The sequence below is a fragment of the Phyllobates terribilis genome, unplaced genomic scaffold (assembly GCF_046119375.1).
Source record: "Phyllobates terribilis strain yellow unplaced genomic scaffold, ASM4611937v1 Scaffold_1__5_contigs__length_1240528914, whole genome shotgun sequence".
NCBI classification, from domain to species: domain Eukaryota; kingdom Metazoa; phylum Chordata; class Amphibia; order Anura; family Dendrobatidae; genus Phyllobates; species Phyllobates terribilis.
The window spans coordinates 773,441,935-773,586,113 of record NW_027362761.1 but is presented as its reverse complement, the minus strand read 5'-3'; the positions used below and the strand labels follow the sequence as shown (position 1 = coordinate 773,586,113).

Below are 144,179 nucleotides of genomic sequence, written 5' to 3'. Positions count from 1 at the left end.
ATCTATATATTTAAAAAAGTCTGGTATACACCAGTAAATTATAACTGTGGGTTTGCTGTTCCACGGTAAAAAATCTCTATTATCCTGCTTTTCGCTCTTTTGGCCTTAAAAAAAAACAGTAGTGTCTCCTGACTGTTATGACACAAAAATATATCTGTTGAAAATAGTCTGTTGTAGGCCCGACAAATCCCAGTGTGGTTTTGCATTTCCACAGGTCAAATCTCTGTAGTATCGAGTTGTGGGCCTTTTGTATCTAAAAAAATACAGTTTGAGTGTGTCGCTCACTGTTTTTCCGCAAATATATATATTTAAAATTTTATGGTATACCCCAGTAAACAATAACTGTGGTTTTGCCATTCCACGGTAAAAAAAATCTCTATTATTCAGGTTTTGGTATTTTTTCCGTAAAGAAAAACAGTAATAGTTTATCCCTGATTGTTCTGATTGTTTAAAAGAGTCGGGTGTAGGCCAGAGAAATAGAACTGTGGTTTTCCTCTTCCACGGTTCTAATCTCCTTTATATTACCCTTTTTCCATTGATAGTGCGAGTGTAAGCTATTTTACTTCCTTTACAATGTGCAAGGCGCGTGGCAAGGGACATGGAAGTGGACGTTCTGGTGATGGTGCGTGCAGAGGACGGGGCCGTGGCCAAGGTTAAAATGTGCCACAACCAACAGCCACATCTTCTCGCTCCCACTTCTTGACTGAATTACTAGGGAAGCACAGAACAACACCAGTATTGCGAACTGATCAGTGTGAACAGGTTATTAATTGGATAGCAGATAATACTTCCAGTTACCTGGGCACCACCACCTCCGGTCTGTCTTCCACACGGTCAAATCTTAGTAGCCATGAGTCTCGACCGCATACTCCTCCTCACCCTCATGCGCCTTCCTCCCACCATGCCGAGTGTCGTCAGACAGCAACTGATCCCACACTTGGACACTCTGAAGAGCTGTTCACTGGTCCATTTCCATATTTGTGCCCGTCGTCTGCTCCGCTTGAAATGGTGGAAGAGGAGATCCCATGTAGCGATGCCCAAATATTTGAACAGCCACGGCCACAGGAAGTCGACGCTGGTAATTTGTCACAAGAGGTGGATGATGACGAGACACAATTGCCAGGAAGTGAGGAGGAGGATCGTGGTGCGCAAGTGGAAGAGGAGGAGGTGGTGGATGATCTAGTAACTGACCCAACGTGGCAGGAGGACACGCAGAGCAAGGCCAGAAGCACACAGGGGAAGGGAGGCAGAGTGCCCCAACAGGCAGGAAGAAGCAGTGTGGTGGCCGCAGACAGAAGGCGGGCAACCGTTCCCCGTAACACCAACACAAGGGACGTTGCCAGTACAAGCGGTAGGTCTTCCAGAGTCTGGAATTTTTTTAAAGACTCTGCTGATGACCCCATAAAGGCCATTTGTACCACCTGCCATGACAGCATCAGCAGGGGTGACAAAACTACCAGCCTGACCACCACCAGCATGATCAGGCACATGGCAGCAAAGCACCCGACTTTGTGGGGCGAACCCCAGGGTCCACGACCAGTGTCAGAGGGTGTCTCCACTGCTTCTTCCGCTGTTGTGCGTGCAATAGAACCCCCTGTTGTGTGTGCAAGGCAATCCCCTGTCCATACTACATGTAAAGATGCCCCCTCGTCTCAGTCTTCACTTGTTATGGCAGTTTCTCAAGAAACAGCATCAACGTCCACGTCCACATCTCACCGCAGCGTTCAATTGTCCATATCCCAGACCTTTGAACGAAAGCGGAAATTCGCAGCTAACGCCCCACAGGCCACAGTCCTAAATTCGCACATTTCACGACTGCTTGCGTTGGAAATGCTGCCTTTTAGGCTGGTGGAGACGGAATCCTTCTGCAACCTTATGGCGGTGGCCGTCCCTCGGTACTCAGTCCCCAGCCGACACTATTTTGCCCGGTGTGCCATCCCCGCACTACACAAGCACGTGTCCCAAAACATCTGCCGTGCCCTCAACAACACAGTTACTGGGAGAGTCCACCTGACAACGGACACGTGGACAAGTGCTTGTGGCCTGGGACGGTACATCTCCCTGACGGCACATGGGTAAACATAGTGGGAGCCGGGACCCAGTCAGACCTTGGGATGGAACACATCCTCCCCACACCGAGGATTGCGGGCCCTATGTCAGTCAGAGTTGCCCCCACAGTGTACAGCTCCTGCGCATCATCCTCCTCCTCCTCCTCATGCTCAGCCTCCATCTCAGATATCACCACATCAGTTACAAGCTGGAAGCACTGCAGTACTACCTCCGCCAAGCGGCAACAGGCTGTGCTGAATCTCATAAGCTTAGGTGATAAACCTCACACTGCTTGTGAGTTGTGGACAGCTGTGAAAGAGCAGACAGATCTGTGGCTGAGACCTCTGAACCTCCATCCAGGCATGGTCGTGTGTGACAATGGCCGTAACCTGGTGGCGGCTCTGAGGCGAGGCGAGATCACACACGTACCATGCCTGGCTCATGTGCTTAACCTCGTGGTTCAGCAGTTTCTTAAATCGTACCCCGAGTTGCCAGATCTGCTCGTGAAAGTACGCCACCTGTCAGCTCATTTTTGCAAGTCGGCTACAGTTTCCGCTGCCCTTTCTCTGTTGCAGCAGCATTTGCAGCTTCCGGCACACCGACTGGTGTGTGATGTCCCCACTAGTGTTGAACATTCCGATACTGAAATATCGGGTATCGACCGATATTCGCTGTATCGGAGTTCCGATACTGAGTTCCGATACTTTTACAATATCGAATACCGGAATCGGAAGTTCACAAAATGCCTGGGTTCTGCAGTTTCTGAAGGATGACAAGCTGGATGTCAGCGCTCAGCTGCAATCCAGCCTGTCATCAGAATGCCATCCCAGCAATTCTCCTGCTCAAGCGCTGACATTACATTATCTCTCTTACATTACAATTAAATGGAATAGCAGGAATTAATATTTTTTTAAAACGTTAATGCCACAGCCATGGTGGTTGTGGCATTACAGTGGTTGCCCAAATCGATGGGAACAGTGCTCACAGTGAAACATGAAAAGCCGGCAATTCAGCAGCGGCATATACCGGTACCCGACAATTTAGAACAGAAAGAATAGAGTATCACACATAGATTAGATAGAAACATGTCAGTCACATATATAATAAGTACAGTGACAGTGTTGGTTACTGTACTTGTCATTTAGTGTTAAAGGATTTATTTAAAAAAATAATAGTGTTTTCATGCATCGTCTCTTTAAAAATGCCGGCCGGCAATTCAGCATCGGTACCCGACAATTTAGAACAGAAAGATAGAGCATCACACATAGATTAGATAGATAGAAACATGTCAATCACATATATAATAAGTACAGTGACAGTGTTGGTTACTGTACTTGTCATTTAGTGTTAAAATAAAGGATTTATTTAAAAAAAAATTGGCATGGGGTTCCCCGTAATTTTAGTCTCTAGCGGAGGTTAAGCAGACAGCTGGGGCAGATGTTTGAAGTCTGGGAACGGGATAATATCCACGGAGCTTCCCAGGCTACTAATATCAGCCCCCAGCTGAATACCTAGCCTTTACTATCTATTAAAATGGGGGACCCCCAAAAAAATGACGTGGAGTCCCCCCTATTTTAATAGCTAGCAAAGGCTAGGCAGACAGCTGGGGGCTGATATTAATAGCCCAGGAAGGGTGCCATGAATATTGGCCCCCTCCCAGGCTAGAAACACCAGCCGTCAGCCGCCCCAGAAATGGCGCATCCAAAGGATGTGCCAATTCTGGCACTGAGCCTCGCTCTTCCCACTGCCCTGTAGCGGTGGCAGTGGGGTAATAGGGCTGGGGTTGATGTCAGCTTATAATGCCAGCTGACATCAAGCCCAGGTTAGTAATGGAGAGGCGTCTATAAGACACCCCCATTACTAACCCCATAGTTAAAGTTTAAAAAAAACACAAACACCCAGAATAAAGTCCTTTAATTGAAATAAACACACAATTCTTTATTGTTCTAAATTAAACCATACTTACCATCACGCCCATTCCAGCTGAAGCCAACGATCTACTGCAATAAAAGAAAAATAATAAAGCAACATCATCCTTACCTTTCCATGGTTCCCAGGACGGCTCCAGCTCTGCTACATCGAGATGACAGGCTGGATCGCAGCAGAAAGCTGCCATCCAGCCTGTCATCCCGCAGACACTAAGAAGCGCAGGCTTGCTTGCGCTCCTCAGTGTCAGGCTGTGACGGCATCCAGATGAGCCGAGTCTCTCACGCTTACCGCATGCGCAGGAGAATTCTCCCATGCTGTCAGTGATGTGCATGAGGTGAGCTGAGTTCATTGTCGGCTCATCTGGATGCCGTCACAGCCAGACACTGAGGAGCGCAAGCAAGCCTGCGCTTCTCAGTGTCTGCGGGATGACAGGCTGGATGGCAGCTTTCTGCTGCGGTCCAGCCTGTCATCTCGATGTATCGGAGCTGGAGCTGTCCTGGGAACCATCGAAAGGTAAGGATGATGTTGGTTTATTATTTTTCTTTTATTGGAGGAGATCGTTGGCTTCAGCTGGAATGGGCGTGACGGTAGGTATGGTTTAATTTAGAACAATAAAGAATTGTGTGTTTATTTCAAATAAAGGACTTTATTCTGGGTGCTTGTGTTTTTTTTTAACTTTCACTATGGGGTTAGTAATGGGGGTGTCTTATAGACGCCTCTCCATTACTAACCTGGGCTTGATGTCAGCTGGCATTATAAGCTGACATCAACCCCAGCCCTATTACCCCACTGCCACCGCTACAGGGCAGTGGGAAGAGCGAGGCTAAGTGCCAGAATTGGCGCATCCTATGGATGCGCCATTTCTGGGACGGCTGACGGCTGGTGTGTCTAGCCTGGGAGGGGGCCAATATTCATGGCACCCTTCCTGGGCTATTAATATCAGCCCCCAGCTGTCTGCCTAGCCTTTGCTAGCTATTAAAATAGGGGGGACCCCACGTCATTTTTTGGGGGGGGTCCCCCATTTTAATAGCTAATAAAGGCTAGGTATTCAGCTGGGGGCTGATATTAGTAGCCTGGGAAGCTCCGTGGGTATTACCCCCTTCACAGGCTTCAAACATCTGCCCCAGCCATCTGCTTAACCTCCGCTAGAGACTAAAATTACGGGGAACTATACGCCAATTTTTTTTTAAATAAATCCTTTATTTTAACACTAAATGACAAGTACAGTAACCAACACTGTCACTGTACTCATTATATATGTGACTGACATGTTTCTATCTATCTAATCTATGTGTGATGCTCTATCTTTCTGTTCTAAATTGTCGGGTACCGATGCTGAATTGCCGGCCGGCTTTTTTAAAGAGACGGTGCATGAAAACACTATTATTTTTTTTAATAAATCCTTTAACACTAAATGACAAGTACAGTAACCAACATTGTCACTGTACTTATTATATATGTGACTGACATGTTTCTATCTATTTAATCTATGTGTGATGCTCTATTCTTTCTGTTCTAAATTTTCGGGTACCGGTATATGCCGTTGCTGAATTGCCGGCTTTTCATGTTTCACTGTGAGCACTGTTCCCATCGATTTGGGCAACCACCTCCCCCAATACATTCTACATTATTGTTAGTTGTTTTCCTTCATGTAGAATTAACCTACAAGGAAAGAAAGGGTTTATTTTCATTCCGATATTTGTGTCCCATTGACTTGCATTGGTTTCCGGTATCGGAATCGGCGATATCCGATACCTTTTGGGTATCGGCCCGATCCAGTCCGATCCGATATTTCCTGATATCGGAAGGTATCGCTCAACACTAGTCCCCACACGTTGGAACTCTACCCTCCACATGTTGCTAAGGATTTGTGAGCAGAAGAGAGCAGTTATGGAGTACCAGCTGCAACAAGGCCGTCGATATTCAGGTCAGACTCCACACATAAGACCTCAGGAGTGGACCTGGATGTCTGACATATGTACCATCCTGACAAACTTTGAGGAGGCCACCAAGATGGTGAGTGGCGATGACGCCATCATTAGTGTCAGCATCCCACTTGTCTGTCTTTTGCAACGCTCTCTGCAGAGAATTAAAGAGGAGGCATTGCAGCCAGAGTATGATGAGATGGATCAAGAAGCCATAGCGGGCGATTACACACAGCCCAGCCTTATCTTATCCCAACGTGGAGGAGGGGGAGGAAGAACAGGAGCTGGTGTCATGCGCTGTAGACGGAAGTACCTCTACAACTGTCATACCGTCGCTTCAGCGTGGGTGGCCTGAGGACAGGGGGGGGGAGGAGTAGGATGAGGAGAGCATGGTCAGTCGTCATCTTGGTGAGGACATGGAAATCTTGCCCGTTACCAGTCTGGCACGCATGGCTGACTTTATGTTAAGCTGCCTTAACCGTGACCCTCGCATTGTCAAAATGTTGGGTGACAGTCATTACTGGTTGGTGACACTTGTAGACCCTCGCTACAATGAGAACTTTCACTCTCTTATTCCTGAGGTGGAGAGGTCTACAAAAATGGGGCAGTACCAGAAGGCCCTTGCTGCAGAACTGTTAAAAAAATTCCCATCTGAACATGCCAGCGGCAGAGGTCACAGTTCGTTGTTGCCCAATCAAGGTGTACATGCGAGAGAGACGCAACTCCAATCCAGCAGAGGCAGGGGAACACTGTTAACGTTCTAGGACTGTTTTCTCAGACCCTCCCTTCGGACAGACTCTGAGGCGCGGGGTACTCTCACAAGGAGTGGAAAGTTTCAAAAGATGGTGAGGGAGTACCTTGCCGACCGTACCAGAATCCTCCGTGATTCCTCTGTGCCTTTTAATTATTGGGTATCCAAGCTGCACACTTGGAATGAACTCGCTCTGTACGCCTTGGAGGTCCTGGCCTGCCCTGCCGCTAGCGTGTTATCGGAGGGTGTTTTTAGTGCCGCTGGGGGAATTATAACTGATAAGCGCACTCGCCTGTCAACTGACAATGCTGACAAGCTGACCCTTATCAAAATGAACAAGGACTGGATTGGGCCAGACATCTCATCACCACCAAATGACAGCAGAATAACATAAAGTCAAATCCACTGCATTGTTTCGGTAGGTGTATTCACATGCACCGCTTCACACCCACACATGGGTATACGCTTCCTCATTTCGGCTGTTTTATGATCTTCTCCTTATCCTCAGCCTCCACCATCACTATACCACCAGGGTGACCGTGGTCCGTGTTTCCATTATTGAACTTTCCTCCATCCTGATTTTTGTCAGCTTTTGCTTGGAAGGCATAAGCAAAAACTGTGGGAGACACACTCTCCAATAATGGGAATAATATTTTTAAGATGCTGTACTGTATGGCTCTTCCAAGGGGCATAAAAAGCGTCTTCTTATACCACTCTGACCTCCACGTCTCTTCCGAGGGGCATTAAAAGCATCTTGTTATACCACTCTGACCTCCACGTCTCTTGTAAGGGGCATTAAAAACGTCTTGTTATACCACTCTGACCTCCACGTCTCTTCTGAAGGGCATTAAAAGTATCTTGTTATAACACTCTGACCTCCACGTCTCTTGTAAGGGGCATTAAAAGCGTCTTGTTATACCACAAAAGCATCTTGTTATACCACTCTGACCTCCACGTCTCTTGTAAGCGGCATTAAAAGCGTCTTGTTATACCACTCTGACCTCCACGTCTCTTGTAAGGGGTATTAAAGGCGTCTTGTTACACCACTCTGACCTTCACGTCTCTTGTAAGGGGCATTAAAAGCGTCTTGTTATACCACAAAAGCATCTTGTTATACCACTCTGACCTCCATGTCTCTTGTAAGGGGCATTAAAAGCGTCTTGTTATACCACAAAAGCATCTGGTTATACCACTCTGACCTCCACGTCTCTTGTAAGGGGCATTAAAAGCGTCTTGTTATACCACAAAAGCGTCTTGTTATACCACTCTGACCTCCACGTTTCTTGTAAGGGGCATTAAAAGCGTCTTGCTATAATACTCTGACCTCCACGTCTCTTGTAAGGGGCATTAAAAGCGTCTTGTTATACCACTCTGACCTCCACGTCTCTTGTAAGGGGCATTAAAAGCGTCTTGTTATACAACTCTGACCTCCACGTCTCTTGTAAGGGGCATTAAAATCGTATTGTTAGACCACTCTGACCTCCACGTCTCTTTTAAGGGGCATTAAAAGCGTCTTGTTATACCACTCTGACCTCCACGTCTCATCTGAGGGGCATTAAAAGTGTCTTGTTATAACACTCTGACCTCCACGTCTCTTGTAAGGGGCATTAAAAGCGTCTTGTTATACCACTCTGACCTCCACATCTCTTGTAAAGGGCATTAAAAGGGTCTTGTAATATCACTCTGACCTCCACATCTCTTCTGAGGGGCATTAAAAGCGTCTTGTTATAACACTCTGACCTCCACGTCTCTTCTGAGGGGCATTAAAAGCGTCTTGTTATACCGCTCTAACCTCCACGTCTCTTGTAAAGGGCACTAAAAGCGTATTGTTATACCACTCTGACCTCCACGTCTCTTCTGAGGGGCATTAAAAGCGTCTTGTTATAACACTCTGATTTCCACGTCTCTTGTAAGGGGCATTAAAACTGTCTTGTTATACCACTCTGACCTCCACATCTCTTCTGAGGGGCATTAAAAGCATCTTGTTATACCACTCTGACCTCCACGTCTCTTGTAAGGGGCATTAAAAGCGTCTTGTTATACCACTCTGACCTCCACGTCTCTTCTGAAGGGCATTAAAAGCGTCTTGCTATAACACTCTGACCTCCACGTCTCTTGTAAGGGGCATTAAAAGAGTCTTGTTATAACACTCTGACCTCCACGTCTCTTGTAAGGGGCAATAAAAGCGTCTTGTTATACCACTCTGACCTCCACGTCTCGTGAAAGGGGAATTAAAAGCGTCTTGTTATACCACTCTGACCTCCACGTCTCTTGTAAGGGGCATTTAAAGCATCTTGTTATACCACTCTGACCTCCACGTCTCTTGTAAGGGGCATTAAAAGCGTCTTGTTATACCACTCTGACCTCCACGTCTCTTGTAAGGGGCATTAAAACCGTATTGTTAGACCACTCTGACCTCCACGTCTCTTTTAAGGGGCATTAAAAGCGTCTTGTTATACCACTCTGACCTCCACGTCTCTTCTGAGGGGCATTAAAGTGTCTTGTTATAACACTCTGACCTCCACGTCTCTTGTAAGGGGCATTAAAAGCGTCTTGTTATACCACTCTGACCTCCACGTCTCTTGTAAAGGGCATAAAAAGGGTCTTGTAATATCACTCTGACCTCCACATCTCTTCTGAGGGGCATTAAAAGCGTCTTGTTATAACACTCTGACCTCCACGTCTCTTCTGAGGGGCATTAAAAGCGTCTTGTTATACCACTCTGACCTCCACGTCTCTTGTAAGGGGCATTAAAAGCGTCTTGTTATACCACTCTGACCTACACGTCTCTTGTAAGGGGAATTAAAAGCGTCTTGTTATACCACTCTGACCTCCACGTCTCTTGTAAGGGGCATTTAAAGCATCTTGTTATACCACTCTGACCTCCACGTCTCTTGTAAGGGGCATTAAAAGCGTCTTGTTATACCACTCTGACCTCCACGTCTCTTCTGAGGGGCATTAAAAGCGTCTTGTTATAACACTCTGATTTCCACGTCTCTTGTAAGGGGCATTAAAACTGTCTTGTTATACCACTCTAACCTCCACGTCTCTTCTGAGGGGCATTAAAAGCGTCTTGTTATACCACTCTGACCTCCACGTCTCTTGTGAGGGGCATTAAAAGCGTCTTGTTATACCACTCTGACCTCCACGTCTCTTCTGAAGGGCATTAAAAGCGTTTTGCTATAACACTCTGACCTCCACGTCTCTTGTAAGGGGCATTAAAAGAGTCTTGTTATAACACTCTGACCTCCACGTCTCTTGTAAGGGGCAATAAAAGCGTCTTGTTATACCACTCTGACCTCCACGTCTCTTGTAAGGGGAATTAAAAGCGTCTTGTTATACCACTCTGACCTCCACGTCTCTTGTAAGGGGCATTTAAAGCATCTTGTTATACCACTCTGACCTCAACGTCTCTTGTAAGGGGCATTAAAAGCGTCTTGTTATACCACTCTGACCTCCACGTCTCTTCTGAGGGGCATTAAAAGCGTCTTGTTATAACACTCTGATTTCCACTTCTCTTGTAAGGGGCATTAAAACTGTCTTGTTATACCACTCTGACCTCCACGTCTCTTCTGAGGGGCATTAAAAGCGTCTTGTTATACCACTCTGACCTCCACGTCTCTTGTAAGGGGCATTAAAAGCGTCTTGTTATACCACTCTGACCTCCACGTCTCTTGTAAGGGGAATTAAAAGCGTCTTGTTATACCACTCTGACCTCCACGTCTCTTGTAAGGGGCATTTAAAGCATCTTGTTATACCACTCTGACCTCCACGTCTCTTGTAAGGGGCATTAAAAGCGTCTTGTTATACCACTCTGACCTCCACGTCTCTTCTGAGGGGCATTAAAAGCGTCTTTTTATAACACTCTGAGTTCCACTTCTCTTGTAAGGGGCATTAAAACTGTCTTGTTATACCACTCTGACCTCCACGTCTCTTCTGAGGGGCATTAAAAGCGTCTTGTTATACCACTCTGACCTCCACGTCTCTTGTAAGGGGCATTAAAAGCGTCTTGTTATACCACTCTGACCTCCACGTCTCTTCTGAGGGGCATTAAAAGCGTCTTGTTATAACACTATGACCTCCACGTCTCTTGTAAGGGGCATTAAAAGAGTCTTGTTGTAACACTCTGACCTCCACGTCTCTTGTAAGGGGCAATAAAAGCATCTTGTTATACCACTCTGACCTCCACGTCTCTTGTAAGGGGAATTAAAAGCATCTTTTTATACCACTCTAACCTCCATGTCTCTTGTAAGGGGTATTTAAAGCATCTTGTTACACCACTCTGACCTCCACGTCTCTTGTAAGGGGCATTAAAAGCGTCTTGTTATACCACTCTGACCTCCACGTCTCTTCTGAGGGGCATTAAAAGCATCTTGTTATAACACTCTGACCTCCACGTCTCTTGTAAGGGGCATTAAAGGCGTCTTGTTATACCACTCTGACCTCCACGTCTCTTCTGAGGAGCATTAAAAGCATCTTGTTATAACACTCTGACCTCCACGTCTCTTGTAAGGGGCATTAAAAGCGTCTTGTTATACCACTCTGACCTCCACGTCTCTTGTAAGGGGCATTAAATGCGTCTTGTTATAACACTCTGACCTCCACGTCTCTTGTAAGGGGCATTAAAAGCGTCTTGTTATACCACTCTGACCTCCACGTCTCTTGTAAGGGGCATTAAAGGTGTCTTGTTATACCACTCTGACCTCCACGTCTCTTCTGAGGAGCATTAAAAGCATCTTGTTATAACACTCTGACCTCCACGTCTCTTGTAAGGGGCATTAAAAGCGTCTTGTCATACCACTCTGACCTCCACGTCTCTTGTAAGGGGCATTAAAACTGTCTTGTTATACCACTCTGACCTCCACGTCTCTTCTGAGGGGCATTAAAAGCGTCTTGTTATACCACTCTGACCTCCACGTCTCTTGTAAGGGGCATTAAAAGCGTCTTGTTATACCACTCTGACCTCCACGTCTCTTCTGAAGGGCATTAAAAGCGTCTTGCTATAACACTCTGACCTCCACGTCTCTTGTAAGGGGCATTAAAAGAGTCTTGTTATAACACTCTGACCTCCACGTCTCTTGTAAGGGGCAATAAAAGCGTCTTGTTATACCACTCTGACCTCCACGTCTCTTGTAAGGGGAATTAAAAGCGTCTTGTTATACCACTCTGACCTCCACGTCTCTTGTAAGGGGCATTTAAAGCATCTTGTTATACCACTCTGACCTCAACGTCTCTTGTAAGGGGCATTAAAAGCGTCTTGTTATACCACTCTGACCTCCACGTCTCTTCTGAGGGGCATTAAAAGCGTCTTGTTATAACACTCTGATTTCCACTTCTCTTGTAAGGGGCATTAAAACTGTCTTGTTATACCACTCTGACCTCCACGTCTCTTCTGAGGGGCATTAAAAGCGTCTTGTTATACCACTCTGACCTCCACGTCTCTTGTAAGGGGCATTAAAAGCGTCTTGTTATACCACTCTGACCTCCACGTCTCTTGTAAGGGGAATTAAAAGCGTCTTGTTATACCACTCTGACCTTCACGTCTCTTGTAAGGGGCATTTAAAGCATCTTGTTATACCACTCTGACCTCCACGTCTCTTCTGAGGAGCATTAAAAGCGTCTTGTTATAACACTCTGATTTCCACTTCTCTTGTAAGGGGCATTAAAACTGTCTTGTTATACCACTCTGACCTCCACGTCTCTTCTGAGGGGCATTAAAAGCGTCTTGTTATACCACTCTGACCTCCACGTCTCTTGTAAGGGGCATTAAAAGCGTCTTGTTATACCACTCTGACCTCCACGTCTCTTCTGAGGGGCATTAAAAGCGTCTTGTTATAACACTATGACCTCCACGTCTCTTGTAAGGGGCATTAAAAGAGTCTTGTTGTAACACTCTGACCTCCACGTCTCTTGTAAGGGGCAATAAAAGCGTCTTGTTATACCACTCTGACCTCCACGTCTCTTGTAAGGGGAATTAAAAGCATCTTTTTATACCACTCTAACCTCCACGTCTCTTGTAAGGGGCATTTAAAGCATCTTGTTACACCACTCTGACCTCCACGTCTCTTGTAAGGGGCATTAAAAGCGTCTTGTTATACCACTCTGACCTCCACGTCTCTTCTGAGGGGCATTAAAAGCATCTTGTTATAACACTCTGACCTCCACGTCTCTTGTAAGGGGCATTAAAGGCGTCTTGTTATACCACTCTGACCTCCACGTCTCTTCTGAGGAGCATTAAAAGCATCTTGTTATAACACTCTGACCTCCACATCTCTTGTAAGGGGCATTAAAAGCGTCTTGTTATACCACTCTGACCTCCACGTCTCTTGTAAGGGGCATTAAATGCGTCTTGTTATAACACTCTGACCTCCACGTCTCTTGTAAGGGGCATTAAAAGCGTCTTGTTATACCACTCTGACCTCCACGTCTCTTGTAAGGGGCATTAAAGGTGTCTTGTTATACCACTCTGACCTCCACGTCTCTTCTGAGGAGCATTAAAAGCATCTTGTTATAACACTCTGACCTCCACGTCTCTTGTAAGGGGCATTAAAAGCGTCTTGTCATACCACTCTGACCTCCACGTCTCTTGTAAGGGGCATTAAAAGCGTCTTATTATACCACTCTGACCTGCACGTCTCTTGTAAGGGGCATTAAAAGCGTCTTGTTATACCTCTCTGACCTCCACGTCTCTTGTAAGGGGCATTAAAAGCGTCTTGTTATACCACTCTGACCTCCACGTCTCTTGTAAGGGGCATTAAAAGCGTCTTGTTATACCACTCTGACCTCCACGTCTCTTGTAAGGGGCATTAAAAGCGTCTTGTTATACCACTCTGACCTCCACGTCTCTTCTGAGGGGCATTAAAAGCGTCTTGTTATACCACTCTGACCTCCACGTCTCTTGTAAGGGGCATTAAAAGCGTCTTGTTATACCACTCTGACCTCCACGTCTCTTCTGAGGGGCATTAAAAGCGTCTTGTTATAACACTATGACCTCCACGTCTCTTGTAAGGGGCATTAAAAGAGTCTTGTTGTAACACTCTGACCTCCACGTCTCTTGTAAGGGGCAATAAAAGCATCTTGTTATACCACTCTGACCTCCACGTCTCTTGTAAGGGGAATTAAAAGCATCTTTTTATACCACTCTAACCTCCATGTCTCTTGTAAGGGGCATTTAAAGCATCTTGTTACACCACTCTGACCTCCACGTCTCTTGTAAGGGGCATTAAAAGCGTCTTGTTATACCACTCTGACCTCCACGTCTCTTCTGAGGGGCATTAAAAGCATCTTGTTATAACACTCTGACCTCCACGTCTCTTGTAAGGGGCATTAAAGGCGTCTTGTTATACCACTCTGACCTCCACGTCTCTTCTGAGGAGCATTAAAAGCATCTTGTTATAACACTCTGACCTCCACGTCTCTTGTAAGGGGCATTAAAAGCGTCTTGTTATACCACTCTGACCTCCACGTCTCTTGTAAGGGGCATTAAATGCGTCTTGTTATAACACTCTGACCTCCACGTCTCTTGTAAGGGGCATTAAAAGCGTCTTGTTATACCACTCTGACCTCCACGTCTCTTGTAAGGGGCATTAAAGGTGTCTTGTTATACCACTCTGACCTCCACGTCTCTTCTGAGGAGCATTAAAAGCATCTTGTTATAACACTCTGACCTCCACGTCTCTTGTAAGGGGCATTAAAAGCGTCTTGTCATACCACTCTGACCTCCACGTCTCTTGTAAGGGGCATTAAAACTGTCTTGTTATACCACTCTGACCTCCACGTCTCTTCTGAGGGGCATTAAAAGCGTCTTGTTATACCACTCTGACCTCCACGTCTCTTGTAAGGGGCATTAAAAGCGTCTTGTTATACCACTCTGACCTCCACGTCTCTTCTGAAGGGCATTAAAAGCGTCTTGCTATAACACTCTGACCTCCACGTCTCTTGTAAGGGGCATTAAAAGAGTCTTGTTATAACACTCTGACCTCCACGTCTCTTGTAAGGGGCAATAAAAGCGTCTTGTTATACCACTCTGACCTCCACGTCTCTTGTAAGGGGAATTAAAAGCGTCTTGTTATACCACTCTGACCTCCACGTCTCTTGTAAGGGGCATTTAAAGCATCTTGTTATACCACTCTGACCTCAACGTCTCTTGTAAGGGGCATTAAAAGCGTCTTGTTATACCACTCTGACCTCCACGTCTCTTCTGAGGGGCATTAAAAGCGTCTTGTTATAACACTCTGATTTCCACTTCTCTTGTAAGGGGCATTAAAACTGTCTTGTTATACCACTCTGACCTCCACGTCTCTTCTGAGGGGCATTAAAAGCGTCTTGTTATACCACTCTGACCTCCACGTCTCTTGTAAGGGGCATTAAAAGTGTCTTGTTATACCACTCTGACCTCCACGTCTCTTGTAAGGGGAATTAAAAGCGTCTTGTTATACCACTCTGACCTTCACGTCTCTTGTAAGGGGCATTTAAAGCATCTTGTTATACCACTCTGACCTCCACGTCTCTTCTGAGGAGCATTAAAAGCGTCTTGTTATAACACTCTGATTTCCACTTCTCTTGTAAGGGGCATTAAAACTGTCTTGTTATACCACTCTGACCTCCACGTCTCTTCTGAGGGGCATTAAAAGCGTCTTGTTATACCACTCTGACCTCCACGTCTCTTGTAAGGGGCATTAAAAGCGTCTTGTTATACCACTCTGACCTCCACGTCTCTTCTGAGGGGCATTAAAAGCGTCTTGTTATAACACTATGACCTCCACGTCTCTTGTAAGGGGCATTAAAAGAGTCTTGTTGTAACACTCTCACCTCCACGTCTCTTGTAAGGGGCAATAAAAGCGTCTTGTTATACCACTCTGACCTCCACGTCTCTTGTAAGGGGAATTAAAAGCATCTTTTTATACCACTCTAACCTCCACGTCTCTTGTAAGGGGCATTTAAAGCATCTTGTTACACCACTCTGACCTCCACGTCTCTTGTAAGGGGCATTAAAAGCGTCTTGTTATACCACTCTGACCTCCACGTCTCTTCTGAGGGGCATTAAAAGCATCTTGTTATAACACTCTGACCTCCACGTCTCTTGTAAGGGGCATTAAAGGCGTCTTGTTATACCACTCTGACCTCCACGTCTCTTCTGAGGAGCATTAAAAGCATCTTGTTATAACACTCTGACCTCCACATCTCTTGTAAGGGGCATTAAAAGCGTCTTGTTATACCACTCTGACCTCCACGTCTCTTGTAAGGGGCATTAAATGCGTCTTGTTATAACACTCTGACCTCCACGTCTCTTGTAAGGGGCATTAAAAGCGTCTTGTTATACCACTCTGACCTCCACGTCTCTTGTAAGGGGCATTAAAGGTGTCTTGTTATACCACTCTGACCTCCACGTCTCTTCTGAGGAGCATTAAAAGCATCTTGTTATAACACTCTGACCTCCACGTCTCTTGTAAGGGGCATTAAAAGCGTCTTGTCATACCACTCTGACCTCCACGTCTCTTGTAAGGGGCATTAAAAGCGTCTTATTATACCACTCTGACCTGCACGTCTCTTGTAAGGGGCATTAAAAGCGTCTTGTTATACCTCTCTGACCTCCACGTCTCTTGTAAGGGGCATTAAAAGCGTCTTGTTATACCACTCTGACCTCCACGTCTCTTGTAAGGGGCATTAAAAGCGTCTTGTTATACCACTCTGACCTCCACGTCTCTTGTAAGGGGCATTAAAAGAGTCTTGTTATACCACTCTGACCTCCACGTCTCTTGTAAGGGGCATTAAAAGCGTCTTGTTATACCACTCTGACCTCCACGTCTCTTCTGAGGGGCATTAAAAGCATCTTGTTATAACACTCTGACCTCCACGTCTCTTCTGAGGGGCATTAAAAGAGTCTTGTTATACCACTCTGACCGCCACGTCTCTTGTAAGGGGAATTAAAAGCGTCTTGTTATACCACTCTGACCTCCACGTCTCTTCTGAGGTGCATTAAAAGCATCTTGTTATAACACTCTGACCTCCACGTCTCTTGTAAGGGGCATTAAAACCATCTTGTTATACCACTCTGACCTTCACGTCTCTTCTGAGGGGCATTAAAAGCGTCTTGTTATACCACTCTGACCTCTACGTCTCTTGTAAAGGGGCATTAAAAGCGTCTTGTTATACCACTCTGACCTCCACGTTTCTTCTGAGGGGCATTAAAAGCGTCTTGTTATACCACTCTGACCTCCACGTCTCTTGTAAGGGGCATTAAAAGCGTCTTGTTAAGCTACTGGGACCTCAACGTCTGTTCCACGGGGCATTGATATTGTCTTTTTATTCCACTGTAACTTCCACCACTCTTCCAAGGGGCATTAAAACCGTCTTGTTAAGCTACTGTGACCACAACGTCTATTCCACGGGGCATTGATATTGTCTTTTTATTCCACTGTAACTTCCATCACTCTTCCAAGGGGCATTAAAACCGTCTTGTTAAGCTACTGTGACCTCCACGTCTCTTCCAAGGGGCATTGAAATGTTGTTTTTAATTACCTTACCTCTAATCTCCATGACTCTTCCAACGGGCATTGCATTTCCTCCTAATTTTAGTCAGCTTTTGCTTTTCAATGCATAGGCAAACACTAAGGGAGACACACTCCCCAATAATGGGTAGAAGGTTTTTAGTACGCTGTAATCCACGTCTGTTTCAAGGGGCATTGTTCCTCATAAATTTTGGAAAGCCTTCCATTCACTGCTTAGGCCAACAGTGCACAGGAAACCCAGTTGCTATAAATGAAAAAAATGGTTTAGTTAAGGCCCTCTGACCTCCATGTCATTTCCAAGGGGCATTGGAGTGCCTCAAAATTTTTGGTAGGCATTGCACTCACTGTTTGCCATATAACTGTGTAGCCGAACCGCTCCTTTTGTTACAGAAACATATCCTACAAGACATATGTGGTTGACTGGCCTGATATTGATGTGAATGGTCCCTGTTCCTCCTGCTCTTTCTCCTTTGCCACTACCTCATCCATCATTTATCACCTGAAGCTTTGTTTTAACAGGAGTCATAGAACTTGGATAGTAGCAGGAAAACATCCAGCAATCCTCGGAGGAGGTAGGATATGCGCCAAAATGCTGACCACCTCAGGCCTAGCCGCTACTACATACATGCGCTTGCATTCCTTGAAAAAAAAGCAGATGCTAACTTCTGTCATCCTCATCATGCTCCTCACCTTGGCACTCTCAATTCCCCTGATGGAGAAGCCAGGGCCCACCGGAGGAGTCGGGTTCTCTGGTGGGCTCGTCCAATGCTGCCCAAAAGCAGGCCAGTCTAAGAAAAGTGTGTGGGGATGTTCCGCGGAGAAATCGGGGTGGCTGGGGACTGTTTATGGACACCCGGCCGCCCCCAGGTGACTGGGGACCGAGCGTGGACACCCGGCCGCCGGGCGGCTGGGGACTGAGTATGGATACCTCGCTGCCGAAGCAGCCATGAGGTAGTGGCCAGCATCGGCCTCCTCAAAACTAAAAGGCCCAATTTCAAGTGCAAGCTAGCAGCATGGTATTGCTGCCTGGGGTGGGTGGGTGGTTGGCTGTATATTTGCAAGGAATGGGGGAGGTACAATTGAACACTGCCCTGGGACAAGGACTTGCATGGGGATAGTTGCAAGTCTGCATCTTCTGATGCGGCAAGGATGACTTCTGATGGGCACACTTTTAGGCAGTGACCTGGGAGTCAGAGATGCTTCCAGGGGTCTTCCCCATGCTGTCCCCATGTCCTTTCAGCACTGTATGCATGTGTCACACAGCACATGGCCAGATAAGGTTTTAAAATGTTAAAATGACATTTCCCGGTGAATGCATTTGTCACAGTTGAAAGCAATACAAAAGTGCAAAAATGCATAAAAAATGCTATTTGTGAACATAGCCCAAGGTGTGGAGGAGTATTTTTGTTTTTGGTTATTTATTTTACCTTATACACAAGTCTTTACCCTGGAAAAGAAATTCCTTCACATATTTCACAGGAAAAAAGTTTCACTTTCGTTTTTGAACGTTTTATTATGAGCCCGTTAAAGTGGCTTAATACATCTGACAACGTTGTTGACAGCAGTGACCTGGGGGTCAGAAATGCTTCCTGGGGCGATCCCCATGCTGTCCCCATGTCATTTGAGCACTGTCACTATCGTTTTGGGCACTTTTTAGGCTTTCTACAGACTGCCGGGGGTGCCACCGCAAAAATGCTCGGGTCTCCCATAGACTAACATTGGGCTCGTTTCTCGGGTCGAGCACCCGAGTATCACGGCGAGCTCGGCCCGAGCTTCGAGGACCCAAGCATTTTAGTGCTCGCTCAACACTAATGACTACGTAAACCGCTTAAGATATGAATAGGATGAGGAACCAAACAATTTTTGTGCAGGAAATCCTAGATACGCCTCTGAGGATATTATACACGATTATCGAACAGTGTAGCTGTGAATTCAGCTTTGTGGTAAAATAAACACCTTTTAGAAAGTTGCAGCATGGGAGTGTGTCTCTGCATTTCTCTTTCACTTTGCTTCTTCCCTTCTACTCTCTATAGACTGCAGCAGGAAGCTGTCAGTCCATTTGGTATTGAACTAGACAGATATTAGCTGCATATCTGGTTGATGAGTTCCAGGAAGAGAAAAGTGGCTCATAAGTGGATAAAGAAGTATATTTCTCTGATGAGGTGTTTTACAAAATTTCTTATATTTATTTTGACTTACGAAAAGTTTATTGAAAGGATAGTAACCAATTAATTTCAAATTTCAAGTGAAAAGACAATAAACTGCAGTATTTGGCAACAGTCACTAAATATTGTATGGGCTGCAGTATTCTGCTACATATATTGCTTACGTCAGGGCTCTTCCAGAACAGATATTTATTGATTGTGCCACCTGTCACATCAATAAGCACAGGAAGGGGAGGAGAATGAGACTGTACAGCAGAAGAGTCAGGGACTCTTCAGGGCTTCAAGACAGAATAGTTGACACATGCTTTCTAATTTGCATGTGGTGTGTGAGATATTAATGAGGTATTAAAGCTTTAAATATTTTTGTTCACTGCACTTTACTACAAGTTAAGCTAGATTCCACAGGGCCATTATAGCTCTATCTGCAAATTAGTGGCCTCAAGTCTGATGAAAGATTCTCTTTTAAGGGAATCTGACACCTTTTTTGCCACGTAATCTGAGAGCAGCATATGTAAAGACAGAAACTCTGACTCCTGTGATGTATCACTTACTGGGCTGCTTAGTATAGTTTTGATAAAATCACAGTTTTATCAGCAGGAAATTATCTGTAGAGCACTAGTAAGCCTGCTGCCAAGTAGTGAAGCATATTTATGAACTCGCTATAACCAAACCCCATCACTCATTGGCAGCTTTCTGTGTACATTGCACATGGGAAGAAAGCTGCCAATCATTGGTGTGGGCGGGGCTATACATCCAGATAACTGGTAGATATGCAGCAGAGAAAACAGTGATTTAAAGTGGTTGTCCAAGACTTTTACATTGATGGCCTATCTTTAGGACAGGTCATTAATATCTGATCGATGGGGATGCAACACCCAGCACTCCCACTGTTCGGCTTTTCCTGGTGCCATCAGCGGATGGAAGTGTTCAGCACCAGAGCTACACAGTACAGCCCCGTCAACTGAATAGTGGTTGCAGCTGGGTACTGCACAATCGCCTTCTATCTATTCAAATCAATGTGTAGTATCCTGACGCGGCCCATATACAGTTGACAGAGCTGTGCACTTCTGCAACTGAGCACTTCCGCTAGCCGCTGGCAACAGGAACAGCTAATCAGTGGGACTGCCAGATGTCGAACCCCCACCGATCATATATGGATAACCTATGCATCGATGTAAAAGTCAACACCATTAAGCAAGAGGCACCACTAACCAAACAACATCATGGAGACCAAGGAGATCTCATAATAAGTCAGGGACAAAGTTGGTTAGAAGTACAAGTCAGGCTTGGGTTATAAAAACAAAACAAAAGCAACCCTGTAGAAGCTACAGAGTTCCCAAGCAGAGACTGGAGTATCTGTCCATATGACCACAATAAGCCGTACACTCCATAGAGGTGGCCTTTATGGAAGAGTGGGCAAAAAAAGCTTTTACTTACACACAAAAATCGTAAGGCTCATTTTGTGTTTGCCAAAAGACATGTGGGAGACTCCCCAAATGTATGAAGGAAGGTGCTGTGGTCAGATGAGGCCAAAATTGAACTTTTTGGCCACCAAGGTAAACGCTATGTCTGGCGCCTAACCAACACAGCTGATCGAATCAAGAATACCATCCCCACAGTGAAACATGGTGGTGGCATGGTGTTGGGATGTTTTTCGGGAGCAGGGACATGGAAAATGGTCCTAGTAGAGGGGAAGATGGATTGTGCGAAATGCAGGGATATTCTTGAAACTGTTTCAGTCTGTCTGTTAGAACACTCCTGTTTGTTTTTTCCATCTTGTGTTTTGCAGTCACGTGAGCATCTGCGTTTATATTCCAGCTCCGCCCTTTTGGCTGTGCTGGACTTCAGTGTTTGACTGTTTCTCTAGCCAGGTGCTTCTGTGCCTTTCTCTGTCAGTTCGCTTGGTCCTTCTGGGACCTCTAGTACCTTTTTGTCAGTTTGTCTTTTTGTGTTCTGCAACAACTTCTCTGTTTAGGAGGTGTCCCATTTTTGTCCCAGTCCTTAGTTCTTTTAGGCACCCCTCCCTTAATGCTATGGGTCTTCGTTCAGACTAGCCAAGGACTAAGGCGGGTCTGTTCGCTAGGAACAGGCAGCCCGCTACATCGTAGGGATTCAACTTAGTCTTACTGTAGCACATCTACATACATCTATATCTACATGATATCTTTCCCCTATCTTTCCTTAGCACATGTTGCAGATCATAACACTGTCAGTGATTTAAGACTGGGACAGAGGTTCACTTTAGAACAAGCCAATGACCCAAAGTATACTGCTACAACGACACTCGAGTAGTTTAACCCCTTAACAACTGCCGTAACGCATTTTTACGGCGGTCATTAAGGGTACTTATTCCACAGCACCGTGAAAATGCGACGCTGCGGAATAAGTGTATAGAGGTGATTCCTGCGGGTGTCAGCTGTGTATGACAGCTGACACCCTGCAGTATCGGCTTCGGCTGGTCACGATACCGACAATCATGACAGCGGTATTTAAGTTGTTAAAAGGGGGTCTTGCGACCCCCTTAGTAACCATCAGACCCCCGCGATGAGAATTGCGGGTCCCTATGGTTACCATGGTACCCTGAGATGATGTAATGATCCTAGGGTACGGTGGCCTGTGATAGCCAGCAATAAGAGGTACTGCAGTGTATGAGATCAACAATAAAAGTGAAAATCACCCATATCCCACAGTGGAACTTAGAGAAAAAGTAAAAAAAAGTTAAAATATGTAAAAAGGTAAAAAAAACACACAAAAAGTTCACACAAATCACTAAAATCCGTTTCGCCGCTCAAAACACAGCGCTTGTGATAAAACAAAAATAAATGAAAAAGCATACACATAATTGGTATCGCCGCGTCCGGAATGACCCACTCTACAAAAATGTTGTGTTATTTAATCCATTTAGCAAAAGCCGTAAAAAATAAAAATAAAAAACAAGCCGAAAATGACACTTTTTCATCATACTGATTCAGAAATAAGTGAATAAAAAGTGATCAAAAAGTCGCACGTAAAAAAAAATTATAAATAAAAATGCCAAACCGTCCCACAAAAAACAAGCCATAATATGGCTCATTCGGCAAAAAACTAAAAAAGTTACAGCTCTCAGAATGCGACGATGCAAAATCAAATCATCTTTTTTGTAAAATACTGTTTTTAGTCTGTAAAAATATCAAAGCATAAAAAAATATATAAATCTGGTATCGCTGTAATCGTACAGACCCGACGAACAAATCGGTCTTATGACTTTCACCGCATGGCGAACGGTGCAAAAAATAAAAACAATAACTAAATTTCTGGTTTTTGTTCATTCTGTGTCTGAAAAATCTGAATAAACAGCGATCAAAAATTACTATGTGCCCAAAATGGTTCCAAAAAAATCTGCAACTCGTACCACAAAAAATAAGCCATCATACAGCACTGTTCGCCAAAAAATAAAAAAGTTACAGCTCTCAGAATATGGCAACGAAAATAACTACCTTTTATTAAAAAAAAAAGCATTTTTACTGTGTGATAGCAGCAAAACCTAAAAAAAACAAACATATAAATGTGTTATCGCTGTAATCGCACCAACCTGAAGAATAAATCCGCCTTATCATGTATACTGCACGGTGAACTGCGAAAAAATAAAAATAAGAAGTATTCTGTTACTATTGTCTATTTCTTCATTCTGCCTCCAAAATAATCGGAATAAGGCTCGGCTCACGTTTATCCTGCGCTCTCCGCTGAGCGCTTACGTTGGCGTTTCCATGTAAATTCACCAAAACCGCAATTCAGACAAAAACCCCAGATGGAGCCACTCACTTATGAGGCCGACGGAGTCCCTTTGGACTGGTCTCTGTTCCGCCGGCGTACCATCATTTTAGGCTTTTTTTTTAGCACACAAGTGTGGACAACCACAGATCTGTGTGCGCCTAAAAAGATGGAGACCACCGGAGCAGACGTCAAACGGACTCCAAACTGTCTCCATCTGCCTCTTTGTGATGGGTGGTTCTGTTGGGGGTTTCATCTCAATCGCATTTTTGTGAAATTTACATGGAAACCCCGACGTAAGTGCTCAGCGTAGAACACAAGAATGTGATCCAGCCTTATTCTGGAAGCAATCGAAAATTATGTACCCCAAAATGTTACCACTAAAACCCCTAATTTATACCACACAAAACCAGCCCCCTCTCAGGTCTGTCATCTGTCACTAGGACTATAGGGGGTCCCACATTACTAGTAGAACAAAGACTCTGGAAAAGTGACATGGCTCCCACCCCCTCAAATAAAATCCAGTGAATTCTGCGCTCCCAAATCCAAATGCCCCCTCCTTCTGAGCCCCACTGTGCCTAAACAGCAGTGAGCGGCCACATGTTTGGCATTATTGTAGCGGGGGGAGCACTTAACTTACAGGGTGTGTGTCACCAGGAGAAATGTATGGGGGCGCTACACTTTATGGGGGCACAATGTATGGGCATTAAACTGGCATAAGAATAAAGTCTGGCGTGGATGTTACATAATAGTCACTGCAGCAGTAGATAAATTCATTGCGTTGTGCAATTGCTACAATGAGGTTACTTTTGGGGTTTTTCTGCTTTTCTGGCACCTTAGGGGCTCCGCAAATGTCGCCCACAAACTATTCTACCAAAATCTATGCTCCAAAAGCCAAATAGTGCTTCTTCCTTCTCAGCCCTGAGGTGTGGCCTAACAGTAATTTCTGATGACATATGGGGCATCATCGCATTCGGAAGCAATAGCATAACAAATTATAGGGTCCGTTTTCTTCTATTATTCATTGCAAAAATTACAAATTTGGGGCTAAATCTACATTTTCGTGAAAAAAATTGAAAATTTTCAGTATGACCACCTAATGTTAGCAAATTCTGTGTAGTACCTGTGGGTTAAAAATGCTCACTATACCCCTAGATAAAATCCTTGAGGGGTATAGTTCCAAAATGGGGCAACTTGTTGGGGTTTTCCACTGTTTAGGCATATCAAGGGCTCTCCAAACGTGAAATGACACCTGCAGACCATTCCATCAAAGTCTGCGTTCCAAACGTCACTCCTTCCTTTCCAAGCCCTGCCGTGCGCCCAAACAATAGTTTTCCCCTACATATCGGGTATGTTCATACTCAGGAGCAATTGCACAGCATATTTTGGGGTCCATTTTCTCCTGTTACCCTTGTGAAAATAAAAAAATTGGGGCTAAAAGTAAATTTTTGTAGAAAAAAGTTTGATTCCTGAATTTCACGGCTCTACGTTAGAAACTTCTGTGAAGCACCTGGCGGTTCAAGGTGCTCACCACACATCTAGATAAGTTCCCTGAGGGGTCTAGTTTCCAAAATGGGGTCACTTGTTTAGGCACATCAGGGGCTCCCCAAACACGACATGGCATCCGCTAATTATTCAAGCAAATTTTACATTCAAAAAGTCAAATGGCACTCCTTCCTTTCCAAACCCTGCTGTGCGCCCATACAGTGGTTTTCCCCACATACAGTTACTCAGGAGGAGTTGTACAACAAATGGTATTGGGCAATTTCTCCTGTTACTCTTATGAAAACGCAAAATTGGGAGCTGAAAAACATTTTTGTGGGAAAAATGTAAAAATGTTATCTTTACAGCTCAATCTTATAAACTTCGGTGAAGACCCTGGGGATTCAATGGGGTTCACCACACAAATAGATAAGGTCCCTAAGGGGTCTAGTTTCCAAAATGGTGTCACTTGTGAGGGGTTTCCACTGTTTAGGCACATCAGGGGCTCCCCAAACATGACATGGCGTCCGCTAATTATTCAAGCAAATTTTACATTCAAAAAGTCAAATGGCGCTCCTTCATTTTCAAACCCTGCTATGCGCCCAAACAGTGGTTTTCCCCCACATATGTGGTATCGGCTTTCTCAGGAGGAATTGCACAAAAAATTTTGAGGTCAATTTTCTCTGGTTACCCTTGTGAAAATAAAAAAAATGGGTATGAAGTAAACATTTTGTGAAAAAAAGTTAAATGTTCATTTTTTCTTTCCACGTTGCCTCAGTTCTTGTGAAGCACATGAAGGGTTAATAAACTTCTTGAATGTGGTTTTGAGCACCTTGAGGGGTGCAGTTTTTAGAATGGTGTCACTTTTGTGTATTTTCTGTCATAAAGGCACCTCAAAGTCACTTCAAATGTGATGTGGTCCCTAAAAAAAATGGTTTTGTAAATTTTGCTGGAAAAATGAGAAATAGTCAACTTTTAACCCTTGTCACTTCCGAACAAAAAATGTGGGAAATGTTGTTTATTAACTATTTTGTGTGAAATATCTCTCTAATTTAAGGGCATGAAAATTCAAGGTTTGAAAAATTGCAAAATTTTCTAAATTTTGGCCAAATTTACGTTCTTTTCACAAGTAAATGCAAGTCATATCGAAGAAATTTTACTACTATCATGAAGTACAATATGTCATGAAAAAACAGTCTCAGAATCAGTGGGATCCGTTGAAGCGTTCCAGAGTTACTACCTCATAAAGTGACAGCTGTCAGAATTGCAAAATACACTGTGTGCAGAATTATTAGGCAAATGAGTATTTTGATCACATGATACTTTTTATACATGTTGTCCTACTCATGTATAGGCTTGAGAGCCAACTACCAATTAAGTAAATCTGGTGATGTGCATCTCTGTAATGAATGGGCCAAGAAATATCTTAAGACTGATTTTTCAAAGGTTTTATGGACTGATGAAATGAGAGTGACTCTTGATGGGCCAGATGGATGGGCCAGAGGCTGGATCGGTAAAAGGGCAGAGAGCTCCAATCCGACTCAGATGCCAGCAAGGTGGAGGTGGGGTAATAGTATGGGCTGGTATAATCAAAGATGAACTTGTGGGACCTTTTCGGGTTGAGGATGGAGTGAAGCTCAACTCCCAGACCTACTGCCAGTTTCTGGAAGACAACTTCTTCAAGTAGTGGTACAGGAAGAAGTCAGTATCGTTCAAGAAAAAAGTGATTTTCATGCCGGACAATGCTCCATCACATGCATCCAAATACTCCACAGCGTGGCTGGCCAGTAAAGGTCTAAAAGAAGAAAAAATAATGACATGGCCCCCTTGTTCACCTGATCTGAACCCCATAGAGAACCTGTGGTCCATCATAAAATGTGAGATCTACAGGGAGGGAAAACAGTACACCTCTCGGAACAGTGTCTGGGAGGCTGTGGTGGCTGCTGCACGCAATGTTGATCGAAAACAGATCAAGCAACTGACAGAATCTATGGATGGAAGGCTGTTGAGTGTCATCATAAAGAAAGGTGGCTATATTGATCACTAATTTTTTTGGTTTTGGTTTTTGCATGTCAGAAATGTTTATTTCTAAATTTTGTGCACTGATATTGGTTTACCTGGTGAAAATAAACAAGTGAGATGGGATTATATTTGGTTTTTATTAAGTTGCCTAATAATTCTGCACAGTAATAGTTACCTACACAAACAGATATCCTCCTAAGATAGCCAAATCTAAAAAAAAAAAACCACTCCAACTTCCAAAAATATTAAGCGTGGATATTTATGAGTCTTTTGGGTTGATTGAGAACATAGTGGTTGATCAATAATAAAAATAATCATCTAAAATACAACTTGCCTAATAATTCTGCACACAGTGTATAGCTTGGTCATTAAGTACATAATTGGCTCGGTACTTAAGGGGAAACATGTAAATGTTTTGGCGTGGTCTAGTCAAAGCCCAGACCTTAATTCAATTGAAAATCTGTGGTGAGACTTGAAGATTGCTGTTAACCAGAGGAAACCATCTAACTTGAAGACCTGGAGCAGTTTTTTATTGAGGAATGGGCAAAAATCCCAGAGGCAAGATGTGGAAAGCTCATAGACTTATCAAAAGCAACTTGCAGCTGTAATTGCCAGAAAAGGAGTCTCTACAAAGTACTGACTTTAGGGGGGTGAATAGTTATGCACACTGAAGTTTTCAGTTATTTTGTCCTATTCGTTGTTGCTTCACAATAAAAAGAGATCCAAATATTCTCAGTTGTAGGTATGCTCTTTACATGAACTGATGCAAACCCTAAAAAAAAACAGTGAAATTCCAGGTTGTGAGGTAGCAAAACACGAAAAATGGCAAGGGGGTAAATACTTTCACAAGCCACTGTATGTCGAAGAGGCTGAGGAGGAGGCAGCCAACACTGTTTTTTGTTTGTTTTTTTTTGTTTTATTTTTAGGGAAATGACTTAAAATAACATAGAATAAGAAAAATGAAAAAAAAAAAAAAAAATCTTGAACCAGGAGGTGGAGGTCCAAGTGGAGGAGGAGGTTGAGGACAAGGTGAAGGTGTATGTGGAAGAAGCAGAGGAGGAGGGTAGTCACCACTGTTTTTGTCTTCTTCTTTGTTTTTTTTTATTTTGGGGAGGCCTCAAAACATTGGGAGTGTCATTTAGTATGAACAAACTGCTGTGGAGTATAACAATGGTTGGGTGTGGTTGGTGTACTTTTCTAGTCATGCAAAGGTACAGACAAGTCCTGTGAGATCCACAAATGGTTTATTTTAAAGAATGTAAACTTGCCCATGCAAGTTCCCACAGTTCACTTGCTACAGGGCAGGCTAGCACCTCCAAGGCGTAAACGGCAAGTGTGGCCCATTTGCAGAACCTGTAGTTTAATTGGGCAGACCCATCACTCGTGGAGATTTGTGGACATGTACTCTTCCACCATGTTGTTGAAACGCTGCCCCCTGCTAATACGGACCATATCAGATGGTGATGGATATTGTGGCATGCAGAGGAAGGTTTTCCACATTTCAGGCACACTAACCCTCCCTTCTGAGGTGGTGCCGATGCCCCAGCAGTGTTGACAACTTCCTCCTCTGCCTTGTTTTTTCACATAACCCCCACTGTCAGGTGGGAATGTCATCATCAGTAGTGCATCTAACAGCATGTCCTTGTATTCCCAAATTTTTCAATCCCGCTCCACTGACGGAGGTAAGGATGGTACATTGTAATTGTAGCGGGGATCCAGGTGGGTGGCCACCCAGTAATCAGCAGTGGTAACAATCCGGGCAACACAGCGGTCGTTGTGCAGGCACAGCAGCATGTATCGGCTCATGTGTGCCAGGCTGCCCAGAGGCAGGAGGAGGAGTATCGTCTGGGTCCTCTGTATCCCCCCAGCCATGCTCCAGTGATGCATGTGAGTAGCTTCGAGTGCCACCCTGCTGTGAACATGGTTCCTTCTTATCATCCAAAACTGTCCCCTGGCTGGACAGTTGTGTACCTGGCCAATGTTGGTACAGGAACCCACCCTCTGAGCCATGTGTGGACGACTGGCCTGATAATAGTGTGAATGGTCCCTGTTCCTCCTCCCCTTCCTCCTGTGCGACCACCTCATCCATCATCACTTGAAGCATTTTTTCAAGCAGGCATAGAAGTGGGATAGTTATGCTGATGATGGCGTCATCAGTAGTGTTGAGCGAGTATGTTCTGTTAATGTCTATTTCTTACACATTCCTCACATGTATTAAAGTTATCAAACAGTCGCAAATCATGCACATGGGAGTGATTCAAACATAACACCGAGCAGCTGTAACTACTCGGTGCTTGGCCCGAGCATACTCGCCGAAAGGGTTAACAGAACATACTCGCTCATCACTAGTTCATCAGCACTGGCCATGTTGGTGTACTCAAAGCAGCGTAAAATGGCACGCATATCCCACATGGAGGCCCACTCATTGGTCATGAAGCGGTGTTCAACAGAGTGACTCACCTGTGCGTGCTGCAGCTGAAACTTTACTATTGCCTGCTGCTGCCCGTAGTCTCTTCAGCATATTCAAAGTGGAGTTCCACCTTGTGGATACATCGCATATAAGGGGGTGAGCGGGAAGGAAGAAGTGAACCTGTAGCGCAGACAGGCAAGCAGCAGTGTGAGAACACCAAAAGCACGCACACACGGCCCACACTTTTAGCAGCAGCTCTGACATATCGGGGTCAGTTTTAAGGAAGCTCTGCACCACCAAATTCAGCAAATGCGCCAGACAAAGGATGTGCGTCAAACTGGCTAAGCCCAGAGCTGCTATGAGATTTCGCCCGTTATCATACACCACAAGGCCGGGCTTGAGGTTAAGCTGCATCAACCACTCATTGGCCTGTTGTTTGATCTCTGTCCACAGCTCATGCGCGGTGTGGGATTTTGCCCCGTTTCAGAACAGCCTGCTGTCGCTTCCTCCTGGCTGTGCTGAAGTTGGTGGTTCAGGAGTCACACTGACCAGATGAGGAGGTGGTGGAGAAAGCGGAGTAGGAAGCAACATGGACAGAGAAACGTCCAGCAATCCTCGGTGGTGGTAGGACATACACCAGAACGCCTTCCGCCTCAGGCCCAGCCACCACTACATTTACCCAGTGGGCAGTTAGAGAGATATAACGTCCCTGCTCGTTATTACTGGTCCATGTATCAGTGGTTATGTGGACCTTGCCACTGATGGAGTTGCGCAGTACACAAGTGATTTTATCCGCAACAACCTGTATGCAGGGCAAGGATGGCTCGCCTGGAAAAGTAGTGGCGGCTGGGAACCAAGTACTGTGGGACAGCCACCGCCATCAGTTTTTTAAAACTATGTGTCTCCCTGAGCCGGAATGGCAGCATTTCAAATGCTAGGAATTTTGAAATCCTGTCATTCAGAACCACGGCTCGTGGGTGGTTAGGGGGAATTAATCTCTCTCTCCAGTGTTTGGAGGAGACAGCGGATCGCTTTCATTCATGGTGGTAGTGCTGTCACATACTCTTTGCAGTGAGGCAGGGGTCCTGTTGATTGGGAGCGGGAGAAAGAGGCCACGACCGCAGCAGAAAGGGTAGCAGGAGGAACCTCAGATCTTCCCTGGTTTTTCAGGTGTGTACTCTACTGCAACTCATGCTTTGCATTCAGATGCCTCGTCATGCAGGTGGTACTCAGGTTCAGAAGATTTGTGCCTCGCTTCAGGCTTTGATGGCACAGCATGCAAACCACCTGTCGCTTGTCATCAGCATATTGCCGGAAGAAATTCCACGCCCGGGAGCTCCTTTGAGCTGGCTTTGGTGTGCTCAGTTCGTTGGCGCGGTGGCAGTAGCAGCCGACATACTGGCTTGGGGCTGGCTGCTGTGCTTTTTGCATCCAGCTCCCTCTTTTGCTGTGCTGCTGGGGCAGCGTGACCACCTCCTCTTCCTCCGAACTGCACACATCATATGGATGGCCTTCACTCCCTGTGAGGTCTAGGATCTCATTATCTCTCGCATCATCTTCCACCCACTCCTCACTCCTGACCTCCTTGCCGGTCTGCACACTGCAGAAAGACTTAATCCAAAAATGAAAAAAATCAAAACTGACTATACACTGTGTGCAGAATTATTAGGCAAGTTGTATTTTAGAGGATTATTTTTTATTATTGATCAACAACTATGTTCTCAATCAACCCAAAAGACTCATAAATATCCACGCTTAATATTTTTGGAAGTTGGAGTGTTTTTTTTTTTTAGATTTGGCTATCTTAGGAGGATATCTGTTTGTGCAGGTAACTATTACTGTGCAGAATTATTAGGCAACTTAATAAAAACCAAATATAATCCCATCTCACTTGTTTATTTTCACCAGGTAAACCAATATCAGTGCACAAAATTTAGAAATAAACATTTCTGACATGCAAAAACAAAAACCAAAAAAATTAGTGATCAGTATAGCCACCTTTCTTTATGATGACACTCAACAGCCTTCCATCCATAGATTCTGTCAGTTGCTTGATCTGTTTTCGATCAACATTGCGTGCAGCAGCCACCACAGCCTCCCAGACACTGTTCCGAGAGGTGTACTGTTTTCCCTCTCTGTAGATCTCACATTTTATGATGGTTCTCTATGGGGTTCAGATCAGGTGAACAAGGGGGCCATATCATTATTTTTTCTTCTTTTAGACCTTTACTGGCCAGCTACGCTATGGAGTATTTGGATGCATGTGATGGAGCATTGTCCTGCATGAAAATCATGTTTTTCTTGAACGATACCGACTTCTTCCTGTACCACTACTTGAAGAAGTTGTCTTCCAGAAACTAGCAGTAGGTCTGGGAGTTGAGCTTCACTCCATCCTCAACCCGAAAAGGTCCCACAAATTCATCTTTGATGATACCAGCCCATATCAGTACCCCACCTCCACCTTGCTGGCGTCTGAGTCGGAGTGGAGCTCTCTGCCCCTTACTGATCCAGCCTCTGGCCCATCAAGAGTCACTCTCATTTCATCAGTCCATAAAACCTTTGAAAAATCAGTCTTAAGATATTTCTTGGCCCATTCTTGACGTTTTATCTTACGTTTCTTGTTCAAAGGTGGTTGTTTTTCAGCCTTCCTTACCTTGGCCATGTCCCTGAGTATCGCACACCTTGTGCTTTTTGATACTCCAGTAAGGTTGCAGCTCTGAAATATGGCAAAACTGGTGGCAAATGGCATCTTGGCAGCTTCACGCTTGATTTTCCTCAATTCATGGGCAATTATTTTGCATCTTTTTTGGTCAACACGCTTCTTGCGACCCTGTTGGCTATTTTCCATGAGACGCTTGATTGTTCGGTGATCACGCTTCAAAAGTTTGGAAATTTCAAGACTGCTGCATCCCTCTGCAAGACATCTCACAATTTTGGACTTTTCAGAGCACGTCAAATCTCTCTTCTAACTCATTTTGCCAAAGGAAAGGAAGTTGCCTAATAATTAAGCACACCTTATATAGGGTGTTGATGCCATTAGTCAACACCCCTCCTCATTACAGAGATGCACATCACCAGATTTACTTAACTGGTAGTTGGCTCTCAAGCCTATGCAGCTTGGAGTAGGACAACATGTATAAAAAGTATCATGTGATCAAAATACTCATTTGTCTAATAATTCTGCACACAGTGTATGTCCACCAATCTATACAAGCCTATAAATATGACACAGTCAAAATGTAAGCGCGTTATCCTGGTTAAAGCCATCGGCGAAACGCGCATCGGATCTGTGTTGACCCTGGGGGATTGATAGGTATTACATTGTACTATCATCATACTATTGTGACACTTTGGTGATTTATATGATATATTCAGCCATATGGGCATACCCACAGCCACCTTTGCTTTTTATTTTTTTTTCTTTATATACTCCTATATATATATATATATAGGGAAGACATATTAAGAATTTTGCACTTTATGGTTTGCTGGTGTATTTACACCCATTTGGGCGTACATTTATCGCACAATGCACTTTATTGCTTGCATTTTCAACTTGTATAATATATATTTGGTGGATTCTGTGGCCGTCCATTTGTAATTAGTGTCCTCCGTTATTTTACCTGTTGACCCCCGGATGTCCATTACACCTGGACATTTTTTCCTCTATGTGTAATTGTATTTTGATGTTTTTCTAATTTTAATTAAATGACCTTATTCTTACATTTTGACTGTCATATTTATAGCCTTGTACACTGCAGAAAGACGCAGCAGTTGGCACCTGTGCTTTGTCATCATCAGAGATGTACTGCGGTGGTCCATTGATGGTGTGCACTAGACCTCTCACGTACTCCTCCTCAAACTGATCAATTGGTTGGGCATCAATGCACTCAATCTCTTCCACTTCTGGGGCAGGGCCAGGTGGATGACCCACGGAACCACAGTCAGCGGAGTCTTCAAATAGCAAAAACGACTGCTGCATGACTTGGGGCTCAGACTGCTTGGCTAATTGGTGAGGTGGAAGACTGATGCCCGTGATCCACAGGTGCCAACTCTGCTCTTTCAGTAGTGGACTGGCAGGAAGACCAGTGCGCCAGAGGAAGGGGTTTCATTTGAGCACAGAATGACCACATCCTCTCCCTGCAGCAGCTACACCACCACAACCACTATTTGATGCTCTCATTTTTTGCATCCCAAAAAAGTGCCCAGCAGATTATTACACTCTTAGAGCACTCTGCACCAAACTGAGAATAGAAAGGCAGTGCTACCCGTGATCCAGCATTTATACAAGTCAGGTCAGCCAAACTTGGCTTGATTGTGATGGCTCTGGCCATGCCCACAGCCTAAAAGCTTGTTGATTGGCTGCCCTGCAGCCTTTCAACAAACTTTATTCGGCTTCCGAACACAAGCTGTGCAACTGAGGACACTAGGTGTCCGGTACAAACCGTGAACTTTACAGTTTGTGTTTATCTCTACATATGATTTTTTTTTCTCCATCAAGTTGCAAAACACGAGTCCAAATACAAATATTTCCTTGTAATAAATGCAATGGATGCGTAAAAAAAAAAGATTTTATATGTATGCTATTCATACAGAATCCTTTTTCTTTCATGTACCCATTGAGTTTAATGGGTGAGTTGTTTGTAAAACACATCAGAGTAGTGCAGATGGTGATTTTTAACAAGGGGACCATTGGTTCATGAGTGAAATACTTGAATGTAAAATACGCTGGACTGAAGAAGCCCTAATGGCTGATCCGAAGCTTGCACTCTGACCCACCAGATGTTGTACAGCATGTCAGGAGACAAGTTCAACCAATTAAAGACTTAAAGACAAAAAAAAAAGCGGAGAAATCCAAACGGCTCATGAGTATGAGCAGCCATTTTGTAAAGATACGTAGAAAAAAAATTCAGGTACATTACTCGATGAAAACTAGCTGCATCAGAAGGATTCTAAAAAGACTGCTCCAAAAACACAGAAAATGAGCATTTTGATGACAGGTGCACTTTAATGCACATATAAGCAAATGTGAGAAAGTCATGATCAATGGGGAAAGAATCTTTATGCATTAATCAACAACTTAATATGTACTTCCAAGAATGTGCCCTTATTAATAGGTCTAGGGAGGTTAAAAAAAAATATTGACACTTCCCAGACCAGAGCCATTCCTCCATACAGTCAGCGCTGTGTTCTCTGCCAGTATATTGGCATCAACATCCTGCGGTAAGATGAAGGCAGCTGCTAACTGGATGCAGTTTTCACATTTTGTCCAAGCAGAAAAAAAACAATGCTTCTAAGGCTACGGACCCACTATCAGTATTTGTAAGCCAAAACCAGGTGAGGAACGATCAGAGAAAAGGTATAATAGAAAAACATACACCAATTATGCATTTATCACCCACTCCTGGTTTTGGCTTACAAATACTGATGAAAAATACTGATCAAATACTGACAGTGGGGTTACAGTCTAACAGTCGAAGAAGTGTTGCACAGGTCTGGGAGGTGAGAATATATTTCATTGTAACTCAGAAGACCTAATAATAAGGGATTGTCCAGTAGTGCACCAAACTTTAAAGAGCTTTAATCAGTCTCTCTGCAGCCTGAAATAGCAGTTTACAGAGAATAATACATTGTATTGAACTGCACATGTAGACAAGATTTACTAGTTTATTGTCCCTCCATAAATTAAAAAAAAAACAATCAACCATGAATACCAACAGATAACACTCCGCCTGAGGACAAAGCCACAGGGAAAAGCCATTTACTTTTAATAAATATATTTTATGTTGTATATATGTGTGTATATGTGTATGTACAAGTTTATTTATATAGCAAAATTTACAGGAATACAGTAAAGGGAGTAATGTACAATTAAGAAAGTACATACAAGTATATTCACAGAAAACTGAAGACACATAAGGCAGAGGCTCCTGCCCCAGGGAGCTTACAGTCTACAGAGGTTTATGAATAACAGACATATTAGTCAGAATTATATACAGAAAAGCCATTCAAGTGATCAAAGTAAATGGGTTACAAAGCATGGAAGGAAAAAAAAGTGCGAATCCTGTGACTGCACAAAGAAGGTAAGAGAACGGGATTCTGGAAATCACATGTTTTGCGGGATTAGGTTAGCAAAATGAAAAATAATAATTTGAATAACTCCATTTGACCAGATACACCTAGTCTCCCTCGTCTGTCATGCACCTAGCCCAATTTAATTTGGAATACCTTACACAATGGTCATGAAAACCAAACGTTCTCCCAGAGGCCACGTTTTACCAAAATAAAGTGTCAACATCATGGGATAATGATCAGTGGACTTAAAAATTTTGATGGGGCATTCCTTTATTTCGTAATCTGTCCTAATTACCTATGCAATAAGGTGTCAGAGCATTAACATACTTACCAGTTACCGTATTCTCCAGTTTCCAGTGCCGTTCCGGTCCCACGTGACCGCTCCTTCACAGATTTAACTTGTGTGTGCTAATACAGCCACAAAATGAGGCTCCATAGTCTTATATTAAGAAAGTGACTTCTGGCCAACACAAACGCATGTTAGCCCTAATCTGTTTGCAGGTTGTGTGGGCCAGAAAAGGACCAGAGCGGTGCTGGAAACCAGAAAAAGCGAGACTTCTTGTTTAAATACAATAACAGATTACGACAGGCTAGAAATCTTTCCATCAACTAATATTTAAAGTATGGAATTGCAGAAAGCAGACATGTTTTTTTTCTAATCCTGGACAAACCCTTTTAGTCTAGTACCAAATGCAAACATGCTTAAATGAGCTTACTGATGCTACTCACTCTCTACAAATATATATAAAAATAAAAAAAGACTGAAAAATTGATGCACCATAGCTGGGAACTGGCAGTAATTCTGACTTTTGTTGATGCTGGTAGTGCTGGTGACGTGTTGTGGCGACACAAGTCTAGGAATCGTAGAAGAGGTCTAGAAAAGATTTTTATTGGTTAACTGTACCTCTGTCACTCAGAGTATAACACGGACGACGATCACATGGTCGAGCACGGACTGGCCGGCAGCTCTTCTGACCCGAGCGTGATAGTATTTCCATGCAGCTGTAACGTACGGGTCAGGAGAGCGGCCGGCCAGTCCGTGCACTACCATGTGATAGTCGTCCGTGTTATAGGGTCGTATGACTGAGCCCTGATTCTGATATTATTCTAGATTTATATTTCTTGAACATATACAGTGATACCTATTGTTATTCCTTCCTGGTTTTAGATAAAAGCAAGCTGTGTATAGCCAGCTCAATACATCTTAGAGGTTCTGTGATAGACACTAAGGGCATGTTCACACTGTGCCTTTTTCGGACTTTCTTTTTGAGTTGGCCTGCAGAAAAAAAAAAAAATGGCTGAAAAAGTGCAAACAAAATTATCAAAAGATAGCTCGTATTAATTTGGATAGGACAGAAAAACAAAACATGCTGCTCATATGGTCAAGTTCTTGAAATTTTTATTTTTTTTTCTTTTAAACGCTTCAGGCTTTCAAAAAACACCAGGCTGCTAAAAGTAGTAACGTGTACATTCTTCTGCTGTTTTCCGCTAGGAAGATGATGAATTTACAATAAAAAGAAACAGGAAGACTAAAATAACACCTGGTCAGCTTTTGTAGGTGCTTTCGCTGAAACAAAAAAAGGAGCAATTCCTGAAGGATCTTCTGCTTGAAAAAAAACGTATGCTTTGGACTGCCGGAAAAAGACGCAGCATGAACATACCCTTGGGAGCCTACAGGCATCACACTGATCACGTATAAACAAGCTTTATAATGTACACGTTTAAATCAAAGTGCCATCTTTAAGCTTCATGCACACAGCGTTGAAGCACCGTGAGCCTTAGTCACACACTGCGCCGCCATATGGTGTCTCCTTACAGATCCAGATATGTAAAATATCACTGTAATCTGATCTCAAATAGAGCTCATGTCCAACTAAATATAAAAGGACCATCAAGGGACAGTATAACCCATCTGGACTACTTTGGGAGCTATAGTAGTGCTCTATACATCAGTTGTATAAAGACATAATATTAGCACTAGCTATATAGCTAAATGTATTTTGCATGTATCTTTGTACCTTCTCAATGGTTTTATTCTGTGCAGTTTAGAAAAAAAAAATGAAACTCAATGGTGATAGATGGAAAGCAATGCAGAAATATATATTTTTTTTACAGTATATAAACTAACTGCAACATACTAGGAACTAGTGTATACATATATATAAACCTTTTGCATCAGACAGCTTTCACTTCAAGGACATAAATGGTGCGTGTAAACATACCCTTTAAGAAGGGTGCCATTAGAAGTCATCCACTAAATAAATATAAAACTAGAACTTACGATTTTTAGAGGACAAACCCACAAAAAGGGGTAACAGTTGTACAAGACTAGTACTTCAAGCCTGTACAAGAACATTTCCGTACATTGGCAAGAATAGTCTTCAGGTATGTTGTCAGATTGAAGACTGAAAATCTGTTGCATTCATCCGTATAGCACTGTTTTTGCAGCATGAATCGGGCAACAAATCTTTACATAGAGAAGAGTAAATGAAATCTCGCAAAATGAATAGAAAATAATAAGCAACTACGCAAGATGACAAATTTTCAATTTAGTTGCATTAGCAGAAATGCTTAGCTAAAAATGAAAGATGTTAATCTTAACACAGAAACCCCTTAGATGGAACCAAAGTTCATCTGTGATAAAGTTATAAAATGGCTGTGTCTGAATTAAGGATGACGCCTAGTTCAAAGCCAAAAGAAATTGATATTGTGTTACTGCAACCCTGCTCTTTTTAGTCCATACGAAGACATGCCACCTTTGGATTTATTAAAAATGTACAAAAAAAAAATCTAGAGCATTGAAGCATGTATAAAATTCAAATAATGCTTAACAGTACCCCAATGCATTCATGCATTTACAAGCATTTTTTCATAACTAATGTGGAAACTCCAAGTTCAAGGAAGCAGCAAATACAATATCAGTCAACTTGTCCCATCCGACAAACTGTTCTCTGCCTGAAGACACCTCCGTTAGTCAGCCGTCTGTCAAGAATTTTCCCTGGTGACCAGATGATATTGCCCAAAAAAAAAAAAAAGCTGTGAATTGGCACTCAATTTCTTTGCAGGAGCTGCCCAATGACAAATAATTATTATACACTGTCCATAGGAATGAATAAGAAAACACAAAATACACCAAGGTAGGAGCTACACTTTTTAAAGTCTCTCCAATAGTAGGGTACTAGAGATGAGCCCCCCTAAACTTATGTCCACTTGCGTCAAATACATAGAAAGGGTTTACTAAGATTGGGACAACCTCTAAGATTGCAAACATCTCTAAATTCTAATTATGCTAAGGCTGTACAACGCAAAGCTTAAAGGACTAACAAAACCATAAAAGAATGATAAATTCCCCGGATAATTATAAAGGGAACACTCAAATAACACATCCTAGATCTGAATTAATGAAATATTCTCATTGAATACTTTGTTCTGTACAAAGTTGAATGTGCTGACAACAAAATCACACAAAAATCATCAATGGAAATCAAATTTATTAACCAATGGAGACCTGGATTTGGAGTCACCCCCAAAATTAAAGTGGAAAAACACACTACAGGCTGATCCAACTTTGATGTAATGTCCTTAAAACAAGTCAAAATGAGGCTCAGTATTGTGTGTGGCCTCCACGTGCCTGTATGACCTCCCTACAATGCCTGGGCATGCTCCTGATGAGGTTGCGGATGGTCTCCTGTGGGATCTCCTCCAGGATGGCACATCAATGCGAGCTGTGGCAAGGTTTGCGGTGTCTGTCAGCGTAGTGTCCAGAGGCGCTACCAGGAGACAGGCCAGTACACCAGGAGACGTGGAGGGGGCCGTAGGAGGGCAACAACTCAGCAGCAGGACCGCTACCTCCGCCTTTGTGCAAGGAGGAACACTGCCAGAGCACTGCAAAATGACCTCCAGCAGGAAACAAATGTGCATGTGTCTGCACAAACGGCTAGAAACCGACTCCATGAGGGCGGTATGAGGGCCCGACCTCCACAGATGGGAGTTGTGCTCACAGCAGAACGCTTGGCATTTGCCACAGAATGCCAGGATTGGCAAAGTCACCACTGGCACCCTGTGCTCTTAACAGATGAAAGCAGGTTCACACTGAGCACATGTGACAGACGTGACAGAGTCTGGAGACGCCGTGGAGAGCGATCTGCTGCCTGCAACATCCTTCAGCATGACCGGTTTGGCAATGGGTCAGTAATGATGTGGGGTGGCATTTCTTTGGAGAGCAGCACAGCCCTCCATGTGCTCGCCAGAGGTAGCCTGACTGCCATTAGGTACCGAGATGAGATCCTCAGACCCCTTGTGAGACCATATGCTGGTGCGGTTGGCCCTGGGTTCATCCTAATGCAGGAAAATGTCAGACCTCATGTGGCTCAAGTGTCAGCAGTTCCTGCAAGATGAAGGCATTGAAGCTATGGACTGGCCCGCCCGTTCCCCAGATCTGAATCCGATTGAGCACATCTGGGACATCATGTCTCGCTCCATCCACCAACGTCACGTTGCACCACAGACTGTCCAGGAGTTGGCGGATGCTTTAGTCCAGGTCTGGGAGGAGATCCCACAGGAGACCATCCGCAATCACATCAGGAGCATGCCCAGGCGTTGTAGGGAGGTCATACAGGCACGTGGAGGCCACACACAATACTGAGCCTCATTTTGACTTGTTTTAAGGACATTACATCAAAGTTGGATCAGCCTGTAGTGTGTTTTCCCACTTTAATTTTGGGGGTGACTCCAAATCCAGGCCTCCATTGGTTAATAAATTTGATTTCCATTGATGATTTTTGTGTGATTTTGTTGTCCGCACATTCAACTTTGTACAGAACAAAGTATTCAATGAGAATATTTCATTCATTCAGATCTAGGATGTGTTATTTGAGTGTTCCCTTTATTTTTTTGAGCAGTGTATATACACATATATACACATACATACACATACATATACACACACGAAAATATATGAAAATTGGCTTCTTTAGTTGAAGCTATATAATTAAAAAAGGTCATGAATATCATTTTTAAATCCCTCCAACATATCTACAATCATAATGGAGACCCCAGATAAACTAAACAGATTCCTTCTGCTGCCCTAAATTCTCCACTCCATGTGATCAAGCTTGATGGAAAGAAAAACTATTCCCCAAACTGTTTTAATTAAAGGCTTAATTGTCCCTATGATGTGATGACTTTTATACCTTAGCTGTCTAAAAGCAAAGCCATTGACAAAGTAAATAAAGCTGCAGCTGTCACTTATGTCAACAGTGCCTTTAAATGATAGAAGAGTTAGACGTTCCATTTTTCCCATAATGTGTAATATGAAAATGATTTATTTTAAATATTTAAAATGCAAATTCAGTAATACAATCGACCAGCAAAACGGAAGATTCGACTACCAGAAAGCAGTTTGTCAGTGGGACCATTTGTCCATTATACACTTCGCTTGTCTGCAAAGATAAAAATGCTAACTTCCGCAACCGCCACATTTTTCCATTAAAGGATCGAAAATAAACGCACGTGGGCAACAGTCTTGAAAATACTTTATTGAACAGCTGTAATGTGCAGAATGTGTGTGAAAAGACTACAGCTTGAAGAAAAGTGGTGGATTCATTTTCAGAAATTCTCAACAAAATATAAAACAAAAAGGAAAAAAAAAAACCTTTGCTAAATGACAACTATAACTAAGCGGCATCTCCTCTTAACCCTTTTAGCACCATAACCCTCTCATGGATGGGATAAAACATTCAAGTGCTAGAATGAGCAAAAATACGGTATTTAGGGCAAAAGTGAGGGGAAACTAGCATTAACATTAAGTGTTACTGTGGTTTTACACACACCACTGTTCACTTTGCTTTTTTCCCCGATTGTACACAATGTGATGCTGCAAAAACAGACCAATTCAAAAATAGGTGAGGGCAAGGGAAGAGGAGCAAACGCATATATGATCTTATACTTGCAAATTCAGAAAGCTGTGTGTCTTTTTTATTGTCATTATATTCTAACTTTACATTGCAAAACAAAGAACAAAAAATGAAAACTGCTACCCAATGTGTCAGGCCCTTTATGAAAGTCTATGCACAAAAAGAACACTGTACATATTTTTACAAATAGGATTAATAGTATAGGCATGTAGGTGGTATGATTTTTAATCAAAGGCTGCCGAAAGAATAATCAAAAGTAACAATAAATAAAAAAGTGCTAACATTAGCATAAGGAATTACGAATAGTATATTAACAAAAATCCGGAAGGGTGGGGTGGGGGAAATCCTCAAGCTCTCCTTTTGCTGACAAAGGCTCTGCAAACTATTAAGCAAATACATAAATAAGAGAATTCAGAAAAACGATTAAGAATGTGAAAAAAAGGCTTCTTTAAAAACTAAGACAACATACTCTGGGCTAACTTGTTTTTAACAGCATTTAAAGGAATCAGCCTATACCTGGATAAAACAAGTTTAGACAGCTGAAAACTTTTTTGATTTTTTGTATATTTTTTTTAATAAACAAACAACCACATGAAAAAAAAAAAATAAGCAAAAAAAAAAAAACTTTTCAACACAGAAAAGGATTGGTTTGAGGGATCACAAATTGTGCAATTTCAAACAGTGGGTTAACTGCTAAGTCATTGTACAGGAAGTGTTAAAGACTAGAACAATTCTTATGGTTTTGGAGTGCATACGTTCCTTTTTTTATACAATTATTTTCAAATCAGTTCTTTAGGATAAGCCCAAATATTTGGTTTACACTAGCCAATGCCTTTTTATTTTTTAGATCTGAAAAGAAACGCTATGCGACGATAAGTGGATTATATATTTCATTTTCAATTGTTTTTTTTATTGCAAATTTGAAACTGCAATTTTTTTTTGTCGGATAGGGCATAAAATATTCAGTTAATGCCACTGTAGAACTTGCATAACATAAATCAGTCACACATTATTCAAAAGATGCAAAGCCACAACCCACCAGTCTAGGGTAATGCTGCATGTCGTCAGGTGCTGTAACCTTTTGAATAATGTTTAGGAAAGCTTTGGGATTTATGGCTTAATTAGGGTCTTAAAATTTAAGCCAGTTTTACTTTTCTTGTTTCCTTAATGACAATGTCACTAAAACCTCATGCACGCTGCAAAAAACCTCATGCAGTAGTTATGGTAAACCATCCAAGCAGTTTTATTAATTAATATTCATAAATACACACAGCAGCTTCATTAGAGATTTTTCCATATACTTTGTTTTCCGTGTTCAGTTTGAATGTGGGAGATTAGGAGAGTTGTTTTTTTTGTTTTTTTCATTTATGTCAAGGTACAGGAAGCAGACAGCTGCCTCTGGTACTGCTACCTATTTATATCTGCTAGAAGTAAAAATTAGTTAAGTGATTTTTGTCATATATATTTGCCTCTGTCTTTTCAAATTTTTTTGTTTTTAGTTTTTTGTTTTTTTTTTTACATTTTTTTTTCCTTTTTTTTTTTTTTTGAATGTACACAATGTAACAAGAGTGACAGACCGGAAATTACAATCACCAAAACAAACCCAAAGATAGTTGTTTGTCCACTTTCATTGGCAGTTACAGCACAGAGGACATTGTCTGCAAAGGGGGATGTCATCAAAGAGGAGGTGGCGGAGGCTCGTTTCCTTTATTGCTCTCTTTTAGATTTAAGTTTTCTAAAGCAACATCTAAAGGCATTATATCTACACAACCCATTGCCCCAAAATCAGCTATTTCTCCCCGCTCGTCCTCATCGGAGGAAGAGCTTTCTTCCTGCATCAATGTGGAAAGCAGCAGCTCTTGGACGAATAGGCTACGATCGGCCCTTTCACTTTCTAATGACTGTCGCTCAGCTTCTGTCATCTTCGGGTCGTTCAACCTGCAAATGGGTTAAATTAGATGGATTCAGTCAAATCAGAGGTGAAAAAAAATGTCAATTTTAGATTTCATATTGACAATGTGAATAATATAGGCTAGACGAGATGGTAAACAATGTCAACAATGGGCATCATATAAAAAGCTAATAAAATCAAAACTTGGCACAACAGCCCTTAGTAAACTAATCAGATGACTGGTTTCCTGTTCTTAATGTGGTATCCATTGTTGAAAATATTCAATACTATATGACCTATAGTGAATTCTCATTTAAGAGGTGTCCTTAGGTCTGGATCTTCATCCTCTGGCCATTGAGGACACTGGTTACAAAGAAGATCCCTCTCCGGAGGACCTGTCCTGTCCAGCACAACATAGAAAACCCAACTGATATAGATGGGCACAGGGGCAGACAATATCATTGGTGCAACCTGTGCAGACGAAAAGGGGATCCAAGAAATAAGGGGGCCCATTTCCACCCCCAAAGCAGGTGAAATTGTGCATGATTATTAGCCATTGGACTCCAAAGGGCTGATTTACTGTTCTTGAATAGTGGCCCTCTTCCATCTGAATCCACCAGTAGATGGACAGTTGGACACTGTGTAATGCTTCATTTTCCCTATTGTGGAAGTGCAGGGAAGTTGACCACTTAAGTGTATGGTTTAGGTTTCAAGTTTAGATCTTTTGATGTAGTAATGGATCAAACTCAAGACATCTAAAGAAAATATTGGAAGCGCACTTTTATTTTTAATCCACCATAAGCCTGAACATGGAAACATACCCCTTACTGCTAAGTTTGCCTACAGACTACAGCATGTCAGAGTGTGGAGTACTTTGTCTGCATATAGTCGATGCATTTTTAACAAACAAGGAGTGTTTAAAAGGAAACCTGTCACCTGGTATTTGATACCCCATCTTAAGGCAGCATAATGAAGGTTCAGAGACCTTAATTCAGCCAATGTGTTACTTACTGGGCTGTTTACTGTATTTTTTCTAAAATCTGTGTTTCATCAGCATCAGGTTATCACTGGAGGACTAGTAAACCAGTTAGCTAGTCCAACCACCACTGATATGGAGTGTACACAGAAAGCTGTCTAGGCAAACGGCTACCAATCAGTGGTGTGGACAGGGTTATACAGAGCTCAGTATTCAGAGAACTGCTAGATCTGTAGCAGATCTAAGTTTTTAATCAAAACTGCAGCACCCAGTAATAAACAGTTAGGTCCAGAAATATCTGGATAGTAACACAAGTTTTGGCATTTTAGCTGTTTAATAACACATTCAAGATACAGTTATATAATCAATTTGGGCTTAACGTGCAGACTCATCTTCAATTTGAGGGTATTCATATCTTAATTTGAGTAAGGGTTAAGGAATTACAGCTCTTTAATATGTAGCTGCATATTTTTAAAGGGACCAAAGGTAATTGGACAATTATCTTAAAAGGTCTTTAATGGGCTGCATGGGCTATTCCTTCATTAATCCATCATCTATGAAGCAGGTAAAAGGTCTGGAGCTGACTCCAGGTGTGGTATTTGCATTTGGAAGCTGTTGTGAACACACAACATGCGGTCAAAGGAGTTCTCTTAATGGAAGAGAAACAGACCATTAGACTGGGAAAAAAAAGAAATCCATCAGAGAGCAGAAATGTTAGGAGTGGCCAAATCAACAGTTTGGTACATTATGCAAAAAGAGCACACTGGTGAGTTTAGGAACTCAAAAAGTCCTGGACGTCCACGCAAGACAACAGCGGTGGACGAGCACAGAATCCTTTCCATGGTGAAGAAATCCACTTCACAACATCCACCCAACTGAAGGACACTCTCCCAGAAGTAGATGTTTTAGTATGCAATTCAACCACAAAGACGACTTGATGACAGCAAATACAGACTTGCTGACCACAATGTGCAAACCATAAATCAGCCTTAAAAATAGAAAGGTCAGATTAGACTTTGCCAAAAAACATCTAAAGAAGCCAGCCCAATTCTGGAAAAGCATTCTTTGGACAGATGAAACTAAGATCGACCTGTACTAGAATGATGGGAAGAAAAAATAGTATTGATAAGGATTGGAAAGGCTCATGATCCAAAGCACACCACACCCTCTGTAAAACATTGTGGAGGCATTGTGATGACATGGGCATGCATAGATGCATAGCTTCTAATGGCACTGGGTCACTAGTGTTTATTGATTATGTAACTGAAGACAGAAGCAGCTGGATAAATTCTGAAGTATACAGGGCTATACTTTCTGCTCAGGTTCAACCAAATGCAGCCAGGTTGATCGGACAGCGATTCATAGTACAGATGGACAATGGTCCAAAACATACTGCAAAAGCAATCCAGGAGGTTTTTTTTTTCCCCAAAGCCATCGAGCATGCATTTCACATGCTTAGGACAAAATTTAAGGAAGAAAGACCCTTAAACAAGCAACAACTGACGTCAGCTGCAGTAAAGGTCTGGCAAAGCATCACAAAGGAGGAAACGCAGCGTTTGACTGAAGTCTGGGAGCTATGGGCATCACAAATCATTGCCTGCAACGGATTCTCTACAAAGTATTAACCCCTTACTAATACACCCCAGGTCATCACCCCCTGGTTCAGTGAGGGCTCCGGCTCTAAGCCCGCACTGAACCGGGCACATGTCAGCTGATTATTACAGCTGACATGTGCCCGCAACAGCCGTGGGTGGAATTGCGATCCACCCGCGGCTGTTAAACATGTTAAATGCCGCTGTCAATCTCTGACAGCGGCATTTAACATCGCCGTGCAAGAAGCGCGGCGTTAGCCCCGCCCATCGGTGACCCAGTCACGTGATCGCGGGTCACCGATGGGTGGTCATGACAACCCTGGGTCTACAGCAGACTCCAGTGGTTGTCATGTAAAATTACTATGAGCGCCACCTAGTGGTCGGTACAGGACCATTTCTGCTACATAAAGGTGATCTGCTCATCACCGATATGTAGCAGAGGCGATCAGACATGTGCGGCTTCTAGTCTCCTATGGAGACTATAGAAGCAAGCAAAAAGTTTTAAAAAACTGTTTTTAAAAATATTAAAAGATTAAAAAAATATAAAAAAGATTAAATCACCCCCCTTTCGCCCCATTCAAAATAAAATAAAAAATGAACCCCACATACACATATTTGGTATCACCGCATTCAGAATCGCCCGATCAATATAAAAAAATTAACTCAATCGGTAAACGGCGTAACGAGAAAAAAAATTCCAAACGCCAGAATTAAGTTTTTTTGGTCACCGCAACATTGCAATAAAATGCAATAACGGGCGATCAAAACATCCGATCTACCCCAAAATGGTATCAATAAAAACGTCAGCCCGGCATGCAAAAAATAAGCCCTCACCCCCGGCCCCAGATCCCGAAAAATGGAGACGCTACAGGTCTCGGAAAATGGCACCATTCTTTTTTTTTTTTTTAAGCAAACTTTGGATTTTTTTTTCATCACTTAAATAAAAAAGGACCTATACATGTTTGGTGTCTACGAACTCGTAATGACCTAGAGAATAAGAATGGCAGGTCAGTTTTAGCATTCAGCATACACGATATGGTAAAACTAGTAATGGCGTTTAAAAGTACTACTAGTCCAGCAAAAAATAAGCCCTCACACGGCCATATTGACCGAAAAATAAAAACGCTATGGCTCTGGGAACAAGGGGAGCAAAAAACAAAAATGCAAGAACGGAAAATCCCAAGATCGCGAAGGGGTTAAAAATGAACTTTTCTTTTAGGTTATTTTGTCCAATTACTTTTGAGCCCCTGAAACGTGGAGGCTTTGTATGCAATTCCTAAATGTTACACAGAATATTTTTGTTCAACTAAATTAATCAAACATGAAAGTCTACACTTTAATTGCATTTCAGTTGTTTCATTTTAAACAAATAGTGGCATGCAGAGCTGAAATCACGAAGATTCAGTCACTGTCCAAATATTTCTGGACCTAACTGTAAAATATACATGCTGCTCTCAGATGGAGTAGCAAAACCTGGTGATAGAAATCTTCTTTAAAGGGAATCTATTTGTTACCATAGCAGACAGGGGCTCCTTAAGGCCCCAATTGCTGCCATCTTAGTACTCCTATGAAGCTCAGCCACAGGCCAAGAGTTTAAACTCTGCAATAGGGTAGTGTTGCTCTATATAGTACAAGTGATCAAACTTGTATGACCACCACAGACATCAAATTATTAGCACATCTCAACTCTAATGTTTTTAATGACTTACTGCAACTGTGCAAGAAAGAACATCTTAAATGTATAGGAATATTTTATATTAGATTCAAAGCCTAGAAATTCAAGGTTTACATTATGGAAATGGAGAAAAAGGATATGCAAATTCATTTCCACTTGCAGAACCTAGATTAGATAGCTGTTCTAATGCAATACGAGTCCATATAACCATCTTGGGTTTGGCCTTACAGCATCACCATGTACCAAATATCTGTCTTACAATTCCATTAAAGCACAATGTGCCAACCAAGACAGACCCTTTTAACTTAGAGCACCTAACAAGCAGCAAGATTTAAAACTATGCACAATACTCCTATTATCCATCAAGAAAGCATACCTTGTGAGGAGAAACTGTGAATTCTGTATTGTTTGTTGATTGTTTTCCGTATTGGATGTGTTGGTTGCTGCTGTTGATTGGGTGATGGTTGTGGTGACACTACTTGCATTGTTGCGCCTGGTGGCATTGCGCGCGGTTTCCAATTGTTGCCGTGCAGCTTGTGCCTGCTGCCTCTCTAGCTGTAACTGCATCTGAAGTTGTTGCAACTGAGAGGCAGAAGGACCCGAGGAGTTAAGTTGCCCACCCGTTGAGCGCCTCACCCCTGATAACTGGGATAATAGCTCTGTAGAAAAAGAAAACATAGTATGAACATATAATATTACATATAATATTACATATCATATTACATATGTCGCAGTGTCTGCGCAGAATAAAAATGAAGCCAATGCCCATACAAGGATGGAAAAGGTACGTATAATCATGAGATTGCAGGGTACAGACACGGGATTCCGGGGCCAACACTACACATCACATGGCACTGATGCTGATGGGAGGGTGGTGGTACACAAATGAAGAGCGGAGGCAGAGATTTCTTCCAGGCACAGCACGTCCCAGTGCCTGGAAGAAATCATTAGCATACAGAAATAAAATACGATTTCCCCACAAGACTGCAGATATGGGCATAAGGGTATGACTATTTAACCATTCTATCACCTGTATGCCCATATTAATAGAACATCCCAGGTGGTGAGAGATTTCCTTTAACCCCTTACCATTTTGACCTTCCTGACAAAGCCCTATTCCTTAAATTTGAGAGGTGTCACTTTATGTGGAAATAACTCTTGAAAGCCTCAACATATACCAGTGATTCTGAGAATAGTATGTCATGACACGTTGCACTTCATGACAGAAGTATATTTAGGTAACCAATATTTGCATGTATTAAAATATTGGAAATTTGCCAAAAGTTTAGAAAAATTTGCAAACCTAATTTTTCTGCCCTTATAGCACTCATACCACACAAAATAGTTAATAACAATTCCTATATGCCCAAGTTATATCAATATTTTTGAAATTATATTCTTTCAAGCAAAATGTTGCTTTATCTTTATTTCAACCACATATGGGATATCGCCACATTCAGTAGAAAATGCATAAACAATATTTGGCTGCATTTTCACTTTCACAGCTTGAGAAAATGCACCCAAAAATTAGTAATGCATTTCCTACTTAACACAGCTATACCTCATATGTGGTTGGAATGTACTGTTTGGGTGCATCACAGAGCTCAGAAGGGAAGGAGCACAATTTGACTTTTGGAATGCAATTCAGGCTGGAATAGATTATGGACGCCATGTAGCAATTGCAGAACCCCCAAAGTGCCAAAACAGCCGAAACCCCCACAATTGACCCCCATTTTGAAAATGACATCCCCCTCTAGCGATGTGGTAACCTTAATAGATCTACAGGTTGTTCAAAAAAGTTCATAACAGGTGTAGGAGAATGAAAAAATGACAATATTGTTTCCACAAAAATATTGCTTTAGTCCTAAATTTGCCATTTTAACTAATCGTAATAGGCAAAAATGGACTAGACAATTTGTAAACCAATTTCTCCTGAATGTGGCAAAACCCTGTGTGTGGTCAAATACCACTGTTTCGCCTACAGCAGGGATCAGAATGGAACAAATGCTATTTGGCTTTTGGAGGGCAAATTTGTCTCAAATAGATTGTGGGTGCCACTTGTAGAGTCCTCAGGGTGCCAGAGCAACAGAAAATCCCCCAAACTTACTCCATTTCAGAAACTACACTCTTGTTGTACTGCTAAACATAAAGCCCAAGGGCCACATGCAGCTCGCCAGAGGGTTTCTGAAGCTCGTTGAGAACCGGAAGATGCCAGCTCCCTTCTTATATTTAAATGTATTTGCGCCTTTCAGACATGAACACACTTGAACACTATAGTCCTGGGACAGGAGCAGAGCGGTGCTTCAGCCACTGGCTCGACGTGCAGCAGAGGGATGGGGTCATCACGCTGCTAACCTCATTACGTTGCTGCCATCACCGCAAAGGGGGCAAGGACATGGCAGACACAGGAGGGGACGGTAAGTGCTCCATGTAGGAGCCGAAAAATCAATGTACAGATTACATGGACTTTGTTGCCAATGATGTCTGAACTGTTTTATATTAAGTTTATGGTGCTGATATGACTTCGGTTTTGCCAGAATGGCTCTAGTTTGAGATATTTAAATAGTTAATTACAGTAGATTTCTGGCTTCAAAAAGTAGCTTTTATAGCATTGTAAGCTTACAAATTGAAATACAAAATAATTACATGGGATATTTCGTTACCCAAGACACTGTTAAAAAGAGTCAAAAGACCAAAAGCTATTGCATTTGTTATCAAACACAATTCGCATTGGGGGGATGCATTATTTTCATGGATGAATTATCTAAAAAATTAGAACCAATTCAGCGAAACTAATGGAAATTTTGAATTCAGCACCCTCAAAATACCTTAAAATCCATTCAAAAAACCTTAGCACCTGAAAATTATTTATTTTTTTTCTAGACCTTATTGTAGGGGAATGGGGATTGTGAGAGCAGAGGAGCAGTGTGACTGTGTGTTCTCGTTCATGTGTTGGGGGGAAATTATGGAGACCAGCAGTGTGTGGAGCTGAAAAAGACTGCGAACTTTACATGGTAGCATGGCAGATAAAACACCTACTTTCTTAAAGTAAACGCACTAGGTGCCTGAATGGTTGTAAACCAACGCCATCATGTTTTAGAGCCTTAGTCTACCAGTAAAATAATGTGCTAATTGTTTTTTACTAATGCACATATTGGGCAAAATTCACTCCTACAGTGCTGGTTATCACATGCAAACAAGCTGGGACTAGCCCAGGCTAAGTCCTACGTCTTCTCCTCAGTCCGGGATTTTCAGTGGCTGAGGAAAAGATGCAGCCAGTGCCTGGATTGCCAATAAAACTCAAGCTCTTTAAAGGGGTGCACGCGTGCTGGGTTGTGCAAAGTGGCTTCGGATTTAAGTGGCAGTTATTTCAGAGGCCATGGACTAACATCCGTCTTCTTCTCTTTTCACACAGGTACATGCTCTTCTCCTGCATAATTCCTCTGCTTGCTGTATATGCCGCCATCTAATGCTCTGCTCTCCTGATTCAACTCACAGGTACATGCTCTTCTCCTGCATAATTCCTCTGCAAGCTGTATATGCCGCCATCTAATGCTCTGCTCTCCTGATTCAACTCACTGGTACATGCTCTTCTCCTGCATAATTTCTCTGCTTGCTGTATAGGCCGCCATCTAATGCTCTGCTCTCCTGATTCAACTCACTGGTAGAATTCTCTGTTTGATATTTCTGCTTTATCTGTCCCTTTCCACTCAATACTCACATATGTCTGTCCTTTCCCCACTGTAGACTTTATCTGATGTTTAGAGGTGCTAAACTGCAGAGCCTGCAGAGTCCTAGCCCTGTCTTTGATCACCCAGCCATCTCGGGGTGAGATGACCAGCTACTAATTTAGCCACAAGCAGCTCCCACAATGCCCCTTACCTGATGGTTTACTGTGCCCTATATATTTAGAAGCTCTTTAAGGGGTGCACGTGTGCTGGGTTGTGCACGCGTCTTCTTGTGCAAAGTGGCTTCGGAGATAAGTGGCAGTTATTTCAGAGGCAGTTAGTCAGGGCAGGAGCCAGGTAACCAACACTTTAACCACTTACTCTCTTAACTATGTTTCTGTTAGCTCTCACATTTTCCTCTATAGTCCTCCACTTTCTAGTATCCCCTCAAATCCCTACACCTAGTAAGAAACTCTTAATCTCTCCCTCCATCCTCCACATTCATCTCACCTCCTCCTCCGAATTATTCCTCAACATTCAATCCTGGATCTCCAAACAGACCGCCACCTCATGCTCTCTCTTGCTCCCACCTGCTAACACTTTCTCTGCTCCTCCCCACTGCTGGAGATATCTCTCCAAATCCTGGTCCTCCTCGCCATATCCCCACAGTTACTTCTACCTCCTATCCACGACCTTCCACAAACTGAAGCAACCCTTCTAACCTCATACCCATCCAACTAATCCCCACTTCCTTAGTTGCTCTAACAGGAGCTCTATGGAACGCTCGCTCCATCTGCAACAAACTTTCCTACATCCACGACCTTTTCATTACTAACAAACTTTCCTTCCTCGCCATTACCGAAACATGGCTCACCCCCTCCTCTGACACAGCCTCCCCAGCTGCACTTTCATATGGCGGATTCCACCTTTCCCACACCCCCCACCCCAACAGCAAACATAGCGGAGGCGTAGGTTTTCTCCTGTCAGAAACCTGCGCTTTCACCCAAATATCACTGCCACCCTCTGTTACACTCCCCTCTTTTGAGGTGCACTGTGTGCGCATCTATTCCCCCTCTGACCTCCAACTGGCCGTCATTTACCGACCCCAAGGGCTAGCCACCACTTTCTTAGACCACTTCACCACCTGGCTGCTTCACTTCCTTTCCACCGACATCCCCACTATCATAATGGGTGACTTCAACATCCCCATTGACACTTCCCACTCGTCTGTCTCTAAGCTCTTATCGCTCACTTCCTCCTTCGGCCTTGCTCAATGGTCTTCGGCAGCTACTCATAAAGATGGCCACACACTGGACCTCATCTTCACCCGCCTCTGTTCCCTATCTAACCTCTCTAACTCACCCCTCCATCTCTCTGACCATAACCTCCTCACATTCTCTACCCTCTCCTCTCCAAGTGCACAATCCCCACTCCACAAACTTACACACGCTCGCAGAAACCTCAAAACACCTTGACCTACACTCACTCTCTGAATCCTTCCTCCCTCTTACAGACATAAATTCCTTACACAATGCAGATGTTGCTGCCGCTTCATATAACCCCACAATAGCTGCAGCTCTCGACTCGATCACCCCCCTCACACATACCAAATCTCGCACAATCAACAGGCAACCCTGGCACACCAAACTTACTAAAGAACTGCGACAGGCCTCCAGGGTTGCGGAGAGGAGATGGAAAAGGTCTCACTCCATCGAGCACTTCATCGCATTCAAACAATCCCTCACTATCTTCAAGTCCGCGCTCACTACAGCAAAACAAACCTAATTCTCATCTCTCATATCCTCCCTGTCTCACAACCCTAAACAGCTATTTAACACTTTCAATTCTCTCCTTCGTCCCCCAGCACCTCCTCCCTCTTCTCTCATCTCAGCTGAAGACTTTGCCTCATTCTTCAAGCAGACGATTGACACCATCAGACAAAGCTTCTCCACCATTACAGAAGGTCAAGTCTCCTCTTTACTCTCCAAATCACACCTCACCACCTGCGAACTTGACCCAATCCCATCCCACCTCATCCCTAACCTTACCACAGTCTTCATCCTAACCCACCTCTTCAACCTGTCACTAACAACCGGTGTCTTCCCCTCATGTTTCAAACATGCCGCAATCACACCCATCCTCAAAAAGCCCTCCCTTGACCCATCCTCTCTGACTAGCTACCGCCCCATATCACTTCTCCCCTTTGCCTCAAAACTACTAGAACAACATGTCCACCTTGAACTGTCCTCCCACCTCTCCTCCTGTTCCCTCTTCGACCGCCTGCAATCTGGCTTCTGACCGCATCACTCGACTGAAACTGCCCTGACCAAAGTCACCAACCACCTACTAACTGCCAAATCCAAGAGACACTACTCAATCCTCCTCCTTCTGGACCTGTCATCTGCCTTCGACACAGTGGACCATTCCCTCTTACTACAGATTCTCTTGGCATCACGGACTTGGCCCTATCTTGGATCTCCTCATATCCCCCTATCTGTCGGTGTCCCCCAAGGTTCAGTTCTAGGACCTCTGCTCTTCTCCATCTACACCTTTGGCCTGGGACAGCTCATAGAGTCTCACGGCTTTCAGTATCACCTCTATGCTGATGACACACAGATCTACCTCTCAGGACCCGATATCTCCTCCCTACTAACCAAAATCCCACAATGTCTGTCCGCCATCTCATCCTTCTTCTCTGCCAGATTTCTAAAACTCAACATGGATAAAACAGAGTTCATCATCTTTCCACCCTCTCATTCATATCCCCCATCTGACCTATCCATCAACGTCAATGGCTGTTCATGCTTCCCAGTCCCACAAGCTCGCCGCCTTGGGTTAACCCTGGACTCTGATCTCTCCTTCAAACCACATATCCAAGCCCTTCCCACCCCCTGCCGACTCCAACTCAAAAATATCTCCCGGATCCGTGAATTCCTCAGCAAAGACTCTGCAAAAACACTAGTGAATGCCCTCATCATCTCCCGCCTCGACTACTGCAACCTCCTGCTCTGTGGCCTCCCTTCCAACACTCTTGCGCCCCTCCAATCTATCCTAAACTCTGCTGCTCGACTAATCCACCTGTCCCCCCGCTATTCCCCGGCCTTCCTACTCTGTCAATCCCTTCACTGGCTCCCCATTTCCCAGAGAATCCAGTTCAAAACACTAACCACGGCATACAAAGCCATCCACAACCTGTCTCCTCCATACATCTGTGACCTAGTCTCCCGGTACTTACCTGCACGCAACCTCCGATCCTCACAAGATCTCCTTCTCTACTCTCCTCTCATCTCCTCTTCCCACAATCGCATACAAGATTTCTCCCGTGCATCGCCCCTACTCTGGAACTCTGTACCCCAACACATCAGACTCTAGCCTACCATGGAAGCCTTCAAAAGAAACCTGAAGACCTACCTCTTCCGACAAGCCTACAACCTGCAGTAACCACCGCTCCACCACATTACTGCATGACCTACTCTACCCTCACCTACTGTATCCTCACCCATCCCTTGTAGACTGTGAGCCCTCGCGGGAAGGGTCTTCTCTCCTCCTGTACCAGTCGCTGACTCGTTTTGTTAAGATTATGTAAATGTTTTTGCTATGTATATCCCTAGCACATGTAAAGCGCCATGGAATAAATGGCGCTATAATAATAATAATATATATTTAGCAAAACCAGAAAGCATGTGTAAACAAGTGCACTATATAACTGATGCAAACTGAAGCAGAGGTATCCAATAATTATTATGCAGTCCGTGGTTTCTGCACAGCATGTAGAACTTTTTCTTTTGTTTTAACAACGGACACCAAAAGGAAGACCTAATTATCCATGGACCACTTTATTTTCATTACATCACAGTCTGCAAGATTTCTGCTTGTTGTCCTTTTGGGAGAATTACCTACTTCCAGAGGATAATAAATAATCTGTCCAGGTCATGCGATGGACACAAAGGTGCATGATGCACAAAAGTACCGTGTATTCATAGTGGTGTCTTGTAAGGAGCCATGTACCTGTGTGTTCATCAAATCACCAAGATAGATTATTCTCATCTCCTGGGCGTAAACATTCCTATTGAATCACTGCAAGCAGAGATCTTGAAGTCTGTGAGGATGCAGATATCTTGAAAGCGGAGGATATAGTGCGATTATATTTTCATGCAGTAAAATTTAGGAAAACTGTTTAACCTTTCCAAAAAAATGGAAATTTATATATATATATATATATATATACATACACACACACACACACACACATATACAGTACAGACCAAAAGTTTGGACACACCTTCTCATTTAAAGATTTTTCAGTATTTTCATGACTATGAAAATTGTACATTCACACTAAAGGCATCAAAACTATAAATTAACACACGTGGAATTATATACTTAACAAAAAAAAGTGTGAAACAACTGAAAATATGTCTTATATTCTAGGTTCTTCAAAGTAGCCACCTTTTGCTTTGATGACTGCTTTGCACACTCTTGGCATTCTCTTGATGAGCTTCAAGAGGTAGTCACCGGAAATGGTTTTCACTTCACAGGTGTGCCCTGTCAGGTTTAATAAGTGGGATTTCTTGCCTTATAAATGGGGTTGGGACCATCAGTTGTGTTGTGCAGAAGTCTGGTGGATACACAGCTGATAGTCCTACTGAATAGACTGTTAGAATTTGTATTATGGCAAGAAAAAAGCAGCTAAGTAAAGAAAAACGAATGGCCATCATTACTTTAAGAAATGAAGGTCAGTCAGTCCGAAAAATTGGGAAAACTTTGAAAGTGTCCCCAAGTGCAGTTGCAAAAACCATCAAGCGCTACAAAGAAACTGGCTCACATGAGGACCGCCCCAGGAAAGGAAGACCAAGAGTCACCTCTGCTTCTGAGGATAAGTTTATCCGAGTCACCAGCCTCAGAAATCGCAGATTAACAGCAGCTCAGATTAGAGACCAGGTCAATGCCACACAGAGTTCTAGCAGCAGACACATCTCTACAACAACTGTTAAGAGGAGACATTGTGCAGCAGGCCTTCATGGTAAAATAGCTGCTAGGAAACCACTGCTAAGGACAGTCAACAAGCAGAAGAGACTTGTTTGGGCTAAAGAACACAAGGAATGGACATTAGACCAGTGGAAATCTGTGCTTTGGTCTGATGAGTCCAAATTTGAGAGCTTTGGTTCCAACCACTGTCTTTGTGCGACGCAGAAAAGGTGAATGGATAGACTCTACATGCCTGGTTCCCACCGTGAAGCATGGAGGAGGAGGTGTGATGGTGTGGGGGTGCTTTGCTGGTGACACTGTTGGGGATTTATTCAAATTTGAAGGCATACTGAACCAGCATGGCTACCACAGCATCTTGCAGCGGCATGCTATTCCATCCAGTTTGCGTTTAGTTGGACCATCATTTATTTTTCAACAGGACAATGACCCCAAACACACTTCCAGGCTGTGTAAGGGCTATCTGACCAAGAAGGAGAGTGATGGGGTGCTACGCCAGATGACCTGGCCTCCACAGTCACCAGACCTGAACCCAATCGAGATGGTTTGGGGTGAGCTGGACCGCAGAGTGAAGGCAAATGGGCCAACAAGTGCTAAGCATCTCTGAGAACTCCTTCAAGATTGTTGGAAGACCATTTCCGGTGACTACCTCTTGAAGCTCATCAAGAGAATGCCAAGAGTGTGCAAAGCAGTCATCAAAGCAAAAGGTGGCTACTTTGAAGAACCTAGAATATAAGACATATTTTCAGTTGTTTCACACTTTTTTGTTAAGTATATAATTCCACATGTGTTAATTCATAGTTTTGATGCCTTCAGTGTGAATGTACAATTTTCAGTCATGAAAATACCGAAAAATCTTTAAATGAGAAGGTGTGTCCAAACTTTTGGTCTGCACTGTATATAATATATATATATATATACACATACATACACACACACATACTTATTTAATCCAAGGCAAAATATGCTAGTTATGTTAATGTGTCCATCTTGAAGGTGTTATGAAAGCAATGTCCAGCATCAAGGCACTAGATTTTCTTTTGTTGATTATGTATAAGATTTCTAACATAGGTAACATACCAGCTATAGGATCCATGGCTTCCCTATTGCTTGGTGAGTAAGAGCTCTGTGAGGATGAAAGCCCTCCAGTGGAACTGCTAGTAAAGTGCATGTTTGATCTGCGAGCTCGTGGACCACCCAACCCTCGACCGGGGTGAAACATCCTTCGTACATGTCGAACTCCACTGGATTCATCATAAGAAACAGTTAAGGGAGACCATGAAAATGAAATTGCAGCCCAAAAAAGTAAATCTAATATACATACTTAGTTCCTTTTTTGGGTTTGTAATACATAAGAAAATAAAGAGAACATTGTTCGCGTATATATTATACCACAGCATTAAAGTGGATTTAGAAGTTGCAGACATCTCCAGCCCCAGTACAGCTACAGTTTGTTTTAAAACAAACAAACTGAGCTCTTCTTACCCTCCCCAGGTCCAGAAATGAATCTCTGCCACTGCTCCGGGTGACTACTATTGTCGGCAGTTCTGGTGCCACATCAACTGAAAAAGCTACAGAGCTCATTGATTGACTGCAGTGCTGTCAACCTGACGTCAGCGCTGCAGACAATAACAAACACTGGGTGCAGAGTCAATACTGGAACCAGAGATGCTGTATAAAAGGAAGGGGGTTTGTTTTGTTTTTTTGTTTGTTTATTTTTTTTTTAAGACGAACTGCAGCTTGGGACAATACTTTTCCAAGACCAGAAAAAATCCTTTAACATATTCATCAGGAATGTCTAACCTATTCTTTAATGTAACAATGTATTTTATAACAAAAGGTTCAAAGGTAAAACCACTGTAGTCATTCTATTACACTTTATTTTTGCAACATGCCCTATGATAAAATGATAAGGGGTTTTACAGCCTTTAAAAAAAATAAAAAATTCTGGCAGCTGCTTATGGCAAAACGTAAGAAAAAAAACAATATTTTTTTACAAATATCAGTTGCATTCAGAATTCACGGTATAAACACAATTATAAAATGTTAGGAAAAGGATATTAGATCCCTGGGAGCTCTGTGTTCAAGTGTAAGGTGGGCAGCAAAATCATCTGTGACGTGATTTGGATCTCCACCTGGTAATGCTGCACAAATTGGGCAAATCTGCAAAGATATACATAGACTTAAAAAAAGGTCACATACACAGAGCCAAATTATTGTGCAACTGAATATAGATGGGTCCTTTGTTGCCAGTTACCCATGTATACTCAGACTGGAAAAACAATAATCAGCAATCATACTCCATCTTTCCTATGACACCTACATTAACATTACACAGTTAAGCCATGTTCACATCACGTTTTGGCCCGGCTCCATCAGGGCTTACTTCCGTAGCCCTTGGAAAACGGAATTTGGGCGTATGAGCTGACAGCCATTTATTGTAATGATGCAGACTGAGTCACTGTGATGTGAACTGAGCTTTAGAGTTCTCTACACTTTTAATAATTTACTTATAAGATTTTAATGTCTAGTTGTAGAGCAGAAAGCAAAGCGACTGAAGAGTTTACAATGGGACTACTCACAATGAAATAATGGAATCAGGCCCTCCCTCTCGGTCTCTAGCACATCATTACACTCGTTAATAGTACCCTATAGCTGGAAAGTTGTTTCTCTGAAATATCTGGAGGTTCAACTGACTTCCAGTTATAAATCGTTCTATCAACTCAACTACCCTCAATTATTCAACAAACTCAAACGGTTACTTAACGAATGGAACAGTCTTCCGCTATCTGTGTTTGGGAGAAGCTCTTCAGGTAAAATGACCATACTTCCTAAGCTTCGATACCTAATTGAAACTGTACCCCTTCATGTTCCCTATAGGGAACTAGGACGCTTACAGTCATCTATTCTCCAATTCATCTGGGCCTACAAAAAGGCATAGAATCAAATTCTGTTAACTAGTTAAATGAGCGGTGGGCTAGATGTATCGGATGTTATTAAATACTATTGGGCAACTTATTTCCATCATATTCTTGTCTAGTCCACTCTTAGAGCATTTTCATAGATGGATGGAAATTGAAAATCTGTGGTAGCCCCAATCCATCCAAATTCTTACGTTTGGGTGTCTGCATCAAATAAGCTGGATTCTCCCATGTTGGGTCCAATCCTTTTTACTAAAATGATCGGGATACATGTTCTAAGAAATTCCCTTTGATGTCTGAGCATCCCCCGATGACATCATGCCTATTTAATCTGGAAATACCAGATAGTTCAAAAAGTAGTTTTGTAGGACGTTGGTTTAACCCCTTTAGGACATGTGCCGTAATAGTACGATAGCCCAGTGGTCGGTACTCATAGCAAGTGAGCAATTCCGCTACACACAGGAGATCTGCTCATCGGCTGTGTGTAACAGAGGCAATCAGACAAATCTAGCTTATAGTCTCCCATGGAGACTATTAAAGCATGTAAAAAAAAAAAAAAAAAAAAGTTTTAAAAATATTAAAGGGGTTGTCCAGTACCATTGATAACGCCCCAATGTATTTTTATGTTTAAAGAAAGTTTCCTTGTAAATACCTTGCGCTGCTGTTCTTGCCTGTGAGTAGCGCTATCACTGGCCGCTCACAGGTATCATGTGACCCCGGCTGCAGCCGACTGACATCCGCTGAGGTCACGTCAAGTTACGGCTGCAGCATCCACCGCGCGCTTTCCTTCTCCTCATCCATCAGGAAAGCGCGCGGGGACTGCGGCACTGATTTCACGCCTCACTTGACGTGACATCAGCTTGGGGGGGGGGGTGTCATGTGATGCCTGTGAGCGGACAGTGATCGCGCTGCTCACAGGTAGAAACAGCAGCGGGAGGTGTTTACAAAGATATTTCTTTTCACCATAAAAATTCATTGGGGCATTATCAATAGTACTGGACAACCCCTTTAAAATAAAATAAAAAAAAAAGTATAAAAAGTTTAAATCACCCCCCTTTCATCAAATTAAATAAAAAAATCACATATACACATATTTGGTATTGCTGCGTTCAGAATTGCCGGATCTATCAATATAAAAAAAAATAATTAATCCGATCGGTGTAATGAAAAAAAAAAAAAAATCAAAAACAGCAGAATTCCGTTTTTTTTTGGTTCCCGCTACATTGCAATAACGGGCGATCAAAACATCGGATCTACCCCAAAATGGTATAAAAAAAAATGTCAGATCGGCTTGCAAAAGAAAAGCCCTCACCCAGCTCCAGATCACGAAAAAATGGAGACGCTAAGGGCCTTGGAAAATGGTGCCATTTTTTTTTTCTAACAAACTTTGGATTTTTTTTTCAACACTTAAATAAAAGGACCTATACATGCTTGGTATGTACGAACTCGGAATGACCTGGACAATAATAATGGCACGTCAGTTTTAGCATTTTAGTGAACATGACAAAAAAAAAAAAAACTACTGTGGAATTGCACTTTAGCAATTTCATCGCACTTGGAATTTTTTCCCCCGTTTTCCAGTACAGAATATGGTAAAACCAATGGTGTCGTTCCAAAGTACAATTTGTCCAGCAAAAAATAAGCCCTCACATGGCCATATTGACTGAAAAATAAAAAAAAGTTATGGCTCTGGGAAGAAGTGGAGCAAAAAACGAAAAAAAAAAAACCCCTAGAAAATGGCCCAGTCATTAAGGGGTTAATAAGCAACTTTTCAGTGTTGCAGACCTAGTTGATATGCCTTCGAGGGTTTTACTACCTTTTCATACATTACAATCTCGCTTCAACATACTCTTAAACTATCATTATCACTACATGCAAATCAGACACTATATGTTCTCTCATCTCTCTTCCCTCAAAGTCTCCTAACTTACCAACTTTGAAAAGTTATGTAGAGCTGGTGCTTCAACTAAAGGATTAATATCGGATATTACTTAAACCCTGTATAGATGATCACCAGATCCACTCATACATGAGCAAATGGGAAAGCTTTCTGGGGGTATCTCTCACGCCTAGTAAGGATTATGGAGGATTGCAGCCAAGACCTCCACATGCATTACCTTTAGGAAAAATCAATATAAACTACTTATGTATTGGTATTGCACTCCTTTCCTATTACATAAATCTTAATCCTAATATTCCCGACTGCTCCAGGAGAAGTGGCAAGTCTTGGTGGGGGGTGGGCTTCTAAATTTTATCTACTTAACCCCTTTACAACCCAAGGTGGTTTGCACGTTAATGATCAGGCCAATTTTTACAATTCTGACCACTGTCACTTTATGAGGTAATAACTCTGGAACGCTTCAATGGATCCCACTGATTCTGAGACTGTTTTTTTTCGTGACATATTGTACTTCATGATAATGGTAAAATTTCTTTGATATCACTTGCGTTTAATTTGTGAAAAAAATGGAAATTTGGCAAAAATTTTGCAAATTTTGCAATTTTCAAAATTAGAATTTTGATGCCCTTAAATCAGAGAGATATGTCACACAAAAGAGTTAATAAATAACATTTCCCACATATCTACTTTACATCAGCACAATTTTGCAACCCAAATTTTTTTTTATTGGGGTGCTATAAGGGTTAAAAGTTGACCAGTGATTTCTCATTTTTCCAACAAAATTTACAAAAACCATTTTTTTAGGGACCACATCATATTTAAAGTCACTTTGAGGGGTCTTTATGACAGAAAATACCCAGTGACACCATTCTAAAAACTGCACCCCTCAAGGTGCTCAAAACCACATTCAAGAACTTTATTAACCCTTCAGGGGTTAATAAAGGCGCACGGCAGGGTTCGGAAAGGAAGGAGCGCCATTTGACTTTTTGAATGTAAAATTTGCTTGAATAATTAGCGGACGCCATTTTGCATTTGGGGTGCCCCTGATGTGCCTAAACAGTGGAAACCCCCCCACAAGTGACACCATTTTGGAAACTAGACCCCTCAGGGAACTTATCTAGATGTGTGGTGAGCACCTTGAACCCCCGAGTCCTTTACAGAAGTTTATAACATTGAGCAGTAAAAATAAAATTTTCACATTTTTCCCACAAAAATGTTTTTCAGCCGCCACTTTTGCATTTTCATAAGGGTAACAGGAGAAATTGCACCATGCAACTTGTTGTGCTATTTCTCCTGAGTAAGCAGATACCCCATATGTGGGGGAAAACCACTGTTTGGGCGCACGGCAGGGTTCGAAGGGGGCCATTTGACTTTTTGATTGTAAAATTTGCTTGAATAATTAGCGGATGTGCCCCTGATGTGCCTAAACAGTGGAAACCCCCCACAAGTGACACCATTTTGGAAACTAGACCCCTCAGGGAACTTATCTAGATGTGTGGTGAGCACCTTGAACCCCCGAGTCCTTTACAGAAGTTTATAACAAGGAGCCGTGAAAATAAAAAAAAAATCAAACTTTTTCCACAAAAATGATGTTTTAGCCCCAATTTTTTTATTTTCACAAAGGGTAAGAGGAGAAAATGGACCCCAAAAACTTTTGTGCAATTTCTCCTGAGTACGCCAATACTCCATATGTGGGGAAAAAACAGTGTTTGGGCACACGGCAGAGTTCAGAAGGGAAGGAGCACGGTGTGACTTTTTGAACGCAAAATCGGCTGGAATCGAGAGCGGACACCATGTCGCGTTTGGAGAGCCCCTGATGTGCCTAAATAGTGGAAACCTGCCCACAAGTGACCCCATTTTGGAAACTACACCCCCCTCAAGGATTTTATCAAGGGGTATAGTGAACATTTTGAACCCAAAGGTGCGACACAGAATTTGATAACATTAGGTCATCATATTGAATAAGTGGTCATTAGTCTTGAGCGCAAGTGCTCACTATTTGAGTTTGCATCGGGTACTCAGGTATGCACCATGTATCACGGGTGCTCAAGTGAAATGCTCGAGTCCCCGCCCGCATGTTTCACCGTTATTAGACACCCCAAAAAAAACATGCGGGGATCGCTTGTGCATGGCAGGCAATCCCCGCAAGGTTTTTTTTGGCCGTGAAGCATATGGGGCGGAGACTTGAGCAGCCGCGATACTCAATGCATACCCGAACACCCGATGCAAACTCAATTAGCGAGCACTAGCGTTCAACACTAGTTGCCATATCGTTTTTTTTGTTTGTTTTTTTAACTTTTGAAAAAAAAAAAACAACCCTAACCCTACCCTAACATTAGCACAACCCTAACCCCAACCCTAGCGTTTATTTTTACGCCGTTCCTCGTGCGGTATAAGTGATTAGACGACCTTATTCTTTGGGTCAGTGCGACTACAGAGATACCAGAATCATATCGGGTTTTTATGCTTGACAGCGGTCACACACTAAAAGACGCATACTTTGTAAAAATCTAGTTTTTGCATCGCCATATTTGGAGAGCTATAATTTTTCCATATTTTGGCCGACAGTCATGTGATGGCTTGTTTTTTGCGGGATGAGTTGACGTTTTTATTGGTGCCATTTTCAGGCACGTGACATTTTTTGATCGCTTTCTATTCCAGCTTTTTGGAGGCAGAATAAACAACAATTCAGGAATAGTTTTTTTTATATTTTTTTATTCTACTCCGCGTATGGTAAAATTGATAAGGCAGCTTTATTCTTCGGGTCAGTACGTTTACAGCAGTACCACATTTATAGCTTTTCTATGTTTTGGCGCTTTTACACAATAAAAGCTATTTTATAGAAAAAAATTTTTTTTTTTGCATCGCTTTATTCTGAGAGCTATAACTTTTTGATTTTTCGGCTGATGAAGCTGTATGGCGGCTTGTTTTTTGCGGGACAAGATGACGTTTTCAGTGGTACCATTTTTATTAATATTCGTCTTTTTGATCGCGTGTTATTCCATTTTTTGTTTGGCGGTATGATGATAAAGCATTGTTTTTTGCTTCGCTTTTTTTTTTACCGTGTTCACTGAAGGGGTTAACTAGTGGGACAATTTTATAGGTCAGGTCGGTCCGGACACGGTGATACCAAATATGTGTACTTTTATTGTTTGTCTGTTTTCTTCATAATAATATTTATTGATGGGTACATTATATTTTTGTTGTATTTTTTTTTTTTTTTTTTTTACAATTTATTTTTATTTTTTTTCACTTTGACAGTTTTTTTATTTACTTTGTTCCACTATGGGACTTTCACTTTTTTTACTCTGATCGCCTGCATGGCACAGGAATGGAGCACCATCCCTGTGCCATGCAGGCTGTCAGCGCTGCACAGTGAGAAGATAGTTTGGTCATGTACTGCGCATGACCAAAAAAATCTTCCTGCTGTCTGGTGACCCGGATGTTGTCATGACTACATCGGGTCGTCATGGCAACACCCGGGAAGCCGCGGCAGACAGCGCTGGAGGCCGGAAGAGAAGGTGAGTATACCGATCACCTCCTCTTTGACCCCCGCAATGCTGCGATCGAAGTCGATCGCAGCATTGCGGGGGTTAATGTGCCGGGGGCGGTGTGGGACCGCTCCCTGCACATAGCACCGGGTGTCAGCTGTGACAATCAGCTGACACCCGGCGGCGATCGAGCCCGCACAGCCTGTGTGCGATCGCCATGACGTACTAATACGGGTCAGGCTCTTAAGTCCCAGGACACAGACACGTATTAGTACGTTATGGGCTTTAAAGGGGTTAATATCCCACCGTTTCAAATCAGTCGTAAAGTCCAATAACTTACTTCACATGACCACTGCTGCTAGGTGTAGAGTCAACCTCCACTTACATGCTATCAGAGTTACACATGCGCATATAGGATGTGCAAAGCATGGAATATATCATAATCCTATTAAATTACACAACCAAGCGCTTTGAGGCGATCTGGGGCCACGGGGACACATACTGGGCACAAAAGGACTATTAATGCACAAGGTTACAAAAAGTAGGCTATGTAGTAGGTGTCGAACCAGAACTGCTCTTCAATTCTTCTCCACCTTCCTTCCTTCCTTCTGTATCACTGTCTTGTCCTGTCCGGTTATTGTCCATGTTTAATTGTAAGATGTGAACTTTTCAGTGTTGAGTTTACTCATTGTTACTGATTATTAAGTCAAACTATGCAACACTGTTTGCTAATATTTTGAATTCTATGGTGTCATTCTGTAATTCTGTAATTTTATTTTGAAAAATGTAATAAAAATTCAGTTATAAATAAGTTTTAAAAAAATGGAATCAGAGCTAGGATATGCTTTGATTTAGGATAATACTGCATCCACTTACCACTTCTGTTGAGGTTTCTGCATGCTCTGAAGTTACATGCTCTTGTAGAGAGGTCTCAGTATAACCCATTTTACCACAATAAGGACAAGTAAAAGACTGTGGCTGCTCGACTGAGAAAGCTTCCCCACCATAGTATAAGTCTGTGAAGAAAATAGATATCTGCTGCTGAAAATGAACATACGGTCAAAATGATGAGGGACAAAATGACTTAGAAACAGGACGTAGTCATAATTTAGATTGCCACAGAATATATTGGATTCATATTTGAGGTGTTCCCACCTAACTACAGATATTGCCCATAAGGCTGTCAAGCAGTGGTCTTTTTCTCACATAAATTGTCCTTTAACAAAAAAATTTTATATGAGAAACAAAAACTACTATAATACCCAAAAAATTCAAGAGAAACTAGTGAATGGCAGTGAAGATGTCACAATTCTGTTTGCTGAAGAATCTAGCCTAGGACACACACAGTCCGGGACTAAAGTTTCAAGACCGACACAAATTTTGGTTTTCACAAAGTTTTATGCTTCAGTTTTTATGGTGGTAATTTGTATTAACTCTAGATTGCTATGAGAAGTGGTCAGATGAACTAGAAAAAATTGCCAAGTCCTTGCCATGAAAACAATTACTTAACACCATTCAAGGAGAGTGGTTCAACGGATGTGAAGACTACTTCAGGGCATCCAAAAAAGTATAGCAGGTGCCAGGACAGTCTCCTTCAAATATGGATAAATTCAACATCAGTGCAGAGCTTGCCCCAGAATGGCAGCAGGCAGGTGTCCGTGCATCTGCAAGCATTTTCAATATAATACAATGAGAAGTGTTTATTTGGGTGTGGAGCAGGGAGGGGTGGTATTTTAATATGAGCTGATAAAAGATTGTGAAAAATTATTATTTACTGAGCACATCTTATATGGGCCAGCATGCCAGAGGATGCATTCACAAGGATTTGCAACATTGGTGAAAAATAGTAATAAAAGAACTCTTACCAAAGTCTACCCTTGTTAATATGCACTGCATTGGATGGTCAGTTGTGTGCCTTGTTGTTGTTGCGCCACTTTCATAGCAAGATGCACAAAGGTCATAGTCATAGCAAATTAAGCACTTGTATCGTCTGCCTCTGAAGTTTCCTTTTAAACATGCATCGCAGCTGACACCTATATAATACAAAACACGAAGGTTAGAAGTGAAAAGAAACCATGCGAGAAAATATAAAAAGCCTAAAGAGTTCTAATCACAGACTGCTGGGACCATCATGATCAGTTGTAATTCCCCAGGAAAGCACACTTCATTACTGCCTCCTTCAGGAAAAAGCAGTAATTACACACTACCCAATGTCAATGTAATAACCATCATGTTTCCTCTAAAGGATTATATGCTCTTTGCAGCAGTTCTCCGCTTTGGCTAATAGAAAATGTCCCTAATCTATTACGGATTTAAAAAGTGGCACTTTAATAACTATTGATCGTATAAATGTAATCATGGTTGTGAATAAGCCAGTGAGCAGACGTTCAGGCTACAATAAATAATGTAAGGATACATCTGTTGCTGGGTATTTTTCCTATAGAACTTACTGCTATTGGGAGACCAAATGGAATAAAACGGAGCTTCTGATGCAGATATGAAAATAACCATGGCCTTAAAGAGGACCTGTTACTGGATTTTTTTATTTCTTTAATTTTAAGTACCTTCTCTAATTGCTGCTAATACAATAATTCAAGAACAGTTTTTCTTTTTTTTTTTTTGTACCCGTGTGTTCCAAAGGGATGTCCCTCGGCAATAAACATGCAAATCTTCCCTTACCACAGAGCTTCTGTGTTGATTGGCCAGCTTAAGAGGATAAAAGGCAAACGTCCACAGAGAAGTTCTGTGGTATACGCCCAGTTGGTTGAAGGGAAAATATAGTCTGTTATCACTGAGGGGTGTACAACTTTGGGACGGAGAAGCATAAAAAAGTAATCCCAGAATGAGTGGGGCAGCTGCAACTCGAGTAGGTACTCTGTTTTAATTTATAGGGGGTTGTCCAGCGTTAGGCTACAAGTCTGCAGTCACATTAGGTGACTGCAGACTTGCAAATCCTCACATCGCATGCACTGTGTACTTTGAGGATTCTCCAATGACGGAGAAGTATGTGAATTGCATACACGTGGTCACGATCCAAATGGTCGGGCACGGCCTCGCTCAATGCAAATTGCACACTTGCGGTCATGTGCCTGCCCATTCCCGACTCTGGCACCAAAGAATCCTCACAGTGTGCATATGATATGATGATTAACAAGTCTGGGGGCAGAGAGTGACTTCAGACTTGTAGCTTAAGGCGGAACAGCCCCTTTAAGGCCACGGTTCATTTTGTATTCTCTGTATGATTACATTCTGTCTTCCAGTAGCTGTAAGTACTAGAAGAAAATTTCCCAGAAATCAATGCATCTTTCCATTATTTAATGAGCAGTTTAATTGAACATCTGCACCCAGGTATATCCATAGCCATCATTGTATTTATATGGTTAAGAGCATCATTAAATATAATGTAGCTTTTCAAAATAGTGATGGCATATGGCTCCTCTTGATTTGTAGTCCTGGTACAAAGTCATGCATGGTTAACAATGATGACATCACGCCAGGTCTACAAATCAAAAGAGGAGCCAGGGATGCCAGCAGGTAGGCAGATTGAAGGGCCAGTCTGGCAGGCTCAGACTACAGACGTGGTTGCTGGACTAGTGTCCTGTAATTTGATTCGTACTTCCCTAACTTCTTTACTTAATGTGGCTTTTATTCACATAAACGCAGCAGCCAATCACCTCCTGTGGTTGTACAGCGTGTTACTGTTCCAGGAAATTGACCATCAATCACCGGAATATCAGCAAGGAATTTAACAGGTAAGAAATTTTTTTAATATATCAATATTTTTTTTTTTTTTTTTTTTTTACTTCTCTTGCTGCATATTCTGTATGTGAATGTTTTCCTGGACTTTGTGGCACTGGATAATAATTGTACAAGCGGACCAGCAGGTTGAGTAGGTACAGTCTGTTTTAGCCATGGAAACGAAGCCCACAATGGAATGTAATGGACAAAGGAGCTTGCTACAATAATGATGCCTCAAACAAGCCCTAGCCAGCCACCCAGCAATAAACTAGTCACTTCTGTCATCGTGACCTGCAGAGGTGCAACGGATTCTTACTCATTCTCCTTCCAATTAGTCGAGTATTTATGTCAATTTAATGATTTTTAACAACTTTGTCATCAACATATACACAATGAGAAAAAGCACTCATAACAGGCAAAATGCCTTTAATGGCCTTTAATGTCAAAATTGCATTTATTGAAATTAACCTGCATAAAAAGTATTATTAGGCTCCGTTCACACCTACGTTTTTTCAACTACATGTGTCGGTTCTATGTTCAGAGCGACACCGATGATAGATCTGTTACTCATTGGATGCATATGGAATTAGAAGCACCCCACTTGTTTCCATTATGGTGTTTGCTACTTTGCAACAAACATAATAAAAACATGCAGCAAGCTCTAAGTCTTGAAAGCATAGTCTTCCTTTACAACTGAAGTAGTTTTTTTCATGCCTTTCCTTGAAAAAAATAAGCACATGTGAAGATAGGTTTTTGGGACTACTGAATCTTGGTAGGAAAAGGCATCATTAGGATACGTTCACACTGTGCTCTTACCTGCCGTTTAAAAACAACTAGTTTCACAGCTGAATACTCCTCAGGAATTGCTTTTGTTCTCTGGATTTATTTATTTTTAAAACCTGAAGGGTCTCTCACTAATTTTGGTTGTTTTTGCTACAGGAGGTTTTTAGTTTTCTAGTGTTTGGTTTGTGTTTTTCAGAATTTTTGAATTCCATTAAGCAATGGGAAAAAAAAAAAACTAGTTTTTTTTTTGCTGTGGAAATGCTAAGAAAAAAAAAATTACAAAAACTATGCCCGGGCACTTGCTGAGTATCTTTTAGCCTTCCCGTTTACTTGTATTGTAAGGAATGAGCGTCTTACTAGTGGGAGATGCCTGGAGACTGTACGCTGCCTTCTATTAGCTGCTGGGTGTCTTTTGAAAGCCTTCAGTGTATAAAAGAAAATTAAAAGTCTGAACATGTGACAGCAAATCATTTTTACATAGCAATGAACATGTGCATTCTTTTGAGCAGGTTTTTTTCCTGCTTTTACCACTGAAAAAACAACGATAACCCACACTTTTTCTAACTAAGACCTCATGACTACTAGGGAGTGGACACTACATCTCCCCTTACTAAGGAGTCACAAAGGCTTTGTATGGTGCTCGCTCAGTGCTGTAGGAGATAGTCTCCATGCTCCTAGAGGGAATAACTAGAAGCATGGACAGTCGGGTGACTGTCAAATTTATTTATTCATATCCAGATATAGAGGTAAATAGGACCTTACTCTAATTGCCATATTACATCACTGCACAACACAGATTTGTAATAGAATCTAATGCATGAAGTCTAACACTCAATTTGGCATGAAATAGGTTCCCTTCTATTAAGGGGAGTGTCACCCCGAAATGGAAATTGAACTAATTAAACAGTTATGTAAGGGACTTAGCCTCTAAAAAAACAATAATACTAGCAGTATACATTTCACTGCTGTAGTTAGTTTGAATACTCTTTACATAACATATGCAAAAGTGGGGGCTTCCTTGCACGCTTTGCCCCAAAGATTCTAGAACAAACAAGTCTTACACACACACACACACACACACTTGGTCACATGAACCAATCACAGGCTACCCCTTTTTTTCTTGTTTAGACAGCAGTAACCCACCAAGACCAACAGATAATTTCCCAAAAATTTCACCAGTTACCACAAAACTCTGATATTGCGTTCACAGCCTTTGCTGCACTCTTATTTCCCTCCTTCCTACAGCAGTCGTCTTCTTGCTTGCTAGGAGCAAAGTCCTGCTGCCGTGATCCCAGTCCTGGGCCTGCATTCTTAATATCAGCCAAACAAGCATATTTACTAGGTTATGCCAGATCAGGACTGGGCTCCCTGGCACTTTTCCTCCTAGCCCTTCTTGTAACATTTACCCAGCTACGTACTTCTGGGTCCTGGTGTACCCCACCTCTCCCCTCCTCCATATCACTGGCCCCAGCCAGCGCATGCTCAGTGAGCTCTAAACTCCTCTCCAGGTTTACAATGCTCCTGAGTGTTGCTAGCTGCACATATAGATCCAGTAAGGCTGCGTGCCCACTACGCGTTTTTCAAGTGTTTTTGCCGCGGAATTATGCAGCGAAAATGCTTAAAAACCGCTTGGTAATACGTGCCCCATGGTCAAAAATGATAATCCGCATGTGCTGTGCACATGCTGCGGAAATTTCCGCTGCGGATTATCATTGCGGAAAAATCAGCAGCATGTCCATTATTTTTGCGGAAAAGCGGCGTAATTGCCACCATTGACTTGCATTGAATCGCTTAATATCCACATGACTACATGTGCACATGCGGATATTAAGCGATTCAATGCGAGGATGGTAACCGGTTCTGGAGAAGAGGAGACTCTCATCCAGACCCGGGTACCATAGAACCTGTAAAAAAAAAAAAAAAAGAATTTTAAATAAAAAAATAAACACATACTCACCTTCTGATGGCCCCCGGTCTCCTGTACAGTGCGTCCTGGCACCCCGACGGCTGAAGTCGGTGGTCACGTGACCTGTCACATGACTAAATGATGTCATGGAAGGTCCTTTTACACCATCGCGAGCAGCCCAAGACACCGGACGCACTGGGGAAAAGATTGGGGGCCATCGGAAGGTGAATATAATGGTTTTTTTTGTTTGTTTTTTACCATTTATATTAATTTTTTAACCTATTAACTTGGTCACACTATATAAATCCATGCCGGTTAGAAGTTGTCAAGCACTTTTCCAAGTGATGCTAAAAATCACTTGGAAAAGCGCTTTACAACCCGCATACAGAAATGCATGCAAAAACACTTGACAAACACTTCTACCTGGCAGGAAAAACGCATGTAAAAACAGCATGCATGGGACATGCAGAAAAAATCCAGAGCATTTCTGCTTCGTGGGCACTAGGCCTATCTGGGCTTCCAAACATGTAACTCGCTGATATCGAGCGCAAACATATTCACCCTCAAACGGCTGTTCAAGGCTTGCATACAGCTCACAAGACGCACACCTGGTAGCATTGTCCATGGAGCACATATTAAATGGGGATAGACAATACAGGTAAAAGCAGAAAAACACCAAACTATGCTCTTGTGTTTACCTATGATATTGCATTTAACTATGCACTTATCTGCCTCCTCTGTACGCTCAGCAGCCTCGCTAGATAGCTCTGCACTTGTAGTTCTTCCAGCCAGCACAGCTGATTCAAGAGCTTAGTGCACAGTTACACCTCTGCATACTGAGCACTTCCCTGACTCTGATTGACAGCACTCACTTGGCCAGAGTGAGCACTGCCTGGACCCTGACCACAGTGCTGCACATGCACACCAACTATGCAGAAGTTCCCCTTTCACCATTGCCTCCTGTCACGGCACTGCAGCTTCTACACCCAAGATAACTAACAGAAATCAGCCAGGTGTATAAACACTAAACATGTTCATGTGTATAATATAATATTAGTGGCTGTCAGATTTAGGACCATCTACAAGACAGATCATCTTACATAACAATGGGGGGAGAGACGACTGTCGCCTAGATAATAACAGCGTCCATAGTGTGCAAAAATAGACTTTATTATTTAAAATTACAAGCAGATTAGAGTGGAATAAAAACATCAGCAGCAATTGCCATATGAAAAAAAGAGAGCACACAGGTGGACTAGGTGAAAAGTACATATGACAACCATAAATATATCTAAAGGATGACAATATCCATTTGATAACACATATGCATTGGTAACAAGTAATCAGTCACTGATATGCTATAACAGGAAAAGTAATGTACTTTTGTACATCCACATTGTTCTCTAGACCCAAAACAAGACATGTAAAGTGTTGGTAAAATACCTGTATAGCGATGTGTCAGAAGCCAGACCTGTCAGCTTCTGACACATCGCTGACAGACCTGGGTTGAGCTGACAGGTCTGGCTTCTGACACATCGCTCTAATCTGCTTGTAATTTTAAATAATAATGTCTATTTTTGCACACTATGGACGCTGTTATTATCTAGGCGACATAGTCAGCTTCTACACCCAGAAGTGTAGCAAGTGGTTTCAGAGGGGAGGGGACAACAGTGTCCAGCTCCTCCTGACTTCAGTGCAGACCTATTCTGTGATGTAATAATAAAAGGATAATTCAAGTTGGACTACATGTACACATCTGTGTGTCACGGTCAGTATGGACCAGCCACGCCACAGGTCGACTGGACAGGTGAATGTGCCTATGAGAGCGAGAAATCCCGGTCAGGAGACATTGTGGCCAGTCCCATGCATCAGACAGTGACACACAGATGTGTGAATGTAGCCTTATGTGAAGCTCTGCAGAGAGGTAGCTACACTGATAAAACACAGTCTATATACATTTGACATCTGCAATCACTGTCAGCAGTCTTGGGCTGTATATCTCCTAGGACAGTAAGTGGTGACAGAGGACTTGTGTGGTAAATGGGCTGCGACGTCTGCAGCCAACGTAAACTGTATACCTGCAGAAATGCAGTGCAGAACGGAAAGAATAGTACGTATTATATTATTGCTTTAGCAGTGCAAATATGAACAAACCCTTTAATATGATATAGTGGATTGCCAGTATTTAATTCACATTTGGTGATTGATCATTGCTACCAAAATTATATACGCAATCCAAAGCAATGTCAGTGCAAGTGACCGAGAGACGGCACGAGTTTTAGGAGAGGCCAAATTAACAACTTGGCACATTCTTAAAGTAGGAATTCATTTGTGACCTCTAACACCAATAAGCCAAGAAAATATGGAGGACAACTAAATGGGATGATTGAAGAATTTTTTTTTTTTACTTCTATATAAACTAAAATAACTTCAAAACAAATCCAAGTCAAGGCCACTCTGTAGGTGGATGTATCATTGTCAAAGTGTGCAGCCAAGAGATGTCCTGATGGAAGTAATATGGATACAAACAACTGGTAACACTCAAGGACCAAGTTAGACTTTGCTCAATAACACCTAAAAAGAGCGGCCGGTTCTGCAGTGAGAATTGACTTTTAGAGAGCCACATATATTGCAAAGTGCCATCATACCAGCTCAGAAGCATTTGGCTGGATCTGGGCCGGACAATGATGGATATTGCCAAATATTTCAATACAGAAAAAGCAATGCAATCATCTATTTGTTTTCTTCAAATTTTCCTTTACTTGCCCACCAGCACTTAGTCTTGGCCACTACTCCTGGTGTCCTGACTGCAGCACTGACATGTTGACAGCATTTCAGCCAATAACCAAGATCAGCAGCTCTGCCTGCTGAGGCCAAGGATTGGCTGCAGCGCTAGCAACATAACATTAGCACTGCAAACAATAAATACCGGGAGTACCAGCAGAGTCTTGATGCAAGCACAGTTTATTCAGTGGACATGAGTTCTCTGAAAATGTAAAACCCCTTTAAAATTTTTTTTTTTTTTAAACCTCTTGAATTAAAGCTTAAAATCTACACTTCTATCACATGTAAATCCACAACCAACATGTGAAGTAATACTATGTCACATGGAGGGTGACGGTATAAGAACTAGACTCGGGTGATGAGTCCGCACCATAACCGGAAGATACATAGCCAGCATTCTGCTGTAATGGCAGCGACTAGAGCAATAACCATTTAAATGCCACTCAGTCACTGACAGTGACATTTAAATAGTGCAATCAGCTGCCATCTTTGTCCTCCTGTGGCACCGTTTCATAAGGGAACGTCATTTTGCCTGTATTAACAGAACATGCAAGAACAAGGGAGAAGATGATCACAGGTTTGAGTCTGCTAAGCTAAGGGACTAAAAAAAAGTATAGGATTACATGTAGTTGAAAAAGAAGAAAAAAATTATTATTAATCTCCCCCTCTCCCCGACTTTTCCTCGCCATTAACAAGAAATGTTAAAAAAAATAAATCAGCATATTTGATTAACGCCAAGTCCACACAAGTCTGATCTATAAAAAATATTAACCCAAATGGTAAATGATGCAATGAAAAAAAAAAAAAGTAGAAAAGCCAGAATTCTGGTTTTTTTTTTGTCGTCACAGCTCTGTAAAAAAACACAATGAAAACGGATTAAAATGATGTATACCAAAAAAAGGGTATAAAAAAAAAAAAAAAACCAGCTTGCCACACAAAAACCAAGCCCTCACATAGCTCAGCTCTATAGACAAAAAGACGGTATATCGTAAGTAGAATCTTGTTTCCAAGTCACTTTTACTCTACAATGAATACAGTAAAATCAAAACCCCAAAAAATAATGACAAAATGACTTATTACCATTTTCCACTTTGATTTTTGTTTTTTTCCTGTTTTCTAGTACATTGCAAGGTAAAATTAATGGTGTAATTCATACCTTTTATTTCAAAATACAAGTCCTCATACGGCTAGGGCAGCAAAATATAAAAATGTATCGGTCTTTGAAAAGGGTGGGGGTGGTAGTGCAATATCGAAAAATAGGTTGTTTCAGATCCATTGTGCTGGACTGCAGGGGCGAAATTGTAAAAATGTGTGCCATTGTCTAAATACTTCTGGACAAAACTATATATGGTGTAACTAAACAATATCAAATATTTTATATCAACGTGATTGTTTACAAGACACCAGGTTTACACTTTGCAATCTGAGGGCAGAATAAAATAGGGGCTAAGACCCCAATTCCCATGCTGGGTTACTTATTGGGCTCCTTCCTGTAGTTTTGATGTCACTGGTTCATCTGCAGCAGTTCTGCTAGTCCTCAGTTATGAGCTCTATATAGTCTCACCTCTACCAATGATTGACAGCTTTCTTTGACACTGTGCATAGGCAGTAAAGCTGCTGATCAGGGGTGGAGGGGATAGTTAGGACTCATGAATATCAAAGACTACATAGCAGGAGCTCATCGCTGAGTGAACTAGCACAGCAGCTGCAAATAATGCTTATTATAACACACAAATATGATTGGACAGTACTGATATTTTTAATGGACATTTTACAACTACACCTGCAACGGTGACACGGAGGCATCCTCTACATCTAGAGGAAGAAGGTTTAATCATCACCATAGGCAGAGATTCTTTACTGTAAGAGCAGTGATATGGAACTCTCTGGCACATGATGTTGTAATGATTGATTCACTAAAAAGTTCCAATGAGGCCAGGATATCTTTACATATATAGTAAAATATAACATTACAGGTTATGGGCACCAAGATTCAGTGATAAAAAGTTGATCCAGAGAATTACGGTAGTCTGACTGCCGTATGTGGACACAGGAAAGAATTTTTCCCCTAATAAGTAGACCATACAAAACAAGTACCAACCTGCCCCTCCTAACCTTCACCCCTCTAACATAATCAATGCCAGACACAAGTGTACAAGTAAAGAAGTGAAATGAATCCAAGCTATAGTATCTACAACAGAAATGAAGGCAAGTAAATAACAACTAGAGTGAAAACACAAAAACAAACCTGGGTTGTGACAGCATCCATAGACTCCAAGCGTTCCTCACCCTAGTACATTTTCATTTCTTACATTTTTTTCTACATTTTCTTGTATCTATCCGGTATTGAATTTGTTAGGGGAGGGGGGCTGGGGTTCAGGTCAAAGGGGCTCGGTACTTATTTTGTACTGCCCTCTCGATAGTCGACTTGCACTTGGTGCATTCTAATTGGTTTTAATAGTTTGATGGAATCCCAGAATTGCCAATAACATTTGCTAGAATTTTGCATTACCGTACCACCATGGTGGCCTAATGGATCATTTGTCTCATACATTCATACAATTGATACTGTATATTTGTAATGTGGACAGGCTCCTTACCTTCTTTAGTTCCACTTTATTATTAGTTGGCATTGAGCACAAGTTCTGTGTGGACATACCTTGAGGCTAGAGCAGCGCTTTGGACGCAGCGTATTTTCGCTGCTTCCAAAACGCTGCATTCTAATCACACAGGTAAATCCGCATGTGTTCATTGAACAATGTGGATTTACCGCATCAAATACATTTTATGGGGGAAATTTCTGTTGCAGAGTCTAGCGTCACTTGTACTAGCTTGTAAATCCGCTCCACGGGTGAGTTTACGAAGCCTTAAATAGAAGCACAGTGGGCAGGGGATTACTATAAATCCATCCACTGTGTTTGTATTGTAGAACGCAGTGTTTTGGACACAGCGCAGGAGAGCCGCGTCCAGAAAATACTGCTATTCCTGATCGTGGGCACGTACCCTAACTGTTCTGAAGGCAGCTATGATTAACCACAAAATAAAATCCAATCTTTCCCCAATCTCCAATGTTATGCTCATAGAAGACTGGTGAGTTACAAGATGACCTTGCACTGGAGAACTGCTTTGGCTCTCCCTGATAGTGACAATGAAGCAACAATGTAGTCATCAGGGAATTTCTTAAAGGGAATCTGTCAACAGGTTTTTGCTACCTCATCCGAGAGCAGCATGATGTAGGTAAAGGGAAGCTGAATCCAATGCTGTATCACTTAGATTACTGGGTGCAGCTGTTCTGACACATTTTTTAGATTTCACAAAAAAGCAGAGCTGAGGAAGCGAACCCCGCCCACCAGTCTCTATATATACAATGTCCATAGACCGTGAGGTGCCTGTCACAGATGGAGGTGTGTGGGGACCAGGCCTCATGGTGACCAGCTAGTTGCAATGATAAGTTACAGGTGTTAAAACAATCATTGTAAGCAAACAAAACCTGGATCACTGAAATCTGTGCTTTAACCCCTACAGCATGCTGTCTTCAGATTACATAGCAAAAACCTGCTGACAGATTCGCTTTTAATCTAGAAAAATTGGGGCAGTGCAGGCTTCATCTCACCTCTCTAACGCTGTAGAGACAGTCAGCAAAATCCCTACAGAAATAAAATAATAATTGAGTGCTAAACTAGAGTGACTAACTGCCCTTTCTTCCACAGATACGCTGGACTGTGTAGATATTTGCTGCTCCACGGTCAAATGAAGAAGCAGTGTCCAGTGTGTGCATCCCACATGGTGGCTCCAAGAATATAAGTCGGCTTCGATCTGTAATAGAGCGTTTTGGACGTAGCTCACCTGCGCTGCGTTCAGAAGCAGTGGATGGATTTATTGAAATCCCATGCCCACTGTGCTTCAATCTGACGCCGGGTAAACTCACCTGCGGCGCGGCTTTACAGTCTGTTGCAGAGACACAATAATATTATTATTATTATTATTACTAATAAAAAATAATAATAGTCTCCGCAATAGAATTTCCCCAATAAAGTGTATAGGGTGCGGAAAATCTGTGTGGCTCACTGAACACATGCGGATTTACCTGCATGATTAGAACGCAGCGAAAATATGCTGCGTCCAAAGCGCTGCTATAGCCTGATCGTGGGCACATACATAGCCTTAGAATGCAGAAATAGATGACCATTGCAAAAGGCTTTCTGACGTAATAAGCAGGTAGTAACAACAGTTCCAACTACAGCCACAGCAATGTGCCACACTCTATCAAACAGTTGGAAAGTGCCAAATAAATGTGTTCTGTGCAATTCTAAAAGATACGCGTGAACAGCAAATTAAATAGGAGTCCCAATAGTGGTAACAGCTAAAAGCAGTAAGATATGTGCTCTTGAATTTGACAGTTCCCTTCCTCTCATGACCACAGAAAATCCAAAACCGTAGGAAGTCCCACTGCAGCGTTCGGGTTTCAGAAACAGGGGCGGCCCCAGTACGGGTTCAGTCACCGCTCTAAGTATAGAGAGTGCCGGCTATAACTGCACCCCCAGCCCTGACTGACACTGGCTCTGCACTGGGGCTCGGCTGTCAGTCACTGACAGTTACAGCCTCCGTTCTGTATCCTCTGAGTGTTGACTGAACCAGCGCCGCCACCATGCCTGAAACCGGAGCGCTGCTGACGGAAATAAAATTCATTTTATCTCCGCAGCGCTCGGATTAGTGCAGGCGCCAGGCAGGTTAATAGTTTCTTCTGGTGACAGGTTCCTTTAACCACTTCCTCCACTTGGCAATTTTCCGTTTTTTTTCCGACCCTTCTTCCAAGAGCCATAACTTTTTTATCTTTACACTGACCTAGCCATGAAAGGCCCTGTATTTTTTGCTGGACGAGATGTACTTTTGAATGACATCATTCAATTTATCATGTGATGCACTGGAAAGTGGGGGAAAAAAATCCAAGTGCGTTAAAATTGCAAAAAAAGTGCAATTACCCCATTTTTTTTTTTTTTATTTATCAAGTTCACTATACGGTAAAACTGACTTGGCAATATGATTCTCCAGGACCATACGCCATTTTTCGAGACCCATAACATTTTCATTTTTCGTGATATGGGGCTGTGCGAGGGCTTCTTTTTTTCACCCTAAGATGACGTTTTTACGGATATCGTTTTGGGGTAGATAAGATGTTTTGATAGTCTCTTATTGAATTTTATCACACTGTTACGGCAGCCAAAAATTTGTAATGCTGATGTTTTGATTTTATTTTCGTTATGCCATTTTTTCAGACAGGATTAATTTGTTTCATATTTTGATAGATTGGACTTTTACGATCACAGCAATACCAAATGTGCATTTTTTTTTAATAGTTTTATTTTTAAATGGGGGGCGATTTGAATTTGTGTTTTTTTATTTTTTCATTTTTTTTCTGTATTTGTTAGTCCGCTTTAGGAGACTTCAAGCTGCGATTGTCTGATTGCTTGTGCTATACATATCAATAGTGAATATCACAATAGATATCACAGATAGATCTCATACCAGAAAAACTGGTCTGGTCTGAATGAGCCCTGAAGGGAAGAGTACTGTACCACTAAAATTAGGCTCTTGAGCTTCCTTTTCTTCCACTTTAGGTCACATCCCTCTTCTAATGTGGTCAAGTTAAAATAGATGAATATACCATGCCTGTTGTACAACGTTGCCGGTTAAAAAAAAATAATTTAATTTGCACCTCAACAATTCAAATTTTTAGGTTCTCTAGCTACCTGGCTCCAATAAAGTTCTGACATAAAGCAAAACTATCATACCTATGGAAAAAAAATAAGAAGCCAAGACTTTTAGAAGGCCATCATCGTCGGAGTCGTGGAAACTGAGGAGTCGGAGGTTTGGCTTACCGACTTCACAGCCCTGGTGTGAATACAGACTATCAGTTCTCGTATTATCTAAGGATAGGTAGTAACTTAGTATAACTAGAATACCTACTTAAAAGGACAAATTCACATGACAGCATTTTACATCATTTGTAAGCTAAAACCAGATAATAAGACACAGAAGAGGTACTACAGCTTTACATTCTACATTTTCTCCTTTTATGCTCCACTCTTGGTTTTGGATTACAGATACTGACCAAAGTGCAAGAGCCTTACAGGAGTCAGACCATACACATATTGTGGACTTCTTAATAAAGAATAGAGTACATGAAAGGGAAACAGGTTCCAATATCACTTCTCTAATCACATTTATTGGCCATTCTATCATTAAATGTTCCATAAAATAAAAATGTATTTTGTTCTCCAATAAATTATTCTAAATCAGTATACAGAAAGTCTTGAGGTGGTTTCTAACCTTTTAATAAGCCGGGTGTTTTACTTTCATGATCATTTACAGATAAACTAGGCCAAAATATTCCCCTCCCAAGAAACCCTTACTACTATGTTGTATCTATAAGAGACAGTTGTGGCTATATTGCAAAAAGCGCTGATGGGATCTACCAAACCCTGAATGGCTCAAAACATTCTCAAAGCGGGTATTGTAACTGTGTATGTATGATCACACTCTGCAAAAGTCCCACAGCTACTTGGGCTGTCCTAGATCTAAAGAGATGGGAACATAATCATTGTCGCATAGTTAGGCCATGGCCCCACTATCAGTATTTGGTCAGTATTTTTCTCAGGAGTGGGAGCCAAAACCAGGAGTCGGTGATAAATGCAGAATTGGTGACTTGTTTCTATTATACTTTTTGTCTCATTGTTCCTCACCTGGTTTTGGCTCCCACTCCTGAGAAAAAATACTGATCGAATACTGATAGTGGGGCCGTGGCCTGAGAGTCATGATAGCAATCGAAAAGGCATAAGCAGCTAAAACCCCAAATTTCCCACCAGGTACAGTTGACTAGCTATCCGGAAGTTGCAAATGTGTCTGCAAGATTTACAAGTGTTGTGCCAATCTATCAACTTCAAAACATGGATCAAAACTGTAAATAAATAGCTGAAAAAAAGAGGATAGAGGAAACTTTCATTTCCCACCCCTTCTGTGAATGAATACTAGTGGAAACAAGAAAACAATAAAAGAAAGAAAAATAGTGTCTGTACAAAAGAGAAAATCAGACTACTGCGCTGTATTACAGAGGTAACATTGAAGCATGTTAGGGAATGTGCCCACGATCAGGAGCCGCTGCAGCCCCAACGCTGCAGAATAGTCACACCACCCTCATTATGCAAATGAGCAGCCGCAATTTTTTTTTTCCCACATGCGGACTTTCACCATTGATGCTAGTCTATGGGGAAAGTCCACATGCGGACGGACCCACAAGAGAAATGGACATGCTGTGGTCCTGAAAGACGCGCCGCATGTCAGTTTCTGCAGGTGATCCTCAGCCTCAGATGAACGCATAGTGGACATGGGATTTCTAGAAATCCCATCCACCATTGCTGTAACATCTGGCCGCTATGGGTTTGACGCTGCATAAGCACACAGCATTTCCTGATTGTGAGCACATACCCTAAGTGGTCGCATTGTCTCCTGAAATTTGTTACAACAGCAACACAAAAGTCACAGAAAAATACAAAACCTAAAGATTTAAGTGTTGTGGTCACAACAATTTCTCTGGTGAGTGTACATATACTTAAATGATGGCGCAATTTCACAGCAGCCCATGAATCAGAAGTGTGCTCACTTGGCACAATTTGACCTTTGCGTAATTGTACTTGAAAGCAGCAACATAAGAACAATGACTGTAAGGGCTTGTGCACATGACCATATTTTCAGCTCGAGTGCAGTCCATGAAAAAAACGGAATGCACTCGGACCAATGTTATTCAATGGGGCAGCGCAGATGAATGATTTTTTTTTCCCACCGACTGAATTGGAATATGGGGGGGGAACGCAGCATGCACAATTTCCCTTCGTAATTGGGATGAAACGTACCCATTCAAGTCTATGGATGAGCAAATTAAAAAAAAATTGGATGTCACAGTATAGAATCTGATTTTTACAGGTACATTGCAATTCTGTAACATAGGAAACTGTAAATGGTCTCGTAATTGATTAATAGCTGCTGCTGTAAAAAAAATGGATTGCACAAGGATGACGTGAGTAAAAAAAAAAATAATTTCTATATGGTAGTTCAAGCGGGCATATTTCACCGTTCGTACATGGGCCACAATGCCTGATTGAGTGGAAAATCTGGGGCATTGAGGTCTGTATATGGACCGTGAAATAAGCACATCTGAACCAGACCCAAGCATGAGGCCGGAAGAGTACAGCTACTGTTAAATGAACACTTGATTTTTGTTTTCGGAGAACTAAAAATATTTGGGTGAAAGCAGTTTTCATGCAAAAATTAGGCATCTATTTAAAAATGAATTTCTAAACCACAACCGCCTCCATCCGGCCTAATCCTTATGATGAAAGGAAAAATAAACTAACAAATTTTACAATCCTTGCAGCATAGATTTATTCTTGTATGGGAAAGAAAAGGTCATCTTCTCCTACCTAGTAAAAAGTAAAACACTGACAGCACATGAATGACATCCATGTACTCAGTTTTGTTTGTTTTTTATCATAAGACCATTGACTTGCATTGAGGTGTTTGATGTATCCTCAACACAGATCAAAAAGTAGGGCATGTTTTGTTTTTTTGCAGACAATCCGCAAAAAAATGATACACGAAAAAGCACATTGTAATGGGTCTCTGATCTATCCACAAAAAAAAAAATGAAAGCACACACTCTAAAAATTGGCCTTACTCAAGAAAACTTGCTACATCCACATGAACAATTACATGATGTACATGTGTAATAATGCTGTCCAAATCAGATCCCTAATCTATATGCAGCCATGGTCAATACCAGAGACATGACATAAACTGCACATGATAGAAATCCAATGACATCAATGTATCAAAACCTTTGATCATTTAACAACCTAAGCGTAATTGAGGAACAAAATTGTCCGATTTTTTGCCACCAGGTCAAAGTGGACATTTTTGTTCTTATTTTATTCCGGCTTGGGGGTTTTCAAATCTGCAATATGGCCACATTTGTGTGAAATCCATAAAAAAATGCACCACACAATCTGTACATGTACAGCTCAAGTCAGAAATGTCCAGCATTCCACTAATCTCATTAGTATCTCAGGAGCCTCTAACCATTCTTCAAAAAATCATCTAGGCCCATTGTGTAAGTATTGAATGAAGATCCGGAGGAGCCTTCACCACAGGGAATCTCAAATGTAGACCCAGGTGATGCGGTCCACCTGGGAAAGATGCCTCCACTAATGCACACTGAGCTTTGGGGGGAGGGTGAGAGCAGTTCTGCTCATTTCAGGGGGCCGAGCCCAGAGAAGCAGAAGGGACATGTGTTTTTGTAGCAGTCAGACTTGGGAAGCAGAATCAAGGAGAGTCAGAAAGACTTTATAAGGAGAATGAGAGACATCCTTCAGGACAGCAGATGGATTGCATGGCATTACCCAAAGAGACACAGATTTGAATTCTATATGATTCTAGCCTAAGGGTACGGCCCTGACTGGAAAGGTATGAATCTGCTCCATTAACCAGCATAGAGACATGGATACATTTTGGGGAGACCAGGGTTGGGACGAAGAAGTCACCTGGCCCCATGGATATGTTGTTTGGGGTTGCAAGGAGGGACCCACCGGTCGCCTGCAACCCACGGAGACATTCGGAGAAGCCAGATGGGGACCAGCCGGTCATCTGGCTCCATGAAACCTCTCGGAGAGGCCAGGTCGGGACTCTCAGGTCTCCTGGTTTTGTACCTTGATGGACTGCTAGCTTCCTAAGCTTGCCGCTACCTCCTCTATGTGGGTGCCCGCCAGAAGCAGGGGGCCACTGGTTGAGATAGTCAGCCCTGGAAGTCTCCAAAGTCGCAGCTGTTCTATCCCAGGCGGACGGAGAAGGAAGGGTAAGACTGTGTAATGACGTACCATCTTGGGTATGTGCTGGGACTGTTCTGTGTGTTCATGGTCCGCTTTGTGGTTCAATAAAGTAATGCCACGCTGTTTTACCCTCACCCTGTGTTGTCTGAGTAGCGCTATGCCCACGGAAGACCCCGGGTCTTCACAGGGTGTATGGAGCAGGTTCACAGGATGAGCTTGACCCATACTGGGCAGATAATGGCTGTGTGTTACAGCCAGGACCTGCCTCTAACAGCCGTGGGAGACGTGAAGCACCGACTGCGATCGTTACCTTGTTAAATGCCACTGTCAAAGTGACAGCGGCATTAAGAGCACATCGGCAGGGGGGCGAGTCATTTCATGAGCCCATCGGCACGCCAGTGACGTGATCGAGGGTCGCCGTTGTGTTGCTATGACAGCCTGTGCTTGTCATTACGGAGCTCCATTGAAACCCTGCCTGTCCGGGCTTCAATGACCGTGATTTTTACTATATCCAGCAATACCACAGTATATAGCACAAGTGATCAGACGATCGCATGTTCAAGTCCCTAAGGGGACTAACAAGTACAGTGAAAAGAAAAGAAAAAAAGTTTTAAAAAAATCTGAAAAAGTTTTAAAAAGTTCAAATCCCCATCCTTTTACCCCATTAAAAATAAATATAATACTACTACATGTGGTATCGCCACAGAAAAGTCAGATCAAAATATAAAATTAACCCATTCAAACACTGTAAAAAAAAATAATTCAAGAATGCCAAAATTTTTTTTTTTTCTTTTTTTTATGACTGCAATACCACAAAAAATGCAGTAACAACCAATCAAAACGTAATATCTGTCCCAAAATGGTATCGATAAAGTTGTCTCGCAAAAAAAATAAGCCATCATACATCTCCATCAACTGAAAACGTTAAAGAGTCTTGGAAAATAGCGACACAACCTAATTTTTTTTTTAAAACTTACATTTTTTTTTTCAACCACTAAAATAATAAAAAAAAAAGGGGACAAGTTTGGTATGGCCTTAATGGTACTGATTAGCAGAATCATATTGTGAGGTCATGTCTACCTCAAAATGAACACCGTAAAACAATTTCCAAAAAACTATGTCAGAGTTGCGTAGGTTTTGTTTTTTTTTTTCACAATTTCTCCCCACTTGGAATTTTTTTTTCCCCAACTTTCCAGTACACTATGTGTTAAAATTAAATTATGTCATTGAAAAATACAACTCGTCCCGCAAAAAAACAAACCCTCATATGTCTATGTGGACAAAAAAATGAATGAATTATGGCTCTGGGAAGAAAGAATGAATTTTTAACATACAATGAGGGCCTAAAAACAATAACTAAAAAAAAAAAAAAAAAAATAGTGTGGCACCCCTGCAGGGGATTACCACAGGATCCATAGGTGCAGGGAGAGATGTACACTTGGGCACACACAACACCTTCCACCCCAGGTCTGAGAGGAGGAGTCAGTTTCCAGGGAGACAGCAAAAGCGGCAGTTGGTCTGGAGACGGGTGAAGGAGGAGAGACAGAGAGCTGTTGGCTGAGGACCAGTTAAGCCTTGAACTAGGAAACAGGTCTGTGTTGTGAAAGCGCCCTAGAGAGAGGGACGGAGACTAGAAGGAGAAAGAAAGAGATAAAACTATTATCCCTTTAGCTCACCCGGACACCGGAGTCCGAGATTGCTATTAATTCAGGAATAGCATAGAAAACCCGGACAGATCAGGAGGATCTACTCTCCCTGAAGAAGGGGAAAGAGTTGCCAAACTTGACCAAGTATAGGACCAGGGGCCCAGGAAGAGAATTGGTAGCCCCAAGGAAAGGTCCTCATTGTCAGTTGTGGAGAAGGACCCCAAAGAAAGTAAAAGGTGGCAGGTTCAGCTTAAGGCAGGACTGATCCCAAACAACGCAAACACAATGTTAGAGGAGGCCTCACAAATCTCCAGAGTGAATATCTCTACCTGCACCAAAAACCTGGTTACCCTCCTGAACTGTACCTGTTACCGGACATCAGTAAAAGAAAGGTACTAAAAACAAAGACAATGTGTGTGCCTACTTTGACATTACTGCCTATAGCGTTCGAACAAGCCGTATGCCGATCACCTCAGCAACCATACACGGCGCTGGTAACCGATTTTACCAGTTACCACAGGAGGCGTCAGGACACAATTCTCCCATCATCCTGACCCCCATCCCTTTACTGGCGGTCCAGGGCACGGAACCGGGAACCGACCAACCGTGATCACCACAGAAGTAACCCATCCATCCCGGTATCCGAGTACCCCTACCCCTGTTGACCAACTCAATAGCAAATTGCATTTTTTTTTTTTTTGGGAGATTACATGCCACTTGGGATGTCCCCCCACCCCTCCCCAAGTCAGTCTGATGAATTTATTGTCCCGCAAAAACAAGCCCTCGGATATGGCTACTGTATGTTAACGGAAAAATAAAAATGAAAAGTAAAAAAAAAAAAAAAAAAAAATGGCAAACAAGTTAAATCTATGGAGATCTACACCAGCACAGCCACTTTGTTGGTGTATATGTATTTTACAACAATTCACTCATAAGAAACTAATAAGAGCCATGCCTGTTGCTCGGTTTTACAAGGTCATGCTGTAAATAGCTCTTATGAGCATTTCACAGAATAAGTTGCCCATTAAGGAACGTCAGTTCTGCACTTTTCGTCATCTATGCCAGTCAGCTTGTCTCACGCCCTACCATTGACTGTGCTGATGATCTGCCATGTAACCTGCAACGCCTACCATAATGAGAGTTTCAAGGGGAATGGAAAGGAAAAGACCTGTCTCCCTCTTTATGTGCAGCATATCAGCATCATAAATTCCCATAATACAAATTTTGTTGTAGAAATTTCTTAAACTGGAAATTCGTCATTTGAATGGGGTTCTTTCATACTATTGGGACAGTTTCAGAACTATCTGCAACAAAATTTTCAGCAAATATGCAACATGTGAACCAAAGTGAACCTGTCACCTGACTCATGCTGACAAGTGGTTTGGGCAGCATGAATCACAGTCTGGCTGTAGATATGCAGGAAGGTATATTTTTCCTCTAAGAAAATACAGTTAGAAAATCCAGCTGGGGTTGGCAGTAGACTAGCCTCATCTCTAGCTATATTTTCTCTATATTGGTGGCGCATTTCCAAAAAAAAAAATGATGCCTGGCTGCAGTCTGGGCAGCATAAATCAGGTGGTAGATTCCCTTTAGTGTGGGCTAGTAAGTGAATGTTCACACTCCACCATTCTGGGCGAAGATGAAAGAGTCTTTCAAATTACATCTATTTTTCTCACATTCATAAGGTTCGTCTGATCCGTGACAGATTCAGTATGGCTCATTTTGAAGCGGTTTACTAAAGGAAGAGCCTGTATTAATTGCCATTTAATCAACTGAAAAGAAAAACGGTTTAACCAGTTGTGGACTGGCACATTTGGCTTTTTGTGCATGCACTTTAAATAGCCCTACATTTCCCATTCAGATAAGTAAATATTTTTACCTCTTCATTTGCAATAGTTGAGGTGTCATTTTTATATATATATATTTTTTTTTTATGAAATCAGGGGGGTGAAAAGGAAAGAAAAATAGGAAATACATGATTAGATCACTTAATTTTTGATCTTTTACAACCACAAAAAAAAATAATTTATATACTTTAGTTTATTTTTGACCAGGGCAGAGCTAGAAGCGGTGAATCAGACTTCTGGTATCTCATTTCTTTAGCTTTTCACTCCCCCCCCATTTCACACATTGTGCGCCCCTCCAATATGGTCTTAAAACTTTAATGTGGTGAGAGACCGGGGTGTTTTTAACATTAATACATTCTTTATATTGCGGATTTCCACTGTAACTGTGGTTCGTATATTTGCCCCAATACAGGGGAAATTCAGCCTCCTGTCAGAATAGCAGAGCAGACTGGGTCTTCTAGGACCCAACAGCTCCTGCTCTCTCTGTACACCCAGCCAGCGATCACATGATCACTGGCTCCAGTTGAGGAAGTACTACTGTATACTTAGTGTTTGTTCAGCACTATGTATGCAATGATCAGGAAGGTAGAAACCGATATAAACCATCTCTGCCTTCTCTGTGGAGAGTCTAGCTGTGTCGGGCAGCCAGCTCCCCTCTGCAGATACAGCACAATTTTATGAAAACAGCTTATCCAGCATGGATGCAGACCATCCAGACATTTAAAGTCTAAAGGCCCCGTCACACTTAGCGACGCTGCAACGATCCCGACAACGATACGACCTGTCAGGGATCGTTGCTGCGTCACTATGTGGTCGCTGGTGAGCTGTCAAACAGGCAGGCTCACCAACGATCAGTGGAGCAGCGACATCGTGGAAAGAATCTTTCCACGATGTCCTGCTCCTGGTTACAAGCCTGCTGAAGCAGGAGCAGGCTAGTAACTATGGTAAACATCGGGTTACTAGGGTCACACGCGCTCCTAGTAATCCGTTGTTTATCATGGTTACCACTCTGCTACAGTGAGCGAGGTTACCGCTCACTTTAGCAGGCTCGTAACCATGATAAACAGCGGATTACTAAGTGCGCGTGTGCCCCTAGTAACCCGATGTTTACCATAGTTACCAGTCTGATCGTTGCTCCCGCTGGTCACACACAGCGATGTGTGCTGACCAGCGGGAGAGCAACGACCAAAAAATGGTCCAGGACACTTTGCAGCGATCAGCGACCTCACAGCAGGGGCCTGATCGTTGCAAAGTGTCACAGATAGCGACATCGCTGATGAGGTCGCTGTTGCGTCACCAAAACCGTGACACAGCAGCGATGTCGCTATGTGAGACGGGGGCTTAAGGGCAAAAGTAATTAACATGGCTTTCATATCCTCGGCTTATCTACCTATTTTACTTGTTTTCTTGTAAGATAAGATTTTGTCTATGAAAACAACAGACAAGCTGCATTTAGATGGGTCTATGTCAGCCCATTAACAAGCGATGATCGACTCTATACAAAACGATTGGAACTAGTTTACTGGTCTTTTTACACAGGGCGACAAAAACTTGTTAACAGAATGATCATTAGTACGATTGTTCTTTGAATAAGGATGTCACGCACCTGAAACGCGTAGATGTTTTAACTATGTCTCCATCATGATATTTTAACATTTGCATTGCATTTCTATCTGTCCACATGTTCGTGGAGCTGGATCCTCTCTGCTTCTTTTATGATTGTTCTGAACCCACAGAGCATCATTTTATAGGCAGCCCATACCGGGGGCGATCCGCTGCTGATAATTTGCCAGTATAAACATCCCAGTCATTTTGCTCATTCCTCAGGTGGTCGCCAGCATGCTTACACGGGCAGATAATTTGGAACGATTCTTTACCAATTCACCCATCTAAATGCACACATGTAAAAAAAAATTTAAAAAAATGGAAATACCATCATCACTCCCAACAAGAAAAGACCTGAAAATTTGCAGTGAAAAGGGGAACTAAATCTTTACCTACATCTTATCTGCTCCAATATGATTTGTCAGGTTTTCATGAAGACCAGGGCTGTGGAGCCGGAGTCAGTGTCCATTTTGGGGGGAGTCGGAATCGGTATAAAATAGACCGACTCCAACTCCTAAAATATATAATAACTTGGTACAGTAGTTCAATGCAGTTTATGGGGAATATTGTTTTCATAAGAATGTGGGAAAGTTCTGAAATGTCCTATAAATGTCTGTCATATTCCTGATCTAAGGGTCTAGACTTTTAGCTGAGATTAATCTGTGTTACAGTAAACTTATCACCTAAACATGAGCCATGAATGAGGGAGTCGGCATCAGAGTCATGGAAATTGAGGAGTCTGAGTTGGAGGTTTGGCTTACAGACTCCACAGCCCCGATGAAGACCAAGCAATGTGGTTGCGGGACTATTTAGAAGGGAGAAATTTCATTTCACCAGGACATAATATTTCACTTCCACATCATTATACTGTATTGTGTCACTGCATGATCTTTGGAAGATTATAATCAATGATAATAATCATCCAAAGATCATGCGGTGACAGTACGATATAATGATGTGGAAGTGAAATAATGTGGTTGTGGGACTATTTAGAAGGGAGAACAGAATTACTAACATAATTACTAAAATAATATTTTTTTTTTGTCATAGGAATACAAAAATTTTTAATTTCTTTTCACAAGTCGTTTTACATTTAACGTTGATAAATCAGTAAATGTAAAACGAATTGGGAAAAGAAATTGAAAAGTTTGGCATACCTATGACAATAAAAAAATAATTTTGCCTCTCTAAACATGTAAATGTGTCAGACCAATTTTTTCCCCAAGAAGCAATTAAAGAGGCGTAGCCAAGTAGATTTAAATAATGGGGGTTTACCATTCACTAGAAAAGTCAAAAGAGGAGAATGGGATTCCAAATTAATGGCTATGTCAGTTTGATAAAAAAAAAAATTAATCTCTAAACATAATGAAAAACTTATCAATATGTATTAATTCAAAATGTCCTATTAGTTTGTTATTTTATAGTTACCATACATCTCCATGACAACAAACTTCATTTAGTCTAACCCCAAAGTTATATTCTGTTTATTCATTCTGTAGTTCTGACTAATGTACCCAACGTCTAGAACAAAGTAGGAGACAAATGGTAGAAAGCAAGACACTGCAAGCCTGCAGGTTTACACTACTCAGAATGTGCTTGATGCTTGTTACCAAGGAGACGCATAACCTGCATAGGAGCTGTGGAAACAAACCAAACAGGACATTTCTAATTAAGATTAGAAGAATGAGGTTTACATTTTCACTTTTTTGGGTGGGGAAGGTGGAGGGAATAGTAAATGAAAAAAAAAAATTGCCAAGTTAGACAAACTGTAAATGCGGAATGCGGACTCCTTCCCTCACCTAAATGAAGTGCCACCACTAGCATTACCTCTGAACTTCACTTTCTGCACATTATGTTGAGTGCAATGTACACTTAGCTGCCCCTAACAAGCAAGATGAACCTTCATTGCTATAGTAGGGGGCAAAGCAAGTGAGCACTGACACAAAATACTTCTACAAAGTGCAGTTCCGATAATATGGCGCAAAACGTCAGAATGATCACAGCATGGCAGCCCCGGTTTCTCATTTAAAACATGTGTGGACCCCAACCTCAATCTGTGCATATATGTGTAATCACTAACCATATGGCACCACCATTAAGGTCTGCTGCAATGGTTGGCTAAGACAGCACTCACAGCAGTTACACAATAGCCGATCGACTACCTGCAAGTATCAGCAGTCATTTACTAGTCTGAGTACACAGGCCAACCGCAGATATATGTTAATCTGCTCGTTCTATAGATAAAATATTGGACTCAATGGCAGGATATATCCTGTCTAAAAAGGGTGATGTGCTGCAAAGAATTATTTTTAAAAGGTGTTGTCTTGTGAAAATAAGTTATCGCCTATCCTCAGAAAGGGGCACTTTTATCCCAGCTACAAAATGGAGAAGCATAAACCTATAGAACAATGAAGTCACGACCTCCAAGTATTGGATAAAAAATATATTTTTATTAACAACTAGTTAAAGAGATGCAAGCTATTACTACCGAGGATAATATCAATACAATATGTAAAAAGATCAGAGCGAAACAATTCAAAATGAAATACGCTATGAGGTTCTCAAATAGAGCTCAAAAAGATGGAGACACAAAGGCAAATATGGCTATCAACAGTGAATATTCCACTTAACAATAAATGACCAATAATCATGCCAAATAAAAGAACATGGGTTCACCACCACCATATTCCACCAGCGTGGTAACACATTGGGACTGGAAAATGTAATGAGGGCAAGTACTCCAAGTAAAAAAGTAACAACGTGAAAATTAAGTGAAAACTCCTTACCCATGCCAGGAGTGCACACATCTACGCCCAGACGTTGCGTTTCGCATGGGTTTCTTCGGGGGCCGAGCCTTCAAACCCTACATTTTGAATTGTTACTATTCTGTTTAGATCTTTTTACATTTTGTATTGATATTATCCATGGTAGAAATTGCCTGGATTTTTTTAAGTGGTTGTTAATACAAATGTTTTTTATTCATTACTTGGAGGTGGTGACTTCATTGTTCTATAGGTTTATTCAGTTTATCTGGAGTCCTCTGCCTTTAACCAAATGATTATTTTGGTCCACAATAGTTTATTCAAGAAATGGAGCAGCAGGTCGGGTATCCGACTGCCGTTCCAGTAATCTCTAGCGGCCTGACAGGAACAGCAGAGTGCAGCCGTATGGGAATGAAGGGCAGCAGTCGAGAATGAACACTGCAGCTCCATTTTAACCAGTTTAAGAGTTTCCAGTTTTGTCATTTGATGCAGTTCACAGCATACATCCTAACCTATGGACAGGTGATGTCTGGTGAAAACAAGTTAACGTCATTAATCCAGCTTAAAAATCATTGCCCCCAATGAGCATTTCGCTGGCCTCTTTAGACAGGCCGATATTTGTAAATGAACGCTCACTTCCCAATTATTGGCCTATTGAAATAGGCATTTGGTGTATTCCATAGTCAGACTTCCTGACAATGGAATCGAAGGGCTAATTTACACAATCTGCGATCATTTAATAGCCTATTTAGACAGGCTGACCACGTTCTCTGTACTAGATCGTCCGGTGAGCATAGACTGACATTGTTCTGCGCAGCACATGCCCTGTTTACACAGGATGATGCCTTGCTGAAAGCCGGATTTTGGTAAGAACTTACCTGTAAAATCCTTTTCAGAGAAGGAAGGAAGGGAGACACAGATTCTCTACTTCGTGGGTAGGCGGAGCCCCATAGGATAGTCACCTCAGATTGGAAAAAGACAACCGGCCCCTCCAGTATATAGGCTCCTCCTACTCCCATGTTCATCAGTCCGTACACAAGCTAAGGAAGAGCAGACCAACCAGCAGAACAACATATCCCCTTCTGAAATTTCAGAAATGAGAGAAAACAGGTTATGTAATAGAAACACACAGTCTTAGGCATATCCCATTGGACCTGACAACTGTGTAGAGCTGACGAAACCGGAAGGAGAGCCGTAGAGCGCTAAACCCAGTCCAGAAGATCGACATCAGGAAGGAGACGCGCTGCATCTAGAAACACAAAAAAAACACTTCTGCCCTGGGAGGGTGCTGTGTCTCCCTTCCTTCCTTCGCTGAAAAGGATTTTACAGGTAAGTTCTTACTAAAATCCGGCTTTCAGCAGCAGAAGGGAAGGAAGGGAGACACAGATTCTCTACTTCGTGGGACGTCCTAAAGCAGTACCTACTTAAGGGTGGGAAATAGAGGCAGAAGCTTCCATACCCCAAAAAACTTAGGCAAGAGCGCAAACCGCGCTAAATAACAGAAAACTAAGTAAAGGGATAACTTAAATTACCGCCGCCTGCAGGACCCTGCGTCCCAGGGCCGCATCGGCTGAAGCACTTACGTCCACATTATAAAACTTAGTAAAGGTGTGAACGGAGCGCCAGGTGGCCGCCCGGCAGAGCTGCGCTGCCGAGCCCCCCTGACGAAAAGCCCACGATGAGCCAATGGCTCTCGTGGAATGAGCTTTAACTTTAACCGGACAAGGCTCGCCCTTGAGCCGGTACGCTTCCAGGATAGCTGAACGGATCCACCGAGCTATCGTGTCTTTGGAAGCACGTTGACCACGCCGACGACCTGCCGGAATTATAAAAAGAGTCCGACTTCCGAAAACCTTGGGTGATCGTAAGATAGAACTTCAATGCCCGCACTAAGTCCAACGAGTGCAAGGCCCGCTCCCTTGGATTCTTAGGTCCTGGACAAAGAGAAGGCAACACAATGTCCTGATTAATGTGGAATTGTGACACTACCTTAGGCAAAAAATCTTCACGAGTACGAAGCACCGCGCGATCCGGAAAAAATTCCAGAAAAGGAGGTGAGCAAGAAAGTGCTGCCAATTCCGATACCCTTCTCAAAGAGGTGACTGCCACCAAGAAGGCCACCTTCCAAGAAAGTAGTGAAAGTTTAGCAGAATCCATAGGCTCAAAAGGCCTATGCTGAAGGGCTTCCAGGACTAGATTAAGCCGCCATGGAGCCACAACTGCCTTCCTAAAAAATGCGGAAAGAGCACTGTCCCAGCACCGTACTAACTGCCAAACCCCTGGCCAGACTAGATTGCAGAAAGGCCAAGAAGTTGGGGATGGAAAAAACCCTTGGGTTTCTTGAGGATCCAGAACACCATGAATAGAAAGACTCCCAAGTTCTGTGATAAATCCTGGACCTAGCTGGACTCCGGGCCGCCCGCAAGGTAGCAATGACCTCGGGCGAAAAACCGCGACGGGTCAAGATCTCGGTCTCAAGAGCCACGCCGTCAAACGAAGGGACCTCAGGTCCGGATGACGAATGGGCCCCTGAGTGAGCAAGTCCGGGCGAAGGGGCAGCGGAAACGGAGGTGCCGCCTGAAGAGACACCAGCGTCGAATACCATGTCCTCCGCGGCCAGTCTGGTGCTATCAGAATTATTGATACCCTTTCGAGTTTGATCCGTTGGATCACCAGAGGTAGTAAGGATATCGGCGGAAACGCATAGATCAGCTTGAACTGACCCACGGGGCCACTAGAGCATCCACCGCCACCGGGTCCCTGTACCTGGACATGAACGTCGGAACCCTGGCGTTCAGCCTGGATGCCATCAAGTCCACCTGAGGAGTCCCTCAACAGGAACACAGCAGAGAAAACACTTCTGGATGGAGACTCCATTCCCCAGGGTCCACTTGCTCGCGACTGAGGAAGTCCGCCGAGATATTCAACACCCCTGGAATGTGAATTGCAGAGATTGCTGGAACTTTGGACTCGGCCCAGACCAGGATCCGAGAGACCTCCGACATGAGACTGGAACTCCTCGTCCCGCCTTGGTGGTTGATGTACGCAACAGCTGTAGCGTTGTCCGACTGGATCCGGACCGGTAGACCGCTCAATAAGACCGTCCAAAGTTGGAGGCAGAGAAATATTGCTCTCAACTCCAAAATGTTGATCGGGAGAGACGACTCCTTTGGCGACCAGACTCCCTGAATCCAGACGTCGTTCCAAACTCCCCCCCAGCCTGTCCGGCTGTCATCGGTTGTCACCACCGACCATCTCGGAGGAAGGAAGGATTTCCCCACGGATAGAGTCTCCGGACGTAACCACCATCCAAGAGATTCTCGCACCCTGCGGGAGATAATGACTGAGCGATCCAGAGAAGTTAGCGATCGATCCCAATGGGTCAGAATAAGGCTCTGGAGATCCCGGGAATGAAGTTGTGCAAATGGTACTGCTTCCATAGTTGCCACCATTTGACCCAGAAGGCGCATGCATTCCCGAAGGGACATTGACAGCGCCGACCTCATAGCCTGGACCAGAAGACGAAGGTTCGTCTGTTTGACAGGAGGCAGGGACACAACTGCCCGAACAGTATCGAACTGCATCCCCAGGAAAAGAATGGACTGTGCTGGCTCCAATGACGATTTCTTCCAATTGATCAGCCACCCGAAGTCCATCAGGTACTGAAGGGAGAGATCGCGAGCCGCTATTGCCTCCTCCGCTGTGGGTGACACTATGAACAGGTCGTCCAGGTAGGGGAGGATCGTAACCCCCTGTCTTCGAAGAAGCGCCATGAGAGGAGCCAGAATTTTTGTAAAAACCCTGGGAGCTGAGGCCAACCCGAAAGGCAGGGCCACAAACTGGTAATGGGTTTGACCTATAGCGAAACGCAAGAAACGCTGGTGAGCCCTGCCGATAGGGATATGCAAATAGGCGTCGCGGATGTCTATGGACACCAAGAAATCGTACTGCGACAGGGTCGCTATCACCGATCGGAGAGACTCCATGCGGAACTTTCGTGTCCGGACGTAAATATTCAAATCCCTGAGATCCAGCACCGGACGAAACGTCCTCCTTTTTGGGGACCACAAAAAGGTTGGAATAAAAACCCTTTCCCTGGTCTTCCGGAGGAACCTGAACCACCACACCCTGCTGTAGGAGAGAGTCGACCTCCTGAAACAGTGCGGCAGCCAGTCTTGGCACGGACGGAATGCCCGTCAGACGAAACCTGTCTGGAGGCAGCGAATGAAACTCTATGAAATAGCCTGCCAACATAACCCGTGTCACCCAGGCGTCTGCTATGTGGGATGCCCAGATCGACCCGAATTGTAGCAGACAACCTCCCACCCGAGAGCCCTCGGGGGGATCCCTGGCGCCAGTCAGCCTTAGCGGACTTTTTATCAACCTCCCGTCTGTCCTGACGGGACCGTTGCTTCCAAGGAGTACAAGATTTCTGGGCGGATCTGCCGGAGGATGAGGGACGACCCAATCTCCAAGAAGGCTGACTGAATCGTCCCCTGGCCCGAAAGGACCGAAGACCTCTGCCGGGCCCTGTCCTGCTGGCTGTGGATGCCACTGCCTTTTTCCCAGGCAGAGCAACATCCTTAGCTTTAGCTTTGGCAATTAGTTCCGAAAGATCTGAACCAAAGAGCTCACCGCCCTTATATGCCAGACTAAGCAATCCCTGTTTGGATAATGCATCCCCGGTCCACTGTTTAAGCCACAGAGCTCTTCTAATCGTGACTGCCGAAGCCTGAGCCCTGGACAGAATTGAAGCAGTGTCCAGTACTGCATCTCTGCCATAACACATAGCTTCTTCCATTCGCTGAAAAAGCTTTTCCACTTCTGAACGCGAAGTCCCACCCTGCCACGCCGCACGCAGCTGATCCAACCACCGCAGAGAAGCCTCACTGGCCCACATGGACCCCAAGGCCGCTCGGAAACCATGACCCGCGGCTTCATAGATGGATTTCGCCGCTGACTCCGATCTTCTGTCCAAAGGATCCTGAAGATTGGCTCTCCCTTTAACAGGAAGCAGGGAAGACTTGGTCAGCTGAGACAGAGATATATCCACCTCAGGAGAGGGAACCCAATTAGTAACCATCTCCTTGGCACAGGGATATAGGGCATCAAAAAAACGCGTTCCTCGGAAGCGTTTATCCGGACACTGACGCTCCTTCTCCACCGCTTCGTTAAGTTCCTCATGCGCAGGTAATGTAGAACGAACACGGCGCGTCTTCTGATACAGACGGCCCGACCTAGACGGTCTTGTCGGCTCTTCAGACAGCTCTAATACTTCCCGCATGTCCTTAATAAGCCCATCTACGCGACCAGAAAGAGAAACAGAGCGATCCTGTTGATCCTCCTCTTCGGACTCAGAAATTTCATCAACCGAATCTGTTGGTGAATCCGAAGCCTCTGATGCGCTCTGCGAGGGAGACAACGCCACCATAGTCTTGCGGCGCTTTTTACCTCGTGGCAATGGGTGTGATCTAGCTGACACCCACTGTCCCAGGAGACTAGAGAGACTATCAATGGAGCGAGTGAGCGCCTCCACCTTAACATCACTGAAAGTTGAACTTGATGTAGTAGAAGGCCTGAGTGTATCAGAGGCGTGCGACTGAACCTGAAACGGATCAGGAGACCGATCCGCACTCCCAGGCCCCTGATCCGACATGCCACCCACACCAGATGCCAGGATGTACAACAAGGATGGCAAAAAAGTGTGAAAGCTGCACAGCCTGTTTTCAAAACTCATTTTTTTTTATATATATATATATATATATATATATATATATATTATATATATATATGTATGCGACAGGCTCTGAAGGGTTAAAGCTCACCCTTAGAAAAGAGCTACCCCAGAAATGCCGAGCAAAAAATCAATAGGGGGAAACTCCCTTAAACACCATGTGTTTCCCCTAAAGTTCCACTTTTTCAGAAGGGGTTAACATCACATCAACTATAATACTACACAGCCTAAAAGGTCAGTGAAGTAAATAGCTTTAGGAGAGAAAGCGGCAGTGCTCCTGAGGACTCCTAATAGGTAGCCTGGAGAGACAGCACTGACAAAGAACCCCTGCCAGAGGCAGAGGGGACTCACCGGTACTGCGACGACCGCTCCTCCTAAGTGTGTGGACGGACGGGGAGCAGAGAGCAGGAGGCGCCGCTGGACGCCGGAGGGAGAAGCAGGGACCGCCAGCGCACGCTCATCCAAGCGCTTCCTGCCTAAGTAATGACGGCAGGAAGCCAGGAGACGCTAAGCCACGACCCCGCTAGGCCTCGCCCCGCTAGGTCACGCCCCCCGCCTTATTCAAACAACAAAAATGAGGGCAGAAAACTTCCTACCTCTATGAAGGCAGGAAGCAAGTCAATAAAAGCAAGAAAACGCGCACCAATACAGGGAGCTTCCTGCCTCAATGAAGGCAGGAAGCAAAAACGAAAAAGCATGCGCAAATAAAAAATAAACATAAAAATTACTGGCCTCCGTCTCTGCTCCCCAGTCAAGGCAGCGTCTGAAATAGACAAGAAACACACAGGCAGCACACTTGCCGTAGCCGTCAAAGATACTCTTTAGACCAAAGAGCACTTACCCGGCTGAACGCCACAGGGATCCTCAGGGATGTGTGGCGCCATGGCCCTTTGCTCCCCCCTATGGCGGAGCACGCAGGGACCCTCTCAGATGTGTGGTGTGCGCCTCCGCCAGGGAGCGCCCTGTATCCCCCGGGGCCGGCAGGCATAAGTGGGAACCTCCTCAAGGGGTACACAGAGCTGCCAGGGGAGGGTCAGGGGTCTCAGCAGCGCCGAGACCCCCAGAGACCTCTAGACCACGGGGGGTCCAGGACTCGCTGGATATAAAATAACAACTCTTCTGAGGAGCAGCCGAAGCAGCGACTATCCTCTGAGACCTCAGATAAAAAAACTGATGAACATGGGAGTAGGAGGAGCCTATATACTGGAGGGGACGGTAGTCTTTTTCCAATCTGAGGTGACTATCCTATGGGGCTCCGCCTACCCACGAAGTAGAGAATCTGTGTCTCCCTTCCTTCCCTTCTGCTGCTGAAAATGAGGATTTTTTTTTTAGCAAGCTGAAAAACCATTTCACCCAATGAACAAGCATTTTGCTCGATAGTAGGATTACTGATGGCCCCTTTATAATGGACGATCAGGAGATGATTGCTCCTAGGAACGATATTCCTGTAGTGTAACTGCATCATAACAAGACTAAAAAAGCAGATGGAGCACAGATAACACAATGACTCTGCTGATTCAGAATCAAAGTCTACACAAGACTTGTTTCAGCCAGTATCATGTCTTTTCAGTAGATTTCCTCCCTACAGCGTCCTATACTAATGAATAAGCTATACTTAAAGCAATGTTCTCTTTGGCATTTTATAGATAGGCCCACAACAGATCTCTGACCGGGTGCTTTGCTTTTTCTCCCCACCATTACAGGTTGGAGTTGGAGGGCTGATGTTATTGAAAGACACCACCAGCGTTTTGTATTAGGAGATGAAAGAAAGAAAAGGGGTTTGGTACCGTGCTAGCCAGTTAGAAAAAAAGTGGGAAAAACAAGATAATCTTGTAGTCATGATACCTTTTAATGGCTAACAAAAATAAAATAAATCATGTTAGGCTATGTGCCCACAATGCAGAAATGCTCTGGATTTTTTCCTGAGCGTTTCTGCATCTCCCTGGCAGAAAAAACACATGTGGATTGTACATGCGTTTTCCTGCCAGGGACAAGCGGATGTGAAGCGTTCTTCACATGCATTTCCGCTTGCGGGTTATCAAGCGCTTTTCCAAGAGATTTTAGCATCACTTGGAAAGTGCTTGACAACTTGGTCACACGATATAAATCCATACAACCGGCATGTATTTATATAGTGTGACCAGAGAGAATGTAAAAAAATAAAAAATAAATATATACTTACCCTCTGATGGCCCCCGCAGTCTTGATTCCTTCCGTTCTCCCTTGCCGGCAGCGGTACACTGAAGGAGCTGCCGACGTCAGCGTCGCGTGACCCGTCACATGACTATGACGTCAGCGCAGGTCCTTCAGTACATCGCGAACTGCCGACATGTGAGGAGGAGCGCACCGCTGGCCGCCAGAAGGTAAGTATATATTTTTTATTTTATTCTTTACAGTTTTCTATGGTACCCAGGTCCGAAGGGGAGTCTCCTCTCCTCTACACCCGGGTACCATCCGCACATTAGAACGCATGGAATGTGCATCTACATATACAGAGATGCGTAATCCATGCGATCTAATGCAAGTCAATGTGGGCGAAAACACAGCACTTCCGCAAAATAATTGGTAGTGCTGCGTTTTTTCCCGCAGCGATAATCCGCAGTGGAAATTTCCGCAGCATGTGCACAGCACATGCGGATTATCATTGGGGAACATGGCAGACCTTCTACCATACGTTTAAGCTTTTCTGCAGCGTTTTTGCCGCTGTGGAAACGCTTAAAAAACACATCGTGGGCACACAGCCTTACAAGGCAAGCTTTCAAGACAACTTTGGTCTCTTCATCAGGCATGTTATAATATGCCTGATGAAGCTTGCCTTGTAAAATCATTTACTTTGTTTTTGTTAACCATTAAAAGGTATCATAACTACGAGAGTAGGAGTTAGTACAGTAAAAGGAGGTATTTTCAGTATTTCCAATGTTATCCTATTGTTATGGTAACAGCAGCATTTCTGCATAGGTAGAGTCCCTTTTTCATAACTGTTTACAAACTCCTATCTTAAAAGGGGTGGTCTTAAGAGCAAGTTTCAGGAGCACAGTGCTCAGTTACCTTCCTGCTTTGCAGGGGCGGTCTTCTGAAAACTGACACTTCAGACCATCAGCATGGCGACATTTTTGACCAGCAATGTGCCCTCTCCCAGCCTGCTTTGGCCCTGCAGCATGGGCAAAAAGGTGACTAGATTCAGTGAGCTTCAGAGCGGCACAAGCAGGATATAAAAGCACAGAGCCTGCTCGCACCACACACTCTCGGCCTAGGTACTCGGCTAGGCTGGGACTGCCGGGTGGCCCAGTAACCCTACACTAAAAAAAAAAAAAAAAAAAAAAATTAATTCTCTCCATTCGTAAGAAAATAATTTTTAATTGCATGTTTTTACAAGTACTTTGCAATTGTATCCATTTATGAACTTGAGAAAACACCTTAAAAAAAAAAAAAAAAAAAAAAAAAAAAGGGGAGATTTATATGTGAAAGGATTATGTGGTTAAATTAGCTCCCCCCAGCACCCCATACACATGAACATACAGCTCTGCTGAGCTTTCATGTTCTCTCAATGGGAAGAGAGGAATAAGCAGCAGACACCTTTGGGGGAAACTATTCTCCCTTATCATAAAGGATCGGGCATTTCAATTAAAACTGTCTTCTGACATCATCTGTTAGAGGAGAGTCAGGAGCAGTGAGCAGGGGTTATGGCCCAAATGTAATCTAATATGTATGGGGCCTTTAGTCACAAATGATGACAACGCCTCCAATAGAGATGTGAACACAGTCAAGTGTCTTTCTCTGTAGACATCACTCACTGCAAGCAAGACAGCACTGTCAGCGGGAAACCAGTGCACCAAGCACCCTAACCACCATGGTTTTTTTCTGGAGAATGGAGGCAGCGATTAGAACACAGAAGATGGGATTTTTTACATTTTTTAATAGAAGCTATATCCCTTTTGTGCTTTGTTTATACTAGCAGCCCAAGTTCCGAAACAAATACGTTTTGGAAGCTAGAAAAGTGTGCTCTACATAACAAAAACTAACTCTAATTACCCATGTCTATTCACTTGCAGCCTTTTTACACAATAAACAACAAAGTTGTCATAATAAATTAGTATATGGCATTACAGAAAACAAAAATAAAATTTAGAAGATTACAGAGACGTTCGCCAATTCAAAAAGTGCATTGCCCAGGGCAGATCGCATGGAAATCTCTATGTCTTATCACCTTCGGCTGATCCAGTTAAAATCTCTGCCTCAAGATCATTTCTATTCAATGATGTTACAACTAATTGTGTACCGATGCCTCATTTTGTATTCAAATTTCTCAACAACCTAATGCTGCCCACCTTACGTCGAAGGCAATGACTTGGCATGCCTGATGGGGTTAAGCTATTTAAAAATTCAATAGGAAAATGTTCCCTTTCATCGTCGTCATCTACAACAGTCATCGCTCCATCAGTTGATGTTTTTCTAGGACTCACCTCAACATTAAGCTCTTTATGTATTAAGATTGTCAGGTTAGGTTTATTGGCTCCATTTAAGGCTATGTTCACATGTTGCATTTTTCCTCCTTTTTTATGCAAATTTTAAGCTGCATTTTATAGTACCAGCAAAAGCTATGAGATTTCAGAAATCTCATGCACACACTGTTTTTTCCTAACTAATTTGGAAAACTGCTGCGTTTTTGCAAACGGTAGCAGGTTACTTTCAGTGTTTTTGCACTCATAGAAAGCAATGAGTAAGAGCAAAAACGCAACAAAAAAGCAGGTATTAGATTTTGCTGCATTTTTTATGCAAAAACCTTACAGAAGTTGTCCAATACTTTTTATCATCTCCCCAATGTATTCACCCTGTGCCCATAAGTGTTTTTGTAATTACCTTGCGGTGTCTTTATTGCCTGTGAGCGGCGCTATCGCTGGCCGCTCACAGGCATCACGTGACCCCCGGCTGCAGCCGACTCCGACATCCGCTGATGTCACGTCAAGTTCCGGCTGCAGCCAGTGCTGAGTTCCATGGTGAGTGATGGGCTGTGGGAGGGGTTACGCCGCGTGCAAGACCCAGAATCCACAATGCGCTTTCCTTCTCCTCATTCATCCAGCATCCACCGTGAGGACCGCGTCACTAATGGCACGCCTCACTTGATGTGACATCAGCGGGGGGGGGTGTCACATGATGCCTGTGAGAGGCCAGCTATAGCGCCGCTCACAGGCAAGAAGGACAACTAAGGGTAATTACGAAAACCCTTATGGGCACCGGGTGAATACATTGAGAGTATAATAAAAGGCAGTGGATATCTTCTTTAAGGAAATTGCACCATGTTTTTTGGGGGGGCACTAATTTTTATCAGCAAGCAAGAGAGACAATAAAAACGAAGCAAAACCTGCTTTTTGTAAGCAGGTTCTTTAGTGCCAAGAGAGCAGGATTTGCCTGCAGGAAAAAGCATTTTTGCAACTTGTGAACATAGCCTAAGGCCTCATTCAGATGACAGTCATGTATGAGTTCTATCCAGGTTTTTAATGGTTAGAACGCATACAAATTATAGTCCATGGAGCTCTTCACATGACCATGTTTTGTTTTGTTTTGTTTTTTACAGAAAGTGTGTCCATAATAAACTCCTAGACACATGTTGGTTTTTGATCTGAGTTAAGGATCAAAATTACCCATACAAGTCTATGGGTCTGTGAAAAATTACTGCCAGCACACATTGCCATCTGTATGCAATCCATGTGCTGTCCGTGATTCACACTGTAATGAGTAGAGAAGCTTTGCAATTTTTAATACAAGAGATTACTGATGATACACAGATGGTAAAAACTGACATATCAATCAAACACTGATGGAAATCGAATCAAAAGCATTGATGAAAATCAGACCTCTTTTGGGGTGCATGCCAGAAAAATCACCAACGTCTGAATGCAGTAAAAGATGATGAAGGCCAAGCATGTTCTGACTGGCGAGGACTCTGTTGGATTTACGATGGTTAGAAATTATAGATACAGGCAGAAAGAAGAATTTGGCATACTAGATTTCACCACAATTGATCCTTTTGCTCTGAATGTAGTTAGGCACTGCCAGAGAAGTATAGTAGCAGCTTAGCCCCCTGTTTGCATGAGAATATGTACATTTGTGCAAGCCAAGAATGCAAGTGAATCAGGGTAGTAAAGAAGAAGCGCTCAGATGATATCTTTATAAAAAGTGCATGGCCACCAAAGACCAGACATGTTTTTATATATTATTTATTTATTTTATATATATATATATATATATATATATATATATATATATATATATATATATATATATATATATATACACACACATACACAGTGCAGACCAAAAGTTTGGACACATCTTCTCATTTAAAGATTTTTCTGTATTTTCATGAAAATGAAAATTGTACATTCACACTGAAGGCATCAAAACAATCAATTAACACATGTGGAATTATATACTTAACAAAAAAGTGTGAAACAACTGAAAATATGTCTTATATTCTAGGTTCTTCAAAGTAGCCACCTTTTGCTTGGATGACTTCTTTGCACACTCTTGGCATTCTTTTGATGAGCTTCAAGAGGTAGTCACCGGAAATGGTCTTCCAACAATCTTGAAGGAGTTCCCAAAGATGCTTAGCACTTGTTGGCCCTTTTGCCTTCACTCTGCGGTCCAGCTCACCCCAAACCATCTCGATTGGGTTCAGGTCTGGTGACTGTGGAGGCCTGGTCATCTGGCGTAACACCCCATCACTCTCCTTCTTGGTCAAATAGCACTTACAAAGCCTGGAGGCGTGTTTGGGGTCATTGTTCTGTTGAAAAATAAATGATGGTCCAACTAAACGCAAACCGGATGGAATAGCATGCAGCTGCAAGATGCTGTGGTAGCCATGCTGGTTCAGTATGCCTTCAATTTTGAATAAATCCCCAACAGTGTCACCAGCAAAGCACCCCCACACCATCTCACCTCCTCCTACATGCTTCACGGTGGGAACCAAGCATGCAGAGTCAATCCATTCACCTTTTCTGCGTCGCACAAAAACACGGTGGTTGGAACCAAAGATCTCAAATTTGGACTCATCAGACCAAAGCACAGATTTCCACTGGTCTAATGTTCATTCCTTGTGTTCTTTAGCCCAAACAAGTCTCTTCTGCTTGTTGCCTGTCCTTAGCAGTGGATTCCTAGCAGCTATTTTACCATGAAGGCCTGCTGCACAAAGTCTCCTCTTAACAGTTGTTGAAGAGATTTGTCTGCTGCTAGAACTCTGTGTGGCATTGACCTGGTCTCTAATCTGAGCTGCTGTTAACCTGCGATTTCTAAGGCTGGTGACTCGGATAAACTTATCCTCAGAAGCAGAGGTGACTCTTGGTCTTTCTTTCCTGGGTCGGTCCTCATGTGAGCCAGTTTCTTTGTAGCGCTTGATGGTTTTTGCAACTGCACTTGGGGACACTTTCAAAGTTTTCACAATTTTTCAGACTGACTGACCTTCATTTCTTAAAGTAATGATAACCACTCGTTTTTCTTTACTTAGCTGCTTTTTTCTTGCCATAATACAAAATCTAACAGTCTATTCAGTAGGTCTATCAGCTGTGTATCCACCAGACTTCTGCACAACACAACTGATGGTCCCAACCCCATTTATAAGGCAAGAAATCCCACTTCTTAAACCTGACAGGGCACACTTGTGAAGTGAAAACCATTTCCGGTGACTACCACTTGAAGCTCATCAAGAGAATGCCAAGAGTGTGCAAAGCAGTCATCAAAGCAAAAGGTAGCTACTTTGAAGAACCTATAATATAAGACATATTTTCAGTTGTTTCACACTTTTTTGTTAAGTATATAATTCCACATGCGTTAATTCATAGTTTTGATGCCTTCAGTGTGAATGTACAATTTTCATAGTCATGAAAAAACAGAAAAATCTTTAAATGAGAAGGTGTGTCCAAACTTTTGGTCTGTACTGTATATATATATATATATATATATATATATATATATATATATATATATATATATATATATATATATATATATATATATATATACACACACACACACTGCTCAAAAAAATAAAGGGAACACTTAAACAACAGAATATAACTCCAAGTAAATCAAACTGTCCACTTAGGAAGTAACACTGACTGACAATCAATTTCACATGCTGTTGTGCAAATGGAATAGACAATAGATGAAAATTATTGGCAATTATCAAGACACCCTCAATAAAGGAGTGGTTCTGCAGGTGGGGACCACAGACCACATCTCAGTACCAATGGTTCCTGGCTGATGTTTTGGTCACTTTTGAATGTTGGCTGTGCTTTCACACTCGTGGTAGCATGAGACGGACTCTACAACCCACAGAAGTTGCTCAGGTAGTGCAGCTCATCCAGGATGGCACATCAATGCGAGCTGTGGCAAGAAGGTTTGCTGTGTCTGTTAGCGTAGTGTCCAGAGGCTGGAGGCGCTACCAGGAGACAGACCAGTACACGAGGAGACGTGGAGGGGGCGTAGGAGGGCAACAACCCAGCAGCAGGACCGCTACTTCTGCCTTTGTGCAAGGAGGAACAGGAGGAGCACTGCCAGAGCCCTGCAAAATGACCTCCAGCAGGCCACAAATGTGCATGTGTCTGCACAAACGGTTAGAAACAGACTCCATGAGGGTGGTATGAGGGCCCGACATCCACAGATGGGGGTTGTGCTCACAGCCCAACAGTGCAGGACGCTTGGCATTTGCCACAGAACACCACAATAGGTAAAGTCGCCACTAGCGCCCTGTGCTCTTCACAGATGAAAGCAGGTTCACACTGAGCACATGTGACAGACGTGACAGAGTCTGGAGACGCCGTGGAGAGCGATCTGCTGCCTGCAACATCCTTCAGCATGACCGGTTTGGCAGTGGGTCAGAATCGTGTGGGGTGACATTTCTTTGGAGGGCCACACAGCCCTCCATGTGCTCGCCAGAGGTAGCCTGACTGCCACTAGGTACCGAGATGAGATCCTCAGACCCCTTGTGAGACCATATGCTGGTGCGGTTGGCCCTGGGTTCCTCCTAATGCAGGACAATGCCAGACCTCATGTGGCTGGAGTGTGTCAGCAGTTCCTGCAAGATGAAGGCATTGAAGCTATGGACTGACTCGCCCGTTCCCCAGACCTGAATGCGATTGAGCACATCTGGGACATCATGTCTCGCTCCATCCACCAACGTCACGTTGCACCACAGACTGTCCAGGAGTTGGCGAATGCTTTAGTCCAGGTCTGGGAGGAGATCCCACAGGAGACCATCCGCAATCTCATCAGGAGCATGCCCAGGCGTTGTAGGGAGGTCATACAGGCACGTGGAGGCCACACACAATACTGAGCCTCATTTTGACTTGTTTTAAGGACATTACATCAAAGTTGGATCTGTCTGTATTGTGTTTTTCCACTTTAATTTTGGGGGTGACTCCATTGGGTAATCAATTTGATTTCCATTGATGATTTTTGTGTGATTTTGTTGTCAGCACATTCAACTTTGTACAGAACAAAGTATTCAATGAGAATATTTCATTCATTCAGATCTAGGATGTGTTATTTCAGTGTTCCCTTTATTTTTTTGAGCAGTGTATATATATATTTATTGCAGGACAGGTGGGACATAAGCATAAGATTATCAAAGCAATCAACCAACGTTCATCTTAACTGTGTGCACCTGCCAACTGAAGCATGTGCTAGATAGGGAATATTCCTGATGCATCCGGAAAACAAAATCATGGTTCGGAGTCACGGATCAACATTACCCATAGAAGTCTGTGGAACTGTGAAAATAGAACAGCACATGGATGGCATCAGTGTGCGATCCATGCACGGTCCATGATTAACACTAATGTATAGGAGAAGCTTTCTTTATTTACTTTTCTCATACACTGATGAAACACGGATGGTAAAAACCCAACACACTGACCAAACACTGATAAAAATCTGATACAAAATACTGTTGAAACTCAAACCGTTTTATGTGTGAAAAATCACAGATGTCTGAATGAGCCCTTAAGCCAGTATATGGTCAGTATTTGTAAGGCAAAATCAGGAATATAACCTATAGTGGTAAATTTATATAAGTAAAATTTTGGAAACCCTCCACGTTTGAGCTTTCAAATTATAATGCAAAATACTGACATGTAAATAAGGCCTAAGGCTATGTGCCCACGATGCAGAAATGCTCAGGATTTTTTCCTGAGCGTTTCTGCATTTCCCTGCAGAAAAAACGCATGTGGATTGTACATGTGGATTGTACATGCGTTTTTCTGCCAGGGAGAAGCGGATGTCCCGCGTTCTTCGCATGCGGGTTATCAAGCGCTTTCCAAACGATTTTAGCATCACTTGGAAAAGTACTTGTCAACTTGGTCACACTATATAAATCCATGCAACCAGCATGGATTTATATAGTGCGACCAAGTTAATAGGCAAAGAATGGTAAAAAATAAACATTATACTCACCTTCTGATGGCCCCTGGGTCTCCTTGTCCGATGCATCCGATGTGTTGGGCAGCTCGCGGTGGTCTAAAAGGACCTTCTATGACGTCATGTAGTCATGTGACAGATCACGCGACCGCCGAAGTCAGCAGTCGTGTGACCCGTCACATGACTAAATGACGTCATTGAAGGTCCTTTTAGACAACCGCGAGCCGCCCGTCACACCGGACAAGGAGACCCAGGTGAGTATAATGTTTATTTTTTATTTTAAATTCTTTTACTATGGTACCCGGGTCTGGATGAGAGTCTCCTCTTCTCCAGACCCAGTTACCACCCGCGCATTGAATCGCTTAATATCCGCATGTGCACATGTAATGCTGCGGATAATAAGCAATTCAATGCAAGTCAATGAATGGTAGTGCTGCGGATTTTTCCGCAATGATAATCCGCAGCGGAAATTTCCGTAGCATGTGCACAGCACATGCGGATTATCATTGGGGAACATGGCAGACCTTCTACCAAGTGTTTTTAAGCATTTCCACAGCGGAATTGCCGCTGCGGAAACGCTTAAAAACGCATCGTGGGCAAACAGCCTAACACCGCCCCCGTTGCTGCCTGATTTTGTTTTTTTTTCCTTTTTAATTTACCTGCAATAGTCATTTTTGTGTCCTGTTGACATTGCTTATTTTTTGCAGGACAAGTAGTACTGTTGAAAGACACTATTCACTTTACCACCTAATATAATACAAATGGCAAAAAAAAATCTAAGGAGGTGAGATGGTGAAAAAAACAATTCCGCTATTTTTTTCCTCAACAATTCTACGTGAAAGGCTGGACATCAACAGCAACCTGCCACTGTGGTGACATATCGTCATTATGCAGAACAGGTCATCCAATCAAGTGAAGTTAAAAGGGATTTTCATTAATATGTTTTAGGAACCTTTTCATTACCGTAACACTGGCAGCCTTTTAGTTATAGCAATAACAAAGTTGCACATTGAAGAAAGATATTAGTCAAATTATGCACAGTTGGTAGTGTGGGAATACAGACTACCAAAGGAGTGTGTATACATTTATCCTGCTTTTAGTGTAACTGCTAGTGATGAGCGCAAGTGCTCCTTACTCCAGTTACTCCTAGATCAGGGATGTCAAACTCAAACACACAGAGGGCCAAAATGAAAAACTTGGACAAAGTCGGGGGCCAACCAGTATACAATATAATGAGCTCCACGTAGTCCTCCATTCAAAATAATGGGTCCCCATAGTCCTCCAAACAGTATTAGGGCCCCACATAGGGAGGTGTTCTGGTGTCGGGGGCCAAATATAACCACCCTGCGGGACAGATTTGGCTTAAGGTGCTTGGGTATGCACTGAGTATCGCGGGTGCTCAAGTCACATATTAGAGTCCCTCGCAGCAGCATGTATTGGGGCTGTTAAGGCAGCCACAAGACATGCGGGGATTGCCTGACAAACACGGGCAATCCCCGCATATTTTGTGGCCGTCCAACAGCCGTGAAACATGCGGCCACCAGGACTCGAACACCCGCGAAACTCAGTGCATACCCGAGCACCCTGGGCAAACTGGAGTAACGAGCACTTGTGCTCATCACTAGTAACTGCACACTTCAAGTGGATACTACTGATAACCTGAATGAAAAAAAAAAAACACAGCAAAAATAATGAACATATGTACAGCAATGTCAAAACTACTTGTTGTGCATATGTTCAGCCTTTTGCGACTTCCTCCACTTCAAAAACCTTCAGGCAGATAAAAAGTGATTGGTCCATCGTTCAGGTGGATTCCACTTGAAAACCGACACTTATGTGGGGTGAAAAAAAAAAGCCGCTGCAAAAGATGTTCAAATAGATGTCAGAAAAGACACTTCAGGGGAAAAAAAATGCCAGCGTTTTCCTGAAGCGTTTGCTGCTTTAAAAACTATGCAGGTATGCTGGCGTCTAAATGACACCATGTGCACATACCTATAGGCTGTGTGCACACGTTGCATTTTTGCTGTGTTTTTTTTCAGTGCAGATTTAATCACAAAACCAGAAGTGTTTCCTGATGCCAGCAAAGCGAATGAGAATCCTGAAGTCTCATGCACACGTTGCTTATTTGTGACTTGCAGATTTGGTGCAGATTTAAATCTGCAGAATGTCAATGCTTTCAGTGTTTCTGCTGAAAATTTCACCCATACTAATGAGTGGGGAAAAATCTGCACCAAAATACACAAGTAAAAAAAACGCAGCAAAAACTTGCGTTTTTGCTGCGGTGTTTTCCTGCTAAGATATGCAGAAATGGTGCAAAAATTTCTGCACCAAATACTTAACGTGTGCACATACCCTTAGGCTGTGTGCCGACTATGCGTTTAAGCAAATCCGCTGCAGAAACACTTAAAAAACGCTTGGTAGAAGGCCTGCCATGTTCCCCAATGATAATCCGCATGTGCTTTGCACATGCTGCGGAAATTTCCACTGCGGATTATCATTGCTGAAAAATCAGCAGCACTACCAATTATTTTGCGGAAGCGCTGCGTTTTTGCCAACATTGACTTGTATTGGAAGGCATGTAATCCGCATCACTGCATCTGTACATGCAGATTCCAAGCGTTTCAATGTGTGGATTGTACCCAGGTTTGGAGAAGAGGAGACTCTCCTCCGGACCCGGGTACCATAGAACCTGCAAAAAAAAAAAAAGCATAAAATAAAAAAAATAATTAATTATTATACTTACCCTCTGATGACCCCCGGTGTCCTTGTCTCGGCTTGTCGGCAGCTTGCAGTAGACTAAAAGGACCTGCGCTGACGTCGGCAGGTCCTTTAATCCACTGCAAGCTGCCGGCAAGCCAAGACAAAGACACCGGGGGCCATCAGAAGGCAAGTATAATATTTATTTTTTACCATTCTTTCGGTCACACTATATAAATTCATGCCGTTTGCATGGATTTATATAGTGTGACCAAGTTGTCAAGCACTTTCCAAGTGATGCTAAAATCGCTTGGAAAGCGCTTGACAACCCGCATGCGGAAATGCAAGTGAAGAACGCTTCACATCCGCATGTCCCTGGCAGGAAAAACACATGTACAATCCCGCATGCGTTTTTTTTCTGCCAGGGAGATGCAGAAACGCTCAGGAAAAATCCAGAGCATTTCTGCATCGTGGGCACATAGCCTTATACTTTAAAGTGAACCTGTCAGCTTATATATGCTGCCCACTTCATGGGCAGCATGTATCAGGCACTGGCTGTATGAACTCAGCCAGGTATGTTGGACTCTGAAACGCTGCGGTGCACTAAGATAGCCGTGGGGGAAGGAATGAGCCGCACTGTAGACTAGTCGGACAGGAGCGTCCCTGGAGGCTTCTCCCCGCCTGCTGTCCTGGATTGATAGGTCTCTGACTACAAGCGCATGTATATGTGCATTACAGTACATTTTTCTTGGGAACGCCGCAGCGTTTCAGAGTCAAACATACCTAGCTGATTTCATACAGCCCCTGCCTGATACATGCTGCTTATGAAGTGGGCTGCATGTATCAGCTGACAGGTTCACTTTAAGGGCAATATTATGAACAGCCCCAGAATCTTGTGCACAATAAGGAGCTTCATGAAGTGACTAAGTTAAGAAACACTTCACTAAGGAGGAAGGAGAAAGCAGGAAATGTTTAGAAACATGTGAGACAGGGCAGGACTAGAAGCTGTGATTCATGCTTCACTCAGCACACTGACGAATATGGGAGCCTAGCACCGAACATTGCCATGATATACAGAAGACGCGCACACTACGGTATTACTTTTCTACACGAGAACCCCCAGAAGTCCATAGATCTACACTTCATGGAGTCTATACCACAGGAAAGACACAATAGCAAACCGCTATGATCATGGCACGCTAACAACTATTACTCTATAAGTTGCGGGATAGAGTTGTTGTTTTTTTTAAATAATTTAAAAGAAATAAAAAAAAATGTCTGTTGAAAATCACCAGTAACTTTTAGGTGACATTTTTATTTTAAAGAATGTAGTGCTATAAATAGTCCACACCTTCAGTCCGCACCTATTCTACTGACTGAATTCAGAAAGCCAAATTATTCTAGAGGTCACCCGATTCTAAGTGGTTTTGCTTGTACACCGACTACACCCCCACACCACACGGCAGTTGTCAAGGGGGGGAAAATAAAGGATCAATGGCTTATCCTGTTCTCATGATAGTTTGGTCGCTGTGGCTTTCTCCATGATCCCCTTCACAAATATACTGCACACTCCACTCAGTTAAGTGTGCATTACATGGGGAGGTCGGGAGAAGCAGCTCTTACTCAACTGACTGCTAAGGTCTATGGCCACTTTAAAGATGCAATCCCATTAATTTTTTATTCCCTAAACCTTACCGGCTCACACTGCTGGAAGTGACTTTTTCAATGCAAGTGTATGGAGCATGAGAACGAGGGTCCATAGATCTACATTGTATAAGCGACTTCTGGCTCATATATAGACCTTAAGGCTCAATTAAAATCTACGTTGCAGCTTCACCTTATAATACAGCAGAGTGTGCTGTGACTTCCATTGCACAGAAAAAGATCAAAGGCACTAGACAGACACCATTGGGGCCCGTGGATTCTGCTAAGGCATCAGTTTGACAGGGAAATAACTAAGTGGAGCTTTTTACCCTATCAAAAATTATATTAATGTGCCACAGGCTATGGCTATGGCTATGAAGGGTCAGAGCTCCAGTAAAGAGCAGAACGACAGCACTATACCATTGCTGTAGCTTCCATTGAGGTCAATGAGAAGTGGTATTTAGGATGGCACAAATAGACAAAAACACCATCTCTGCCATGAATGGCTGATATAGGAGTAACCCTATAACTTGATAGACATTGGAAGCTGTTGTAGGCAAACCAAGACTTTCAGTGGCAAAGAACCACCATATGCATCAGCAGGAAACACCTCATACGCATATTTACTGCATTTACTTCCTGCCTCCTGTATATGCCCCCCCAAACATGTTCCAAGTACTTTTTTGTATCTGACTATTCAAGAGGTTGTCCCACCTTTCAAGACATTTTTATTTTTACTTTAATGCATGCATTTTGGACTAAAAAAAATATTTCTGCAATTGGGCTTCATTAAAAATGTTGCACTGTTTGCCTTCTATAGCAGCTGTGTTGTCTATTGCTGGCAGTAGAATGAGTGAACTGAAAATCCATCAGTGTGCTGGTTCTGAGGGTCTGGTAGGGAGCTTGTAACTCTTACTAGTCTTTTCATCACAGACAACATCAAAGTTGAATGTGCAGGGACATAAAGCAAAATAACGCAACATTTTTAAATAAAACCCAACTGCAAAAATAAATGCATGTTTTTGCAGCTAAAAATTAAGTATAAAGAATCAAAGGCCCCCTAATAGGTGGACAACCCCTTCATCAATTGACTGCACCTAAAATATTGTGTATGTGGCAGACCTAATAAAAAAGGGGATTATACCAGAGGTGCAATTACACTCATAAGTGAAAAACCAGGGTGCTAAAAAAAAATACATTTAAAAAAAAATCACATCCTGGTTTGTGTCACATGGTCCCACTTCCGTGTCAGGACTCCGGTCTGAGCAGTCATGTGACCATTTCAGAGCAGCTGACTGGCTGGGAGGTACCATGTGGTACTTCCACACTGGAGCACCTGTCAGTAAAGGACGTGGTGCACTTGTCTAAGTGTGCAAGGATGACAAGTGCAATGTATTCATATTACAGGGCTACAACTGGTACAGATGAGTGGGTGCTGCAAGTTCTGGTTTTGGGTTGGTATGGACAGATCACCTCTGCACAGACATTAATACAAAAATCAGAGAGCATATGTCTCCTGAAACATTGGAAATGTTACCTAAACTGGTACTTTTGCTGTTAATATTAAAATTAAAGTGTCATGGAAACCTAGAGGTAGTCACTTTTTATATGTAATGTTGTACCAATAAAATGTAAAAAAAAAAACTATACCATTGTATAGTACAGCAAGAATATAGTCGATTTGATTACAATTTGCAGAATTGATGAAACTGGTGCTCCTGCCCCTCAGTGATTGATGGCCACTGTGTATACAGACAGATCCATCAGTGGCCAACAATAGTAAATGGTAAGGCGATGGTATATGCAGACCTTTCTTTAACACAAATAACTATCATTTGGTATGCCAGTCCAGCAGTTACTAAGGCATCAATCACACTGACAGTCATCACGTAACTATATCGTACTGTCTGTATAGAGGAAGCAAGTCCTGGTCCAGCTGTGCTCCTACCAACCAGAAACAACCACATGTGGCAACGAGCTCAGTCTCCCTATATTCTCACTTTTTTAGCACGACCCTATTTTTGGTCCGAGTGCAGTCAGACCAATGTTATTCTATGGGACTGTGCACATGTCCGATTTTTTCCTCAGACTGAGCCGGTCCGAGGGAGAAAAAAAATACAACATACTCGAGTTTGATAAGATATTAAGATCACACTAGGCCATGCAAGTCAATGAATCCTTAGAAAGAATTGAACTGCACTTAGATGACATGTGAGTGCTTCCAGATTTTCATGGACTAGAGAAGATAATTTCGAGAAAAAAATTCTCTTCTCATCATCCAAGAAAATCGTATCACACTCTGATCAAACTTGCATTTGCCTAATCGGCCCATTTAGAGAATATACGCTGGTGTGACCCTAGCCTTATTGCGACCTTGTGCTACAAGCAGAGCTGCAGTGTAAAGCATAGAAACAGAAAGATCAGTTACCTAAGCTTCATCTGAGAAAGAAACCTCAGTGAGGTTTCACATACCCATAAAACTCAGCATGATAGTTGGGTCTCCTGATCTTAGCCAACTGCCTCATATTTGCCTACAAGGCACTTGGTTCAGGTCAGGAGAACCGAAAGTCGGGTCGGGAACTGCGATCTGAGCACGGCCCACGTTGCTTGGACGTGTGAAACTGAACTAAAGCCTAATACAGTGATCAGCTGAAAGGGAAAGTGGCATGTTTTTTTTCAAAGCAGGGGAAATGTAAAATTACATTCTGGCCCATGAAATAAAGGCCAGATCCATCAAAGCAGTATATGAAGCAGGGGTCCAAGTGGGTGATCAGCCTGTATAATGTCCAGTCCTATTAGGGCATATTGACAGAAGTTATCCTCATAGGTAAGCCACTTTTGCTAACTGTGCCCAAATTGCCAACCATTAGTCCAACTTTAATATGAAAGTGAAAAAAAACGAGTTGATACTTCTGAAGTACCTGAGAGGTTTTGTACATATAGGACATCAGTATACAACATATAGGTACTGCAACACTTTAAAGAGGTTCCTTAAGGATTGTTGCTTCCCTCCAGACAAATAATACTGGCACGAAAATACCTACACAATAGTGACATGGGTTTATTGCAGGCCTATAGGTAGAAGGAAGGTTCGCCTGTAATGTGTACGCTGTCTCATTGAAGTGATTCGGAACGTCTGCTGAGGGGTCTCCAAGTCAGCAAATGGGCGATTCTGGTTTGGCTCCATATCCTAAGTCATGTGTCCACTTGCGAAGCCCTTTAAAAGGGCTGATACTGATTTTTAGGAACCCTACTCCAATGGTTGGCGCTATATTTTCAGTCCTCTTCCTCTCTAAAGAGGGTATTCGAGTAGCCAAATTCCAGGGGAGCACTGCATTACCTATAAGTCTGCCAACGTCGTCTTGGCGCTCTCCACAGGAGAAACTTTACCTCTTAAGACACCATAAGCCTAAGGGGCACAGTACTGAGAGGAGAGCAGCTGTGTATTCTGTGGTGTTCTCAGGGCAAGGTCCTAAAGGCAAACCTTTACTTTAAGAACCACTTTAATTTTCAAAAGATTTGCCAACTACAGCCTAATTGACACTTCAGTATTCGAGGAAAAGGGAAGTAGTAGAAATGTTAGTTCTGAGGTCAGGATCCACTCCTTTAAAAGACGGAGGGTAATAAAGAGGACTTTGGAAAGTATTAATGAGGCCTTGCAGAGATCCTTACTTTGGTATATCACTAGAATATACAACACTAGTGCCATCTGTGGGGGTCTGATGAAGGGGCTGCATTGGTGGGGAGTTTCACCAGATACACCCACAGTGTGTGGGCAATAACAGCGATGTAAGTGTGGGCTCAGATTTGTGGTGGACTTTCTTCTATCCACTTGCTCGGGGATTTCACCTCCAGTCTGTAGCAAAGTTTTACACAATTACATATCCGCAGTGAGAAGGTGTGACGTAAGCTGATGATCCACTCCGAGTGGACATTTGTTAAAAGCTACTGTAACATGCTGCAGACACGACAAAGGATCCACAGCATAACTGCCCGTCTGAACAAACCAAAAATACGCAGTATCAGAAGAAAAGGTACTAGACAGAACGATCCAAGAAAAGCTCCACTAATACCAAAAAGGGATCTGTATCTACCACCCCTCTGTGCCTGTCCAGTAGCCCCAGGGTGGCAGAGGACTAGCCAACAAGACTGGATAGAAGCGAGTCATCTCACCTTACTATCATACTCATCTATCATACCACCGTGGACTGGCATCGGGTTGAAGGTTTTTATCATAAACAAGAGAAAATCTCGGCAGGTGGTTGTCATACATGTATCTACACCACACAGCTGGCCAGATCCCACACTTAGATAGTCAATGCCTCTACATTAACACTTTAGGCGTATGTTGCCAATAACCAATTCACACTGAGGTCTGTTTTTCATTCCTGAACTCGCTTTGTGCTCCTTTCCGTCCACTACCACAGCGAGCGTGGGCATTATTAGATGCCACGTCCCTGATCTAACTACATGGTGGCAGGCATTGTCAGCCTGTAGCCCTGTCAATAAGTCCATTAGGTGTGCTGGACTAATCATAGCCAATCAGGTCGCTGGTTTCATTTATGAACTGGCCCAGGAAGAATGGGAGCTGGAGTCTGGTCAGTGGAGCCACTCCAGCAGCTTTCATGTTTCTAGGCCACAATGGCAGTACATGACCACACCAGGCTATACACATGGCACAGGTACCGGGCACCGGCCATAGGGCCCCTAAGCACATGTACACAGCAGCCATGGACGTGTGCAGGGGTGCTCCCCTCCTCCCTCGGATGACAGTGCAATCCCTCCTCCCGGGCCTCTCCCTCCTGCCACCAGTCACCCACCGGCCGGGCAGCCACCTGACGGGCACAAGCGGCTCTACACGAGTCTGTACGTGGGGGAGGCAGGCACCACACGTGTGTACAGAGACACGGGCGGCCGCTCTCCGGTGCCGGGCCTCAAGCCTCGGCCTCAAGGTAAGGAAGGCCCCGAGCACCGCAGGCGCAAGCTCCGGGCGAGCTGGGCACAGGATAGGGGGACAGCTATGGGCAGGGACGTGGCGACATGTCGCGACCACAAGGCCACCCGGACGTGGAGACAGGAGCCGGCTACACCGGGGGAGGAGGCCCAGGCCTGGAGCTGAGCAGTGCGCCTATGGAATGGCTCCCGGCGTGCCTGTGCCAGCCCGTGCCTACACCCGGGGAGCCCGGGTCCTCGCCAGTGTCCTCCCCCCGGCTCTCACCTTCATGTCGGGACATCCTATCGCTCAGGCCGCCGCCGCTGCAGCTGCTGCTCCGACTCCTCCTCCTAGTGAGAGAGCAGAGAGTGTGTGTGCTTCCTCCTCACCCTCCTCCTCTTCCTCCTGACACACTGCACCGACTGCGAGCGGCGCCTCCGCTGCCTGCCTGTACGGGGCGCTCCTCACACCGGACTCACATGATATGGAGCTGGGGTGTGCGGCCACAGACCGTAATATAGCCGTGCAGCAGCCGGGTGCACACTGGAGGAGAGCTGGCAGGGCTAGTGAGGGGCAACCAAGTAGGCCTCAATGGAAGGCTGCGCCCGGCTGCTGTGGGCGTCTCGTCAGCTTCCTCCTGGCACTGGCTGTAGTAAGCCTCGTCTTACACCAGCCTTGTGTGGTGTAAAGGAGGCAGTGTGAAGCTAAGACGTCTGCAGCTTTCCCTCAGGTGTACCACCTAGTCTTACTCCCATAGTGGGGTACCCGGGTTTAGGCGCCATGAATGGGGCGTTTGGTCTGATTTTTCGGCATATTTATAACCCTGTTTGCCAAAGTTTCAAAATTAGTTTCCAGGGCATCTTCCAGCTCATCCCTGTGGGCGCCACTTTTTTCTGTCAGCGTTGATTTATGCCAGAAAAAAAAAAAAAAATAGACATATATTCCATATTTTTATTTACATTTTCCTCCAAAAAAAATAAAAATGACAGAAATATGAAGCCTCGTGTCACAAAACAAAAACTATTTGAATATCCGAACTAGAAAAAAATTCAAACCGCATATATGAAAAAAAATAAAAATGTGCCTAGTCAGGAAGGGGGGAAATAGCCTGGTCCAGAACTAGTTAAAAAAATGAGCAATCTTGCGATAATCCCACTGGCCAGTGGGGCTTCTATAGACTGTACTTTCAGGAAGGGTTTTCAGCAGGCTCCTTATCAGCAGAGGCAGGATTACAAGGACAGGTAACACCTCTGATAACACAGGATCCACCAGTCACAATACAGATGCCATAGCTGTCCCTCCTTACACAATGACCTTCACACATGCTCATTAGATGCTTAAGTATAGAAGATAGAGTCCCAGTCTGTTCAATGTGGCTATCTATGTACATGTGTTGTTTCCTGATTAGAGTTTTTCCACATAGGAAGCCCGGCTTGTGAAGATTGGTAAATTTACAAATACCTACAATATTACAGTTTTGCTGTGTATTATACAAGTGATCACATGTTCAAGGCCTCTTGGGGGATTAATAAAAATGTTAACATCAAGGAAAAATTATTTAAAAAAAAAATCAAAACTATATAAAAGTTTAAATCACCCCCTTATACGCACATATATAAGATCTAAAATAAATATAAAAAAAATAACATGGTTTCGCCACAACATGTGTAACTGTCCGAACTAATAACATATAGTCATGTTTATTGTACACAGTGAGTCACAAAATGAAAAAAATAAATCGTAATGGCAGAAGAACCACTGTTTTTTGGTCATTTGTTTTCTAAAAAAATGCAATGAAACAAGATCAGAAAGTCATATACAGGCTCGGACTGGCCCACAGGAGAATCATCTGGTAGGCCCCTGAGAAGAATTGCTAATGATTCATAATTTGCAGAAAAAGGTATAATCTAATCAATCATTAAACAAGCTAGACAAATGTAATATTACATAGACACAAAAGTAAATTTATGTACTAGGGTCAAGTTATTTGTGCATGTAGCTTAACAATGGTCCCCAAGAATCAATGTTACTGGTGGGCCTTTACCAAACCAGTCCGGCATTGGACGTATATATACCCTAAAATGGCAATGATATAAACTACAGCTCATTCGCAAAAAAAACAAGCCTTGTACAACTTTATTAACTAAATAAAAATCTTTAAAAAAGTTATAGCTCTTAGAAGGCATGGAAGAAAAATCAAAAGCAAAGAGGGACTTATCCAAGACCCAAGGGTTTGCATAAACCTGGAGCTGGCACTCACCAGAGCTTGTATTATAGCCTCCAAATACTGATGTACTCTATGGCCATGTGTATGAGCCTTCAATAGTATGGTTTAATTTATTGCTCTGCGTGATGAAATCTGCAACAGTGCGGTAGGCACAACATTGTCATGACCACAATAGGGTTAATCCGATCTTGTTCATTATTCCCTTGGCAGTTCTACATCATTACAGTTCCTGCCTTGCAGTTGTTGAGGTTCTCTGCAATTAAAACATCCTTATAGGCTTTCCTACAAAAAATCCCAAAAAACACAATTCAAACAAAACCCATGACAGAATCACAAACTTGTGAGGCAGATAGAAATACTTTGGACTCCGTCTGGTCTCTATTCCAGTGGTGACACAAAAGTCATTATCTCAGTAAATTAGAATAATTAACAAAAAACACCTGCAAAGGCTTCGTAAGCATTTAAAAAGGTCCCTGTACGTCTACAAAATTGCCCATGCATCTTTACCCATGATCACAACACTTTCTCCCACTATCGCTTTGCCCACAACTAGATATCTTCACTAAACGCATTAAAAAAGATCTAGAGCCATTACACACCACTGGTCCAGATAAGGACAAAGTTCCATATAGAGATAACCTTACATCTCTACTAAGAAAAGCCATACGGGAATTCAATTAAATGAAATATGTCGCTATTAAAAGAGCGAACAAAGGCCACCTTCTTTCAAGGGCGTTTGATGCACAGAGCATCATAGCCCGGATGAGGAACGAATTAGTAGTGCATTTTCCGAAGACACCCACATTTTACCTCTTACCTAAAATTCATAAACACTGTACAAATACACCAGGACTTCCCATTGTCTCGGGGATTGATGGTCTGTGTAAGAACATATGCCATAGTGATTTCTATCTCCTAAAATGTGTAGAGACTTTACTCTCATATGTGAGGGACACGATAGATGTCATAAAGCATTTAGATGGTAAGCTGGGGATGTGGAATCACTTCATACGTCGATAGGTCACGACCATGGATTGCGTGCATTCCATTACTTTTTACACATGACTAATCTTGATCACCAACTGATTGAATTCATCGTATCTCTATTAAGATATGTCCTTACACGTAACTATTTCACTTTCAAAGACCGCTATTTCCTACAGCTCCAGGGTATGGCAATGGGGGCATCCTGTGCGCCCTCATATGCTAATCTATTCCTGGTGTTGTAGAAAAGAGAGATTGTTTTAAATACCAAGGGATATGATGCTTTAGTACATTGGTCTCGATATATCGACAATATATTCTTTATCTGGCAAGGTCCCACCTACTAGACTTCCTTAATTCTCTCAATAACAACCAATTTAATATCAAACTTACATGGAAGTTTAGTCCAATCCAAATTGAGTTTCTAGACATACTCATTCTAAAAAAATCAAGATAGAACTTTAATCACTGATGTGTATCGAAAGTCAACATACTGTGCACTAATTCTTTACTACACTCTTCTTTTCATTATCCTCAAGTCATTAAATCCAATCCAACGGGCCAATTTTTACGCATGCGTCGGATTTGTTCAAACAACAAACTTTTTGAAAAACAAGCAAACGATCTTTCTAAAAGATTCTGTGATCGTGGATATAGTGGCAGACTTATCCAACAAAGCTACCGTAGGGCTAAGAAAACTCCTCTTGACACCCTCTTGGTAAGTCAAATATGACACTCCAAAAAAGATACCAACAAATTTGCTGATTCCCCCAAGTTTGTCACTACATTTATGAAAAATTTGAGTTATATTCGCAATATCCTTGCTACTCACAGACCCATTTTATTGACAGACAAAGACTTAGCTAAAAGCCTACCACAATTTCCACCTATTGTCTGGCGATGAGCATGTAACGTAGGTGACTTACCTGAAATCACTATGTAGCACCACCACCATCTAATCCTTACTACACCATATGCCCCCATGGGGTTTCTGTTTTATCTGGTCATTGATCTGCTTGTCCATTTCTTGCACAAACCTCTACTTCCACTGATTCACAGGGCCATAACGAATATAAAATTGTCCATCATATCACATGTAGTACCACTTCTGTCATCTATCTAGCCACATGACCTTGCAATTTAATCTATATAGGGATGACAAAACAATTAAAGATCCTTGCCCTTGAACATGTAAGAGGTATCCATGCTGCATCAAAAGAAAAAGATATCAATAAATTACAACCTATTCCGAGACATTTCCATGAATTTCATCACTGCGATCCAAAATAATTTCATATACATGGTATTGATAAAGTCAATTTAGGCTAACATGGAGGCAATGTCAAGATGCTCTCCTCAGGAGAGAAACAAAATGGATAGTTCTTAAAACTATGTCACCTGCTGGCCTTAACGAATCTGTTAGTTATAATCCGCTCATAGATTCATGAATTCTCTGAATTTGTTCTTCACCTCCCTATGTACATTAACGTGAAGTTTAATTTCTGTAGGGACATATTTTTATTCAGTCTATCTAATTCTCCATTTTATTTAAATTATAGCTTTCCGGGATCACTGAGAGTCTCCACTGAAACATTTTCAGAACATGTGCTGACTTCTGAATTTTATATCTATCAGATAAATCTCAATTTAACCCAAATTTTTAGATTAATTAGAGTACCCATAAGGCACAAAGGCAAATATGTAACCTAAGAGAAAAAAGGGGGATGTGCCAGGAACAACGTACAACAATGTTTTTAATAAAAACATAAATTGTATTGAGTCAGTCAAAAAATATATATAAGCTGTGTAAGGCGGCGGTGTACACACCGTGCAGTAGCTAAGGCAGTGACCCAAGCAAGTCCAACATAAACAGCTTCTATTCAGCAACTCACGGGTAAACAGAAAGTCCTCCGGTTCGCAGCCGGGTTAACATGAGTCCATAAACAACGGTTGCCGGGGACAACGGCCACGCCGGGGCCGCTCAGAGCCTGACAGGTGCAGAGCCTTCCTAGGCGGTGGTTCAGCCACACTCAATCCTGTTGAGCTAACCTGCTGTGCTCCTAGCAGGTTGCAACATAGAACAACACTAAACCTTAGTGAAGGAGTTTTAAAGGACCTGTGGCAAGAGCCACTGGAAAATCCGGGTTGGAGGGAGGAGGCCGCCCCACTGCCTCCTGTGACCTCCTCCAAGAAATGAAGGCCCTGCCGGGTTTTACTTAATCTGCCTTAGCCAGGTAGTCTGACCAGGTGATTGCTCACCTTCATTCCTGCATTGCAGCCGCAGCTGTGTCTGTGACTGCAATGCACTCCAATGGATTTAATAGGTCTCTGTACACATTCTGGGGGATATATAACGTCCCTCGTATACGATTCCGGTCACTGCCTCACATATCCCCCCCCCTCTGTTCAAACTTGTGGGGTTGAACATTTGCCACCATACAGGGTGCCCGGGACAGGACATCCGCGTTTCCCTGCGACTTCCCAGGGCGATGTTCTACCGAGAAACTGAAATTTTGCAGTGACAGGAACCACCTGGTGACTCGCGCATTCCTCTCCTTGGCATTTCTCATCCATACCAAGGGTGAGTGGTCCGTCACCAAGCGGAACTGACGCCCGAGTAAATAATAGCGTAGCGATTCCAGGGCCCACTTAATAGCCAAACACTCCTTCTCTACCACGCTATAGTTTTTCTCTGCCGGGACAAGTTTTCTACTCAAGTAGGTGACCGGGTGCTCTTCACCATTCACTTTTTGTGACAATACCGCTCCTAGGCCTACCTCCGAGGCATCTGTCTGTACAATGAAGGTTTCCTTGAAGTTGGGGCTGATGAGGACCGGTTGTCCACACAGGGCCAACTTCATGAACTGAAAAGCTTCCTCTGCCTTAGGGTTCCACTGAACCATTACCGATTTTTTTCCTTTCAAGAGATCAGTCAGGGCCGCCGTTCGCCCAGCAAAATTAGGTATAAACCGGCGGTAATACCCAAGGATGCCAAGGAACGCCCTCACCTGCTTTGTACTTGACGGTTTAGGCCAGTTTTTTATGGCCTCAACTTTATTGATTTGGGGCTTAATAGCTCCTCGGCCTATCACATACCCCAAATATCAGGCTTCCTCTAGCCCTATCGCACATTTTTTTGGGTTTGCCGTTAACCCAGCGGCTCTGAGAGAATCCAGCACCGCTTGTACCTGTGATAGGTGCGTATGCCAGTTGGTGCTAAAGATGATAATATCATCTAGATACGCGGACGCGTACTCCTGATGAGGCTTGAGCACTATGTCCATCAACCTCTGAAATGTAGCCGGGGCCCCATGTAACCCAAAAGGCAAGACCACATAGTGGTATAGACCCTCTGGAGTTACAAAGGCGGTCTTTTCCTTCGCCGAATCTGTGAGAGGTACCAGCCAGTAACCTTTGGTGAGATTGAGCGTGGTAAAGTATTGGGCCTGCCCCAGTCTCTCAATCAGCTCGTCCACCCTGGGCATTGGATAAAGGTCGAACTTTGACACTTCATTCAATTTCCGGAAATCGTTACAGAAGCGTAATGATCCGCCTGGTTTTGGAATCAGTACGACGGGGCTAGCCCACTCACTCCGTGATTCCTCTATGACGCCTAACTGAAGCATTTGTTTTACCTCAGCCGTGATGGCTTGCCTCCGGGCCTCGGGTACCCGGTACGGTCTTATTTGTACCCGTACCCCAGGTTCGGTGACAATGTCATGTTGGATAACCGTAGTCCTACCTGGTAGCTCTGAGAACACGTCGGTATTGTGCTGCACCAGTGAACGAGCCTCCCGTCGCTGCTGTTTAGTGAGGGCATCACTTATCCTGACCTCCCGCTCGGATGCTTCCCTGGCTGAAGGTAGAGAACTCTCTGGTGATATGCCAGGGGTGACGTCTGTAACTAAACACTCTCGATCTTTCCAAGGCTTTAGCAGGTTTACATGGTAAAGCAGCTCAGGTTTCCTCCTTCCGGGCTGATACACCCGGTAATTTACCTCCCCCACTTTTTCTCGAATCTCATATGGTCCTTGCCACTTGGCCATGAACTTACTCTCGGCTGTGGGTACCAGTACTAACACCCGATCACCCTTGTTAAAAGTTCTGACTCTGGCTCTTTTATTATATGTGCGCCTCTGAGCTGCCTGGGCATCTAACAGATGCTCTTTCACGATGGGCATGACCGCCGCGATCCGGTCCTGCATACTAGCCACGTGTTCAATTATACTCCTATGCGGAGTTGGCTCTTGTTCCCATGACTCTTTGGCTACGTCCAACAGACCCCTAGGGTGTCTGCCGTACAATAACTCAAAGGGAGAGGACCCTGTGGAAGCCTGGGGTACCTCACGGACGGCGAACATCAAATAGGGTAACAACATGTCCCAATCCCTTCCATCCTTAGAAACCACCTTTTTTAACATGGACTTGAGGGTTTTATTGAACCGTTCTACTAGCCCGTCGGTTTGAGGGTGGTACACCGAGGTGCGCAATTGTTTAATTTTTAGCAATTTGCATAGTTCCCTTGTCACTTTGGACATAAAGGGGGTCCCCTGATCCGTCAGGATCTCCTTGGGTAGTCCAAGGCGACAGAACATGGCAAACAGCTCCCGTGCAATCAGTTTTGCCGAGGTGTGGCGTAGTGGTATAGCTTCCGGGTACTGAGTGGCATAGTCGACGACTACCAGTATATGTTGGTGTCCACGGGCGGATTTTACAATGGGTCCAACCAAATCCATTGCAATCCGTTCAAAAGGCACCTCTATCACTGGCAGAGGTACCAATGGGCTACGGAAGCCTGCAGTGGGTGAGGTCAACTGACATTCGGGGCAGGATTCGCAATACCTTTTGACATTCGCGTAAACCCCAGGCCAAAAGAACCGCTGTAAGATATGGTCTAGCGTCTTTTTCACCCCTAAGTGTCCACCCAGCAGGTGTGAGTGTGCCATCTCCAGAATCTCTCGACGGTGCGACTGAGGTGCCACTAACTGTTCTACAACCTCGTCCCTGATCTTATCTGTCCTGTAGAGTAACTCACCGTTGATTACCATGCGTGGAAATACAGTATCTGCACCGGGCTGTTGAGCTACGCCATTTATCTCTAACACCCTTTCCCGCGCCTGAGTCAGGGTGGGATCCCGTAGCTGAGCTGTCCCAAACGTGCCCCGGGACACTTTCAGCTTGGGGATCGATGCGGTCTCCTCGACCTCTCCTGCCAACACCTCTAAGGGAAACCTATCGGGGTCACACTCTGTCCCCTACGACAGGTTCATCGGGCACAGCGTCTGAAATACTTTTTACCGGGGGAGAGTGGATTTTGTTTTTCCACAGAGTCCAGAACAGGGGCAAGTCTCTTCCCAACACAGTCCCATAGGGAAGGGTTTTTACCACTCCCACCACATGTTTTATGTCTCCACATGGCGTGGACAAAACTATCTCTGCAGTTGGGTACTCTCGGAGGTCCCTATGGATACACACAACCCCAACTGGCCGTCCACTGGGGTTGTCTCCTGCCACCAGCGACCCATGTACCAGAGTCATGAGGCTCCCTGAGTCGAGGAGGGCCTCCGTGGGGTACCCATTAACCAGTACCTGGCATAGTTGGAGCTCACTGTCCCGGGATTCGGCGCTCGCTGTGCAAACGGTCTGGGCGTACATTGAGACCCGGCGGCTATATCCGCAGTCCATGGGTTCCGTAGTCAGGGAACAATTAGCAATCACATGTCCCGGCCCCTGACACCGCCAGCACCTAAGGGTGGAGGTACTGTTAGGTCTTATGGCAGTTTGGGAGGGAACCAGTCTCCTGCCGCTCTCACTCCGGGGTTCCCCTTCAGCACGGGCACGGTGCTGACTGTCCCCAGCAGAGGGACGCGACCCCTTTCCCGACTCCTGGGTTGGCAGGGATCGGCGTGACAGCCGAGAGGGGGCGGAGTCTCGAATGAAGTCCTGAGTAGCCGAGTAGCGCTCGACCAAACTGACCACCTGGTCGAGGGTGCCGGGGTCCCCTTGCCCCACCCAACGTTGGATAGGGACTGGCAGAGTCCTCACCAGCCGGTCAACCAGCACCCTCTCCACTATCTGGGCTGGGGACAAAGTCTCAGGTTGGAGCCACCTCTTTACCAGCTGCAGGAGGTCATAAGCCTGAGACCGGGCAGGTCGGGTCTCCACATAGGCCCATGAAAACACACGCTGAGCCCTCACGTATGTATTGACCCCCAGCCGGGCAAGGATCTCACCTTTGAGCCTCTGGTAGTCCCGGGCGTCCTCCTGACTGAGGTCTAAACAGGCGTTCAGGGCATCGCCAACCAAAAACGGAGCCACCACTTCCGCCCACTGGTCGGCTGGTAGGTTTTCCTGCTCTGCTGTGCATTCATAGATGGTAAGGAAGGCTTCCACGTCGTCCTCCGGTCCCATCTTCCTCAACGCTGATCGAACCTTGTCCCGGGCGTCTCGACGTTCTGGCGCTGATGCGGTCGGTGTCTCCCGCAGGGCAGCAATCTGTTGCATCATCAGTTCAGCTGTTGCTGCTGATTGTGCTGCTGTTCCTGCTCCTGCTGTTGCCTTTTGAGACTCACGTGCTGCTCCTGCTGTTGCCGCTGAGACTGCAGCAACTGCTGCTGAGCGAGTGCGAGCTGCTTTAATAGCTCCTCCATTTTGTCCATGGGGTGGAACTGAAAGGTGGCAGGCCGGATTGTGGTCATGCAGCGGCCGGTGGGGTATGCCTCAGTCACTATGCCCGCATTCTCCACCAAGCTGTCAGGCGGCGGTGTACACACCGTGCAGTAACTGAGGCAGTGACCCAAGCAAGTCCAACATAAACAGCTTTTATTCAGCAACTCACGGATAAACAGAAAGTCCTCCGGTTCGCAGCCGGGTTAACATGAGTCCATAAACAACGGTTGCCGGGTACAACGGCCACGCCGGGCCGCTCAGAGCCTGACAGGTGCAGAGCCTTCCTAGGCGGTGGTTCAGCCACACTCAATCCTGCTGAGCTTTCCTGCTGTGCTCCTAGCAGGTTCCAACATAGAACACCACTAATCCTTAGTGAGGTAGTTTTAAAGGACCTGTGGCAAGAGCCACTGGAAAATCCGGGTTGGAGGGAGGAGGCCGCCCCACTGCCTCCTGTGACCTCCTCCAAGAAATGAAGGCCCTGCCGGGTTTTACTTAATCTGCCTTAGCCAGATAGCCTGACCAGGTCAATGCTCACCTTCATTCCTGCATTGCAGCCGCAGCTGTGTCTGTGACTGCAATGCACCCCAATGGATTTAATAGGTCTCTGTACACATTCTGGGGGATATATAACGTCCCTCGTATACGATTCCGGTCACTGCCTCACAGCTGCAGTACAGTAAAAGCAAAAAAGAGACACAACACAGACACAGGCGACAAAGAAAGTTGGTGAGTGAGCTAATCACATAGAAGATTGATTAAGTAAGTACATGTGTACATGGGTATACCAAAAGCAAATCACCATATGAATTTCACATCTGCAATGCCGCATGTACCCATATATGAACGGGGACAATCTATGTTTTTTACACTCAGATCTAACAATTTTCCTGTTTAGCATTTATTCATTATCAAGCAATGTTATCATCTTTATGCTCAATATACTTTGATCAGATCATTATATATCTCTTTTATATTATATTATGGTATTTTACACTTTCTATTTTTATGATTTATTTATTAATTTCCCGTACATTAGTTACTCTTTTGCTAATTATATTTATGTCTTGCATGATCGCATAATTCTTCTTTATATATATAGGTACGGTATATTTTTGATTTAATGCCACTATTATACATGGACATATACTTATAAAAGGTTGGTTCATATATAATATAAATATATACTGTATATCACATATTATTTTTTAATCACATACTTTCTTCCCACTTTCTCATTTACACTCCATATTTTAATTTCCTTCCCCTCACATAGTGCTTACTATTACTCCTTTTATCCTTCCACATACATTTTTATCTTTTCTCCTTTTCATTTTTCTATGGCTCCCAAGAATTTCCAGCATTTATTTGCACTAATACCCATTTTTGGTCAGATGTGCATCACGCGTACATAGTTTCCTCCCGGATGCTGGGGTCCACATCTTGGTTTCTGGCATTCCCTCCAGTGTGTGTGACCAGAGGTGGCGTCATTAAGGAGTGCCGGAGCCCTGGGCGCCGCCATCATCCGGAGGCACTTCACGGTGAATGCGTACCACATGTAACTTAGGGTAAGCAAAATATATGATCCCATTCTTACACCTATTATGTACCACCTGACGGTTATGCGCGACAACAAAACGCGCGTCAAGATTTTATCCAGGTTCTATAAGATATTGGTATCCACTATATTGCTAAGACGGCAGATAATAAACTTTGAATCTCTCTTACCTATTATCTTTATGCTGCATATACAGTGAAGGAAATAATTATTTGATCCCTTGCTGTTTTTGTAAGTTTGCCCACTGACAAAGACATGAACAGTCTATAATTTTAAGGGTAGGTTAATTTTAACATTGAGAGATAGAATATCCAAAAAAAATCAAGAAAATCACATTGTATAAATTAGATAATTTTTTTTGCATTTTGCAGTGAGAAATAAGTATTTGATTCCTCTGGCAAGCAACACTTAATACTTGATGGCAAAACCCTTGTTGGCAAGGTAGATGCCTGGGTTGTAGTCACCGTGGCGGTGACCCGGTCCGGATCCTAGAGTCCTCCTGGCCAGGTGAAATTGTAGGCCTGCCATTCTGACTATACTCTTTGGGCTATCCCGCTTATAGTCGTGTTGTAGCCCACGTCCCTGAGTGTAACGTGCTGCGCTCACCCGTATGGCTGGCGACTCGGGCCTTGTGTATTCCTCGCTCCTCTGTGGCGGTACGGGTCCTTTCGTGTGGCTGAGCTTCCGGGCTTCTGTTGGGCCAGGAGACCTGCAATCTCCTGCCCTGCGGTAACTGCTGCTGGGTATGCAATCCCCACAGCCTCGGACTCCGGCGTCCGGTCCTCTGTGGATACTATCTAGGACGAGCTAACTCCAGCTCCAGTCCCTGGCTCTTTACTCCTTCGTGTCCTACTTGACTCCACACACTGAACTCTAGACTCAGACTCCCTAACCCCGCCTCCAGATCCAGTTATAAAGGGCAGGATCCTCCCTTTTCTGGTCTGGGGCAGGAGGTGTTGCGGGTAATGTGTTCCTGACCAGGAAACTCCTGCTTTGCTCCCAGACATGGTATTACTACCACTGTGGTAACCAGACCCTCTGGGGTGCCACACTATTCCTTGCAAAAGTGTAAACATTTGGGGCTAAAGCAACATTTTAGAAGTAAAATTACATTTTTTTTCATTCCAATTTGCATTAATTCTTGTGTAGCACCTGAAGAGTTAAAAAATTTCCTGACAACAGTTCTGAAGTATTTGAGGGGTGCGGTTTTTAAGATGGTATCACTTTTGGGTCTCCATAATATAGGCCCCTCAAAGTCTGTTAAAATCTGAATGGGTCCCTAAAGAAATAGGTTTTGTAAATGTCTTGAAAAAATTAGAACTTACTGCTCAACTTTTAAACCTTCTAACATCCTAACAAAATGAAATGACATTTGAAAAATAATTCAGATGTAAAGTAGACATATAAGAAACGTTGTTTAATAATTATTTTATACAGCATGACTAACTGGTTTAAGGATATCAAAATTGAAAGTTTCAATATTTTCAAAAATAAGCGCAAAACATATCGACCGAATGTGTCATGAAAAACAGTCTGAAAATCACTGGGATACATTGAAGCATTTCAGAGTTTTTACCACATACAGTGACACTGGTCAGATTTAAAAAATTTGGCCTGGTCATTAAGGTCAAAATTGGCTCTACCACTAAGGGGTTAAAAAGGTTGTCCACTACCCTAACTTGGTTACTGTACTATAAATACCTGTGGATAGTGCTCCTAAAGAGCTCCATATACACTCCCTGACAGAAGTTATGTCGCTTATCCATGTTATGTAAATAAAAGCTTATAACCTGACATTAAATTCATCCATTGGTTTTATAAATTATTATTTTGAAAGCTGAAACCCTCCCAAATTTGGTTTAGGTTAAGAAAATAAATAGGCATCAATGCTGAAATATTGATCATTTAATGAACACATTATGGTCAGATTTTAGCAAGACAAAAGTTTTGTCGCCCACAGAAAGTAATGTGATATTCAAACAAATAATTATCTTAAAATACAAATATATGTTGCATAACATTGGTGAATGAAGTTGTGGTGCTATTAGAGTCATATTTAATATTTTGTGTGACTTCCATGAGCTTGAAGGACTGCATCCATGCGGTTCAACAATGATTCATACAATTTATTAATGAAGTCATCAGGAATAGCAAAGAATGCCGTCTTACATGCCTCCCAGAGTTCATCTAGATTCTTTGGTTTTGTCTTCCAAGCTTCCTCTTTCATCCTACCCCAAACATACTCAATGATGTTCATGTCTGGTGACTGGGCTGGCCAGTCCTTGAGCACCTTGATCTTTTTTGCCTGGAGGAACTTTGTTGTAGAGATGGATGTATGAGATGGAGCACCATCCTGCTGCAGAATTTGACCCCTTTTTATGATTTGGAATGTAAGAGGTAGCTAATACTTCTTGATATTTTAGGCTATTGATATTGCCTTTCACCTTGCAAATGTTTCGCACACCCCCATACTGAATGAAACCCCAGACCATGATCTTTCCACCACCAAATTTAACTGTTTTGGATCCATACGGGCTCCAGTAGGTCTTCTGCAGTATTTGCGGCAGCTGTGGTGTAATTCTACTGAAGATTCATCAGAGAAATCCACCTTCTGCCACTTTTCCAGCGTCCATCTGTTTAGCAGGCTGTGGGACTTTGCAAATGCCACACGGTTTTTTATTTGCCTTTTGTTTAGTGCTGGCTTCTGGGCACTGATTCCACCATGGAGGCCATTTCGAGACAGAATCCTACAAACTGTTCTAGTTGACACAGGGACTTGAGGTGACCAGGCCTGTTGGAGCTCTGCTGCAGTGGAAGAGGAGCTTGCTTTGGATTTTCTAACCAACAAGCGTTCCTCCTGAGCAGTTGTTTTGCGGGGTCTGCCGGACCTGGGCTTGTCAAACACATCTCCAGTCTCTTCAAATCTTTTTTTAATTCTTTGTACTTGACGCTGAGACACATTAAAGGTGCCAGCCACTTCTGCAGTGGATCTGGTCTACAGCCTCTTGATAGTCAAGGCTTTGGTCGCAGGGGGGATTTTTGGCATGTTGTCAGAGCTCAAGTTGCAGTTCAAGTGAAGGTCTGGGGTGCTGGGTTTCTTTTTATACAGACCCACTAATTAACGGATCATTTACTGAGCACTGGTGAGGATGTAAACTAGGATTGGGTGCATTATATGACCAGACGACAAAACTTTTGTCTTGCCAAAATCTGACCATTCTGTGTTCATTAAATGATCAATATTTCAGCATTGATGCCTATTTATTTTCTTAACCTAAACCAAATTTGGGAGGTTTTCAGCTTTCAAAAGAGTAATTTATAAAACCAATGGATGAATTTAACGTCAGGTTATAAGCTTTTATTTACATAACATGGATAAGCGACATAACTTCTGTCAGGGAGTGTACTTTTTGTGCCAAGTTTCATGTTGTTCTATGCTTTGCTACAGGCAAGTTGCTGATAAAGTACATAAAAAATAACACAAAGCACCAGAACATCCACCCTGGCAATATAGATTATCCCCTGCTCTCCCTTACTGACTAATCATGTCCTCCATCTCCACTGGCCCCATGTCATCCAAGGACAATGGCTGACTGTTCATCTGTTCCAATAAATCAAATAGAAGTTGTTCTGGTAAAATATCTTCTTTAGCCCAAGGGGTGCTGTAGGTTGTTGAACTAAGGGGCAGGATAGATATAGATATTATTGACGGAATGGAAATTTCATTATGTACATTAAGTGTTATGGTGGTCAAGCAGGTGGACTGAGCAGAACATTGGCTTAAAGAGGTTAGTGTGACACTGAATTATTTCTCGCGGACAAGCTGTGAGTCGGGATAGTCAAGGAGTCCAAGGTGAAAAGCCAGTGAGGGTATGTCATAAACAGAGGGCAGAGACAGAGGAGTAGTCAGGTAACGGTCCGAGGTCAAAATACCAGGAAGATAGCGGATCAGCACAAAGGGGTTAAACAGACGCATGGTCAGAACAAGGTCAGGCAACGAAAGATCATCAAGCAAAACTCTAGGCACAGAGTAAACCAACCACACTTAGCTGAAGCTTTGTCTGGCAGAGTTCTGGGACTAACAGCCCAGTTAAGTAGCCGAGGAATCACCTGGGACAATGAACACCTGGAGACAGCCAACCCCTCCCTGTCTCGGATTGGATGGCCGAGTTGTGAATCAAAACACTGACAGCTCAGCACGCCCCTGCATCAGACTGGACACTGAGCTGTCACTCAAAGTATTGACAGCTTTAGCATGCCCCTGTACCAGATTGGACGGCTGAGTCATCAGTAACTGCATCCCAGACACACTGAGGGATGGAATTGTGACAGTACCCCCTCTTCTAGGGAGGGCCAATGGACCCACAGGTTTCTCAGGAAATTTTATATGAAATGCCCTGACTAACCGCTCAGCCTTCACATCTCGAGCTGGGACCCAGGATCTCTCCTCTATTCCATGTCTCCTCCAGTGGATGAGGTATTGGAGGGAATTTCGGACCATACGAGAATCCACAATCTTTTGAACCCCATACTCCAGGCCACCGTCGACAGAAACCGGAGGAGGCGGGGATGAGGGAGACATTGCCAACGGGACAAATTCCTTCAATAGAGATTTGTGGAACACGTTAGGAATGCAAAGGGATGGAGGAAGCTTTAATCTGAATGCCACCGGATTGGCCACCTACAGGATCTCATATGGACCAATAACCTTTGGGCCCAACTTCGCCGATGGTACTCTAAGTTTAATATTCCTAGATGAAAACCAAACCTTATTCCCAATCTTAAAAACAGGACCCACCGAACGTCTTCTATCAGCCTTCCTTTTTTGGAGAATCTGAGCGTTCCCAATATTCTTTTGACCCTTCCTCCAGACATCCCCAAGTCTCTGCACGGCAACTTCCACCCCAGGACATTCAGAACTAATCTTAGAAAATTCACCAAAATGGGGATGAAAGCCATAATTACAGAAAAATGGCGAGGTTCCAGTAGACTGAGTTACTCAACTCTTAAAGTCAAATTTAGCGAGAGGTTAAAATGAAGACCAGTCCTCCTGTCAAGCTGCCACAAAGCACCTTAAAATTTGTACCAAAGATTGATTTGTCCTCTCAGTCTGACTGTTGGTTTCAGGGTGGTAAGCAGATGAAAATGGCAAGTCAATCCCGAGTTTACCACAAAAAGCTCTCCAGAATTTAGAGACAAATTGCACTCCCATATCAGACACAATGGCAAGAGGGATCCCATGTAACCTTACAATATGAGAAATAAACAACCTGGAGAGTGTCTCTTCATTAGGTAGTTCTGACAAAGGAACAAAATGAGCTTATTTGCTGAATCGGCTAACTACCACCCAGAATGCAGTTTTCCCACCAGAGGAAAATCCGTGATGAAATTCATGGACAAATGAGTCCATGGTCTTTCTGGAATAGGCAATGGAGCCAATTTCCTGGTCAGCCGGTTATGACAGACTTTAGCGCGTGCGCTGACTTCATAAGCGGATACTAAATCTTTAATATCATTATACATGGACAGTCACCAAAGAATTGTAGCAATAGCTCCCTGCGTTACAGTAACTCAGGATGACCACTCAAGACGGAATCATGAAACTCCTCTAATAGACGCAATCTTAAGTACACAGGCACAAATAATTTGGATCTAGGAGTAGCTGAAGGAGCCAGCGACGGGACTTTACAGATCTCCTCTTCCAACTCCGAGGTTACCATAGATACCACAATACTCTGAGGAATAATAGAGGATGGAGGTTCTGGAGGAGAAACTGAATTGAGGCTACGAGATGATGTGCAGATGAGATTTTTTTAGAAAAAGAAAGAACATGGACACAGGTTAGTCAGAGTTTTGGGCCCTTGTGATAAAACTTCCCCTACTCCGACCTCTGAAGCATCCACAATAAATGGTTCTTGGAGATCGGGTTGTTTTAGAACAGGAGCAGACATGAAATACTCTTTTAATTTTTCGAAAGCCCTGAAAGCACACAGCGACCAAACCTTGAAATTTGCCCCCTTACGTGTAAGGTCAGTAAGTGGTTTAGCAATCGGAGAAAAACCCTTGATAAATTTCCTATAATAGTTGGCGAATTCCAGAAAACGTTGCAAAGCTTTAAGATTACGAGGTTGAACCCAATCAATTATGGCCTGCACCTTCCCAGGGTCCATCTTAAACCTTTCTGCTGACAAGATAAACCCCAAGAATGAAATTTCCTGAACGGAAAAAAAACACATTTCTCTAATTTAGCAAATAAGGAGTTCTCCCTCAACCTTTGTAATACCACACGGACATGTTCCTGGTGAGAGTTAAAATCGGGTGAGAATATTAGAATATCATTCAGGTAAATTACAACATACAGTTAGGTCCATATATATTTGGACAGAGACAACATTTTTCTAATTTTGGTTCTAGACATTACCACAATGAATTTTAAACAAAACAATTCAGATGCAGTTGAAGTTCAGACTTTCAGCTTTCATTTGAGGGTATCCACATTAAAATTGGATGAAGGGTTTAGGAGTTTCAGCTCCTTAACATGTGCCACCCTGTTTTTAAAGGGACCAAAAGTAATTGGACAATCGACTCCAAGGCTATTTCATGGACAGGTGTGGGCAATCCCTTTGTTAAGTCATTCTCAATTAAGCAGATAAAAGGCCTGGAGTTGATTTGAGGTGTGGTGCTTGCATTTGGAAGGTTTTGCTCTGAAGTAAACATGGACATTGACAAAATATTGTCTATGTCCAAATATATATGGACCTAACTGTATCTTATAATGCAATCAGAGAAAATATTATTCAGAAAATTTTGAAAAACAGCAGGTGCATTGGATAACCCATATAGCATGACAAGATTTTCAAATAGACCGTCAGATGTTAAGAATGCCGTTTTCCACTCATCAGCCTTCCGGATGCGTTTCAAATTGTAAGCCCCTCTAAGATTAAGTTTAGAAAACCAACTGGCCCACAGAAGCTGGTTATATAGGTCAGGGATGAGTGAAAAAGGGTAAGCATTTTTAACCGAGATTTTGTTTAGTTTTCGGAAATCATGGCAAAGACAGAGATCTGGCACACCCTTCAAACTAGCGGAGCATATTTGTACATATTTCAGATATTTCTTTTAACAATTGGGGCTCCATTTAATAATTTCCTTCTGACACCAATCAATAACAGGATTGTGAATATGCAAGCCTGAAAGCCCCAGTACCAACCAAGCAGGTAAATTATCCAAAACAAAACAAGAGATGGATTCAGAGTGGAGTGCTCCCACTTAAAGCGTGAAATCCACCATTACCCTCTTGAACAAATTCCGGGTTAACGGTGTCGTGTCAAGGGCGAAGATTTGAATGGGTCTTTCTAAACTGTCTCTAATCCTAACCAGGTTCTTGCAGGATAACACAGTATTTATCAGTACTTTGTCAGAGCCAATGAACATGCAGGGATTGCCTGTCACTCACTGTAATGCCGCAGCAAAGTCGGTTGTGGCGTTACAGTGATTGGCTGGCCGCACAGCGTCATCAGGTCTATATCAGACCTGGCGCCGCCATGCTCGTCATAGTCACTCCGGAATCAGACAGTGTAGGGAGAGGTGCTGCTGAGCTAGGGAGAGATTTGCTTGTTTATTAGGTAGTGTAGGTAAAACAGAAGTATATTACACATATCCATCTCAACAAACAGTCATTCTGGTGACTAACCATCTGCAGAGATATCAGGCAGGCAGTGTATATAGGCAGGCAGGCAGAGTATACAGCAGACTGCAGTGCTTATAGCACAAGAGGCTCCAGTCCAGTTTTGTCTGCTGCTACTGCTGTTAGATATTTCTAGACATAGGCACAGGTCTCAGGGGCCAGGAATAATTTTTTTTTATTTTAATCCTCATTATTTGCTTAAAAAGCAATCCAGAGAACACCGTTTTTCTGCGCCTTTTGCTTGTTGGCACTGCAGAATACACGAGGGTCCTTTCCATATTACGGCACTAAAAATCCAGCTATTTAAAACTGTGGTTTGTCCGTCACACGGATCACATATAATTGCGCTGAAAATATTGCCATTTCTGGCCTCCATTGGAATTTTGTTTCAGTGTGTCAGTGAAGCTATTGACACCAGTTTGCTGTTCAGAATAGTTACCTACAGGCCGTATTTAACACTGTGTTTTCTCCGTCACACGGATCACATACACGTTTTCAGAAAATACTGCCACTTCTGGCCTCCATTAAAAATTTGTTTCATTGTGTCAGTGAAGCTATTGACACCAGTTTGCTGTTCAAAATAGTTACCTACAGGCCAGGTATTTAACACTGTGTTTTCTCTGTCACACGGATCACATACACGTTTTCAGAAAATACTGACATTTCTGGCCTCCATTAAAAATTTGTTACAGTGTGTCAGTGAAGCTATTGACACCAGTTTGCTGTTCAAAATAGTTACCTACAGGCCAGCTATTTAAAACTGGTTTGTCCGTCACACGGATCACATATAAGTTCGCTCCAAATTCAGCCATTTGTATTGAGCGTGGAAGATATTGTCCTCCATTTAAAATGGGCAAGTCACGTGGCAAGGGACGGGGAACTGGACGTGATGGTCATGGTGCATGCAGAGGCCGAGGCCGTGGGCAAGCTGAAATTGTGCCACAACAAACACCCACATCTTCTCGCTCAACCTTCCTGTCCCAATTAATAGGGGACCGCAGAACACCACTGTTGAACACAGAGCAGTGTGGTCGGATAGCAGACCAGTCACTTAGCCATCACCACCACCCTGTCTTCCACACGGTCAAGTCTCAGTAGCCGTGAGTCTCGACCGCATATTCCTCACCCTGAACCTCCTTCCTCCCACCATGCCAAGTGCCCAGAGACAACTGATCCCACACTTGGACACTCCGAAGAGCTGTTCACTTTTCCATTTATAGATTCGGGCCTCTCGTCTTGTCCACTTGAAGCGGGGCAAGAGGAGATCGCATGTAGCGATGCCCAAATATTTGAGCAGCCATGGTCACAAGAGGTGGACGATGATCAGACACAATTACCAGAAAGTCAGGAGGAGGACCAGGGTGCAGAAGTGGAAGACAAAGTGGTGGATGATATAGTAACTGACCCAACCTGGCAGGAGGACATGCAGAGCAAGGACAGCAGCACACAGGGGGAGGGAGGCAGAGCACCCCAACAGGCAGGAAGAAGCAGTGTGGTGGCCGCAGACAGAAGGCAGGCAACCGTACCCCATAACACCAACACAAAGGAAGTTGCCAGTACAACTGTTGGGTCTTCCCGAGTCTGGTTGTTTCTTAAAGACTCTGGCGATAACCCTAAAAAGGACATTTACACCACCTGCCACGCCAGCATCAGCAGGGGTGGCAAAAGTACCAGCCTGACCACCATAAGCATGATCAGGCACATGGCAGCAAAGCACCCGACTTTGTGGGCCAACCCCCAAAGTCCAGGAACAGTGTCTACGGGTGGCACCACTGCTTCTTCCGCTGTTGTGCATGCCATCAAATCCCCTGTCCATGGTGCATGCGAAGATGCCTCCTGTCCTGCACCTGTCGTGCACACTCTCAAGTAGCAGCATCAGGAAGCACGTCCATGTCCTTGTCCCAGCGCAGCGTTCAGTTGTCCATACTCCAGTCCTTGGAACGCAAGCGCAAATACGCAGCCAAAGCCCCACAGGCCACACTACTAAATTCCCACATTTTGTGACTGCTTGCGCTTGAAATGTTGCCTTTTAGGCTCGTGGAGACCGAAGCATTCCACAACCTGATGCCGGCGGACATCCTTCGGCACTCGGCCCCCAGCCGCTACTATTTCTCCCGGTGTGCCGTCCCCGCATTACACAAGCAAGTGTCCCAAAACATTAGCCGTGTCCTCAACAACGCAGTTACCGGGAAAGTCCACCTAACCACGGACACGTGGACAAGTGCTTGTGGGCAGGGACAGTACATCTCGCTGACGGCACACTGGGTTAACATAGTGGAAGTTGGGACCCAGTCAGACCTTGGGACGGAACACGTCCTCTCGACGCCAAGGATTGCGGGCCCTAGGTCAATCAGGGTTGCCCCCACAGTCTACAGCTCCTGCACCTCATCCTCCTCAGCCTCCTCCTCCTCTTCAGCTTCCATCTCCGAAATGACCACATCAGTCACAAGCTGGAAGCACTGCAGCACTGCCTCGACCAAGCGGCAACAGGCTGTGCTGAAGCTAATATGCTTAGGTGACAAACTGCACATTGCTGAAGAGTTGTGCACAGCTCTGAAAGAGCAGGCCGATCTGTGGCTCACACCGCTGAACCTACAGCCAGTCATGGTCGTGTGTGACAATGGCCGGAACCTGGTGGCGGCTCTGAGGCGAGCGATCTCACACACATACTATGCCTGGCCCATGTGCTTAACCTCGTGGTTCAGTGGTTTCTCAAATCCTACCTGGAGCTGCCGGATCTGCTTGCTAAAGTACGCCGCCTGTGTGCCCATTTTAGAAAGTCACCTACAGCTTCCACCACCCTTGCTGTGTTTCAGCAGTGTTTGCAGCTTCCAGCTCACAGACTGGTGTGTGATGTCCCCACGCGTTGGAACTCTACACTGCAGATGTTGGGAAGGATTTGTGAGCAGAAGAGGGCAGTTGTTGAGTACCAGCATCAACAAGGCCGTCGGTATTCAGTTCAGACTCCACACATGAGACCTCAGGAGTGGGCATGGATGTCAAACATATGTACAATCCTCCAAAACTTTGAGGACTCCACCAAGATGATGAGCGGCGATGACGCCATAATTAGCGTCACCATCCCGCTTCTCTGTCTTCTGAAACTCTTTCTGCTCACAATCAAAGTGGATGCATTGCCGGCGGAGCACAATGAGATGGAGCAAGGAACCATACAGGGTGATTACACACAGCCCAGCCTCATCTCATCCCAACGTGGATTGGGTGACAATGAGAAGGAGGAGGGAGAACAGGAGCTAGTTTCATGCGCTATAGACGGCACTACCTGCACAACTGTCATACCGTCTGTTCAGCATGGATGGCCTGAGGACAGAGACAAGGAGGAGAGCAAGGCCACTCGTCCTCTTAGTGAAGACACGGAAGTCTTGCCTGTTAGCAGTCTGGCACGCATGGCTGAGTTTATGTTACGCTGCCTTTCCCATGACCCTCGCGTTCTCATAATTTTGGATGACAGTCATTACTGGTTGGTGACACTTCTAGACCCATGCTACAAGGAGATCTTTATATCTCTTATTCCTGAGGCGGACAGGTCTACAAAAATGGGGCAGTACCAGAAGGCCCTTGTTGCGGAACTATTATAAAAATTCCCATCTGAAAACATTGGCGGCAGAGGTCACAGTTCGTTGGACAACCAAGAACTACAGACGAGAGAGACACAACTTCAATCCAGCAGAGTCAGGGGAACACTGTCACAGTTCTGGGAGAATTTTCTCAAACCCCTCCCATCGCACAGGCCTGAGGCGCGGGATACTCTCACAAGGAGTGCAAAGTTTGGGAAGATGCTGAGGGAGTACCTCGCCGACCATACCAACGTCCTCCGTGATTTCTCTGTGCCTTATAATTATTGGGTATCCAAGCTGGAAACGTGGAATGAACTGGCTCTCTACGCCTTGGAGGTCCTGGCCTGCCCTGCCGCTAGCGTTTTATCAGAGCGGGTTTTTAGTGCCGCTGGTGGAATTATAACTGATAAGCGCATCTGCCTGTCAACTGAAAATGCTGACAGGCTGATTCTTATAAAAATGAACAAAGGCTGGATTTGGCCAGACTTCTCAACACCACCGAATGATAGCAGCGTAACATAAACTCAAATCCAGTGTCTTTTATTGGGAGGTGTATTCCCATGTACCTTTTCACACCCACACATGGGTATATGCTTCCTGATTTTGGCTATTTGCTCTTGTCCTCCTCCTCTCTTTCACCACCATATCACCAGGGTGACCGTGGTCCGTGATGCAACACCCACATAATTTTTTTAAAGGGTGTTTATGATGCTCGTAAAAGAAATTTTTTATACAGTATGTTCATGTATACCCACCAAGGGTGAATGTTTGTCAGCCCATACACTTAGTGCATTGGCATTACAAGTATGGCCCTATAAAAATAGGCTTTGTGATGTTCAGAGTCCTTCCTTTATAAATGAAACAGGATGTGTCTGATCATGTCTCACACACCACATGGCCAGATAAGGTTGTAAAATGTTAAAATGACATTTCCCGGTGAGTGCATTTGTCACAGTTGAAAGCAATGCAAAAGTGCAAAAACGCATCAAAAACGCTATGTGTGAACATAGCCCAAAGTGTGGAGGAGTATTTTTGTTTTTGGTTATTTATTTTGCCTTATATACAAGTCATTACCCTGGAAAGGATGTTCCTTACCATATTTCCCAGGAAAATTCATTTTGGTTTAGTTTTAGTATCTTTTATTGAGAGTCCGTAAAAGTGGCATAATACCTCTGACAACATTATTGACAGCAGTGACCTGGGAATCAGAAATGCTTCCCCATGCTGTTCCCATGACATTTGAGCACTGTTCCCATTGATTTGGGCAATTTTTAGGCCCTCTGCAGACCGCTGGGGGGGAGCCGCCTGAAAAATGCTCGAGTTTCCCATAGACTTACATTGGGCTCATCCATCACTACTGGTCACATGGTCTCTGGCTGAGAATCCTTTGACTTTCTATAATGTTACGTCAGATCCTCCCTTAGTTCCTGGCTATGGAATCTGATGTGACATCACAATCATGAGACTCTCATGCTGTGTAGGTGAGCGGGGTTCTATTCAGAAAAGCTGACTCACTGTTCTGTGCATATGACTGCATACACTGTTCTATCTCGGTGGACATTTCTCCTTTGTATTTGGATTCTCAGACAGATCTATGCCTCCTTTAATGCATGCTATGATTTTATTTGCCTTGGCAGTCGCTGCCTATCACTGGTCACTGAAGTTGAGTTTCTTGCCCACCCATTCACCCTACTCTTTTTCAGTGACAGCTTTACCCAGTGTTTTACCATTTAATACATTATATTACCTCTGCAAAAAGTACATTACCTTACATTTCTCTATATTAAACTCCAATTGCAATTTTTCAAACCAAGACTCCAGTTGACATAAATCCCTCTGTAATATTAAATTATCCTGCTCTGTATAAATGACTTTAAAGAATTTAATATCATTTGCAAATACTGAAATTTTACTCCATATGCCCCCTACAAGGGATGGAGGAAGAACGGTAGCTTGTACATGTTCATCGCCACCCTGTGGCTGTTAGAGACCCTCCGAGTCCATGTTACATGCAGCAGACTGGTGAGAAGTAGCAGCAGCAGGTGGATGTTTAGGGGGACATTAAGTTATCCCAGGCACAGACCGGGAACGAGGCTGACAATCAGAGGTAAAATGATGAGGACGCTGGCCATGATGACCAAATGTCGCAGCGGGGTACGGAAATTGAACTAACTCGGCCCTCCCTTGTGCTGGTGAGCATGGTACGATGTATGCTGGAATGCTTGTGAGATGACTTGCAGATTTTTACCATGAAGCAAAGGGATAGCCATTATTTTAGACCTTCTTTATAAAAGCAAAATGGAAGAATATTTTAATTTCCAATAGGGAGTCCCTCAGATATCCTGAGCATTAATCCCATGGATTTCTAGCTCAGCAAATTGGATAAGTGGCAAGAACTAGTCCAGTTTGCTATGGGCACTGTATCACATCCAGCCTCCAGTGTTATGTTAGAAACTGTATTAAGCTCGATGTGAAAACTTAACATTTGCCAAAATGAATCAGTACCAACTCTCATTCACCTACTGGTGATGCTAATGATTAGATAAGCCATACCATCTGCCTGTCCATTGTCTTTCACACTGTTCTGCTGCCAGCAGTGCCGATGGCCCACGCCCAGACAGTCATCTCCTTCCTGTCCATCATGTCATAGACTGTAAGGCTGTAGCTGTCGATGCTTGGCACTACACTACCAGACATCTCCTTGCCTGTCCCATCATATTTTTATACTGTGCGGTTGCTGCCAATACACAGCCATTCCAGCCACAGTATTCATGGTGAAAAACACAGCAGCCAACATTTTAAAGAATATGGAGAGGTGGTGTGGAAAAAAATGATCCACACCCCAAGTTCATGTTGCCAACTCGATTTGAACAATGAGAAACTAAAGAAGAAACGAGTGTGCTGCCATAAAAAGAGCTTTATTTATAAATCATTAAAATATCATATAGATAGATACATAGTATAAAGTGCAGACATGCAGATAAAAAAAAACCCATTTAGTCTCTAGCCCATAAAGAACAAAATGTGAAGACATATAGCAATCACATAGGGCTACAAGTGAACGTCCATAGATCCTCCTAACATCAAACCAAACAATAGGAGAGAAATGGAACATAAGGATAAATAGGAATAATAAGGGGTAAAGTGTTTAAATAGATGTGACACAGATAAAATTGGGATAATATCAACACAGTCTTATATTCTATATTAGCTGCCAACATACATAGCATTCATAGAACAGTAATCGCTTACCCCAAAAGATAGTGTCACAAATGGTGCAGGGACCGCAAGAGGGTAAGTGCCTATAGTACAAAGAAGCCTCGACGCGCGTTTCGCGTGAGCTTTTTCAAGAGGCGTCTGCACCATTTGTGACACTATCTTTTGGGGTAAGCGATTACTGTTCTATGAATGCTATGTATGTTGGCAGCTAATATAGAATATAAGACTGTGTTGATATTATCCCAATTTTATCTGTGTCACATCTATTTAAACACTTTACCCCTTATTATTCCTATTTATCCTTATGTTCCATTTCTCTCCTATTGTTTGGTTTGATGTTAGGAGGATCTATGGACGTTCACTTGTAGCCCTATGTGATTGGTATATGTCTTCACATTTTGTTCTTTATGGGCTAGAGACTAAATGGGTTTTTTTTTGATCTGCATGTCTGCACTTTATACTATGTATCTATCTATATGATATTTTAATGATTTATAAATAAAGCTCTTTTTATGCCAGCACACTCGTTTCTTCTTTAGTTTCTCACAATATTCATGGTGTAGCGTCGGTGTCTCTGCCTCTTGCCGGGCATAGACGCCGATCCCCTCACCGCCTCGGTCCCAGTCCGGCGTTCTCCGGCTCCCCTCCTGCGTCTGCCTGGGGTGCGCGGTGCGCCCTAAGCGCAGTTCACCGGGCACTGTGCTAAGGGCGCACGCGCATGCATTCCCTCCCTCTTAAAGGGGCCGGGCGCCGTCCTAAAGAGTCCCCAGCCAATGGCTAGAGGACTTCCCCTATATAAGGCACCTCTTCCAAAATGGTGGTGCCTGTGCAAGATTGTTTTTTGTGTACTAACACTCTCCTCAGTCCTCAGGTCCCAGTGCCCGCCAGCCTGTCTATCAGCCGTGCCCGCCAGCCTGTCTATCAGCCGTGCCCGCCAGTCTGACTATCCGCCATGCCCGCCTGCCTGTCTTTCGGCCGTGCCCGCCTGCCTATCAGCCGTGCCCACCTGCCTGTCTATCAGATGTGCCCGCCAGCCTGTCTTTAGCCGTGCCCACCAGCCTGTCTACCTGCCGTGCCCGCCTGCTTGCCTACCTACATCACCTATCTGTCTACCGACCGTGCTTATCTGCTGTGCCTGTCAACTTCAGCCATCAGTCCCGTGGGAGTCGCCTGCTCTCACAAGGTCGGTCCCAGAGTGGCACCTGGTTCACCTTCCCGGTCCCTCCTTGATTCACGGAGTTGACTAAGCCGCCATGTGGCCAGGGTTGGTGCAGGTAGGCACTTAGTTACACCCCTCTGGTCCCTCCTTGCATCACAGCACAGAGGTTCCACCACCCGGATCCTTAACACATGGCTGCCCACTGTGTTTTATAGTGCTATACTGTACTTCTGTGGCTGCCAGAACTGGTTCTACACTGCCAGACATCTCCTTACCTGCCCCTTCCTATTTTATGCTAAGTGCTTGCTGCCACTAGACGCCCAGACACATCTCCTGTGCTTGTCCAGTGTGTTGTATAGCTATTCTTAAAGGGAGTATTCCCATCTCTAAGATCCTATCCCAATATTTAGTAGATATAATAACAATATTAGCAAATACCTCCAATTAGAAATGTAGAATAGTTTTTGGATTTTGGAGATGGGAATACAGCTTTAAGCGCTGCTGGAAAATGTACCTTCTTATGGTTATGCAAACATGAAACGGCTTTCAAAATAGGGATCATTTTATTTTTAGGCTATGTGTCTACGATTGAACAAACAAGGGCCAACCATAAGACGCTAGACGGACCACGGTACCTGAATAGGCAT

The 144,179-nt window shown here is 43.4% G+C and overlaps 1 protein-coding gene across 1 annotated transcript; it reads right to left on the bottom strand.

Moving 5' to 3' along the window:
* Positions 1–42,203: 42,203 nt before the first annotated feature.
* Positions 42,204–116,890, bottom strand: KCMF1 (potassium channel modulatory factor 1). The gene is made up of 7 exons (XM_073636991.1): positions 116,740–116,890; positions 65,950–66,117; positions 64,961–65,100; positions 57,834–57,935; positions 56,853–57,027; positions 47,495–47,777; positions 42,204–42,922 (listed from the first exon to the last, which is right to left on the bottom strand). The coding sequence occupies exons 1-7, from the start codon at positions 116,753–116,755 to the stop codon at positions 42,661–42,663; spliced, it is 1,146 nt and encodes a 381-aa protein (XP_073493092.1). The 5' UTR covers positions 116,756–116,890; the 3' UTR covers positions 42,204–42,660.
* Between the last annotated feature and the right edge of the window lie 27,289 nt (positions 116,891–144,179).

Bases quoted from the DNA above. Each gene is read 5' to 3' on its own strand.
- KCMF1 (XM_073636991.1), bottom strand. The intron at 57,936-64,960 runs GTAAGTGGATGC...ATATCTTTGCAG, and splicing joins CAGAAACCTCAACAGAAGTG to ATTTGCCCAATTTGTGCAGC. The intron at 57,028-57,833 runs ATATCCTTTTCC...ACTGTTTCTTAT, and splicing joins ACAGAGCTCCCAGGGATCTA to GATGAATCCAGTGGAGTTCG.